The 121,836-nt window shown below is 47.3% G+C and overlaps 4 protein-coding genes across 10 annotated transcripts; 2 read left to right on the top strand and 2 right to left on the bottom strand.

The window, feature by feature from the left end:
- Positions 1-2,670: 2,670 nt before the first annotated feature.
- On the top strand, positions 2,671-24,942 carry C2H3orf84 (chromosome 2 C3orf84 homolog). 3 transcript variants are annotated; one of them, XM_053378516.1, is made up of 4 exons: positions 2,671-2,802; positions 12,514-12,627; positions 22,426-22,503; positions 24,343-24,942. In XM_053378516.1, the coding sequence occupies exons 1-4, from the start codon at positions 2,776-2,778 to the stop codon at positions 24,829-24,831; spliced, it is 708 nt and encodes a 235-aa protein (XP_053234491.1). In that variant the 5' UTR covers positions 2,671-2,775; the 3' UTR covers positions 24,832-24,942. The 3 variants fall into 3 exon arrangements, with proteins under 3 accessions (XP_053234491.1, XP_053234492.1, XP_053234490.1); XM_053378517.1 differs by lacking the exons at positions 2,671-2,802; positions 12,514-12,627 and adding an exon at positions 12,768-12,875; XM_053378515.1 differs by lacking the exons at positions 2,671-2,802; positions 12,514-12,627; positions 22,426-22,503 and adding an exon at positions 22,605-23,119.
- Positions 24,943-26,224: 1,282 nt separating this feature from the next.
- KLHDC8B (kelch domain containing 8B) lies at positions 26,225-70,723 on the bottom strand. Of its 4 annotated transcripts, none has more exons than XM_053378504.1 (7): positions 70,301-70,723; positions 63,438-63,523; positions 55,273-56,100; positions 31,751-31,915; positions 30,606-30,830; positions 29,508-29,609; positions 26,225-27,494 (listed from the first exon to the last, which is right to left on the bottom strand). In XM_053378504.1, the coding sequence occupies exons 3-7, from the start codon at positions 55,646-55,648 to the stop codon at positions 27,298-27,300; spliced, it is 1,065 nt and encodes a 354-aa protein (XP_053234479.1). In that variant the 5' UTR covers positions 55,649-56,100; positions 63,438-63,523; positions 70,301-70,723; the 3' UTR covers positions 26,225-27,297. The 4 variants fall into 4 exon arrangements, with proteins under 4 accessions (XP_053234479.1, XP_053234480.1, XP_053234481.1 ...); XM_053378505.1 differs by having other exon boundaries at positions 70,390-70,723; XM_053378506.1 differs by lacking the exon at positions 70,301-70,723 and adding an exon at positions 68,650-68,719.
- Positions 70,724-81,639: 10,916 nt separating this feature from the next.
- LOC128408564 (uncharacterized) lies at positions 81,640-97,290 on the bottom strand. The gene is made up of 6 exons (XM_053378490.1): positions 97,179-97,290; positions 93,215-93,767; positions 90,458-90,843; positions 87,088-87,248; positions 84,927-85,059; positions 81,640-82,234 (listed from the first exon to the last, which is right to left on the bottom strand). Exons 1-6 carry the CDS (start codon positions 97,236-97,238, stop codon positions 82,046-82,048), a joined length of 1,482 nt encoding a protein of 493 aa, XP_053234465.1. The 5' UTR covers positions 97,239-97,290; the 3' UTR covers positions 81,640-82,045.
- Positions 97,291-105,826: 8,536 nt separating this feature from the next.
- LOC128408572 (uncharacterized) lies at positions 105,827-120,921 on the top strand. 2 transcript variants are annotated; one of them, XM_053378514.1, is made up of 4 exons: positions 105,827-106,492; positions 113,451-113,554; positions 119,037-119,238; positions 120,263-120,921. In XM_053378514.1, the coding sequence occupies exons 2-4, from the start codon at positions 113,483-113,485 to the stop codon at positions 120,844-120,846; spliced, it is 858 nt and encodes a 285-aa protein (XP_053234489.1). In that variant the 5' UTR covers positions 105,827-106,492; positions 113,451-113,482; the 3' UTR covers positions 120,847-120,921. The 2 variants fall into 2 exon arrangements, with proteins under 2 accessions (XP_053234489.1, XP_053234487.1); XM_053378512.1 differs by lacking the exon at positions 105,827-106,492 and adding an exon at positions 108,990-109,578.
- The last annotated feature ends 915 nt before the right edge of the window (positions 120,922-121,836 follow it).

The raw sequence follows: 121,836 nt of genomic DNA, 5'->3' as shown, positions 1-121,836 counted from the left end.
GCTTTTACATGTGAATGCCAATATTGTTAAAGTAGAAGGATACAACATGAAAGAGAAAGTACATTCCCGCCACAGGGTTGTTTTTTTTAACATCCCAATTATATTTTGAGCTGAGCTGAGTTAAGACACTCAGGTGAAAAAAAGATCAGTTTTATGTTCAACTCTGGGCTCTTCCTGCTGGCTGCTGCCCCCGGGTTTGGTAGAGTTAAAAAGGAAGTAGGCTCAAAAATACCTCTCAGTAGAGATACTAAATAATATAGGAAATTGATGCTACCATTGCTCACTTTAGACCACAGTTGCTATGCCGTGCATACTGATCCTGTGAGACCATTTGACTGCCTTACCTTCAAGAATACATTTCCACCATATCCAGAAAAAAACTTACTTTAATATTTATCTACCATAAGACTGAATATCGTTTTTAGTATGCTATACAAATCTCGTTCCCAAATAGCAGAACCCCAAAGCTTCTTAAATCTACTTTAAAACACACACACACACTCCATATTGGATTTTTGAAACTGAGAATTAATAAAAATTATTTAACAAAAACAAATGTGTGTGTGTGAAATATTCTGTTAATCACCTGCTAAATATATTTCAGGACAGGTGCAAATTATGTACATGCCAGCAAATAATACACATACTGAAAGAAACAGAGTTTGAGAGTATATTGAGACACAGGCTAACCATATGGCACAGTTGAAATAGGGCCTAAGAATCATGGTGAAAGATACAGATCCATGCATAACACAAGCATATCCCCTTACCAAGTATAATTGTGCTTGGAGAGCCCCCCTCTGGCTTCTGACTTGCAAATAATTAAGCCTTCCTTTGCCACCGTGAAATATGAAAATGTATTTTTATAATTGCATTTTTAAAATGACTTCGAAAGTAGATTCTCAACAAGTCAAAATCTATGCCGGATAATGGATTTCATGCTTTTATCAGTGCATACCCTCCAAGGCACACTCCTCCATAGTCTCCCGATACAGACGGATGTCAACCAACCAACCAACCAGTGTAGGCACTAAATGCTGCATACCTGCTTCATTGTTCTCTTGCCCTTTCTTTGTGGGATTCTTCCCTTTGGCCATCTGCGCAAGAAAAAACTCTATTAAATTATTCTATTAAATTATTTTATCACCATCCCACAGACTATGACAAAAATCCATGCTATTCTTACAAGGCTTCATTGGCTCCTATTGAAGACATTTCCGTACACGTTAAGAAATAATGAGTTGCTTTGGCACTGTACAATTTCAGTGAGATTTGGCACCAGTTTGTTGTGTTATTTTCTGCTATTACACAGAATGTTCCCTGCTTCAGAAGTGGCTGTGGAGATTCAGTTTTGTGCTGATTGCTGGCTGGATCTCTGGGGCTCAGAAAATGAGATTTGATATTTTCAGTGGGCTTCTGTGCAAAAAGGTAACATTTCATTAAAGAAGGACATTTTCCTTCATAGCCATCTATGACAGCTAACCTCATTGTTATAGTCTCTAGTTTCTCTCCTTCACAGCACAGAGCTTAGGGCTATTGTCAAGCACTGTCTTCAAGTATATATCTGAAGGAAGTGGATTTTTTGTTTGATTTTTTTTTGACTCTGTAGTGACACACAAGAAGCCTTTAATCTATTAACAAGCAATGAAGTTGCCTGAAAGCAACTGGTCTCCTATTTAGTGGATGTTCTTAAGCACCTTGCCTTCCAGCACCTTTTTTACAAAATCTTCTACAAAAACACGTAGTTTTTTCTGGGCACTTAAAAAGGTTGATGTTCAACCTGGCATAAAAGCCATAACTTTAATATTTAAAGTTATTGTTTCATAAATCCATTCATCTTCTCTACAACAATGGCTGTGGTGGGTAAGGATCTTGACCAGGCTTCCTCAACCTCGGCCCTCCAGATGTTCTGAGACTACGATTCCCATCATCCCTGACCACTGGTCCTGCTAGCTAGGAATCATGGGTGTTGGTAGGCCAAAAACATCTGGAGGGCCGAGGTTGAGGAAGCCTGATCTTGACCATATAAAATGCTTATTTGGTCCTAAATTCTGCAGACATTCACGAGGATGTATTTTAGTGGCACACGTAACTGTATCGTAATCCTAGTCCATCTCAAAGAACATATGTTCCACTATGGCACACAGCAGTATGGAGACAGATAGACAGATAGATAGATAGATAGATAGATAGATAGATAGATAGATAGATGATAGATCAGAACCTAGCAAAAGTTTTATCCCTCATGATTATAGAAATAAGTTTGAATATAAGTTGTATGACAATGTCTGCTGAAGATCAAATCTCAGTGCCAAGCCAAAGTGCCATTTTAAAGTTGCGACTATTTATTTACGTGATTGGTTAACGCACTTCACCTGTTGGTATTTGATTTCTATTAAGTAAACCCCTTTCAAAGGTACTGGAACAAGCCAGGCGAGGATTTTTATTTATTTATTTTCTCTCTAGAGCAGTTGGCAACCCTATCTACCTGCCCTTCTGACTACCCCAAACACTGCCTGAGTACTAATCACCACATTTTAATCATACAGGTTCCTTCTCAAGAGCAGAGAATGGGCTGAAATGTCACATTGAGCATCAGGAAGACATCTTGTCCCTGATCTAACAATCCATGCTTTCCGCATATAATAGTTGCTTGGCAACCATGTAAACATGGGTGGCAAGCCCTATGCCCAGGTACCAGCTAGCTTCAGGTGGCGGCTCAAATAACTGAGGGGACAGGCCACTTTGACGTGGCTCCCCTCAGATCCTGAGGGAATGCCTAGCCCGATCGTAGGGACATGGGTGAGTTCAATGTTTGTGATAAATGCTGTCCGTGGCTGTTTGCAAGGCTTCACAAACACTTTATATTCTAGAAAAAGATGACTAGGTGTGTCTAGAAATGCTACCCTCTAATCTGGAAGTATTCCCCTCTAATCTATGGGATCTGGGATGCTTTGTATTCACTTGGGCTATATACACACTCTACCTCTGAAGAATATCTGGTGCTCATTCTTTCCTGTAAAGAATCTTGGGCACTGTGGTAAAATTCTCAGCAACTTTTAACAAATCACAGTGCCCAGAATTAATTGAGGGAGATAATGGGCTTTGGAGGTATAGTCGGTGCACAGCTTTCCAAACTGTGTCTTATGACACATTATGTGTGTCGGCTGCTGTGTGTAGGTGTGTCACACAAATGCTCTTATAAGGGGTTAGTTTAACCTCCGGCTTGCTAGTAAAACTGAATTACTGTGCCGCGAAATGATGCATGTCTAAAAAGTGTGTGACCGTCATGGAAAGTTTGGAAAGCTCCGGTATAGTGTGTACTGAGACTTAGTGAAAAGATAAATGCATTCCGCCCTGGCTCAAGTGTTCCCTCATTTTTGTCCTTACTTCACATGTTCCAGGCCTGAGCCTTGGCAAGCCTTGGTGCAAATCAAGCCCTGCACTTGAATTGAAGGTTATTAAATAAGGGGTTGAACCATAAAGAAGTCTATGGGATGAAATTAAGGGGGTTGGCTGAGGTCAGGTTAACTGCAAAAAATCAATTCCGATCTGTATGGGAGGGATGGTTTCTACTCAATGTCCCCATTTCCTCAGAAATGACACTCTAATGATGGGAAATTCTGTACAGCAGGATGGGTGCATGGTATGTTTAGACTCTATAATAGGACAGAAATGCTTGGCTCAGATCCCGCCAGTTGTTTCTGCACAGGGCTAGCACGAAGCAGTGAGGTACTCTGGATGGCTCCAACTCCCTTCTCCCCACTGGTCCAATACTTTTGCCACAAGAAAAGGGTTAGGGAGCAAGGCCTATGGTTGCCTGGCAACCGTAGCATCCCAGGCAGGAAACAGGAGTGGCCTTAGGCATATTGTTGCTAGGCCAAATATAAAAATGGAAATTTCGCTCCTCCGTTAGATACATCCTGTAATCTTGAGTGTTGTCTTTTGAGCTGCAAAATTCTGCATGGATTTTTCCATTATATTAGCAGCAATGGCAGCTTTTCCCTTGCTGGGAACTTAGGCTGTGTACGCACGACACCTTTAAATCACAATCAAAGCACATCCCCCCCCCCCCAAGAATTCTGGGCATTGTAGTTTGTGTTAAGGGTTGATGGAAATTGTAACTCAGTGAGGGGTAAACTACTGTGAGGAGTATGCTCTACTCTCCATCAGCTTTTGGAGACAGTCTTTGGCCTCCTAGAGAGTCTTTATGTATGAGTGTCAAGCAGTTAAAAATTCACCCACAACTCCAATCTTTACCTCTTGCATCCTCACTTCTTACTCTTCCTTTTGCATCTGATCTCCTATTCTTCACTCTCTACCAGTCCTGAGCAGCAGAAATACACATACCAAATGCACACACCAAATGAGAGGCATAGCCATCTGCTGCCAGTGTATTTTTTTCTAATGCTGATTTAAACTCACCTACTTAAACCCACATTTCATTGCCCTTTTCTTGATAGGTAAGATGAACAAACATTCTCCCTTTTCGTTTAGCAGCATTCTAATGTATGAAAACCTTCCAAATGTTTCCTCCCCCAATTCTTTCTTTAACATTTAAGCGTTTTACATCAGTGATCTAAAGTACTTGACATTTTAAACAATGTACAACATTAGTATAATAATAATAATGGAAATGGTTAAAAATAAAACAGCGAGAGAGAGAAAAGAGGGGTAAGCCTGGGTAGTAAATCTCCCTTGATGCATTAATCTCATTAAGGTTCAATAAATTTAATTTGATATATAGTCTCAAAGCACTCCCAGCAATGCATGTGGATTTATATTTTCCTGTACCTTATTCTCCCAACATACAATAAAAATGATAACATTGTCAACAAAAGGATCATAATCTTGTCTTTCCCCTCTCAGTCAGATCATACTAGTCCGTTTAACCATGCAGGCTACAATTCATACTTTGTTTAGCCAAACATGCAATCAGGCATTCTTCCGATTATAGGCAAAACAAAACAAAAAATTTTTCCTTCCAGTAGCACCTTAAAGACCAACTAAGTTAGTTCTTGGTATGAGCTTTCGTGTGCATGCACACTTCTTCAGATACACACGTGCATGCACACGAAAGCTCATACCAAGAACTAACTTAGTTGGTCTTTAAGGTGCTACTGGAAGGGAATTTTTTTTGTTTTGTTTTGACTATGGCAGACCAACACGGCTACCTTTCTGTAACTATTCCGATTATAGGGAATAAAAAAAAAAAGAATAGTGATCTGTCAGAGTGGCATCACATTCTTAAGCGAGTTAACATACCGTATTTTTCGCTCCATAAGACACACTTTTTTCCTCCTAAAAAGTAAGGGAAAATGTCTGTGCGTCTTATGGAGCGAATGTGTGGTCAGTCGCTGGCTCCCTTTCCGGCCCAGCCCCCTTGCCCAGGCCTCCATTGTTGAATGTTCTGCAGAAGGAGGCTGTTTGTTTCCCCAGAGACATGTGACTGGCTGATTAGCTTATCTGTCTGGAAGCGGTAGAAATGGCTCCCTTCCCTTTCCTAAGGAAGCTGCAGAACTGTGAGTTGAGCCCCATAAAAACAGGATTTTTCCCCCCTTTGCAAAGTAAGCTCAACAACTTTGAGCTGATCCTCAAAAAACAGAGCTTTTCCCCCTTTGCAAAAGAAGCTGCACAACTTTGAGCTGATCCTCAAAAAAAGGGGCTTTTCCCTTTTGCAAAAGAAGCTGCACAACTGTGAGCTGATCGCCCAAAAAACAGGGCTTTCCCCCTTTCCTCCTCTAAAAACTAGGTGCGTCTTATGGTCAGGTGTGTCTTATGGAGCGAAAAATATGGTAACTGCTTCATAATATTTTGTAAATGATGGAACAGCTAAACCTCTGTTTTTATTTCTCCTAGTAAAGTCTTTAAGGCTACCCTGAATCTTTTCTTTTGCTGAATAAACTCCATAAATGTATTTTGCCAAGTATCTATAATTTAGGGAAGTACTCTAATTGGAAAATTCAAAAACAAATATAAATTTTTGGGTAAAATTTTAGAAATGTTAATTCCCCTAAACAATATGTTTTCAACAGCAACCAGTTTTTAGTATACCTTTGACTTTAAACACCGGCTTTTCATGATTGTATTCAAATACATTATTTAGGTCTTATGATAGATGCCATAATATTTAACTGGAGAATCTTACCCAGCCGCTCAGATTTAGTGCAGTTTATTTTATATCCTGAAACTTTGCTAAATTTGTCCTTTACATCAAGTAGCAGACTAATATTTTCCAGACCTTTAACATATAAGACCACATCACCTGCGTACAAGCTAATTTCAAAATCTTCCTAGGCAGCTTTAACACCTGTTATCATCTGGTTAGATCTAATAATTTCTGCTAGAGGTTCAACAGATAATGCAAACAAAAGCACGGATAGAGGGCAACCCTCCCTTGCTTGTCTCTTTAAACAAAACCTTCAAAATGTTTTCTCCCCCCTGTTTTCTTTCTTTCATTCTGCAAGGTTATATACACCTTTCCTACAGTTTTTCCCATAGCAGCACTTTCTGTGGGTAGCACAGCTAGTAATCTATCGCATGAGACACATTGCTGAGATATAGGCATCAAAGCCTACCAACCAAGGTGGATAAAAGATGGAATTGTACTTTTATTTTATAGCGGTGAGAAACTGTGACCTCAAAAATACTGCAGAGGCCTGACAATGTGCACAGAAAAGTGGTCTTTATTTGTCTACTGCTGTTGCAACACAACACAAACAAATTTAGAACAGCTCCTCTACCTTTTGCCGTAACCAGGGCAGTTAGCTCTACAATCTCAGGCTACAAACAAAATATTGAGACTCTTAAAAAAGTATTGTCAGTTTATGTCCATTAAACTTTAATTAGTTTAATGTTAAGTAAACGTCCAGTGCGCTTCCAACGCCATAAATCTTATGTCAGCAGAGAATTTCGTGCAGCGGTTGAAGAAGGCAGGAGAGACAGTACCTTTCAATGAAGAATCCTGGAGCAAGCACTTTGGAACTCAGGAAAAAAACTTTATTTACAAAAGAAAAAACCCTGGCGATAAAGCACACATGCTTTTATCTCCGGCATAAAGAAAACTTTACTCTAAACTTAACTCATATCACCAAACACGCCCATGGCCACAAACTGAGTCTGCGAGTCAGGTCAAGGGGGAAAAAACACACGGGTGAACTGACTATTTATACAAACTAACTCACATTCCTGGATGCTTAATGACTTCCAGCTGCTCAGTGATTAGAGCGACTTGTTACCTCTTAACCCTTTAGTACCAACAGTTTACAGGGTCAAAAAGACAGGTTTGGATACGTGCAGGCAATGCCTGATGAAAACTCAAGAGTGGGGCTGAACATTATTTCTGACTGTCGGGGACTGAAGCTTCCAGTGGTGCTGTCAGAGTAGGACTTTGGGGCAGACGTCCAGGGTCCCCATTTTATATCCTGAAACTTTGCAAAACTTGTCCTTTACGTCAAGTAGCAGACTAATACAGTGGTACCTCTGCTTATGTACTTAATTCGTTCCAGAGGTCCGTTCTTAACCTGAAACTGTTCTTAACCTGAAGCACCACTTTAGCTAATGGGGCTGCCACGCCACTGCTACACGATTTCTGTTCTTATCCTGAAGCAAAGTTATCTCTAAACAGGGAGAGACCCTGCGAGGTCCAGATGTCTGGAGACAACAGTTACCTAAACATACCACTAGAAGCCTCAGTACGCTCTTACCTCTTCCCCCTTCAACATACCTACAGATATTCTGATTGTCTCTCTTTATTAGGGAAAGCACCTTTTCCTGATCCCTCTCTCTGCTAAACCACCACCCTCATTTTTGTATTTGGGGATGGCCTTGTTTGAATTTAAATATGGGATTTAAATATGGGGTTCAGCTCCCTCCATGGGCAAGTTAAAAGTTTTAAATGGGCAGATGCAACTTGCGTCCAAGGGACATAGACATGCATTTCACACCCTGTACATGCTGAGATTTACAGTACAGTCGTACCTTTGGTTACGTACTTAATTCATTCCGGAGGTCCGTTCTTAACCTGAAGCACCACTTTAGCTAATGGGGCCTCCCGCTGCCGCTGCGCCACCACCGCACGATTTCTGTTCTCATCCTGAGGTAAAGTTCTTACCCTGAGGTACTATTTCTGGGTTAGTGGAGTCTGTAACCTGAAGCGTCTGTAACCCGAGGTACCACTGTATTTTGAACAGTTGGTAAACAAATTCGTAGGACAATTATATTTTGCAGACGTCTCTTTAACCAGAAGAATCATTGCCCTCTTGACTTTTAAATCATTGCGGGGCAGGCTAATGCAGAGTAAATTAATATAGTGCAGAGTAAATTAATATAGTGCATGGGCAATGAAAAGACTTTAATTATACGTAATACTCATTAAGTGATCCTTGGTTTGAAAATGGGAGTGTTCTGGTAAGAACACCATTATGACTGTCAGCGCTGGAAGCTACAGCGATAAAGAAAAATAATAGGATAGAAGGGTGGACAACTTATAGAAGCTTATTAAAACAAGAGGGAGGAGAGTATAAATTTAAAGAATTTAAGGAATTATCAGGGAAATGAACTACATGATTAAAATATCATTTGAATGATATTTTAAGAAAGATAGGATACGAGGGTTTGGGGAACAAATGTCACAACTGGAGAGAGACCTGTTGGGATGTAATGTAAAAAAAGTGTTGTCTTGAGGAATGATGAGATAGAATCCATTTGCCCTCAGCAGCCCCTGCCCCAATGGTGATCAGAAAATGTCTGCCTGAGCGAATAGTGCAGAAATCAGCTCAGCAGTTAGAAAATAGAATCTACTTGCCTCAGCAGTTCAACACACAAAAGGTACCCTATGAGCAGAAAATGTCTCCAGAACCGCCCCCCCCAGAACCCCCACTTTCGAGTTTGCCACAAAATGCTGTGTAAACTGGCTGGTCAAGAAAGTCAGTCACAAGGAGATGAGCTAACTGTCTGTGTTATGTACTGAAGTTCTCACCCTGGGCCAGCAGGGGGATACTGTAGATAGTTTTCACTCAGGTCCACATATGCAAATAGGGGGCTGAAAGTGACGTTCAGTGATTGGAATAGTTACAGAAAGTGGTTACTGTTGCATTGTAGTGGAGCTCTATATAAGCAGGCTGGCTGAACCCTTCAGTTCAGTTCTGTTCTGGCCTGAGAGTAAACAAGAGCTGTTTGAAGAATCACTGTGTCGTCTGATATGTTCACCCACAACCTAACAGTCTGGTGTCTGTTTTTAAACTTGCATAGGTCAGCTGAATATGGGCAAAAAACCAGCACAGACTGGCAGTTGCAGACAGGCCAGGAGCGGAGCAGTGAAGAGGCTAGAAAAGTTCTGTTTTTGCCTGCTATTGTAATGTCTCCCAAAAATAGGAATTGTTGAGACAGACTCCCAGAAAGAGGAACTGCTTAGGAAAGGACTCCTGTGTGGCTTGTTTGCAAAATGATGTAATCTCGCTCTGCACATGCTCTTGTACCTGTGTCTGGAAGTTGTTTGTGACATACCATAAAGGTAAAGGTAAAGGGACCCCTGACTGTTAGGTCCAGTCGTGACCGACTCTGGGGTTGTGGCACTCATCTCGCTTTATTGGCCGAGGGAGCCAACAGACAGCTTCTGGGTCATGTGGCCAGCATGATTAAGCTGCTTCTGGCAAACCAGAGCAGCGCACAGAAACACTGTTTACCTTCCCGCCGGAGCGGTACCTATTTATCTACTTGCACTCTGACGTGCTTTCAAATTGCTAGGTTGGCAGGAGCAGGGACCAAGCAACGGGAGCTCACCCCGTCGCAGGGACTAAAACCGCCAACCTTCTGATCGGCAAGCCCTAGGCGCTGTGGTTTAACCCACAGCGCCACCCGTGTCCCGACACACTATAAAAGTGGGCCCCAAATACCAATCGGATCTCAGCCTTTGAGAATGATTTCACTGATGCCAGCTGCAGCTTAATAAACCAGACCTTCCTTGAAGAACCCGCTGCCTGTCGTTATGGACTAGGACAAATTCTGCAACAGTCTAAAATGTATAAACTATTATTGGCATGGGAGACAAAGAATGAGCAAGTAAAATCCTCAGTGATACACTGGGCCATAGATATCAGTCATAATGTAGACATGGCAGTATGGGAACGATTGTGGAACGTGGATATAAAATTTACAGCATGTTATGGCTTAAGAGAAAATCATATAAAAATGATATATTGTTGGTATCTAACACCGAGTAAACTGGCAAAAATGTACAAATCTAAATCAAACAAGTGTTGGAAATGTAAAGAGAAATAAGGTTCTTTTTATCATATGTGATGGTCTTGTAGTAATGATATATAATGAATTGAAAAGGATGTTTAAAATAACCTTTGTAAAAAACAGCAACCGAAAGCTTTTCTTTTGGGCATTATAGGGACAGAACTACCTAAATTGTATAGAAATTTATTTATGTATGCTAATACAGCAGCTAGAATGCTACTCATAACTTGCCCCAAAATGGAAAGAAGCAGAAGTCCCAGCAAAGGAAGAATGGATACAAAAACTTATGGAATATGCAGAAATGGCGAAACTTACCAGAAGAATAAGAAATCAAGATAACCAACTTTTTATATATAAAAGAATGGAAATGGTTTATTGAATATTTACAGAAAAATGGCAAACAAATAAAAACATTGGCAGGATGATTGTAATAACCTGCAGTTTCATAAGAGTATATATTTAAAGTAGATAATTAAATGAGCAAATCAAATGAATTTGGATATGCAGAAGATATTAAAAAATATATTTAAGGAACTGCAGTAAGAGGGGGAAAGAAGTCAAGCTTTGAAATGTTAAAATGATTGTAAAATTAATGAAATGTATAAACCTGGAAAGTATAAATAAAAAATAAAATAAAATAAAAAGTGTTATATCCCTCGTTTCGATGGTAAAATGTTGGCAGGTACATAGGTAGCAGCAGTGGCGGCTAGTCATAATTCCTCCCATATCTGCTATAGTGACTGTGCTCGACAACAGACAACAATGGTTATAGATTCCAGCTTCTTGTCACAGAATGGTTACTTTAGTACAGTGTTTTGATTGATTGGTTTTTAATGCAGAGTACAGTGGTACCTTGGGACATGGGTGGCGCTGTGGGTTAAACCACAGAGTCTAGGACTTGCCGATCAGAAGGTCGGCGGTTCAAATCCACGCGACGGGGTGAGCTCCCGTTGCTCAGTCCCTGCTCCTGCCAACCTAGCAGTTCGAAAGCACCTCAAAGTACAAGTAGATAAATAGGTACCGCTCCAGCGGGAAGGTAAACGGCGTTTCCGTGCGCTGCTCTGGTTTGCCAGAAGTGCCTTAGTCATGCTGGCCACATGACCCAGAAGCTGTACGCTGGCTCCCTTGGCCAATAAAGCGAGATGAGCGCCACAACCCCAGAGTCGGTCACGACTGGACCTAATGGTCAGGGGTCCCCTTTACCTTTACAGTGGTACCTTGGTTCTCAAACGCCTTCGTACTCAAGCAACTTGGAACCCAAACACTGCAAACCCAGAAGTGAGTGTTCCAGTTTGCAAACTCTTTTCGGAAGCCGAACGTGCTCCGTTTTGAGTGCCATGCTTCCGTTTTGAGTGTTACGCTGAGGTCTGTCAGTTTTTGCTATTCATTTTGCGTTTTTGATTTTGCGGCTTTTTCGTTTTGTTCTTGTGACTGTGCGGAACCCAGTTCAGCTACTGGCTGATTGACTGTGTGACTGCAGTACATTGTTTATTGCTTTCATTTGATGGATCAACGGTCTCGTCAGATAGTAAAATCCATGTTAAGTTGGTGTTTCAGGGGTTGTTTTTAAAAATCTGGAACGGATTAATCCAATTTGCATTACTTTCCATGGGAAAGCGCACCTTGGTTTTGGAACGCTTTGGTTTTGGAACGGACTTCCAGAACGGATTAAGTTTGAGAACCAAGGAACCACTGTATACTCAGTGTTCCAGATAGCTCTTTTGTTGTAAAGGCTGGTGTAGATTATGGCTTTCCAGTCCCACGTTGATGGCTGGATGATGTTGCATAACCAAAAATACCTTTTCAGGCAGAATGCTGTTTTGGTGAGGGCAAGAGGGCAGTCTGGAAGTGGGGCGCAGCTGGGCATTCTCTACCAGCCATGTAGACTAGCGCAGATCAGCTCAAATTGAAGCTCCCCTTATGTCTGGTCCGTGGTGATCAAGACTGTCAAAACATGACTCTCAGCCCTCCCAAACGAAGCTCTCTTGACAAGTCCTTGGCTGGCGTAACGTGGCCAAGAGATCCCCTGTGGGAAGCTAGCCTGCATCATCGGAGACTCGCCTGTCTGCTTCTTGCCCTCGCCTGAAGAGCCTCTTTTCTTGTTGGTAATAAGAATGACAAACCCCTGCGAAATCCTTTCGTGGTTGTCAGAGGCAAAGTGTGACCTTCCCGTGGCCCCTATCAAGCTCACCAGCGAGTTTGGAGAGGCGACTGGATTATGTTGCTCAATTGCTAATTAGGGGCTCCTTGTTGCCTCTCTCGCTCCAGCACGCCAACGGTTTCTATGGCAACTACAGAAGCAGATGCAGGAGCGACTTCACCCAGGAGTATCGCAAAGCAGCCCAGCCACAACCTCCTGAACTCTTCCTGAAGAGAATGAAGGTGAGTGACGGGTCATCTGTGGCTGGTCTTCGACAGGCTCCCACTGGGAAGAAGGCAAATGAAAGCCTTCATCCTTACCAGACCTCCTATCTGGTTGTTAATAGGGACAAATGGAATGAAAGGGCCGTATGGGCGTGCTGTGACTAATCTCAATTTGCACAGAGGAAGGCATGAAATGTACTGGAAGTAGGCCTCAGTGCATTGCCGTGGTTAAGATCTGGGAGAGAAAGTTCTCATCTCAAGTTCAGGTATTTAACTCTTTGACCACAGCCTTTTCATACCTGAGACCCACCTTCAACATTGTGGCTACCCCTTTTAAAAATAAATAAATAAAAACCTATTTATTTTCCAACTGTACACAGCATTCCAAATGCGGTCACGCCATGTAGCAGTATTACAATATTGGCAGTTTTATTTTCTCAACAGCCCATCTGGCTGTTAACCAGGTACTTGGTGGTTCAAGCCCACCCAGGGATGGCTGTGGGCAGGATCCGTGCATTGCAGGGGGTTGGACTAAATGACCCTCAGGGTCCCTTCTGTTGTAAACAAAATCTGCCCTTCTTCCCTTATGGGGTATCCAAGAGCCCGTATAGAGTGCTTAAGTGGGTTCCCTATCGGTAGGAGAAAATAACAGACCAACCAGAGAATATTGAGAAGCAAAGCAGCTAGTAAGCCTGATCTTTATTAAAGCTGTTGCAACAGGGTGCTCCCCTCACACGCAGGAGGACGGAGGAGGACCCAGAACAAAGGTGTGCCTGCCCTTATATAGACATTTTAAATTCCCTGCCCTGGAGCTCAAGACCATCCCTCCATACATCATATATACATCACAGAAGGGATGTAACCCAAGTCCGTGTCGGAAAATCAAGCCCATATCTCAGCAGAAACTGGCAACAATCCCAGGCACCCGGCTCGATTCCCTGTTGACCTCCCTGGCTGCATTCCCCAGCAAGCGCAGGCAAGGTCTCGATAGGTGATTCTTCTCAAACGTGAGAAGAACACCCCCCTCTTTCCTGCCCCCCCCCCCAGGCAGGGGAAAGAGATAGACAGAAATGTATTTACATGCCTTTATTTCTGTCTTTGCAGCGTTACAAAAAACATGACTGCTCTCTTCAAACTCCAGCAGTGTAGTGACAAACACTTCCTGTACTTCCTGTACAGCTCATATTACACTCTGAGCTAATTCCGGTGCTTCGCACTGTGAAATGACTGTCCCTCTGTTTCCCACGGACAGTCCCAACATTCCCATCATGTTTACTTTTCAAGCTAGCACTTTGCAGCCGCATTGCTTCAATATCGTAACAGTCCACACCCCACAAACATCATACCTACATCACAGAAAAGGTGGTCTACAACAGAAATTTGAATGTTGTTGTTTTTCCTGTCTGCCAGGTTATCTGATAATGCCTTATCTGATTGCCTTTATTGGTAGTCTGGCCATTCCTTTGAGATGGTGATTACCCAATTCCTGAGACAATGGGAAGGTTCTCTCACCCCCTCCCTCCTTGCAGAGGAAACATTTGGTCAATTTGGGAGTCAAAATGGTTTCAGGACGGTCTTCCTGTGCTGCTCCAGACATGTGGCCCACATATCTATGTACAGTGGTACCTCGGGTTAAGTACTTAATTCGTTCCGGAGGTCTGTTCTTAACCTGAAACTGTTCTTAACCTAAAGCACCACTTTAGCTAATGGGGCCTCCTGCTGCTGCCGCGCCGCCGGAGCACGATTTCTGTTCTCATCCTGAAGCAAAGTTCTGAACCTGAGGTACTATTTCTGGGTTAGCGGAGTCTGTAACCTGAAGCGTATGTAACCCAAGGTACCACTGTACGTGCTTGGCTGGCACATTTATGAACATTTATTATATATATAAGACCTTAATTTTTTATTTACACTTCCAACTCTACGATTCTATGATTTTCAGTTCCCTTCCTAGTGATCACTAGCATGGAATGTGCCTTTCCCCCCACACACTAGGTCAAGATCTTCCTGCACCACGACCCCAAGGTCTCATTTCTGATCGGTCAGCTCATGAGCGTATACTGTATATGAACATGCTTCACTTTTACACTTGTTTACACTGAATTGCATTTGCCATTTTACCACCCAGTTTAGAAAGGAGCTTTTACAGCACGGCCCTAGGTTGTATCCAGAGTACTGTGATAGATATGGGATGGCAACTGATGGATCCCATCACGAAGGTTGATGGTAGTGGTGATGGCTGTAGCTGACTCTTTCACTTGCATTTGTGTGTGTATGTGTGAAGCCTGGGATTAAAATCCTAATTCAACCTGGATAAAATTGTTTGTCCCAAACTGCTGATTTTATCCCAATTGACCCTTCGCCGATGTGGAATTAATTAAGCTAGAACAGCAGGCAGGCTCCTGAATCCCTAGTGCTTGACTTTTCTGCATAGTGTTGCAAGAATATGTCTTTCTGTAAAGCATAATATGTCATGTTGTAAAGTAAAATGCTTTTCTGATTGGAAAAATCTATTCAGGAAGATGTGGTTATGTTTTTGTGCTTCCATTACGATCAGTTTTAGGAGGTTGTGAATATCGCACTGTTAGGATTTATGCTAGATGCTGCTTAAAGCTTTAATAACTAAAATGCAGCTAATTGTTTGTTAATTATCTTCTTGCTGTTTTTAATAGCTGCCTTGAGCGCTTTTATAGTGAAAGATGGATATAAATTTCTCAAATAAAACAAAAATGAAAGGTAAAGCAAATTCCATGCACCCAAGGTTACATTAGTGGAAATGCTTCTCTATCCTCTGTTTACTGAGTAAAGGTAAAGGCAAAGGAACCCCTGACCATTAGGTCCAGTCGCGGACGACTTTGGGTTTGCGGCGCTCATCTTCCAGGTCATGTGGCCAGCATGACTAAGCTGCTTCTGGCGAACCAGAGCAGTGCACGGAAATGCCGTTTACCTTCCCGCTGGAGTGGTACCTATTTATCTACTTGCACTTTGAGGTGCTTTCGAACTGCTAGGTTGGCAGGAGCAGGGACCGAGCAACGGGAGCACACCCTGTCGCGGGGATTCGAACCGCCGACCTTCTGATCAGCAAGCCCTAGGCTCTGTGGTTTAACCCACAGCGCCACCCACTGTGTACTCATCCTAATATGCTTGCGAGGAGGTTAAGATGGCAATGGCTCAAGCAACCTTCCAGTCCATTTCCAGTCCAATATTTTGGGGAAACAGGTTTGTAGCGCAAAACCTCCCAGTCAGCTATAATTGTGGAACCTGAATTTGCAGGTATGTGATTGAATCCCACCTGAGAACAGCTACAGTCTGGAAGAACCCTCTTGTCACCTGCTCATGAGAGGGATCCATTGTCGGTAGTTTCTTTCCTGCCAGGTTGTCCTTTGTTATTGTGGTATGGAAGTGCCAGCCCTCCTCTTTATTAAATCTATCTGCTGGGATTTCGGGTAGCAGCTAAGCTCTCTTTAATTGCTTTGCGATATCTCGAGCGGCATGTTGTGGATTAGGCTCCTCCTGCCCCCACATCCTGGCACCGACAGAGGAGACTTGGCATCTGTCCCCATTAAGCGAGGAAGACAGCTGCCTCTTAATTCTCTTCCGGGAACCCACAGCAGTTTTGACAACAGGTAAAGCCACGGCTGCTTCTCGTCCTCTGCGCCGCTGCGCCTGGAGTCCTGTCACCTCGCAGCACTGCAGAGGCAGGAAACCGAGCATCGTGTTGTGACAAGGGGCTTAGCTCATGTGACTCTGCATGTGTGCTGCTTGGATAATCTCTTTCTCTGATCCTTTCGGTTTGCAAGGGAGAACTCCCACTGCTGATCCCCAAGCCCAAGCGCTCGTCCTCAGCTTATTTCATGGAGGGGAGAAATGATATAGCTCAGTATTTTATCTGTGGGAGATCTAATCAGGGTGATCGGATGCAAAGGCAGGGGCTTGCGTTCGCTTAATAGTTCTGCCTGTTTGAGCAGGCACTTGTTTTCTGACCCCTGCAGCATTTTGGGATTACAAACTGTACCTGTTGAAAATCCCTCACCGGCAATATTTTATTACAGTTACAAAATCCCTGACAGCTTGTGGGCTGGATATAACCCCCCAAAGCACTTTATCTGGTCTCTAGTTACCCCGTACTACATGTTAATTATGTTGTGGCAAAGTGTTTGCTAGCAGTTTCACTGGTACGGAAAATATTGTTTTCAAAAGCTGTAAGAAACCAGAGGCGGAGTCTCTCTCTCTCTCTCTGGGTTTCAAAGCCCATGCTGATCGAGAGGGTCAACTTTATTTTTAAAGCCTCAGCAACAATGAAGGCTTGGCAAAACGCCTCTCCTACCCAACCTTGAAATTACAGGGTGGCTTTAGAGAATATAGAAGCAAAGGGTCATAATTCAGTGGCACAGGTACATGCCTTGCATGCAGATAATCCCAGGCTCCATCTGCTCCAAATAAAAAGGTAGCAGGTTTAGAAACAACTTCTATACGAGGACCAAACTAGATGTGATATTTATCATATGGTTGCCCTGGTGCCCTTGATCTTTAAAAAAATAAATAAATTGCTGGTACAGCCCATCCCCGCAAGCCGGATCAGGACTATACTGTGTGTGGAGGGGGCCTTAAGCCTTTTTCCTCTGCTTTGTTCCCAATGAGAATCCACACAACCCCATGAGCCCAGGAAGGGGAAGGGGGCAAGGCCAGGGAGAGTTTCACAGGAAAGGATAAGTTGTTTGTGGATCCAGGGGAGAACAGAAAGATAGTATTGGGGGGATACAGAGGCAAGGGCATCACAATGTCAGAGCGACGAAAACAGGGATTCATTTTAGCAGCGGTCCTGGGTAGATTGAGCTGGCAAAGGTGAGCTATCGGAAGGCCAGAGAAAATATTATTGCAGACTGCAATTGTTATGTACTGAAGTTCTCACCCTGGGCCAGCAGGGGGATACTGTAGATAGTTTTCACTCAAGTTCACATATGCAAATAAGGGATTGCAAGTGACGTTCAGTGATTGGATAGTTACAGAAAGTGGTTACTGTTGCGTTGTAGTGGAGCTCTATATAAGCAGGCTGGCTGAACCCTTAAGTTCAGTTCTGTTCTGACCTGTGAATAAACAAGAGCTGTTTGAAGAATCGCTGTGTTGTCTCATATGTTCACCCACAACTTAACAGTAATCACTGGGGGAGATTAACAGGAGCACGTACCAGATGTTGCATCTTCAGTGGTGCAGAACAGGCCATGCTGGCCCGAAATATGATAGGGCCAACGAGTGTAACAGCCCTTGGGGTGTGGTTAGTATGGGTGTGAGTTCACCTGCTAGGTTTGCCATCTGTGCCTTGTCTCTGCTTTCTAGGCAGCAATATACAAGACACCCAGGTACTAGGATTAGTGATATCGCCCAAAACCGGTTTGAAGTCCATATCATGATATCAGTTCCATAGGTTTTTACCTGAAAATATATTGCGAATCATGATGTGTATTAAAGCTGGGCAATATATTGTCCCAAACTGGTTTGAAGTTCATATTGTGATATTGGTCTCATAATTTTTGACCCGGCAATACATTGCAGATCATTACGTGTGTGTGTGCTGTGCAAAAAAATCGCAATGTGGGAAAACTGTGAAGTCGGCCAATGCCTGTACGTAGCTCCATCCTTATTTCAGACATTGTGATATATTGGTGTATCACGATGTTTAGCTGGTGATATATCGCGATGTTGAAAAACCAGATCCCGCCCAGCCCTACCAGGTACCTCACAAGAGGGTTATTTATTGCTGCCATTCATGAGAAGACATTTGCTTCTGAAGAGCCACATGGCGCAGCCTCCACTCCAAGGCATGCACTAGGAGAGAGACCCTTCCTCCAAAAAGAAACTAAAATTTGCAGCCTGTATAATGTACAGGCACCTATACACACTGTACTTCACAGTGAGGGGCTAGCTAGTACCTTATACACTAGCTTTCAGCATGATTTGGATAGACATGGAAAATCAGTGAGGTATAGGCAGTGCATAGGACACGGGTGGCGCTGTGGGTTAAAGCCTCAGCGCCTAGGGCTTGCCGATCGAAAGGTCGGCGGTTCGAATCCCCGCGGCGGGGTGTGCTCCCGTCGTTCGGTCCCAGCGCCTGCCAACCTAGCAGTTCGAAAGCACCTTCGGGTGCAAGTAGATAAATAGGGACCGCTTACCAGCGGGAAGGTAAACGGCGTTCCGTGTGCTGCGCTGGCTCGCCAGATGCAGCTTTGTCACGCTGGCTACGTGACCTGGAAGTGTCTGCGGACAGCGCTGGCTCCCGGCCTATAGAGTGAGATGAGCGCACAACCCTAGAGTCTGGCAAGACTGGCCCGTACGGGCAGGGGTACCTTTACCTTTACCTTTATAGGCAGTGCATTACAAAACGCAGGAGAGCAATTCTGGCTTCAGCTTGTAAAACGGAGAAATTCCCTCTAGCCAGACTGACTGAGATTAGTTGTGAGGGAGAAGTTGCTCTAAAAGAGCCAGCACCTCCAAACACTTTTAGGCAGCCTATAAATGTCAGCTTATAACAATCAGAGACCTGTAGCAAAATATGTGTTTGGCTACTTCAATAGGATAAATACAACCTGTGCATCTTCAGCTCCTTGGCCTGACCGCCCTGTTGGCTCCTAGGGATGCGCAGGGATGCCAGCTAAGGCAACAGAATAAGCTCCTGGAGGATGCAGAACTGATCTCCAGCTGCCAGCTTGCAAGAGCTTTTCAGACATCAGTGAATGGCGCAATTGACTCCCTGAGAATGATTCCTCCTGATGAAATTTGTCTGCTAACAGAGCATCCCTTGAAGCTGACATCTGCTCAGAGAACACAAGAGCATCTCCCATTTTGTCATATGCTGGGGAGCTCTGGATTCAAGAGAGGAAAGGGTCTTAGCCCAGCGCTTTGCAGGATAAGGCCCCGCAGGTGTACACTCTGATAATGTGGGTGGGCAAGAGCACTCCTCATGAGACACAGAGAAGGTACAGAGTGACAAACACACCACAGTACCTGAAGCCCTGCCATCAGTCAGACGGGGTGGAAAAAGGGAGCCATTTTGTTTATCCTATTGCTGTGCTAGCCTGAAAGGTTGGACCTTCTGCAAGGACCGCAAGCCTAAGACTAGGCCTTGTATGCCTAGGAATAGAACGGTGTATTTTCTTTTGTTTTGCATTACGTTTTATTTTGAAAATAAATACAGTGAAATCACTAATTAAGAGAAAAGGGGGGAATCAAACTCACTAATTACCATTTTTTTGTATATCAACATGGGTGGGCTTATGAGATAGAGTGAAAACAAAAAGGCGGTGTAGAGATTCACTGGTTGTCACTGACAGTTGTGAATATTTGGATAAGTTAGGTATCTATGAGTCATTTCTTGTTTCTTGATGGAAGCTGTGGAACAGGCAACTGACGCTTTTATTTTTCACTCTCTACCAGTCCTGAGCAGCTGAAATATACATACCAAATGCAGCACACCAAGCAAAAGGCATAGCCATTAGCTGCTGCTAGGGTGGAAGTTGTGGAACAATCAACTGACGCTTTTTAGATCCAAGGGGCTTGGCCTTATAGAAAGAATCCTAGAGGCTTCAACGTAGGATAGACTGAAACCCAAATTCCAGTTTCCTTGGGCAAGACATTGCTGTTTACCTGACTGCATACCAGAAAGTACTCTGTACAAAAAAAAACCACACACCTGCAATATTTATTCTATTTTACCACCTTTGTATCAAACCCTTCCATAAAGGATTTCAGGGATTTTCTTTTGTGCAGGGATTTACCCAATTTTCTCCTCACAACAATTCTGTGAGGTACAAAATGGTAAGAAAGCGTGACTGGCTAAAGGTAGTTCAGCAAGCTTCGTGAATCGTGACTGAGTGGGGATTTCATTCCAAGTCTTCCCCAGTCTGCCCAGTATGGTATGTACTGGATAGGGATAGCTTGACCACACTTGTCCATGCATTAGTAACCTCATGGTTGGATTACTGCAATGTGGGGCTACCCTTGAGGTTGGTCCAGAGGCTGCAGCTACTGCAGGTAAAGGATCCCTGAATGGTTAAGTCCAGTGACTAGGCTGCTTGAGGGGCAAACTACTGCCAGTATATAATACAGTGGTACCTTGGGTTAAGAACTTAATTCATTCTGGAGGTCTGTTCTTAACCTGAAACTGTTCTTAACCTGAGGTACCACTTTAGCTAATGGGGCCTCCCGCTGCCGCCGCACCGCTACCATGTGATTTCTGTTCTCATCCTGAAGCAAAGTTCTTAACCTGAGGTACTATTTCTGGGTTAGTGGAGTCTGTAACCTGAAGCGTATGTAACCTGAAGCATCTGTAATAATAATAATAATAATTTATTATTTGTACCCCGCCCATCTGGCTGGGTTTCCCCAGCCACTCTGGGCGGCTTCCATAGAAACAAAAAATACACTAGAATATCACAAATTAAAAACTTCCCTGAACAGGGCTGCCTTAAGATGTCTTCTGAATGTCAGGTAGTTATTTATCGCTATTTATCTGTAACCCGAGGTACCACTGTACGTTGTTTGTAGGATTTTCACCAGCTGCGAGTCTGCCACCTATAAGGCCCTATATTATCCCAGGACCAGGTTATGGCGAAGCGAGGATGTTCAGGAGAGCCTTTCACACTCGCTTGCCCAACTGCAACTCAACAGCTCTGCAGGGTTGCCAGTTGAGTCTTAATCCTTCTTGCAGCCAAGGTGCACCTGGGGCGCACCAAAATTTTGTTGTTTTTCTTAAGGCTTCAAGCCAGTACAGCTGCACTCATTGGCTCAACCTACACACAAACTTGCTGGGGAAAGCAAGGCTAGCTTCTAGCTGCCTTCGCCCACCCCAATATCAAAGCAGCTTTCTCATTACCCTGGCAGTTCCCACCCATAACTTCCCAAAGCCCAGGAACTCTGAGATCAACTCACCCCATGTTTCACAAGCAGTTCCCTTACATGTTACTCAGTGTGGAAAGGCAGCCCACATTTCGCAAGTCTTTCCCAGATCTCAGAAAAAAATGGGTTGGTCTCTTACAACTCTGATCTAAACAGTAGCCTGGATTCCAGAATCCCTAGGCTTGCAATTGCACAGTTTTATGGCTCAGTTGTGAAACTTTACTAGGGACGAGGGTGGCGCTGTGGGTAAAACCTCAGCGCCTAGGGCTTGCCGATCGCATGGTCGGCGGTTCGAATCCCCGCGGCGGGGTGAGCTCCCGTCTTTTGGTCCCAGCTCCTGCCCACCTAGCAGTTCGAAAGCACCCCTAAGTGCAAGTAGATAAATAGGTACCGCTTTATAGCAGGAAGGTAAACGGCGTTTCCGTGTGCTGTGCTGGTGCTGGCTCGCCAGAGCAGCTTTGTCACGCTGGCCACGTGACCCGGAAAGGGGCTCTGGACAGCGCTGGCCCTCGGCCTCTTAAGTGAGATGGGCGCACAACCCTAGAGTCGGACATGACTGGCCCATACGGGCAGGGGTACCTTTACCTTTATGGCTCAGTTGTGAAACTTTACTAGAAATAAAAGGTAGGGTGGAAGCAGGCAGAGGGTGAAAACAGAATACAAAGTAAACCAGAACACTGCGGCTCTAAAACTGGGCTAATCCTACCCTACCGACTACAGCAGCTTTTCTCAGCCTTGGGTCCCCAATCGTCTTGGACTACAGCACCCGAAATCCATAGCTTCCCAGTACGAATCCCTCTCCTTTGGGCCAAATTTGCCCTCACCTGGTGTTTGAAAGCAGATCCCATCTTTACTCCCCTGGTACAACTGCAGGGTGTGGCGTTTAGCAGGGAGCCGTGGGCTAATCTTGCTTGTGCTCTTTTCCAGGAAACCCCTTCAAAGCACATATTCTCTAAGCACGACAACAGGCACGCCTTCCCAGGATCAGCTACATATTTTGAGAACGTGAGTGTGATTGGTTTCGGGGGGGGGTGCGGGAGTGTGGGGGCGGGGAAGGTTTTTTTGTCCTTTTTCTCTTATGCAGCAATAGAGGCGGTAGAGAAGTTAATCAGAGGAGTGCTTGATTAGAGACACCGGTTTCATTCCTAATGTGATTAGCTCTCCCTTGGCAGGCTCCAGGGCTCCCTCAGGAACTGATGACACCAACCGGCTGCCTCTGCAAAAGCACTAGTTAAGTGCTCTTGGCAGCATGAAGTAGCCTGATGCTTTGCCTTACATGTCTAGTGGGTACCTGATACACTCGAGCATTCAGGGTCAGGTGCCGCAGGGACAGGACAGAGCTGGGCAAGGGTTAGGTTCAGCACTGGAGTGCTCCATACCGCATCAGGTCCCTTACCTTTCCCGCCCCGACCTGGCCACAGTGATCCATGCGACGGTCACCTCCAGGCTAGACTACTGTAATTCGCTCTACGCAGGGCTGCCCTTGAAGCTGTCCCAGAAACTCCAGCGGGTGCAGAATGCTGCAGCGAGGCTCCTCACGGGGTCTTTGCCATGGGAGCATATTCACCCAGTGCTTTTCCAGCTGCACTGGCTCCCGGTGGAGTACAGGGTCAGATTTAAGGTGCTGGTTTTGACCTTTAAAGCCCTTCGCGGCCTAGGACCCTCGTACCTACGGGACCGCCTCTCCCGGTATGCCCCACGGAGGACTTTAAGGCCCATAAATAGCAACACCCTAGAGGTCCCGGGCCCTAAGGAAGTTAGATTAGCCTCAACCAGAGCCAGGGCCTTCTCAACACTGGCTCCGGCCTGGTGGAACGCTCTGTCTCATGAGACCAGGGCCCTGCGGGATCTGATTTCTTTCCGCAGGGCCTGTAAGACAGAGTTGTTCCGCCTGGCCTTTGGCTTGGAATCAGGTTGATTCCCTCCCCCTCTTTCTTTTTCCTTTCTCCTCCTGTGAAGAGGCTGCATCCTAATGTTTTAATGTTGTATTTTAATCTTGGTTTTTTAAATTGTATTTTAATCAACTTGTTTTTATTATTGGTTGTTAGCCGCCCTGAGCCCGGTCTTGGCTGGGGAGGGCAGGGTATAAATAAAATTTATTATTATTATTATTATCATCCTTTGTTAAGGCAGGTGTGCGCCGTAAGATTCCTCCCTGGTGCTGGGAGGGAAAGTCGACTAAGCTTGAACTCAAAGGTTAATCTAGTGAAAACCACACGTTCTGAAACATTATGAGAACCAAAGCACAGCCATCCTTTGAAATTTGCACATTCGAATTTTGCAGCACAGTTCTCCAGCCAACTAATGTGTAGGGGGGAAATGCATATATTTGTGAGAATAGCATACAAAATACGTTAGGGTAAACTGGTTGCAAAAATGTGTATATTAGTAAAAGAAAAACCCTGCACGGAATGTGTTTATCAGGAGAAATTTGCACTAGAATACCAAATAATTGCAATTTGTGGCATACTGGCTAACTTGTGGGTTACTATATGCAGGATCAAGTACGGAGGGCAGGAGTTTCAGCTTGGTGTGAAGACAGATTAAATTTTTAAAAAGCAATCGCAGAGTTGTGAACCCTCCTTCAAAACTTTTGTGAGAGACGTCAAGCAGTTGATCAGTCGCAAATTTTGTCCCTCGATTCCAAGGTAGTTCACCCGTCACTAGTTTCGATTAAATGTGGCAAAGGTTTCCTCCAGTGCCCTCCCCTGCTCTCAGAATATTGCACCTGTCTTCCACCCTTGGTAAGCTCCTGGCTTCTTCTGGTTCTGCGTTTAAAATGGTGTGCTAGGTGGCTCCTTTCACAGTGCAGGGGTGAACAGTCTGGTCATTGTTTCCCGGCAGGGCTTAGGAAGGAGAAGAATAGAGGGAAGCCTTCCCAACACCAAGAACTTAATTGACTGGGTTCCCTTGAAGGAGGAGTTAAGACGTGAGAGACCCCTCATCTCAAGCTACCAGTATGACTTCCACTCCAGAGAAAAGGTCCCCCAGGTGTTAGTTCATCACTCCCACAGGCAAGGGCAGCCCCTGCAACGCACACCCAGCACCACCTACCAGCACACTTACCGGAGCTACTCTTTGTACGAACCCATCCTCAGGACATTCAAGCGTGAGGTGGTGAAAGATGCTGAGCCCACCAAGCCTGTCTCCAGTGAGCCCACCGCCCCTGTCTCCAGTGAGCCCGCCACCGTTCCAGGCTCGTGTGAGCCCACCGCAACAGATACCAGCAAGACCCCAGAAGCCTTTGCTCCAGGACCCATTTATGTGCGCCCTGGCACCCACAGGCCAACCCGGTGGACTGTCTCAGACTGTTTGCACTGGCACAATTGCTGATCACACGTGGGAGTTTCTCCGTTATCTGCAAGAACAGTTAAATGCTCCTTTGTACAAGGTGAAATATGGGAAAAAATAAAATAAAATCTTGCTGGACTGTGACACAAGCGGGTGCTACGGGTTTTGCATGCCCCTTATTTCCCCTCTGCCAGGTAACCTTTTGCCACAAAACTCTTGATTTTGGCCACGGAGTTGTTTTGCCGGTCAGAAGAGTTGTGCGGAGGTATGCTTGTTTAATTCTACTGTTTTGTTTTCAAGACTAAGCACAAAGGGTTGTTTTGTAGGGACGAATAGGCACCAAACAGGGGAGCCCCATAGGAGGAAGGCTCAGAGCCCAGGATTGGTGGGGGACACTGAAGAGAGATCAGAGGTAGAAGGTGTGGGGGAATGGTTGGCTGATGAAGTAACAGGCTTTAGTGAGCAAGGAGAGCCTGTGACAGGGAGCAGCTCAGACTCAGAGGCTGAAGCAGAGGCAGGGAGGGCAAGAGGCTGCAGGAGAATTCCAGGAGTATGACTCTCCTGCTGTGACAAGCTCCCCTTCCCGCTTGTCTCCAAGGTCGCACAGGGCTGAACAGAGATTGCAAGTGGGCTGCTACAGTTTGAGGCTGCTTGGACAATGTCCGGTTAGAGGAGGAGACTGGCTGGATGACGAGAAGCGGCAGGAGGCACCAGCTGGCAAACCCCCTAGGGAAGCCTCAGAGGAGGAAGGTTCAGGGCACCGGTAATAGTGGTGGGACACTGAGGACAGGTCAGAAAATGAAGGAATGGTTGGCTGCTTTTTAAAAAAAGCAACAGGCATGAGCGAGATGGAACAGCCAAGGGCAGAAAGCAGTTCAGACTCAGCACATGAAGCTTCTCAGGAGCTTGCTAATTCGACTCTCCCCCCCTTTCTCCAAGAACATGCATGTGGCTGAACAATGAGCAAGGGTTCGCTCTTGCCTTAGTGTACGCCAACGTGGGCAACCTCCAGAAGAGGAGGGGATTTTAGGGGGGAATGGAAAACAGGAACTGTCAACTGTGCTATGGAAGCTGGCCCTGCCTTGAGGCTTCTCTGCGTTGTTTGCTGTTTTCTTGAATAAAGAATTAAACTTCCTGCTCTTCTCTGCGTTTGAGTGCTGAGCTGCATCTGACAGATTGTGAGGACTGGGGAGAAGTAAAGCTGCTGTTGGGCCTTAACAACTTTGTCCAACATGAGCTTTAAATCTGCCTTTTAGCACTCTTTCTCCCTCTCTCCTATGTCGATGCTTGACAACTTGCTAGCAATTGATCTTACAATGACTGCTTACCACCACCAGCAGCAGCTGAGAGTTAAGTGCAGACAGCAGCTTAGGCACATGGAGCACATCTCAGACAAGACCCATTTTTAGGAGACAGAAAACCAGGAGAGAGAGAAAAAAATCCACTGGTTTTATTGGCATGAGGTGCTACACCACCTCCTAGGCACTGGGCTAGAGGGCACCTTATGTGCTACATGAGACACAGACCAAGTTAGGAACACACAAGAGGGTGTCGTGGCTGCACCCAGCCTTCCTGGAGTCAACTTAGCGGTGCAGCGTAAAAGACATCAGCGCAAGGATAGCAATGGCAACTCAAAAGCAGAAACACTGGAGTGCCTGCTCCGCTTAGTGCCTGCACCTTCCGCTGCTCCTCCCCAGAGCCTGCTGAGGAAACCTTGCTGTCCTTCGGAGTTAAGGGCCAGACCCACGCAGCCCAATGAGCATGGCAAGAATGCAGGTGGAGCTGTGTCTTGGGCTGTATGGCTGCTTCACTGCTGCGTTCGTCTCCCAGGCTCAACTTTGCGTGTCATCGCTCGCCCTTTTACCGGCAGCCTTAACAGCGGTGCAGTAGAACGTGAGCTGTCAATATAGCACTACCGATATCCGTTATACATGGCGAGTTTACGGAGTAGCATAAGCAAAGAGGGAGGAAAGAGGAGGGGAGGCCTGTGCCCCAGAGAGCTTACAATCTAAAGTTCAACAGCGGGACAGACAATGAAAGGGGAGGGTGCTGAATGGAGCGTTCCGGTTGGCCATCGCTCCGCCGCTTCAACCTGAGCATGGCGCAGCCCATATTCTCTCCATGTTCCTTTGGAGTCGGAAGGCTACGCGCAATGAAGAAGCCATGGCTGGGAAGCAGGAGACCTTCTGCGCCTGCTGTGGCACTGAGAAAGTAGTAGATCTTGCTTCGGCTGGCTGGGTGCGCTGCTAAGGCGCTTCGCCTGTGCCTTGCTGACTGTGCAGGGCTGCCCCAGTCTCTGAGCTACTACTCTATGCTTTGCAAAGATGAAATGAGCTACTTGGAGAACAGCAAAGGGAAAGGTCGCTGCTGCAGGGCGCCGCGCCGGCAACGGAGCACATGCTCTCCTCCCTGCTCCCTTGTACGCATGTCCCGTCACCATCGTCGTCAGGCACTTTAGTCCTCTTGGCTTGTATTGGCAGAAGAAATCTCTCCACCGGCAAGCATCGCTCAGACGCCTTCCTGAAGGCACAGGGCCTCCACGGCGCTGCTGGGACCCTGGGCCACCCCTCCGATCACAAAGAGCAGGTTGGCAGCCTCCAAGCTGGAACAGGAGCAGCGGCCGGTGGGCATGGGCGGCAAGGGCTCCCATTTCTTCCTCGCCAAGTTAAATCCTTCCACAGATCCAAGAGCACTTGACTGGTTCCCTGCAAAGGGGGTGGGGAGAGAGGCGGATCCATGAGCCAAGTGGTAGTTGGTGTCAGCAATTGCAAAAAATAAAAAATCTGGCATATCTACTGATTTCACTAGTACAAGAGTACACTATGGCTGAGCCAAGCTCCAAGGCAAGCATCTCCCATGAACAGCAATGGCACATCCTGCTGCAGCAGGAACGAAAGGTTTCGTTTAAAGGCCAAGGTGATGTTTATGAAAGGCAGGGATTTGGAACTCAAACTGACGCCCGAAACAGTGCAAGCGGATCCTGGCATGCTTTCTCACAGCAGGCCTCTTTGCCAGCATCCCAGGACTGCCAGCTACACCGAGAGGGTGTGAATGAAAGCCAGAGACCCAATGCTGAAAGCATTCAGATGGCACATTTTCAGGTAATTTCTGCCTCTAACTCTCATTCATTTCAAAGACAACCTTGTTGGAGTTTTGCAGTTTAACTTCTATGCCTTCTTTATTATTGTGTTTTGTGAGGACATCTAGGGTAGTGTTTAAGAAAGGCAAGGAAGTTGACAGAAAGAGGAGCTTTCTGCAGAAAACAGAGGTCGCTAAAGGCACTCTCTCCCCATGCTCAGTCTCAGTGACATGTAGCAAAGCATTTAGCCCAGAGATGGGGAATCTTTGGCCCTCCCAATGGTGTTCCCAGCCAGCATGGCCCATTGTCAAGGGATGATAGGATTTGTAGTCCAACAACATCTGGAAGGCAATATTTCCCATCCTTGAAACGGACCCTAAGGCATCGTGCAGCATATATTTCCACTGAGAAAATGGCATGCAAAACTTACCTGTATCTAAGAAGATGAGTGAATCAGTGGCTGCCCTAATAGTTTGTGCAAGAGGTGGAGGAGCAAACTGCAACAATGCAGAGGAAAGACCTACAAGATTCAGTGCAGAAGGAAGGGAAGGCTCAACCCCTCTGTATTTTCTCCTGCTGTAATGCCTGTCCCACTCATTCATGTTAGGTAGCAACATGGCCCCCCAACACATCCTTCCAAAGGCGTTTGGTTCTAGATATGTGTTCCTGACACAAAGTGCAAAAATGGAAAACTGCCACCTTCTCCCTCACTTTGATTCTATCTACCAAAAGGCAGTTATCCTGTGTTATACAACTCAATTCCTGTTCATGTAATGGGCTAGTTCGCACATCACAGTAAGCCAAACTGAACTGCTCACATTGTTCCCATTTTGCCCTGCCCGGCCTAGAACAAAGAGCAACCAACCACAAGCCTTGGCTTAGTGTGACATGTGAACCAGCGCTCATGTGGTGTGCTCTATCACTTGTGTGCTGTTTGTTCCCGGTGAGCTGTGGCTTATGGCTAACCACGGTATGTGAAATGGGTTGGGCCAACTGCTGCCAAAATGGTAGCTTGCAGGGGAGGGAATACCTGAAAACCCTGTGCACACTGATGTACTTGTACGAGAACTGTATTAGCCTTGGTGTTCAGAAACAGAGTCAATACCCTGGTTGCCAGATGCAGGGGAAGCCATTTCTATAGCTCCCCTGGTTGGGGGAAGCGGTAAACCTCTGAATGCTAATTGCTGGGAATCACAAGTATTGCACTCAAGTCCTGCTTCTGAGTGACTGATTCCAAAATGCATATGATTGGTCACTGTGAGAACAGGAAGCTGTATTAGATAGGACACTGGCCGGCTCCATCAGGCTGTTCTTATCTTTTCATAGTGCATAGAATCAGGGACTGTTGCAGGCTAATCCAGAACAGGAACGCAGAGAGAGACCCAAACAATGAGGCAGAAAGGAGCAATTTCACAAATCAGATCCATGTCTCTCAGCAGGTAAGGGAAGATGACACACTTGGAAGAGATGGTGCAGGTCTACTTGTTTTAAGGAGTTGCATTCCATCCAACAAGCCCTCAAGCCCAGGGGCTTGATCTCACATGCAATCCAACATACCCCCAGCTTGGGACAAGTTATTGTGCATCTCCATCTTCCGCACACCTCAAGAGCACAGAAGTGGCCCATCTGCCACACTTACCAAGTCCCCCTGCTGCTACTACGCGGCCACCCAAGCGTCCAGCCACAAAGTCAGCCCTCTTGTCCCTCATGCGGATGGCACGGCTCAGTCGATTCCAGGACCCTGGATGGGAGATGGCGGAGAGGAAGAACTCAGCTCACTGCGGAGGGAGAGGAACTAAGACTAAAGGGGAGGACAACTCAGTTGGCCAAGAACCTATGAATGCCAAGATGGAGCTTGACTAAAGGGCTATAATTTGGGTATTTACCTCTCTTGACATGGACAAGAGATGACTCGCAATCCTTATCCACCCATCTTAAAGTAAAGGTAAAGGGACCCCTGACCATTAGGTCCAGTCGTGGCCGACTCTGGGGTTGTGGTGCTCATCTCGCTTTATTGGCCGAGGGAGCCGGCATACAGCTTCCGGGTCATGTGGCCAGCATGACTAAGCCGCTTCTGGCCAACCAGAGCAGCGCATGGAAATGCCGTTTACCTTCCCACCGGAGTGGTACCTATCTATCTACTTGCACTGTGACATGCTTTCGAACTGCTAGGTTGGCAGGAGCAGGGACCGAGCAACAGAAGGGCACATCGTTGCAGGGATTCAAACCGCCGACCTTCTGAACGACAAGTCCTAGGCTCTGTGGTTTAACCCACAGCGCCACCCGTGTCCCATTCACCCATCTTAAGCAGGGGCAGTTAATCTCAGGGAGCTCAGTTCCCTGTCTTCACTCACTCTGTGGTGAAATGTGATGCTGGATGATAGCCAGGGAAGGCCTTATGTCAGAGCTCATCAGCCTTTGGTGCCCAGATGTTATTGACCTGCAGTTCCCATCATCTTCAGCCATCTTAGCCTTCATACAAAGGGAAGTCTATTGCAAAGATGTTTTCAGCCAGGGGTGATGGGAGCTGCAGACCAACAACATGGAGAGGACCAGAGTTCAAGAAGGCTGTCTTATATGGTATTGCCTGGGAAGTGAAAGTGTGACTAGGGCTGAAGCACAAGGAGTTGCTGAGTTGCTTAAGGCTGTTGTGCCATCACTTTCAGGCAAGAGTCACTGTCAATCCACCGCAGTCTCTGCGTTAAACCCACTTTCCTTCAAACAGGCTCCAGCTCACCCTCCTCCAAGTCAAACATCTCCACAGTGTTGACAAAGTGGGGCCGGGAGTAGAAGTTGTGGGGTCCCGGCTGCTGCAGCCCTCCCAGGCTGAAAAAGCAGCCGTCCAACATGGCACAGCTGGCAAAGGCACGCCGGCTGGGCACACTCGGGTAGCGGGTCCAGCTCCTCACTTCCAGATCCAGGGCTTCAAAGGCCGTTACGGGCAGCTTGCCTTGCCTTCCTCCTGTGGGAAAAGGAAACGCCAAAATACTAGCTCAGCCACCCGTATTGGTTCCAAAGTCAGTGGCTGAGGATTCTGGTGCAGAGAGAAAGGCCTGGGGACTAACAGTGCAACCCACACCATGTCTACTCGGATGTCAGTTCTGTCGGATTCAAGAAGGGTTACTTTTCAGGTAAGCGGGGTTACTCAGCCTCTCCACCGAACAGCTGATGTGCTTTCCTGCTTTCCCGTGTGTCCTGCAAACTCCTGCTGGCCTCAGAGCTTCAATTCTAGTCGTGGATATTTTTGGATGGAGTATTTTTGGTATGGATTGAAGAGAGAGCAGCAGAGAGGGCGTTTAGAGGGTGCTCCCCACTTTACGCAACTCTGTTTATGCGTGTGGGGGCCTGGAACATTACCTTGTAAGTAGGAGAGTCACCTGTACAGTGGTACCTCGTGTTAAGTACTTAATTCGTTCCGGAGGTCCGTTCTTAACCTGAAACTGTTCTTAACCTGAAACACCACTTTAACTAATGGGGCCTCCTGCTGCTGCTGCACCGCTGGAGAATGATTTTTGTTCTCATCCTGAAGCAAAGTTCTTAACCCGAGGTAATATTTCTGGGTTAGCGGAGTCTGTAACCTGAAGTGTATGTAACCTGAAGCGTATGTAACCTGAGGTACCACTGTATAACAACTTGAGCCTACTTTGGCGGGGTTCACAGCCTCAATATCCCAAAAGGCTATTGCTTCTCCCATAGCCACAGCTCCGGATTTGAGTAAAGATCCAGTAGGTCTCTGTCTCTCTGTCTCTCTCTCCTAAGCCACATCCCTCCCACTCTCAACTCTGGCTTTTGTCCTTCTCGGGATCTGCGAGCCGATTATAATGGTTTTAGTTCGCCCATCTAGCCGATTAGTCAACTAAGCATTGCTTCCTTACTTCTTACCCATCACGTAGATCTTGCTCCCGTGCAAGAAAGTGGAGGCCCCATAGCAGGGGGTGGGCATCGAAGGCAGGGGCTGCCAGTGATCCTTTGCCGGGTCATACATTCGCACCAGAGCTTGTGGAGAGGTGTCTGCACCCATTCCGCCTAGAGCGTAGACAACACCATCTGGAAATGAAGAAGGAATAGGCAGGTGACGGAGGCTGGCAGACGACGTTAAAAAAAAGCAGTGAGTGCATGTCAGGCAGCAGACAACATAACAAGGTCATAAAAATAGTCACTGCCGTGTGTAATCACTGTCTAGCTTCCGACAGTAACCAACCCAGAACACGAGAGTGAGAAGTGTAGAATAAATTACAGGGCACTGAAACAATACCTTTGGCCCTCCAGGTATGGCCGTGCTTGCTGCGGCTGATGGGCAGTGTCCCCACACCTGCACTAAAATAAGGACTCTGTGAAACGTGACTAGCAGAGGCTGAAGGATATCCAAATCTTAAAGCAAAGGTGTCACACAAGGTCCAGGGGGCCAGTCAGGTCTTTCGAGTGCTGTGTAAGACCTGCGGCATTGCAGCACACCTCTTAGTAAACTGTCTTAAAGCTCAGGGATGTGGATGCCTTTAATAGACAGTAGGACAAATTCACCAAGGCTGCCGTTGCATGCCACAGCAATGCGCTATATATGTTTTACCATGATATATTTTAATTATAACCATGTTATGAATATTCAAGAACAGAGAACGCATCAGAACAAGCTGGAACTACTTGTACTTTTTCGAATGTTAGCATCTTAAGGGAGTTTTGAAGTAAAAAATTGTTGCAATATATAGCTACCTACTCACACTTGCGTGCATGAAAGGGCTAACCTAAGCCCTAGGCTCAGGTGGCAAGTGAGTGTGGCTCAGCAGTCTCTCAGCAGCCTCTGCACCCCTTTTTTCTCTCTTCATGCTTTCTGGAACAAGTGAAGCAGCCATGCGGCCATGGCTCCCTGCAAGTGAACTGAATCCCTCTAAAAGGAGATTTTATAGCCTGCATCTTTTCTAACTCAAAGACTGCATGACTCTTTTGTAAGGAAACCAAGTCCTTTTCTTTCAAGTTGTTTGGAACCTTATTTCATCTTTATTTTACTGCCAACAAATGGATGTAACTTCTGGAGTAAAATGAGTAAGTGAGTAAAAGCTTCACTTATTTGCAAAGCTGAGTGTCTGTGATTTATTCTAGCCTAAGCAGTTTTGCTGGGTCACTGGGTGACCTCGGGCCAGTCACTGCACTTCAGGCCCAACCTACCTCACAGGGTTCTTGTGGGGATTAAATGAGATGGGGGGAAACCATGTATGCTCGTTGGAGGAAAAAGTGGAATAGAAATGCAATGAATAAATAATCCTAGATGCATCTTGCTCTGCCATGACAACCCTGAGCTTGCCTTGCCCCCTAAATTCTAAATTTGGATGGTGGGAAGGGAAAAACACAGGATAAAACTACTGAGAACTCCTTAGCTTTGTGCTGCTTTTGTTAAGGTAATTCATATGCAAAAAACCTTCAGCGGGAAAACCATCTCAATTCCACTGGCTTACTGTTCTACCTTCATGCATCTACAAGCAAAGGCAAGTCTATTGCAAAGATGTTTTCAGCCTATACTCTTGCGTTTCTGTGCTGAAGACAGGTAGATATAGGCTTTGTTTCCTAATGCTCCTTCCTTGGATCTCCCATAACTAAGTAAAACACATGCCTATGTCAACAAGTCTAAAGACTCCTCTTTAATCCTAACTTGCTGCATGGTACCCAATTCTAATTGTTTGGAAGCTTTAAAGTCAGGTGGTTACCAACCGGTCCATGGGCACATCTGCAAACTGGAGAAAATGTACCTGCACAAACACCGCAAACACTCACGCCCCCCGCCGCCGCCATTGCAATCACACAAGCACAACTGAAGGCTTCTTTCACGTCTAATTTCAGAGGGGCAACAGTGTGTGTGGGGGGGTGTGGAATCCTGTGGGTGCCAGGGAGGGCCTCTAAGTGGCACCCGTTGTTGGGCTGATGTAATTATGTGATTTGTATACTGTTTTATTTTATGTTGCACCTTGCTCTGGGATTTGTGCAAAAAGAGGGTTATAAATATATGCATATATTTTAAATTCTGTGTGTGTTGGCAACCCATGCCACAGGTCAAGAGTGGGGAACCTACACCCCTTCTCCAAAATCTCATTAGTCTAATAATAATAATAATAATAATAATAATAATAATATTTATTATTTATACCCCGCTGAACTGGCTGGGTTTTCCCAGCCACTCTGGGCAGCTCCCAACATAATATTAAACAAAATAAAACATCAAACATTAAAAACTTCCCTGAACAGGGCTGCCTTCAGATGTCTTCTAAATGTCAGATAGTTGTTTATTTCCTTGACATCTGATGGGAGGGCATTCCACAGGGCAGGCACTACTACTGAGAAGGCCCTCTGCCTGGTTGCCTGTAACTTCTCGCAGTGAGGGAACCGCCAGAAGGCCCTCAGAGCTGGACCTCAGGGCTGAACGAGGGGGGTGGAGATGATCATGGCAGTGGTTGGGATGAGGGAGCTGTAGTTCAGCAGTATCTGGAGGGCCAATATGGGAGCAGCAAGAGGGGGCAGCTCGCCCCCCCCCCCGATCAAGTAGGGCAATACAAATAATTAATTGACCAATCACTTTGGTTCTGTCCCCCCAACAAAAGTCCTGCCACCCCCCAACAAAAATCCTGGTTCCACTCATGGCCACATCCCTGCTATAGGTTAATAATAATAATAATAATAATAATAATAATAATAATAATTATTATTATTATTATTATTTATTATTTATACCCTGTCCATTGGGCTGGGTTTCCCCAGCCACTCTGGGCAGCTTCCAACGAAGTATTAAAATACAATAGTCTATTACACATTACAAGCTTCCCTAGACAGGGCTGCCTTCAGATGTTTTCTAAAAGTCTGGTAGTTGTTCTTCTCTTTGACATCTGGTGGGAGGGCGTTCCACAGGGCGGGGGCCACTACCGAGAAGGCCCTCTGCCTGGTTTCCATCGTTCTACCCCTCTAAGGCGATCAGATGGAATGGAGGAAGAAGACTGCTGCAGAAGCAGGAATTCTGGCACACAGAACTTTTCTCTCACCTCTGCGCAATAAGCTGCAGCTCCCCAATCCCATCTAATACAGAGCTAGAGAAAATTTGTTTGTTTGTTTGTTTTTAATACAGAGCTGTCAAAGATAATGAAGTTCTGTCTCCGGCATCTGCCCTCTTCTTTTTCTCTTGCAAAACCAAGCGCTGTTGCATTCATGTCCTGCTTGCTGGTTTCTAATAGGCATCTAGTCAGTCACTGTGAGACGGGCCTGATCCAGCAGTATTCATATTATGTTAATATAGTGTTTTTTTCTTTGATTGCACTGTTAAGTCCTTCATTCCTGTCGAATCATCATACATCTATCCTTTTGGTGAAATAAACCTGCACCTTTTAATGGGCTCCCCTCACCGCACATTTAACGCCTTTGACCTTTCAACTAAGTTATTTTTAAAAAAGAAAGTATTTTATAGCCCTCCAGAGGATTTGGTGAGCTCCACAGCCCAGGTAAATCGGTAAACAAAAGTAGCGGCTTCTCCTCGTCACTTATTACAGATCCCTGCTTCAAAATGATCCTGGAGTTTGTGGCAAACCTACCAATTTAACCCAAGGTTTTGAGCGGATTTAGTTCCAGCAATAAAGCTGGGGGAACTTGATCCCCGTCTAATCTGGTGTAGTGAATCACGTTCTGGAGTGTAACTGGATTGGGAACGAAGGGGAAGCTGGAAGCAGCCGTTTGGATTTGTCAGTAAAAGCTGACAATCGGGGGGAGAGATAGATGTGAGCCAAGGTTAGGAAAAAGGCCTACAAGATGAGAAGTTTCTGTGTTGAGAATAATTAAAATAAGGGGTGTGGGAATAATTTGACACCGCTGCGCTCACTATCAAGCTTAGCTCGATATTTATTTTTCCTCCCTCCCTGAGCGCTCAAGTTGATTCTAATCCGTCTCCCATAGCATTCACCTTTTAAGGCTTCCACTGCCCATTCGGAAGGTGGGGAAGTACAGTGGTACCTCGGGTTAAGTACTTAATTCGTTCTGGAGGTCCGTACTTAACCTGAAACTGTTCTTAACCTGAAGCACCACTTTAGCTACTGGGGCCTCCTGCTGCCGCCACGCCTCCGGAGCACGATTTCTGTTCTCAACCTGAAGCAAAGTTCTTAACCTGAAGCACTATTTCTGGGTTAGCGGAGTATGTAACCTGAAGCGTATGTACCCTGAAGCGTATGTAACCTGAGGTACCACTGTATTCATGGGGAAATCAAGACACTAGCTGCCCTAGTGACCCCCTGGGGGAAGAGGCTCCCTAACTGACTCCATTCCTCACACTGAGCAAGAAGAGACCTTCGTCCCACCTCCACCAAGCAGAGCTGTCAACTTTTTCCTTTTCTCGCGAGGAATCCTATTCGGAATAAGGGAATTTCCCTTAAAGAAAGGGGAAAGTTGACAGCTATGCCACCAAGACACTGCCCTCTGGCAGGCCCCCCAGGACCTGCCCTTCCCCAAACGACGCCCCCACCTGCTTCCCAACGTGATCAGCAACGAACATCGCAGGGATCCCAGGCAATCACATTGAATTATACTCGCCGCGTTGTATCCCTGGAGACGCCATGGCAACCCAGCCATGCTGCCAAGTTCTGCTTCCCGTGTTGCCTGCCCACCGTTCTGCAGACAGCAGACTCAGAGACACGCCCCTCTCCAAATCTGAGATTGGGGGGACTGCAGGAGAATCAGTTATGAAGGGACCGTCATATTTCTTGCAGATATGCACTCTTTCTCTCTTCCTGCGTTCCTCCCCAACCCCCAGTGCGGAGGGCTGGCAAGATCAAAGTGCGGCTGGGAGAGGTGATGGTGACCAAAAGGGTACAATCTTCTTGTCCCAGATCCCAGTAGAGGCCTGGGAACAGTAGGTTTCCGAGCACAATTCAAAGTGTTGGTGCTGACCTTTAAAGCCCTAAGTAAACAGCCTTGGCCCAGTACAGTGGGACCTCTGGTAACAAACTTAATTTGTTCCGGAGGTCCATTCTTAACCTGAAACTGTTCTTAACCTGAAGCACCACTTTAGCTAATGGGGCCTCCTGCTGCCGCCGCACCGCTGGAGCACGATTTCTGTTCTCATCCTGAAGCAAAGTTCTTAGCCCAAGATACTATTTTTGGGTTAGCGGAGTCTGTAACCTGAAGCGTCTGTAACCTGAAGCATATGTAACCTGAAGTGTATGTAACCTGAGGTACTGCTGTATACCTGAAGGAGCGTCTCCACCCCCATTGTTCAGCCCGGACACTGAGGTCCAGCGCCAAGGGCCTTATGGCGGTTCCCTCACTGCGAAAAGTGAGGTTACAGGGAACCAGGCAGAGGGCCTTCTCAGTGGTGGCACCTGCCCTGTGGAACACCCTTCCATCAGATGTCAAGGAAATAGCCAACTTTCTGACTTTTAGAAGACATCTGAGGCAGTCCTGGTTAGGGAGGTTTTTAACGTTTGGTGTTTTATCACATTTTTAATATTCAGCTGGGAGCTGCCCAGAGTGGCTGGTGAAACCCAGCCAGGTGGGTGGGGTATAAATAATAAATTATTATTGTTATTAGACTGGATGAGGAAACTTTAGGTCTGGGGTCTGGGTGCAATCCTCTAGGCCTTCTCCACAAACCTCACCTGCTCCCTAGGCCTCAGCACCTCTCATTAGCCCTTCCCTGCACCTTCCTCAAATGTCTTTGCCTGGCTGGAATATGTCATCAAATGGCAACGATGCTTCTTACTTGCTTACTTGCGAGTGTATGTGTGGAAAGAAACCTCTGGCTTTTGCGTGGCTGGAACGTAGCTTACTGCGCAAAGGTAAAATTTGTGGAACTCCTTCAACACAGAGTTGCCCCCGGAAGCTTCAACTACGTATACAGTTAGCAGCCAATGCTAAAAACAACTTGCTTTAACCGGGCCTTTAACCCTTGATATGTGTGTTTCTAGGACCTATCTTGTTCCTTGGACTGTGATTCACTTTAACTGATTCAATATTGTTGTCATCCTCACAGTAATTTACTAATAAAGGTAAAGGGACCCCTGACCATTAGGTCCAGTTGTGGCTGACTCTGGGGTTGCGGCGCTCATCTCGCTTTATTGGCCAAGGGAGCCGGCATACAGCTTCTGGGTCATGTGGCCAGCATGACTAAGCCGCTTCTGGCGAACCAGAGCAGCTCACGGAAACACTGTTTACCTTCCCGCCGGAGTGGTACCTATTTATCTACTTGCACTTTGACGTGCTTTCGAACTGCTAGGTTGGCAGGAACTGAGACCGAGCAACGGGAGCTCACCCTGTCACGGGGATTTGAACTACCGACCTTCTGATCTGCAAGTCCTAGGCTCTGTGGTTTAACCCACAGCGCCACCTGTGTCCCCACCAAGTTATTAATAACTTGCTGCTATTAGTAAATTTATTGCCCGCCCTTTCGCCAAGCAGGTCCCAGGGCGAGTTGCGAGAATTTGAAAATTCAGGATTGAAAACAGTTAAAACAGATGGCAGTCACGCAATACTGAGTTTTAAATTGTTGTAACCTGGTCTGTGACCTGCTGGTCAAGGAAAATAGAACCCAAATATGAAAAAAAGATTAAAAGGCATGTCCAGAGCAATTAAATTCTAGACAATTAAGGATATAGCATTCAGGCCATTAGAGTTTTTGAATTGTTAACTCTGTGAAGTTGAGATCGATAGACATGTACTGTCGGGCTGTAATGTAAAAATTATTAAATGGACTGAATAAAATCAATGCGCCGTCCCATGTTGGGGAGCCATAGATCAATGGAAGAGCACCTGCTTTGCATATATAAAGGTCCCAAGTTTAATAGTTCGCATCTCCACTTAAATGTTGGTTGGGTTGATGAATCGTTTGTCTGAGCACCTTAGGGCTGATATGACCAGTTGTATTCATGAATATTCCAAAAAAGTACTACTAAGATTTGGTAGTCATAGAATCCCAACCAAAATCTTAAGGGAAAAGGCTCATTTAGCCCAGAAAGGAATTATTCCACGTCGACACTTTGAAGATATATCGCTCAGACCATTGATTGCATCTAAAAGACAGAACAAGTTGAACAAGGCCATTCCAACAGAAGCCGATATCTGCCCTACTCCCGTGGAAGAACCCAGTAGATGGGAGAAACCGCTGCCAGCTACCCGAGAAATCACGCAAGAAAAATCTAAGCTCCCAAATCATGCGATTGTAGCATCAATTAACAGCCTCGCCCTTGACACAACAGACTGGACAGTCCCAGAAGAAGAAGATCTGCTGAATAACTTTACCAACTTACCAGATAAAGAACAAACAAGCATACTCAGTAAACTGACGAAACTACAGGCCAGATTGACCGAAATTCACCAACAAGGCCAACAAAATGCAGTAGAGACAATACACAATCAAACCTCACACCTACCAGCCCTCTCCCCAAAATGCATAGTCAAAAAGAGAGCTACTAATGGAACTTTCAAATGTATAGATGCAGAGCTTCAAATCCAGCCTCCTTTAAAATATGAAATGACAAGGAAAAACTCCAGCAATGAGACCACAAATTCCTGGCTGAGATATCAAATACTAGCTCCAAACGAAATAGGTACCCCTTATTTAAGTACTACAAAGGATTCTAACATTGCCGAACAAAAGATGACCTCCAACAGACCTGACACACTGAGCTCAACACCAAATGAAACCAAAGAAATGGAAGTAGAGACCGAAAACAATCCTACTGTCCATAATAGCCCACCAACCACAGAAATCTCTCAGGAACAAGGAACAGCTAAGGAAGAAAATCAAGAAAGGGAGGAAATTCTAATTTCCCGCACTTTAAAAAAGAATCTAAAAGATCCACCATTATGTTCCCCACCGAAAGTAGCGACAAATGGCTGTATCGGCACAAGACAAAATCCCTCGCTGGACTCAATAACAGAATTAGAATGACTAAATGCTGTCAACCAGCCACCAACTCAAAAACGGATCCTACGCTTGCTGTCCTGGAATATTGCAGGGTGGGGAAACAAAGACGGAGACCCAGACCTAATGAACTTCTTTAAAGATTTTGAATTAATACTTCTACAAGAAACATGGTCAACTAGAGATATTAAAATCAATGGTTTCTCCTCCTATACGAAACCCGCATTGAAAATAAACACGAAGGGCCGGCCGAAAGCAGGGTTCTGTTGTATGATCAAAGACAACTTAGGGTTTGAAATCAAGCAGTTAGAAAAATGCTTGCCACTTGCACAAGCCCTACTTTTAACCCAAAAAGACGATACTTTGCTACTTGTAAATGTCTATATCCCCCCATCCAAAAACAACAGCAACAGTGAAAATTGGTCACAACTAACCTTTTATATAGAAAATTTGACCGATAAATACCCAAATGCCTCATTGATAATAGCAGGTGATTTTAATGCCAGAGTGGGAACCAACAATGAACAACTATGTAGCAAACTAAATTGGAATACTGATAATGATATCGCACATGCCTTGAAAATAGGACGATTCTCCAGAGATAGGGTTGTAAACAACGAAGGCTTACGCCTACTTGAATTATGTAACAACTTTAATTTGCAGATTGTGAACGGTTCAACAAAAGGCGATAGAAGCGGGGAGTTTACATACTTCTCCCCCCGAGGATGCAGTGTCATCGACTATATTCTTGTCCCTTATAATATTATAAATTCGATCATGGACCTCAAAATTGGAACGCGTACTGAAAGCGACCATCAGCCATTATTGTTGTCTATTAACTTAAAGGATGAAACCAAGATAACTAAGCACAATATTATAGAACCCTCTCAATACAAACAAATGACCCAATTAAAATGGTCCCAGGAAATGAGTGCAGTAGTGGGGCAAAAACTTACAGCCAACCTGAGAAAACAAGTATTATCCAACTTAAAGACCACTAATTCCTACAGCGATATTCCGAAAATTTATAATGAGATCTTCCAAATGTTCGTAGAACTTAGTACCCCACCTAAAGTTTGGGTACTTAAACATAGCGCTAGCCCTTGGTTTGACGATGAATGTTTCCAGCTAAAAAGAAAACTGCGCCAAACATTTAAAAATAATCGCACTAAACTAGAGCCCTCTTATCTTGATGAAAAAAGAAAATATCATTACATTCTGGCCGAAAAGAAACAGAAATATGCAACCCAAAAATGGCTACAATTACTCGACTCAATTCAGAGTAAAAATAACAAAGCGTTCTGGAACCTAGTGTACGGAGGATTGAAACCCGAAAATCAACTAACTCTACCACCAATTGCAGAATCCAAATGGTCCCAATATTTTACATCGGTATTTAACAATCTACACAGTGAACTTAAAGGAAATGAAACCACTAAAAATAAAATCAATAAACTCCAGGAGTGGCCAAGGGTAGAAGAAGAGGAAATTAGAGAGATAGTTAAAAATTTCAAATCGGGGAAATCTCCTGGGCCAGACGGTCTACCAATAGAATTATTTAAGACCTATATAGATTGGTGGGCAGAACCCTTAGCTCAATTGTTTACTCTCATAGATAAATATGGGATCATACCTGAGATATGGTTAAGATCAATAATTATCCCAATCTTTAAAAATGGCGACCCAAAAGAACCAAGGAATTATAGACCGATAAGCCTATTATCAGTGATAGGGAAAATCTACGCTAAGCACCTTTTATCTAAACTCCTTACCTGGATGAAAAATCTAAATTTACCAGGGAAAGAACAAATAGGTTTCTCCAAAGGTTGCTCTACATTAGACCATTGCCTTATACTTATGCATTTGGTTGAAAAATACAGATCTCAAAGGCAATCTAAGATATATGCTGCTTTTGTAGATTTTCGTGGTGCATTTGACTCAATTGACCGCCCAAAGCTGTGGAGGAAACTCGCAGAATTAAAAATTGATCAGCGCTTATTGATCCTAATAAAAAATTTATACTCTTCCAATATCTGTCAAGTCAAACTTAACACCAAAGGTCACCTTTCATCAGACATCCCAAACTCGAAAGGGGTAAAACAAGGGTGTATTCTTGCCCCCTTCCTATTTAATTTATTTTTATCAGATTTGCCAGATCACCTTCAAAAAATAGAATCACATGCCCCTAAACTTAATCAGAAACCAGTTTCTCTATTATTATACGCAGACGATGCTGTTCTACTATCATTAACGAGCTTGGGTCTGAAACGCCTTATATCTTCTCTGATCCTTTACTGCGAATGTAACAAGCTCTCTATAAATTACGAGAAGACAAAAATTTTGGTCTTCTCGAATGGTTGGAAATTAGAGAAATGGAAAATAAGAGGGCAGGAAATTCAACAAGTGAAAATCTATAGGTATCTGGGAATCTTATTCCAGAGCAATTTAGGGTGGGCAAATCATTGCACAAATGCCATAAAACAGGCAAAGTGCACCTCATCAGCTGTTGCCCGTTTTTATTATCAGAAAGGCAATCAATTTATTCCTGCGGCCAATCAGATATTCCAAACAAAAGTGCAATCCCAGATACTCTATGGAATCCCGCTATGGGTCCAAGCATATAATAGTGATCTAAAAAAGATTCACTCCAGCTTTCTGAGACGTATTCTTGGACTCCCAGCTGTGATCAAATATGAAACAATGTGTGCAGAAATAGGCATACACACAATGGAATATTGGGCCTGGTCCACCTCAATAAAGTACTGGTTACGCTGCCATTTTCGCTGCCCTCCATCAAGTCTGCTCGCTGATTTGCTCAAAGACTCCTACAAATCAAGATGGTATCAGTACCTCGAAAAAAAGATTGAATCTTTAGGCATCGAGCTGGAGCCCCTGTACAATTCTAATGAGCAATACATTTTCCATAATATCCTAACTAGACTAAAGGATGTCGAGAGGCAAAATATTATGGCAGCTGTAAACAAAATTTGTTCGCCCATATTCTATGATTTAAATATCTTAGATAGCAGAGCCAATTACGTCACCAAATTAATAATTCCAGCCCAACGTAGGGCTTTTATGCTGGCCCGTTTGAATGTTTTTCCCTCAGCATTTGTCAGGGGAAGATATCAAAACATCCCTAGAAATAAGAGATTCTGCAGATGTTCTATGAATGTCCCGGACACGGTAGAGCACATTCTCTTTCAGTGCCCATTGTACAGTACGCTCCGTCAACGCGTGCTGTCCCCTCTTCTGGGTGGTCTGGAGCCCCAACAAGGTGAATGTGTGGGATTCTGCCTATCCGACATTGACCAAAGGGTAACGGCGGGGGTAGCCGAGTTTTTGGTAGCAGTCCTCCAAGGAGCAGGTTAACAAGGAAAACCACTGATTTTATATGTATATATATATATATGTATGTAGCCAACTGCTGCCTTTCTGTTTATATCTCAAGGCTTTTATATGTTTCTTTCTCTTTTATCGTTTTATTTGTATAATGCCTAATAAAGGTTTGAATAAGTAAGTTTTTTAAAAATTGGGTTTATGATTATTTCACCTTCGCATCGAAAGCTGTGGCTTTCTCATTTCTGCTGTTAAGAGTTGCGGCGACTTCTCCAGCTGATAGATGCTATGTGCACATCAACAGCAGGGATGTGGCAAAGTGTGCAATGGCTGTTTTGCAACAGCAAACTACTGCACAGAGTTGAATAAGCTTGCTTGGAGCAGTGCGCTAAATATCAGTGCACCTTTGCATTTGTTTTTCAAGGAGCCAGTATATTGCTTTTGAAAAAGACTTCGATAATATTACCGCTTTACATTTTACTTTGCATTTTAATGTCACCCTCAATTTTTTTCCCTTCCCTCTGTCTTTATTTGCACAACAAACCTGCGAGGTGGAGCTGGCTGACAGTGACTAGCTCAGGGTCTCCCAGTGAGCTTCATGGCTCTAGTCTGAGACTCTAGACACTACCTCACACTGACTTTCTTTCGCCTATGTACAGTGGTACCTCGGGTTACATACGCTTCAGGTTACATACGCTTCAGGTTACAGACTCCGCTAACCCAGAAATAGTGCTTCATGTTAAGAACTTTGCTTCAGGATAAGAACAGAAATTGGGTTCCGGCGACGCGGTGGCAGCAGGAGGCCCCATTAGCTAAAGTGGTGCTTCAGGTTAAGAACAGTTTCAGGTTAAGAACGGACCTCCGGAATGAATTAAGTACTTAACCTGAGGTACCACTGTATATATGGGGGTGGGGGCGGCAAAATAATGGAGAAATCTCAAAAGCCAACAGGGAATATGTTGGAGGGGGCAGGCCAGAAGAGGATTTTCCAGAGGCCAAAGACCAGGACTTTTGCAGCCTGCAAACTGCCTTGCCTTCTCTTCTTGAGGAACAAAAGCAAATTTATGCTTCAGAGCGCCATGCTAAAACACATGCCCTGAATGCAGAATGGCGCAGCCTCAATCCCTGGCATCTCCAGTTTAAAGAATCTGGTAGTAGGTGACAGGAAAAGCTTGCGCCCAAGGCCCTGGGAAGCCACTGCCTGAGCAAGAGAGACAAAGTGCCTGACTTAATACCTGAAGGAGCGTCTCCACCTACATCGTTCTACCCAGACTCTGAGGTCCAACGCCAAAGGCCTTCTGGCGGTTCCCTCACTGCAAGAAGCCAGGTTACAGGGAACCAGGCAGAGGGCCTTCTCGGTAGTGGCACCCGCTCTGTGGAACGCCCTCCCACCAGATGTCAAAGAGATAAACAAGTACCTGACATTCAGAAGACATCTGAAGGCAGCCCTCTTTAGGGAAGCTTTTAATGTTTAACAGACTACTGTATTTTAATACTTTGTTGGAAGCTGCCCAGAGTGGCTGGGGAAAATAATAAATATTAATAATAATAATAATAATAATAATAATAATAATAATAATAATAATACTCTGCCCATCTGGCTGGGTTTCCCCAGCCACTTAAGGCAACTTCCTGGGCAGATTAAGCAAATTTGCATGGTGGTTGCAGAATGCAGTTGTTTGTGATAAAAAGTACACTGCACACAGCACAGAGTAGACCTCTCCCTTCCTCTCTGTCACCTCCAGTATTACCCAGCACCCAGCCATTCGGAATCCTCTTTAAGTGAATGTATGAATGAGTTCAGCTTTCTGCAGAATGTCAGAAGAGTTCCTCAACCGTTCACAATCTGGGGAAACCCATCACCCATTTTTGTATATGGAAAGCAAGCGGCCGAGTATGTTTTCCCATGCAGTGAAGCTGAAACAGAGCAATGCTTGCTACCTTGAGAGCAAGCGTAGCTCTTTGCAGAAATCAGTACTGAGTTCAGAAAGCGGGGGTTGGGTGGGGTGGAGTTCAACCACCTTAGGGCCTAAGTAGCCAAGATATCTTTATCCTGTGTTCTCTAAGACACACTAAAAACAAACAAACCAGAGGAAACCATGGTGCTCTCTTAGAAAAATTCTCAAATCACAGTCTGGCAAGTAGGGCACACCAACGAGTTGCAAAATAAAGCTTTTACTCGCCATTTTCCGACATGTTTGTTTGTTCTAATAAAAAGGCCCTGCCCCGCAGTGGATCTTGACATTTAGCCTGTGTTTTCATTGCCAGAAAACCCACCACATATTTTACCCTCTCAGGTACTTTGCTATCAGGCGAACACACACATACTTTTACCATTATTATTGTTGTTGTTGTTGTTGTTGTGGCTTTTTTGTTCGTTTTATTCGTTTTTTCTGACGGGGTTTGATTTGGGGTTTCTTTCATATTTTGATTTTTTTTTCATATTGCGGCTTGTTAGCCACTTTGGATTTAGTGAAAAGTAGGCAGGATATTGTTTTAAATGTGTGTGTGTACTGTATCTGTGGGAACTGCAGGAAAGTAGATTTTAGCTAAACATTAGGAGAAACTGCGGGAGGCGGGTGGCGCTGTGGGTTAAACCACAGAGCCTAGGACTTGCCGATCAGAGGGTCGGCGGTTCGAATCCCCGCGACGGGGTGAGCTCCCGTTGCTCGGTCCCTGCTCCTGTCCACCTAGCAGTTCGAAAGCACCTCAAAGTGCAAGTAGATAAATAGGTACCGCTCTGGCGGGAAGGTAAACGGCGTTTCCGTGCGCTGCTCTGGCTCGCCAGAAGCAGCTTAGTCATGCTGGCCACATGACCCGGAAGCTGTACGCTGGCTCCCTCAGCCAATAAAGTGAGATGAGCGCCACAACCCCAGAGTCGGTCACGACTGGACCTAATGGTCAGGGGTCCCTTTACCTTTACCTAGGAGAAACTCCTAGCCAGTAATAGCTGTTAAGTCAGTGAAACAGACTCCTTTGGGAGGTGATGGGCCATTTAATGTGTAATGTTTCATTCTGTTTTTATATATGTTGGAAGCCGCGTAGAGTGGCTGGGGCAGCCCAGTCAGATGGGCGGAGTACAAATAATACAGTGGTACCTCGGGTTAACTGCAAGAAGATCAAACCTATCCATTCTTAAGGAAATCAGCCCTGAGTGCTCACTGGAAGGACAGATCCTGAAGCTGAGGCTCCAATACTTTGGCCACCTCATGAGAAGAGAAGACTCCCTGGAAAAGACCCTGGTGTTGAGAAAGATGGAGGGCACAAGGAGAAGGGGACGACAGAGGACGAGATGGTTGGACAGTGTTCTCGAAGCTATCAGCATGAGTTTGACCAAACTGCCAGAGGCAGTGGAAGACAGGAGTGCCTGGCGTGCTCTGGTCCATGGGGTCACGAAGAGTCGGACACGACTAAACGACTAAACAACAACAAACCTCGGGTTAAGAACTTAATTCGTTCTGGAGGCCCATTCTTAACCTGAAACTGTTCTTCACCTGAAGCACCACTTTAGCTAATGGGGCCTCCTGCTGCTGCCACACTGCCGGAGCACGATTTCTGTTCTCACCCTGAAGCAAAGTTCTTAAGCCGAGGTACTATTTCTAGGTTAGCGGAGCCTGTAACCTGAAGCGTCTGTAACCCCAGGTACCACTGTAAAATGATGATGGTGATGATGTCAGGAGTGCATCACTGGTCCATCTAACTCAGTACAGTGGACGCTCGGGTTGCGGACGTGATCCGTATGGGATGCATGTTCGCAACCCGCAGCATTCGCAACCCGCATCTGCGCATGTTGCAATTCAGCGCTTCTGCACATGTGCAAAGTGTGATTTAGCGCTTCTGCGCATGCGTGACTGCCGAAACCCGGAAGCAACCCATTCTGGTACTTCCGGGTTTCGGAGGTCCGTAACCTGAAAAAACGCAACCTGAAGTGTCTGTAACCCGAGGTATGACTGCAATGTCTATGTTAAGTGGCAGCAGTTCTGTAGGATCTCCAGCCTTACCTGGAGACACCAGGGATTGAACCTGGGACCATCTGCAAGCAAGGCAGATGCTTTTCTACTGAGCCACCATGGCCCTTCCTGGAAATGACCTCCAGAGCTGACCTCCAAGGTCCCTTTCAACTTCGTAAGGCTAGGCTTCTCTGAGCAGCGCCAGCAGTAGGAACAAGCTCTCCCCCTCTCCTCCTGCACCAAGCAGCTCTGAGAAAGGGGTGGTTCTTGATCTTGCTCAGAGATGTTTTGGAGTTGGGGGAGAGGGTTCTGATAACCAAAAACGTTTGTTTTTCACTCGCTGCAAAGGAAAGTGGCAAGTTTAGGAATCCCCCGCTCTTCAGAGTCTCAAAAACGTGGCTATTCAGCTCATGCATTTGACTAAAGTGTTAGCCCTGACTTGGCTGGTGTACTTAGTATACTGTCTGCTTTTACTTTGACATTTGCATTTAAATGAAATATTGCCCTTTGTGTTTTAATGCTGCTCCTCGCTCTGTTCACACAACAACGAGTGAGTTAGAAATAATCAAAATAAACAGATTGGGAGGATTCAACCATTCCATCAGCTCAAACATTTCAACCTGCCAGATGCAACAATCTGCTTTCTCCTCCCCCAGCATGCTGATCTAGTGGGTTCCCCTGGACCCCCTTTTCTCCAAGCCAATTTGGGGTGGGGTCGGTGGGAGGAGAGGAGGAGAAAAGCCTTGTTGTGCTAGCAGAGGTCCTTGTACTGGCTTCCGCTAGCAGGGCTCATTAGTTGAATCTGGCCCATTGAGATTACAGGTATCTCCCCTCCCCAACTGACTCGTACCACTGTATTCCTCTTTAGCTATATGCTCTGCAAATAAAAGCTTTTTGGAATATTTTAACAAGTGTTTGGACATGGTTTTAATTTCAAGGGTAGGAGTCAGTGTTGCACATGATATTGGCTTCCCAGCTGCAACTGTAATCAACTGAAAATCGCTACGGATTTAAAACAGCAGTGAAATCTATTTTAATGTTTTGCAATACGGTAGCGTGGGGAGGGAAGAACGGTTCTTGAACATAACAACCACAAAAACCACCCAAATATGGGCAAGAATAGTTTTTAAGGCCATAGTAAAAGGCCAACAGAGATGGTGGTCATAAATTTCCCTGGACACACATGCATCTCCTTCCTAGTTTATCCTCGCAACAACGCGGTGAGGTTGAGAAGCAACGATGGGCTCAGGATCACTCAGTGAGCTTAGCGGCTGACCAGATCCACTCCCTCCTTCCCTTCTGGATCACATCGGGTACCTGCATAATGGAAGTGCAGCTCAGCTGAAGTTGCCCCAGATTCCGATTGACACTTCAGCTATTGGGTGCCTCTTTGAACTCCTGCGATACGCAATGAACAAAAGCCAGCAGACAGAGCTGCATGTTTGATCTTGCCTGGAAATTGCACCCAAGCCAAGCAGTAATGAAAGGCATCAGCGCTTTATGCTTTTCTGTGCCGCTTGTATAATTTCACCGAGCAAGAATTTTATCTTAAAGGGTATCAAGTTTGCGCTCACATTTTGAAGCAAGAGACAGCCCGGACAACATATTTACAAACTTTCTTTGTTAAATGGATCTTACGGCCACAAATATTTGGCCACATCCAACTGCAGTGCCAGGGACGCGGGTGGCGCTGCGGGTAAAACCTCAGTGCCTAGGACTTGCCGATCGTATGGTCGGCGGTTCGAATCCCCGCGGCGGGGTGAGCTCCCGTTGTTCGGTCCCAGCTCCTGCCCACCTAGCAGTTCGAAAGCACCCCTAAGTGCAAGTAGATAAATAGGTACCACTTTATAGCGGGAAGGTAAACGGCGTTTCCGTGTGCTGCGCTGGTGCTGGCTCGCCAGAGCAGCTTCGTCACGCTGGCCACGTGACCCGGAAGTGTCTCCGGACAGCGCTGACTCCCGGCCTCTTAAGTGAGATGGCCGCACAACCCTAGAGTCGGACACGACTGGCCCGTATGGGCAGGGGTACCTTTACCTTTACCTTTAACTGCAGTGCCAATAGCTCAGTGTGTGGAGCAGGTACAAAAGTTTCCCACATTCCCAAACAGTGGTGGTGTCGTGGTCAAGAGTGTTGGACCAGGTCCTGGGTTCAAATCTTCACTTGGCCATTGTAGAGTCTGAAGGGGCCATGAGGATCATAGAGTCCAACTCCCTGCAGTGCAGGAATCTTTTGCCCAACGTGGGGCTCAAACCCACAACCATGAGATTGAGAGTCTCATGCTATACCAGTGAAGCTCTCAAGGTGACCTTGCGCCTGTCACGAACTCTCAGCTTTACCTGCGTCACAGGGTTTGTGGTGGGGATTAAATGAGGAGCGGGGTGGGGGTACCATTTAAGAAACCTTGAGCTCCTTTAAGCACTTAGGGTGCTAATTGGCTGGCCTTTGTGGCAATCATGAAGCAATTTCCCTCCCCAGCATGAAGCTATGTTTCGAGTAAAAAATAAATAAATCCGGAAGCTGCCTTGTAAAGAGTCAAACTTCCAGTCCAACTATCTCTGCATTGGGTACAGTGAATGGCAGCAGCTCTCCTGGGTTTCAAGAAAGAGTTTGGATTTGATATCCCGCCTTTCACTCCCTTTAAGGAGTCTCAAAGCGGCTAACATTCTCCTTTCCCTTCCTCCCCCACAACGAACACTCTGGGAGGTGAGTGGTGCTGAGAGACTTCAGAGAAGTTTGACTGGCCCAAGGTCACCCAGCAGCTGCACATGGAGGAGCGGAGACGCGAACCCGGTTCCCCAGATTACAAGACTACCGCTCTTAACCACTACACCACACTGGAGACATCTCTAGCCTTACCTTACCTAGAGATACTGGGGATTTAATTTATTTATTTACAGTGGTACCTCAGGTTAAGTACTTAATTCATTCCGGAGGTCCGTACTTAACCTGAAACTGTTCTTAACCTGAAGCACCACTTTAGCTAATGGGGCCTGCTGCTGCTGCCACGCCGCCGGAGCACGTTTACTGTTCTCATTCTGAAGCAAAGTTCTTAACCCAAGGTAATATTTCTGGGTTAGCGGAGTCTGTAACCTGAAGCGTATGTAACCTGAAGCGTATGTAACCTGAGGTACCACTGTATTTATTCCATTTATTGTGTGTGGAGGGGGCGGAATACATATAGATCACCTATGTGGTGGAAGCGATGGTTTGTCCAAACCTGGAGTAAAGGTTTGTCTCCCCCCCCAAGAACAAACCTTGGTTACAGGCTCATGGTTTATTTGGAAGGATAATAAACCATAAGCCCAGGTTGAGACAGAATGCTAAGACAAACCATGGATTAGCTTCCTGGTATCGCAGCAGCTGAAAGGGCTAAAGCAGACACGGTTTATACTCCATGCATAAGCGCACTGTGAATTCACCTTTAAACCACATTTAGGCTTGACTGTGGTTTAAAGTGAGGTCCGGCATAAATGAATTAACAGAGTTCAGGTTCTCGTGGAAAACAACTAAGTGCCAAATGTTTTTTAAAGACAAAAAACTTTCTGCGATTGCATGAAATATCAGCGGCTATGTTTGCTAGTGTCAGATGAGTAAAAAAAACCAAAAATGGCCCAGAAAAGTAACACATACACTTAAAATTCTTAGTGATTAAACTATTGTCTTCATGCCTATCAGAAACGGCTTCTGAATCTATTCCTGACTGTATGAAACACTGAAGTTTTAGGGTATTTTTTTTTAAAAAAAGAAAACAAGGAAAGGGAAGAGGAAAGAGATAAGCAAAGAACTAAAAGGACTGCAGCCAGCTCCAAAGACAACAGAGAGAAAATTGACACGCACACTAAAAAAGACTCCGAAAATGGAGAACAGATACCCTAAAAAATTCTAAGCATGTCAAGCTTTTAATAAGCAATGTCTTTAGCTGCAGAAACTGCTAACTGCATATTAGAAGGGAGGATGTGAGAGCCAAGCTACACATTACGTGGGCAATTGATGAGCAGATCTTCTGTTTCAGGGTGGGGTGGGGGATTTAACTTTACAGCAGCTGTGGAAGGCTCCCAAATCTTATCAGAGCAGCAGTACTGGGTGAGGGAGTATTAAACCCTTCCACACTAGTTCCATCTATTTTTCCGATCTAAATTACCTCTCCTGAAGCTGTTGTTAAGTCCTGTAGGAGAGGAGAAACAGCCCAAGCCCCCTGCAGGGCTAACAAGATCTTAAAGGTAAAGGTAAAGGTACCCCTGCCCGTACGGGCCAGTCTTGACAGACTCTGGGGTTGTGCGCCCATCTCACTTAAGAGGCCGGGGGCCAGCGCTGTCCGGAGACACTTCCGGGTCACGTGGCCAGCGTGACAAGCTGCATCTGGCGAGCCAGCGCAGCACACGGAAACGCCGTTTACCTTCCCGCCAGTAAGCAGTCCCTATTTATCTACTTGCACCTGGGGGTGCTTTCGAACTGCTAGATTGGCAGGCGCTGGGACCGAGCAACGGGAGCGCACCCCGCCGCGGGGATTCGAACCGCCGACCTTTCGATCGGCAAGCCCTAGGCGCTGAGGCTTTTACCCACAGCGCCACCCGTACAATTGTACAATTAAGGGCGTACAATTTTGGCGGAGGAAGTGCAGAGGGGAGAAGAGGTTTAGACACCCTCTTTCCCAGCACCCGGTCTCCAATCAAACTGGCAGGCTCCTTCAGCAGCATTGCATCAAAACCAGCAATGTTCGTTTTATTTATTTAAAAGCATTCTTATCACTCTCTTCAGCAGAAAAGACTCTTAAGAGCTGCTTACGGAGAAATAAGAAATAACAATAAAGCCCCTGTCCTTGGGCTTATGAGCTGAAAGACATGGCACAGAAAGAAAGGGTGATGGGGAGGGAAGAGGAAAGCAATGGAGCTCGGGCATCAATTCTCAAAGTTCTTGTCATCATCAGCTGGGAATGGAAACAGTTCAGGGAGGTGGTGTTTGGAGTCAAAAGGAGCTAATCTCTCAGCAGAGCCAATGGAGCGGCCCTGCTTCTCATTTCTGCCTGTGTCACAGCCTAGTGGGACTGCAAATTTCACAAGATAATATCACAATATGAAAAAAACAGGGGTATATCTGTTGCCATCTGCATGTTTCTATCGGGAGGAGCATAGAAAGAGGACAATGTCCTTCAGTTTGTTAAACCTGCTTTAAGTCGTTTACACTCAAGTCTTCTCTTGTATATTATTTACTACAAAGCTCAATGACTAAGCTCTTTAGCGACGAAATGTCTGAACGATCTCTGAGCACTGGACCACTGGTATATCACAAATGGAATCATTATTACTGTGTTGTTCTAGATAAAATCTATTTTGGAAAGAGAAGAAATGAGCGCAGAACCACTGTTGTATCATATGCGAACTCTTTATTTACTGTGTTTGCAATTGTTTAAGATAAAACCTATTTGGGAAAGAATTACTTTTGCCATTTTTATGGATGTTTATTGTTTGTTTACAGGTAGTAGCCTTGGTGATAATTATTTTCTGTCAATCGCAGCATATCACCACCCTGTCCATTGTTTTATTGCAGCCTAATGTTAACAGCAGCTACAAGGTGATGGTCGAGAAAGAGGCTGAATAATGGGTGTCACGTGTAAATGTATAGTTTGGCCATAAGAAACAAAACAAACAAGAACGGTATTTGTAAGGCTTTCCTGTTGTAATAAAAAAAATTAAGGTCTTATATATATAAAATAAATATTCATAAATGTACCAACCAAGCACAAACATAGATATGTGGACCACATGTCTGGAGCAGCACAGGAAGACCGTCCTGAAACCATTTTGACTCCCAAACTGACCAAATGTTTTCTCTGCAAGGAGGGGGGGGGGTGAGGGAACCTTCCCATTGTCTCAGGAATTGGGTAATCTCCATCTCAAAGGAATGGTCAGACTACCAGGAAAGGCAATCAGATAAGGCATTATCAGATAGCCTGGCAGACAGGAAAAACAACAACGTTCAAATTTCTGTTGTGGACCGCCTTTTCTGTGATGCAGGTATGATGTTTGTGAGGGGTGGTCTTGGGTTACACCTTTTCTGTGATGTATGTATGATGTATGGAGGGATGGTCTTGAGCTCTAGGGCAGGGAGTTTAAAATGTCTATATAAGGGCCGGCACACCTTGGTTCTGGGTCCTCCTGCGTGTGACGGGAGCACCCTGTTGCAACAGCTTTAATAAAAATCAGGCTTACTAGCTGCTTTGCTTCTCAATATTCTCTGGTTGGCCTCTGTTATTTTCTCCTACGGATAGGGAACCCACTTAAGGACTCTATATGGGCTCTTGGATACCCCATAAGGGAAGAAGGGCAGATTTTGTTTACAACACTGTCTGGAGACAAATCCTTCTTGCCCAAGCTGACCAAATGTGAATCTCAGGCCTAATTTGAACGTGATGCTGGATCAGCAAGAAAACTTACCTATGTATATGCCCAGCATCTTATTAAAATCGAGTTGCCTTCCCTACAGAAACGGGAGTCAGCACACATATCAGGGATTCATAGCCCAAGAAGGCTCTAAGCTTATGCACCAACCCTGCACAAAGATCAGTTAAGGACCCAGCATAGCTTGGATCCCCACCTTTTAGCAAAGGCATTTTCGAGGCAGGTTGCAAAGTGATAAAATTTAACATGGGAAAACATTGCAACGGAGAAGCCATCAGGCTTTCTTTTAAAAGCAGCGGAGTAAGCGGCTTTTGAAATGGAGCACCAGGTGTGTGCAATTGCACTTAAGTTATTCCTCCCTGCCTGACTCCCTTTAAGGAAACCCGAAACTCCATTCATCATGCAACGAGTGCTTAATTAAAGAAGCAGCTAATATACCAACAGCAACTCATTTGCTGAGTGCGGGTCCTTGTGCAGTCAAAAGGACACAATCTGTACATAAGAAACAGGCTTGGAGAAACCCTAAGGTTTGTAGAGGAACAAAAAAATGAGGGGGCTGAAATAGACCAATGAGAACTGAACAAGCTCCGTGGAACGGAATGCTGATAAGGAATCAATGAAACTGGGGTAGGGCAGAATGGAGCGTCCTGATGAGGGTGTGGCTGGTTGGTGGCCTGACCAGGAGAACCATGCTGCAAAAATTTGTTGCAGATCCCTAATGCTCAGAACAAAAACACTGTGAGATTCTTGTTTGACATCATGCTACCCTGCTTAGCTACACGAGAGCGAATCTGCACCTACCTTTCTCTTTTTTAAAAAAGTATTTTTACTGAAAATTTTCGACATAAAATACAGTAAGAATCAAACCAGTCTACAGAACAAGAATATTATTTTTTAAAAGGATATAAAAGCAAAGAAAAGAGAGAGAGAGAAACGTATAAGGCCCTTTATCATATTTATATCTTATATAGTCATACCTTGGAAGTTGAACGCCTTGCGAGACTAACGTTTTGGCTCCCGAATGTTGCAACCCAGAAGTGAATGTTCCGGTTTGCGAACGTTCTTTGGAACCCGAACATCCATCACAGCTTCCGATTGGCTGCACGAGCTTCCTGCAGCCAATCGGAAGCAGTGCCTTGGTTCCCGAATGTTCCTGGAATGGATTCCGTTCAACTTCCGAGGTACGACTGTATATCCTGTCATTCATTCACATACAAAGAGACAGACCCTCCTGTCTCCTACCTTGGAGCTACTTCTTCCGGGACTCAACTATGCAGCTGCAAACAGAACGTTTTAAGTGTGTTCTAAGTGCATTATGCAAATGTGATGCTAGGTGGTGCTGGTGTGCTAATGGAAAATGCCATATATGCTTTTTTTAAAAAAAATTAAAGCATTTTCACAGCGTCTTTTAAAGCCCTAAACGGCCTTGGTCCAGTATACCAGAAGGAGCGTCTCCACCCACATCGTTCTGCCCAGACACTGAGCTCTAGCGCCAAGGGCCTTTTGGTGGTTCCTTCACTGTGAGATGCCAAGTTACAGGGAACCAGGCAGAGGGCCTTCTCGGTAGTGGCACCCGCCCTGTGGAATGCCCTCCCAGCAGATGTCAAAGAGAAGAACTACCAGATTTTTAGAAGACACCTGAAGGCAGCCCTGTTTAGGGAAGCTTTTAATGTTTAACAGACTACTGTATTTTAATACTTTGTTGGAAGACACCCAGAGTGGCTGGGGAAACCCAGCCAGATGGGCGGGGTATAATATAATAATAATAATAATAATAATAATAATAATAATAATAATAATAATAAATGTGTAGATTCAGCCCCTCGCCGCACCTACCTTTCTCGACCGCAGAGACGCCCATGGAAGCCTGGGCAAGGTCTGCCTTCTTCTCCCACCTGCCCTCATCCGCATGGTAGACTTCGACCGAGGCCAGCGGGCTCTGCGTGGCGTCCACCCCTCCGATCACCAGCACGTCCTTGCCAAGCATCACCGCCGCAGCCCCTGCCCGCGGGGTGGCCATAGGAGGCAGCGCCGTCCACTTGCGCGAAACAATATCCAACATCTCCACCGTGTCCAGGGGCTGGCCCTGCTGGCTGCAGCCCCCCACCACAAAGAGGTGCCCATCTTGGAAGGTTGGGCTGCAGTAGACCCGGCAAGTTGGCATGGGCGGGAAAGCCTCCCAGAAGAAGGATTTGGCACTGGCGGCTTCCATGTCGCCCAACAGCCTGGCATCTCAGGAGGCAGACATGGCGACGGCCCCTGCGCTGGCTCGGTGTCTCTGTGGGGCAGCCCCCCAGAGACCTAAAGGGATTGGCCTGAGGCAGTTGGTAGGCCTTCCTTCCTGCGCCGCTGAAACTCCGCATCCACAAGGCATTAGTAGACTGGGAGGCAAATATGGCCGCAAGGAGAGGCCAAGGACTCCTGAGGGAGAAGGCAAGGAACGCCGTGATGCCCGAGGGATGCTGTCTCCAGTGGGGAGGGAACCATTCCTAACCGGAATTGCGAGGGGTTTTCTGCAAGAGATGCCTCACGTCCAGGCCTGAAATGTTGGAGGTAGCCACCAAATGTCTAATACACACAAGCCAGTCTTTGGAAATACGGCTCTCTCTGCAAGTTGTCTTCTGGATCTGTTTGTCTTGTCAGGTCTTGTGCAGATGATGAGTCCTAATAGGGGCAGAGAGATAGAAAGAGAGCATTAAGGAAGGAGAGGTACAAGATTAGCGGCGACTACCATGGGAGCCATTTTGAGGAATCTGTCTGCAGACAAAACAGGCCATGGTGAAATCTCCCAAAGGGTTGCCCACAAGGCTTCAAGTTGCCCTTCACATTTGGGCAGAAATCCCAAATCTGGCAGCTGCTAAAGTCTCCAGCTTCCCTGGGCTTTCGGATTAATTTACACATTCCCCAGAACCAGCTCAGCGCATCCCGTATAAACTGAGGCACAGTTTGCAAGCTCCATCTGCAGTGCGAAGCCTTCCCTACAAAGCCACACAGCCACCTCACTGCTGCGTTCTCATGAGAAGCAGGGCTGACGCAAAAAAGCTGAGGCCCACCTCACAAATAAAAATAACCAGGGTACCCAAGGCCAGAAAAGTGATTTTGGCACCTGAGGCAAAACGAATCCCATTAAGTGTTTCTTCTTCCCCGCTGCCAGTAAAAACTCAAAAATGAATAAAACAAAAAAAGAAGGATCGAAGGATTTGTTGTTTTTTTAGAACATCCACAGCCAGTGCCCTGAGACGGCTGCCTCAGTCCGCCAAAGGATAAGGCCGATCCTGCCTTAACCGCCCCTTTCTCCCCCATTTTGTACACACCACCAAAACCAGTTAATTGGGGAATGATTCCCTAAAAACACCTGAGGTGGGAGCATGCCAACCTACGTTTTATAAGGGCAGAATCAAGAGTTACTATTTATTTATTTGTTTATTTATTCCTTTATGAGTTGCTTCCTTTGAATCACCTTAAAGTAATTTCACAATACCAGAGAGAGAGAGAGAAGTTCCTTTTATATCTGTTAATGGTTTACATTTTTAATGTGTAATTGTGTGATATATGCAGTCTTACATATGCCTCCTTTTTGCCTCTTCAGCCCCAGGATCACATAGGGCAGGCATGTCCAAAGTCTGTTTCGGGGGCCTAATTTGGCCCCCGTGGTAGTACAGTGGTACCTCGGGTTAAGTACTTAATTCGTTCCGGAAGTCCATTCTTAGCCTGAAACTGTTCTTAACCTGAAGCACCACTTTAGCTAATGGGGCCTCCTGTTGTCGCTGCGCCATCGCTGCACGATTTCTGTTCTCATCCTGAAGCAAAGTTCTTAACCTGAGGTAATATTTGCGGGTTAGCAGAGTCTGTAACCTGAAGCATATGTAACCTGAAGTGTATGTAACCTGAGGTACCACTGTATATGTCCTGGGGTAAAATGCTAAAAGAAGCTCAACAACTTTAGGGTAAACTTCAATCCTAAAAAAGCTCAACAACTTTGGTAGGCCCTCAACGCATGGGCAACAGAAACAAAAAAAGCAACATTTGCTGCTTACACACCAAACATTTACAGCACATGGCTTCCCCCCAGAGAATGTGCTCTAACTGCATGGTGTGTACACAGCCAGAGTTGGGGCTGGGACAGGGAAGCCGGTTTACAGTGGTATCTCGGGTTACATACGCTTCAGGTTACAGACTCCGCTAACCCAGAAATAGTACCTCGGGTTAAGAACTTTGCTTCAGGATGAGATCAGAAATTGTGCTCCGGCGGCAGCAGGAGGCCCCATTAGCTAAAGTGGTGCTTCAGGTTAAGAACAGTTTCAGGTTAAGTACGGACCTCCGGAACGAATTAAGTTCTTAACCCGAGGTACCACTGTATTCCTATTCTGCAGAGTCCCCCTGTGACTGTAGTGACAGCGGCAGAATTAGCTCGGCCTACTGCCCTCCAAGAACAAGAGCAACTTCCAGCGCCCTGGGGTCAAGGCCACCTGGTGTCAGGATGGCTGTGGTCAAACAAATCGCAGGCGCCCCAAGAAGACGCAACGGGGGACCTGTCAGGTACATTCACACTCTGGTGCAAAGACAGCCCACACCGGAGAGAGGCAGACTTAAGTGAATGTGAAAGGTCCCTGCTGGGATGGAGACAGCTTCAAAACACATTTAACTGCAAAAAAAGAAAGGAAAGGGGGAAAACGACAACAGCGAGGAGGGTCACCAGAGGATAGGAGAAGCTGGATGTGGCAAAGTCAACTGTGGGAGGTAGAAGGACCGTCCCGGCAACAGCCTCCATCCCCTCCCCAGAATCACATCCACTCCAGCTGCCATAGCCCGGGAAAGCGAAATACAGTGGTACCTCGGATTAAGAACTTAATTTGTTCTGGAGGTCCGCTCTTAACCTGAAACTGTTCTGAACCTGAGGTACCACTTTAGCTAATGGGGCCTCCTGCTGCCGCCGCTCCACCGCCACACGATTTCTGTTCTCATCCTGAAGCAAAGTTCTTAACCTGAGGTACTATTTCTGGGTTAGCGGAGTCTGTAACCTGAAGCGTATGTAACCCGAGGTACCACTGTAACAGCAACCTGGTAGTTAACAGTTTGCTAATAAAGAGCTCCCTCTATAGGTTACCACCGTGTACGACCACAGCTTCAGCCACAGTCCTCACCTAGAGCTCCTCCAGGATGTTTGTTTTGGGTTTTTTCAGTAAGTGTATTCTGCAATGTATCATTGACGCAATATTAGTGGTGGATTTATCCTGGGCCATCTGCTTTTCTGAGACGCTTCCCCAGTGTTGCTGCCTTATTGTCACGGCGCTGTCCAGCCATGGATGTCCAGAGTGAGGAATTACACTAGTGGCCCAAATTGTGGAAACCTTTTGGGGAAAGTGTATTTCGAGGTTTGATGGCTCATAACACCTCATAAACACTCATGTTCCTTCACGGATCACTGCCTTGTCGTGGCGAAGGGGCTTGAATAACTCAGAGAAGCTATGAACTATGCCGAGCAGGGCACCCAAGATGAACAGGTTATAGTGGAGAGTTTTGACCAAACGTGATCCACCTGGAGGAGGAACCGGCAAGCCACTCCAGTATCCCTGCCAAGAAAACTCCATGGGCAAAGACAACAGGCATGTTCATTGGCTACATTCAAATAAAGGAAAGCTACTGTCAACCTAAGCAAGTTGTGCTTCCTTTTTCTGGTTATTGGCCTATATCTTTTGATAGAATACAGATAATTGAACCAACATTGTCGCATTACATTCTTCATTAAATTATCATTCCACTGATCTATAATTTTGTGGTAATTACTCCAAAAGAAAGTGGTGTTACGAGCCATCAAACCTCAGAAATACACTTTTCCCGAAAAGGTTTCCACAATTTGGGCCACTATAGTGTAACGCGTTATTGTCCAAGGTTCTAACTTACAAGTTAGGAAAAAGCACTCATCAGCCCTACATATCTCAGCTTGTCCTAGGCGTGAGCCCCCGGAGGCAGCTGCCGCAACAGAGAGACCCCTCCCCTGACCTCAGCTTACGTATCTCCCCGCACCCGAGCTGCGCGCAAGCAAGCAAAGACTGTGTCCGTGTGCAACCTGCTTCTGCTCCTCCCTCTTCGGTCCTTGCCTGGTCCTGGGAGACGGTGGAGCAGGAGAGGTGGGGGCAGGAGGAGGTGGTGTGGCAGCGCTTCACACCAGGCTGACCTCTCCCTCCCTCCCTTCCTCATCGCCATCTGCAGAGGCGCTCTTTTGCTGCATTACAACAAAAGCAGGGCAAGCACACCCACTGAGCATTTCTGGTATAAAAAAAAATGCAGGATTTCAGTTACGGGACATGCACTGATTTGGAAAGGAAGCAGTGCAATGAGCACAAATCATCATGGATGGACAAAGGAAAGGATGCCCAAAGGGCCTCTCCCCGAGAATCTACTTTATCTAGCCATCCCGACAACCAGAAAATGTGGCAGGTGCTTCTCAACAATCAGAGAGTAAAGGACCAATGGCCATAGGTAAGTGATGAAGGGCCCTTCCATTGTTCCTCCGCATTCCCTTTTAAACTCCGCCAGCTAAATTCCTTTCCTTTCCTTTCTTTATAGGTCTGGGGGGGGGGAGCCTTAATAGTCCCTGAAGAAGAAGAAGAGGCAGAGAGAATGAAAGAGAGGAGCTTTCCCATGCTGCACAGTGACAAGCAAATGTCCTGCATTGGAACCGGACTGGAAGGAACCATCCCAAAAGGAGAGCAACTTTCGTAAACCTGAATATTCCTGCCCCGTGGACTGAAGTGAGAGGGACAACCCGCTGCTGCAGGAAAATTAAGGAAACACAATAGGGCTGTCTCCTAAGAACAACAATAACATTCCCACAAGGTGCACCATTGCATCTCAATTAGCTCATGCATTCTGAATGAAGCTTTGCAGAATGAGAGGGAACGTGTTTATGGGATGCCTTTTAGGCGCTGCAAATGGCAGCTTAATACTTACTACTCTCGCACCTGGTGGTGCAGAATAGATGCACACAGGGACAAAAACCGAGCAAAGCCCATGCATAAAGTATTTCCCTATGTACCTGTCCACACATTAAAATCTCTGGTGGGGAAGGTCAACCTGGTCAACCTAAGCCAGGTCAAGTGGCTACAGGAAAGAGGGCCTTCTTGGTGGAGGTGCCCCAGTTATGCTCTTCCCCACATGGTGTCTACAGTATTTTCCTTCCCAGAACTATGCAAAGACCTCCTTCTCGCTCCCCCCCAACTTGTGCTTTTTAGGGATCATTTTAAACCTCCTAACTGCTTCATGCCACTTTTATGATTTTGTGGCTTTGCATATTGTACAGTGGTACCTCGGGTTAAGTACTTAATTCGTTCCGGAGGTCCGTACTTAACCTGAAACTGTTCTTAACCCGAAGCACCAGTTTAGCTAATGGGGCCTCCCGCTGCCACTGCGCCGCCGGAGCACAATTTCTGTTCTCATCCTGAAGCAAAGTTCTTAACCTGAAGCACTATTTCTGGGTTAGCGGAGTCTGTAACCTGAAGCGTATGTAACCCGAGGTACCACTGTACACATTTTTTATTTTTGCATGTTGATTTTGATCTATGCTTTTTTGCAAACCGCCTGGGAATATAGCTGAAGGGCAACATAAAAATGCATATGTTAAATAGAAGTGTAGAATCTTAAAAGAGTTGGAAGGGACCCAAGGGTCATCTAGTCCAACCCCCTGCAATGGCAGGAATCTCAGCTAAAGCATCCAGGACAGATAAATAACAATACAACAAACAACAGGCGCTCTCCGTCCTGCTCTGTGGCCAGGTGGGGGGGAGGGGGAGACGAAAGCAGGGCTTCTTCCCGCACACGGTTCCAATATTTTACAGGCAGCGGCTGCCCCTGCCCGTTCCGCAGCAGTTGGATCTGCAGACGTCAGCAAGTGATTCTGCAAAAGCTTCGCTTGCTTATTTCTGCACAGGCCACAGGCCAGGTCAGCCACCAATCTTATTTGCACAGCTGCAGGGTCAAGCAACCTGAGTGCCTCCTCTGTCACAAGCTCCTCAGCTGAAGCCATCAGGGAGACCCGAGCGAAGCTGGCTTTGAAGGCAATTTGTCAGATCATTGTGAGATGATGAAAGAGAGCAGAGAGGTAGCAGCAGCTGCCTTTGAGACTCTGGGAGTCTCGGGCCTGGTTCCCCATGCCACCACGGAGACCCCACCGCGCTCTGTGCCCCCACCTGGAGCTTTTAATTTGAGCGATAAATCTCCCCCTTTTAAATCTTGTCAACTACCAGGACTCTACAGCTCATTTATCTTCCTCCCCGCAAAAATTAGGAGCTCTAGTAGCTTAATAGCCAAGAGCTGCATAATTCAGCAACCCAGGCATGAAATATTGATAGCCAGTCCCCAGATCAGAAATAGCTTTTGCCTCTGGGGGGTCTTCCAGGACTCTTAAGGAGACAGAAAGGAAGGCACTTATTTTGCCATCTTCAGCACCCAAGGGAACCGGGCACATGCCGGCTCTTGAGAACGGTTGAGAAAGGGGGGAGTTTAATCAGGAGGCAACGCCATAATCGCATTGAACAAGAACTGGGTGCCCCCCAACATTGCCTGGCATTTGTTCCCAGGTGTACCGCAGCTGCAGCATCTCATTTGTGAGAAGCCAGAGCTCAGCAGGCTAGAGAGTTATGCGGCAAAAGGGCCTGGAGTCAGATGCTAGAAAACTAGTTAAAGAAGCTTCTGCAAGCGCCTGTAAAAGATGAGGAAAGGGAAGCAATGCAGCAGCATATGTAACCACCCATAGAGCTAAACTGGGATTTAAACCTAGGACAGCAGGCTATTTCAATGGTGCATATTACCACCTCATATACTGTACAGTCATACCTCAGGTGAAATATGCGTCAAGTTGAGCGCATTCGAGTTACGCTCCTCGGCAACCCGGAAGTAACGGAGCGCATTACTTCTGGGTTTCGCCACTTGTGCATGCGCAGACGCTCAAAATGACGTCACGCACATGCACAGAAGCGGCGAAAAGCGACACGTGTGTGCACAGACATGCTGTCGCTAGTTACGTTTACCTCTAGATGCAAACGGGGCTCCGGAACGGATCCCGTTCGTATCTAGAGGTACCACTGTAGTTATTTTAAGGAGTGGTCATTAGGAGGTTTGGGGCTGGTAAGCGAGGGGTTAAATCCTGCTCAGTATGGCTCTACATGCTCCCCTGCTAGGAGCAGGCGCACATCGCCAAAGCCCAGTGCAAAAAAAGGTTTGAAAGCCCTTTTGCAAACAACTCTGCGCTGCTCTTTAAAGCCCTTTTGGAAACAGCTCTTGCGCTGCTCTTGAAACCTTTGGGTTTTGGAGGTTCAAAGAACAGTGCAGGGCTATTTGAAAGCCCTTTTGCAAACAGTCCAATGATGCTTTCTGAGCCCCTGAAATCTGCAGGTTGAAATCGCAACACCAAAGGCTTGCAAAAAGGACTTTCAAGCAGCCTGTGCTGCGCTTTGTAGTGCCGACAGTATGATGTCAGGTGATTGACCGATGGGCAGCTCCAGCCGCTTGTCAAATTTGACCGTCCGGGGGTGGGAAGATAAGGATCTGGGCCACTGGCCAGAAAAGGTTCCTTAATACTGCATAGTATGGGCCCAAAGTCTGACTTGGTGTAAGACAACTTTATCCATCAAGGGCTACCAGTCAAACACACCCTCCAAGTTCAGAAGCAATGTACCTCTGAACAGCAGTCACTGGGGAACAAAACTATCTTACAAATAATTAAAACTACATTTCTGTCATGGGGGCTTTAGTTGCATTCCAGCATTGCAGGGGCTGGACTAGATCAGTGTTTCCCAGCCTTGGGTCTCCTGCTGTTTTCGGACTACGATTCCCATCATCCCTGACCACCGGTCTTGCTAGCTAGGGATGATGGGAGTTGTGGACCCAAAACAGCTGGAGACCCAAAGTTGGGAAACACTGGACTAGATGACCCTCAGGGTCCCTTCCAACTCTACAATTCTTTGTAGGTGGTGAGAAACCTCTAAATGATAAGTACTCACCTGGACAACGAATCTATCCCGGCTGTAAATGGTGTATGCTTTGGACATCCCTGAGAAAGGCTGCTGTAGGTAGAAACTATGTTATCCTGTTAAGAAAAGAAATATATAGCATTATTAAAGGTAAAGTTAAAGGGACCCCTGACCATTAGGTCCAGTCGTGACCGACTCTGGGGTTGTGGCACTCATCTCGCTTTATTGGCGGAGGGAGCCGGTGTACAGCTTCCGGGTCATGTGGCCAGCATGACTAAGCTGCTTCTGGCGAACCAGAGCCGTGCATGGAAACACCGTTTACCTTCCCACCAGAGTGGTACCTATTTATCTACTTGCACTTTGACATGCTTTCGAACTGCTAGGTTGGCAGGAGCTGGGACCGAGCAACGGGAGCTCACCCCGTCCTGGAGATTCAAACCGCCGACCTTCTGATTGGCAAGTCCTAGGCTCTGTGGTTTAACCCACAGTGCCACCCGCGTCCCTTAAACATCATTTGGAAATGGATGTGTGGAAAGGCAGCCCTTGGGGGAAAGGGGGAAGCGACAACCCCTGATTTGCACAGACAAGCTCCCATTTCATCCACCCATCCTTTAGGAAGGGAGCTGGCTCAGCTACATCTGACGTGAACTGAGGCACTCCAATATTCTAGCGGGCACTGAGGCCACAATAAATAAATCAATGCGTGGCTGTTTCCTTACAGCAACGGTTCTCAAACTTTCTTTTCCCTGGGCCACACTTTCAGAATAAAAAATTTGCTCACGTCGCACCCAATGTTTTTATTGGTAAGAAATGCATCAGGAGAAAACGATTGCTAGCAGGGACTGGTTCTTAACACAGAACACGACAACTTTGTGTGACACCCAGAAAGTATAAAAAACAATGAGAACATGGATCCTTTCCAAAATTCTGCAAGTGAAAAAATTAATTTTGATACTACGCTATGCTGAAAGGTGTGCACGTTCCTCTGGTTGCCCTTGAATTTATCCTGCCACACTTGCCACCCTCTCCCGCCACACCCCTTGAGAACCCCTGCGTTGAACGCTTGAGTATTTATCATCATGTACGCAGGCACTCTCGCTTCAGATCCGAGGCTGCCTACCTTGCTGAAACACAGGGCAATACCGGCTTTGAGCACCATACTTCAAGAGCAGCCTCCGATCCTACCGTCCAGACCTTTAGCTCATGCTGCTCCCTTGCTGGACAACAACAGCCCACTCCCACGGACCCTGCACACCCTACGCAGCTGTAGAGCAAGATTGCGGGGTTGGCGATGGAGCTGAACAGGGTGCAGCCATCTGAAGAAGGTGTCCGGCCACACTTTGCTTTGATCTGATGCAGAGGCTTTTGACTGCATTGCTAGCACTGCTGACTCAGCAATCCCCAGCTCTGGCTACCTCTGCAGTTCAGTGCAAGCAGCCAAAAGTTTGGAATCTGTATCTTTAAAAAAAGGAAGGAAGGAAGCTAAACCCCAGTGGCGCTCTCTCTCTCTCTCTCTCGCAAGACAGGACGTGCAGGCTGGCCGCGATAATTCTGCTGCTGGCACCTTAACCATCTCATCCCACAAAGGGAGACCAGAGGATTCAGCCTTAAGCCGGCAGAAAATTCCTTTTTTATTAACTCGAGCCAGATTAAGCCTCAGTTGATTTGAAGGATCACGCTCGCTACAGGTAAAGGAAGGTGAGGGAGCCAAGCGTCAACATAACGCGAAAGGGAGAGAGAGGCCTCTTTTCCCTATCCGCAGAAATTCCTACCCCCCTATGCAAACCAAGTCAGTGATAAGTGCATGATTTGCATATTAATGTCTTCTTCCGAGATATGGATTAGCGGATAATTTGGAATTGTAAAACAAGAGCTGGGAAAGCAAAAGGCGATAACGGAATATGATGGGGAGCAGGAGAAGGGCATAGAGGAAGAGGTATAGGTGCAGATTAGCAGAACTAGGAGATAAAGGTACGGAATAATCACAAAATTGTAGAGTTGCGAGGGACCTTGAGGGTCATCTAGTCCAACCCCCTGCAATGAAGGAATCCTGCCCAAAGCTGTATGTGCATGGGCTTGAACCACGAGTAGACCTAGAGGAACCAAAGAGAACTCCAAAGGGGACTGAAGCCCCTGACCGCTTTCAAAACCACTTCCTGCCTGCCCTCCTTTGAGCCCAGGCCAAATACTTATCCGAGTTACGTATCTCCCACAAACATGAGGACTAGAAGCTTGAGAGCAAAGATGCTCAAAACGCCACGTTAAGCAAACAGGGGAGTCCGAGGGCACAGATTAACAGGGCACACACAATCCTAGCTGAGAGGGGAACAGACATTTCAGCACCAGATCCGACAAGAACACCGTTCTGCGACATTCCTCCATGCAGAGCCGCTGAGTTGCCAAGCAAGCCAAGTGCTGTGCAGCGGCTGGGCAGGTCAAAGGTTGAGGGCACAGCAGTGCATTGCTGTGGCTTTCTGACAACAGGACTTGGTCGCTGCTAGTGAGAGCAGCATGCACCCTGCTCCGCAACTCAGTAGCCATCGAAGCAGAAAGGACAGGACCGTTCAGTCCAGACTCTAAAAGTACCTCGCTCTGCGCACTGTGTCCATGTGGCCGGGGGTGGCGCGGGCACATGCTTCCTAATCTCCAGCTCTGCTTACTGTTTTGCGGTTCAGAGGCTCATTCACGAAAAGCACAACACTCTAATCTTAAACCCCTTCCCTTGGAAATACGTTCCACGGTGGAACATGTGGCAGTGAAATAACAGGTTTTGCTTAGGATCTGGGTAGAGGAAGCCACTTTGAACAGGCGTGTTTCCAAAGAGCTGGGGATTGCTCTCTCCCATCACCACCGCCTTTCCCATTTTCGGGTAAGACGCCAACAGGCTTGCAATTAAGACCTCAGCCAACTTGACAGCGACTGCAGGCAGCCGATAGGTCAGCCATCTGATCGACCAGCACTTAATTTGTAACAAGAAGCGCTGGGTTTCAACCCCTGCGGAGAACACTGTATATATCCTTTCTCCTTGAAGCCTTTCCCTCAATCCTCAGATGCACGGGAGAGAGATATTGTGCACGTGATCAAAGCAGGCGTTCCTTTCCTTGCAATGCATGTTCCAAGGCGAGAGCACGGTGCTGGTAACGCGAATGTTGCATGTTCGATCCCCACATGGGAAAGCTGCATATTCCTGCATTGAAGAAGGTTGTATTTCTTCAGGGAGCTTTCCAGCTCTACGGTTCTAAGACTCTAAGGCCAAACTCTGGCTCTGAAAACACAGCCAAGGGCCAAACTAATCTCTGGGTCCAGGGCCGAGATGAAACCAGCCAGACCCGCCTTTGCTTCTTTCTATGTTCCCTTGTGGTGGTCCTTCTCCGAGAGCATTTCCAGGCCACCTGCTGTTTATTTATCTTGATTGGTTTCCAGGGAGGTTAGACGACGCTGTGTCAAAACAAGGAACATCCTGCACTTTCTTTGTGCTTTCGTTAATGCAAAAGAAGCCCGATCTTTTAGAGTGGTGTGTTTGTTCCACAAGATTCTCCCCATCAAACTGAAATTGCACAACCACAATTTGCCGGTACATGATGGAATCTCGCTGGAAAATGGTGACAGTCTGTGAGTCAGCAAAAACAATACTAGAAAAGTCTGGTACTACTCTTCTTCTGGCGACACGGCTGGGCCACGCTGCTCCTCAATTCTCAGCATATACTCTGTGACTCTCAAGCAGATAATAACGCATGTCAGTGCTTGATGGTTTGTAATAGAGATGTCAGAGAATTCTGACGGAAACGGGAGCAGAAATTGCCAATGTTTGCTTATTTGCCCTGTGTCCAGAACGGAAACCAATCCAGCAAACGCAGTTGCTATTTGACGTTGTTGATGTTTTCGGTCTGGCAACGATACCTAATTAATCATCCCCATTTCCGCTGCACTTCTGTTGCTCTGAAACTAATGGAACTGGCCCTGTTACAGGAGCCACGTAATACTCGTTCCGTAGTTGCAAGTAATCCATCATGGCATTACCTACACTTTGGAACTCCCTGCCTGTTGACCCCCAAAACGCTGTGCTTAAAGCTTAAAACATTTCTGTTTAGGCAAGCATATCCAGACAGGCAGATGCTGTCAAAGTTTAATCTCTTTTGCTGTTGATTTAAATGATTTATTAATATTTTAAACTGGGTTTTTTATTGATAATTTTAATATTTCTTGTAAACCACTTGGAGGTTTTGCTGCAATCAAGGGGTAAATAAAAAGGTAAAGGGAACCCTGACCATTAGGTCCAGTTGTGGCCGACTCTGGGGTTGCAGTGCTCATCTCGCTTTACTGGCCGAGGGAGCCGGTGTACAGCTTCCGGGTCATGTGGCCAGCATGACTAAGCCGCTTCTGACGAACCAGAGCAGTGCACAGAAACGCTGTTCACCTTCCCGCCGGAGTGGTACCTATTTATCTACTTGCACTTTGACGTGCCTTCGACATTGTGTTAAATAAATGTAATGATAACGTAAGTAATTACATAAAATTCTGCTGTAATGGACAGCAAGAAGACTATCATAGTTTTTCTTGGAAGCCGATATGCAGTGGAATGGAAACATCACTGCATGCAACAAATACAAGCTGGAATGGACATCCATGCCTTTTTAAATCCCTATTTCCCCAAAGGGGTGGGCTTCAAACAGCGCAACGACTAGCTATTTATATATTGCCTGGAGCCCCGCTTCTTGCCCCAAGGACCAGAGCTGAGGCTGTGTAAATTCCAAGACTTCATCATCGGGTAGACTCAGAAGGCTGAACTGATGCATGCCGTCCGCACTGTTTCTGATCACACTTCCCCAACCAAGATCACTGAATATCACTGAATGGCTTAATGCACTGTGCTGTGTGAGGCTGTAGGCTGAGGCCAATGAGAAGCTGCAACCATCTCCGCCCAGCCTGATGCCTTCATTAATAATAATAATAATAATAATAATAATTTTTATCTGACTTGCTTGCCCCAGCCAAGGTAGGCAGCTCCCAAGGGAAAAAAAGAGTAAAACCACAACCCAATTAGGTTACTCACTTCCAGAGTGTTGCTATTTTGGGGGCAGGATTCAAACACATACCAGGAAATTCAGGTAGTACAACAACTACAGCTGATCAGGAGGTCTGGTTCAACAAACCCGCTTCCCAAAAAAGATTGTACTTTTTGCCATAGTGAAGGGGAAATACACAGATAAGTGTGGGATGACATCTGCTTCAATGACATCACATCAACAGGTGTCTGGATGGACCCTCCATGGCATCCACTCACTTCTTTCCCTGCAGTCCTCATCGAGAAGTTTCCTCATCCATTCAAACAAAGCACTGCAGAAGAACTGGGATCAGCCAACGACACTTTAGGGAAGATATAAAGAAGTACTTGTCCACATGGCACACAGTTAAAACGACAGAACACGCTGTCTCCAATTCTGTGACAGCCAGTCACTTAGACAGCTTTAGAGAGATCAGACGATATCATGGAGAAGAAAGTCACGATAGCAATATATGCTCTCTCCGGGATCAGAGTCCGTTTGTGTCTGGGTGCCGCTTGCTAGGGGGCGCACAGGGAAGGGGGGCTTTGTACCGTGCTTGGTGGGCCAGTCCCCGAGGCGTCTGACTGGCAAGTGTAGGGATCCGGGTGCCAGGCTGGGCAGCCGTTGCTCTGACGCAACAAGGCGCTTCGTAAGGGCGAGTGAGAGCAAGCTGTTAGGCTAATGGAAGAGCAGCTCTCCTCCCCAGGAGTTTGAGGGAAAACAAAAGTCTGAAGGGGAAGCACTATAGAAGGGATGGGCATTAAAAATAAAGCATTGGAGGGGTTAAATAAGACAAAAAAACTCCTGATATTTTGTGCACTGCTATTAAGCTAGGGTAAGAAAAACACCAACCAGTCCAGTATCCTGGTTGGCCAGCCACTGTGAGAAAAGGATCCTGGATTAGGTGCTGGGCCATTGGCCTGATCCTGCAAGCTCTTTTTATGTGCTGTTTGCACTGCGGCCAGCCAGATGCCTGTGGGGAGCCAGCAAGCAAGACTCGAGGGCTGCTCACCTGCCATGGCCAGCAATTCAGAGACAACCTGCAAGAGGGGAGGTAGAGCATGACCATCAGGACTAGTGGTCAGGGAATTGCAGTCCGGGTTGGCAAAGAGTTTAGCAGGTGGGCAACAACATTTTAGCTTGGTTAAGAAGGCAAACAGGAGTTTCCTCCTGAGCTTTCATTTATTGTTCATATCATTTCTCACCTTCCAATCTTTTCCCTTCCAATCCCGTCTTCACAGTCCCCGGTGTATCAACCTACCTGGCTGCAGTAGATCTTCCTTCCTTGCCAAAATACAGAGGCTCAAGCTACCTAACAGCACGGAAGAATTGGCGACAGAGCACTCTGCACGTGCTCAGGGACACGGCCGGCACGGCGCTGAATACAGGCCTCCTAAGCCCAACTCAGTTCTCAGCGCTACCCACACATCTCCCCAGGGGGCAGGACAGAAGGAAAAGTAGACTAGGGGGCGCCACACCGGGGAAGAACTGCGCCGCGTCTGTTGTTGGCAGGCGGCGGCTGATCTCCGGCTCGCCTGGCAGCTTTACTCGACGGCGCGGAGACTTCGCAGCCCCGGGCGGCTGGAGGAAGGGCTGGGCCGGCTCCGGGGCGTGCGCCGCCGCTCGAGGGAGTCGCGGGGGCTCCCCCAAAACACACCCAATGGCCGCAGAAGGAGGCGCGCTGCGCCAAGCTCCGGCTGCTGCGCCCCTCGCCTCTCTCCGGGCGCGCTTGGGGACGCGCAGCCTTCCCGGGCTCCCTGCGGCCTCTCTCGGCTCGCCCAGGAAAAACTTTGCAGAGCGGCGAGGCTGAGGAGGAGAAGTCGCCCCCTTCCCCACTCACTCACTCACCCAGCCACCGCAGGGCTCCTGGACGCCACAGTCCGGCGATCGGAGTTCTCCACCCGACGGCCCCGGGCAGCACCGCGCGCCGCGCTCACCTCCCCGGACTGCGCGGTCCAAACTCTGCAGGCGCGCCGGGCTGGCTGGGGTGTTGTTGGAGGGGAGGGGATCGCGCCTTCCTCGCGCCTTCTTCTCGCGGCTCCCCTGCTCCGATCCAGCTTCTCCCCTCTCGGCGAGCTCCTCTATACCGCGCAGGGGGAGGAAGGAAGGGGGAGAGGTGGGCGGCGGGCAGGAGGGGTGGGACGCGGCCGCCGCCGCCGCCACACACGCCGCGGCTCTCTGCCTTAACTCTTCCTCCGCCGGGCGCAGCTGCGCGCTCGGGACAGGCGCTGGGCAGCGGCGCCCGGAGCCCCGGGAAGGCGGGGAGCGCGCGGCGCCGAGCTGGCCGAAAGCCCCTCCGCCTCGAAATGCGACGGCCTCTCCTCTCCCGGATCCTCTGCTTCCTTCCCTCCTTCCCTACCCCGCACCCACCCATCATCCCGTTCTGTTTAGTGGGAATTTTAACATTTCCATTTTCTGAACGGTTAAAAAAAATTCCTATATGGAACAATTACATAAACGGAGCGGGGTGGTGTGTTTTGGTGGGGGTTTTTTTCTGAGAAGCGGAGAAAACTCAAGGAAAGACGCTGCTGGAACAAAACAACAGCATCTCTTTCCTGAAGGCCGGTGCAATCCCTCACCCACCCCAAAGACCCAGAGATGGCGGAGCACATGAAGAAACATACCTCCTCCACTTTTTTTTTTTAACATAGGAAGCTGGCTTTGTCCACCGAGCTACATATTGTCTGCACTGGCTGGCAGCAGCTCTCCAGGGGTTCTGGCAGGGGGCATTCCCAGCCCTGCTGGAGATGCCAGGGGTTCAGCCTGGAATCTCCTGCCTGAAAAGCAGATGCACTACTGCTGTGCTCACTCATCAGCCAGAACTGAAGGAACAGGAGGGCTGCTGGCCTTCGCTTTTTATAACCTCTGTTTGAGGACCTTGTGGCATAGCAGGGCTGGACTGGGACGTGGATGCAGGAACTGCACTGCAGGGCGTTGGACTTAGATGAAGCTCCAGGTACCTGCCTTCCAGCTCTACAGTTCTATAGGATCCTGTGCCGCTAGGTCTAGATCTTCATTCATAAAAGCTAAAAGCAGCAAACACCATCTAAAGAGACTGTGAGACTCTCCTTTCACACACAGTGGAGGGACGATGCCACATCTGCAACACAGGCAGCCTTGCATTTAGGCACTTGCCTGGTAGCTCAAGGCATGCTGGCGAGATGCTCCTCTCCTCCTCTGCCTTTTAGCATAGAAACCAAGCCGGCTACCAAAAGGAAAGCCGCCTGCTTTTCACCCAGCAGAGAAATGCTCATCACCAACGCTTGACAGCCCCTAGCAGGCTAGATCATTTTCTTTAAATTCTTGCAGGCAAGAGGCTGCTATAATGCTTGCATGCTTGTACAGTGCAAACATGGATCTTCCCCCACCCTGTTTTCTGTAACCTGTCTTCTGTGCTGTTTCGATGTCCCGCATGTGGAAGATCGCTTTGGCGAGGAATGCTCTTGCCCACTAACCCAGAGCTCTGAGCTCACACAACGCCCTTGTGCTCCTTTATTGTTCTTTCCTGGATTTCGGATGATTCGCCTCTTGCTTAGCTAGCACCCATTTCCTTTCGCAGCGATCCACCATCCCCACCCAGCTAATGGGCTTCCCAGCTAACAGATTGCAGTTGAATCCTGACAAGACAGAAGTACTGTTTTGGGGGGACAGGAGGTGGGCGGGTGTGGAGGACTCCCTGGTCCTGATTGGGGTAACTGTGCTTCTGAAGGACCAGGTGTTGGTGCTGACCTTTAAACCCCTAAACAGCCTGGGTCCAGTATACCTGAAGGAGCATCTCCACCTCCATCGTTCTGCCCAGACACTGAGGTCCAGCTCCGAGGGCCTTCTGGTGGTTCCCTCACTACGAGAAGCCAAGTTACAGGGAACCAGGCAGAGGCACTTGCCCTGTGGAACACCCTCCCACCAGATGTCAAAGAGAAAAATAACTACCAAACTTTTAGAAGACATCTGAAGGAAGCTTTTAGTGTTTAATAGGTTATTGTATTTTAGTGTTCTGTTGGAAGAGTGGCTGGGGAAACCCAGCCAGATGGGCGGGGTATAAATAATAAATTATTATTATTATTATTATTATTATTATTATTATTATTATTATTATCTCAGTAGCATTCCATGATGGAACAAAGGCAGGCTAGGAAACTAATGAAAACATCCTAGGAAGCTATTGCAGACCATTGGCCGCATTGGCTCAGTTTGGGCTGGTGGCAACCAAAGCCCAGTAACTTTTGAGAGCCAGAGGTTCCCCTGCTCCTGATCTGCAGGGTTTCTAACACAATTCCCCCCCCCCCAGCCCACAGGAGATGCCTGTGGTGGATCCTGGAACCATCTGCATACCAAGCATGGGGTCTGCCACAGAACTGCAGCTCCTTCCCTTTAAGAACAAAACGAAACACAGCAATTCTTCAAAGAGAAGCTGCTTTTCCGGACAGCTCCCTTTCCAGCTGGCCGCTGGCATGCAGTATACTTCTCCTTAAAAGGGTAGGCAGATGTTTAGTAGGGCCAATTCTGGGGTGATGTCTATTACTTGTTTAGTTATTTTACATATTTCTCGTATGGCTGTTGTCCAGAATAGTTGAATTTTGGGACACTCCCACCACATGTGGAGGTATGTGCCTGTGGAGGTGCACCCTCTCCAGCATTTTGGTGAGGTTCCTGGGTGTATTAGCGCTAGTTTCCTTGGTGTTAGGTACCACCTGTAGGTGAGTTTCAGTGTGAGTTCTTTTCTTTTCGTTGATATGGATTTAAAGGGGGGTTTAGACCACATTCTGGTCCATTGAGTGGGGTTAATACATGGAAGAAGAAGAAAAAATACGAGGCACTACACTTCTGTAAAACAAGAAAATCCTTAATAAATTTTTTTTTTAAAAAAAGGGTAGGCGGTGTCATGTAAACACAGTATTTGTTTGGGTGGTACAACATGGAGAAAGCTGTCCCCGGAATGCAACCATTGTCAGGGGATGGGCCAGGGGTCCTGAGGCTGCTCTTTTATGCTGGGTCCCGCTAAGCCTGGCTTTCCCCTTTTTTCTAAAACCGTTTTACTTTGCTTACAGGGTTTCTGTGCATGCAGGCCCCATCAGGGACACACACACGCTGCCACCCAGCACCTCGATTTGCTTGGATTTAAAGGCGCACATTTGTATATCAGCATATGCCCCAAGTCTTTTAAGTACAGTGGTACCTCAGGTTACATACGCTTCAGGTTACATACTCCGCTAACCCAGAAATAGTGCTTCAGGTTAAGAACTTTGCTTCAGGATGAGAACAGAAATTGTGCTCCAGTGGTGCGGCAGCAGCAGGAGGCCCCGTTAGCTAAAGTGGTGCTTCAGGTTAAGAACAGTTTCAGGTTAAGTACAGACCTCCGGAACGAATTAAGTACTTAACCTGAGGTACCACTGTATTGTATAGCGGAATCCCTACATCACACATAATGTTCAGTGAGGCCTAGTGGTTAGTGTGCCAGGCTAGTACCCAGGACAACAGGGTTCAGACCGCCACTCTGCCAGAAAATTCAGGGTGACCTTGGGCCAGTCAATGCCTCTCAGCCTAACCTACCTCGCTGGGTCATCGTGGGGTTTAAACGGACAGGGAGAACCACGTTCCCTTGGAGAAGGTGGCATATAAATCCAATCCATCAAGTTTTACTTCCACAAAGAAATGAAATATACATAAAATATATGAAACGTCCAGTTGGTTTCTGGCTATCCAGTTCTCTGGCAGCTGCCTGCATCCATCTGTCATATGTTGACAGTTTGCCAGAGGTGAGCAACTGGCTCAGGACTGAGTGCCTCACTCGAAATGCATAATTAGTGAGAAGGTTGCAGCTAATTTGCTCATTTAGGGGACAGGCAATGAACCTACCTTGTGCACCGTTTGCATGAATGTGATGTACAATAAGCCAGAGATGTCGGACATATTGGTCTGGAATCATAAGCCACACTGTATGTAAGAACACAAGATTTTGTCCACCTGCTTCCAGCCAGCTTGGGACTTCACAAGCAGTGCATTAAGCTTGTATGCATCTCCTGTTGCTAGTCCCTAGCATATGGGTAATCACAGATATACTACTTGTATACATGGAAGTGTTTGGTTGTTTTTTTACTTGCCGTGGTTAGTAGCCTTGGTAGTCCATTCCTCCATAAAGCTGTCTTAGTTTTTTTTTTTTTTTTTAAAGTCTTATAAATTGGTGGCCACCTTCACATCTTGGAGGAAAAGATTTTGTGCATGAATTAAAGTATAAAAAGCACCACTCGAGTCTTAAAAAAAACCCAGAACTCCAAACCAATTAAAATTGACATTTTAATAACTTAATAGATCTGCGCTTTTAAAGCATTTGTGTATACTTTGTCACCATCTTTCAAACCTTATTTCCATAAACATGACAAGTAGGTTTGCACTTGATGAAGTAAGTTACAGCCTTCAAAAGTCACGGCAGCTTCCGTGGCAGTCATTAAACTGGTACAAGATGCTTTCCTCTTGTGTTTGCAACGGATGAACAGTTGTAGAATGTTCTGACAAGGATAACACCAAAGATTAGATGTCATGTGCAAAAGGTAGTTCTGTTCAAACTGGACCCAACTTTTTTTTAAAAAAAGGCTCCTGGGCTTTCAAAATGCAAAAATATCACAGGTGAAACCTTTTGTCTCCATGCACAACTGCCTGCTAGGAAACTAATTTGGCAAAGCTACATATGAAAGGGTCAGAACTCCTATGTCTTGAGTGGCAACTCATATCCTGTAGTCATCTTCAGAACAAAACAGGGCATCCTGGCCTTTAGCGAGATAATTGGAGGATTTGCAGTTGGGGGAGAAAAGCAACTATTCCCACCATTGCAAGATCATGACTGGAAAATCTGTGCCTATTAAAACTCCCTCCTCTTGTATACACTATTTAAAGACACAGGAGTCCTTTAGAGGAGTTAGTCTAGCAGCTCTTATGATTGTTCACAGTAAACTGCGAGGGAAGTTTGCAGGAAATTGACATAAACATTATTGATTTGCAAGGTTCATTTGGCCCCCCAACATATAATCTGCATGATTTCACCCTGAACACCAATTACCTTGTCCAAAATGAGTTTGGGCAGCAAGGGCAAATAGCTTTGGCAAGCAAATGAGATGCAATCTGTGCAACAGAAGCTGTGTATTGCACTGTGTGGAGGAGCAAAGTCCTGGACTGATGCTCAGACACAAAGGGCGAAAATGGAAGATTAACTCCCAAGATGAGAGATGGGTAAGGAGAAAGGGGCAGGGCCTATACTTATTGGATTTAAAAGGACATACAGAGATGGGGGTACACATACCAATGTCACTTTTATTTCTAGAAGATTGCCCCAGTTTTCTTTTTTGACAGAAGCCTGACACGGCGAATGCCGCGGGGAACAAACTTCTGATGTAAACGCTCTTAAAAGGGCCACTATAAATGCTTAAGGCCCATGCATGGCCAAACTTTGCTCTCCAGATGTTTTGGGACTACAACTCCCAGCATCCCTTGCTAACAGGACCAGTGGTCAGGGATGATGGGAACTGTAGTCCCAAAACATCTGGAGGGCCGAGTTTGGCCATGCCTGGTTAAGCTCAACATAAATATCTCAGATCAATAGAGTACTTGAATAAGCCTGCCTTCAAAAACAAGGTTATGGCTCCTGCTGGCCTTCCTGGGAATCAGAGAACTGCAGAGTAGGAAGGGACGACGAAGGTCATCTAGTCGAAGCCCCCCTGCAAATGCACGAATCTCTTGCCCAAAGTGGGGCTCAAAGTCATAACCCTGAAAATGAGTCTTGTGTTCTACTGACTGAGCTATCCCAGATGTAAGAAAGTGTTACAATTTACAATGCCCCAGGGTTAATTCTTGACACATTCATAATTCAAAAAAAATGGAATGATCCTGCCCTGCTCTGTACACAAAAAACCTTTAGATGCACGTTTTTGCTTGGAGAGCAGTTTGCACGTCCTCTTCTTGTTTCATCCGGAGTAAATGGGATGATGCGAGGTGACATCTGGCATAACGACGGCACCCAAGTCTTCATTCAAAACTGATAGCGGTACAATCCTATCCGTGCCGACTCAAAAGTAAGTTCCGTTGAGCTGAGGGAGACTTGCTCCCAGGGGTGTATTGGACTGCAGCCTAAAAGCATTTAGAATTCCCATTACCAAGGTAACATTGAAGGGGGGGGCAAATGGACTCTCGCTATGTGGGTTACGAATATAAAAGGGTGGGTTAAAAGCAAAAGCTCAGGTTTTGAGCAAGCATTCAAAAGGTGTTTCGTGTGTATTCAAAGAAAAGGGGATGTTGGAGAGAGAGAAAAGGGGGTGGAAAGTGTTTGTGAGACAGAGATAAGGGGGTGCAAGAGAGAGAAAAGGGGCACCCTCTTTGGGCTCTGTATGCTCTCACTGACAGCTTTGGTTCCACCCCCCAACAGTATTCAAACACCCCACAACCCTGGGCATAGAAACAAATGGTCGGTAGCCCTGTCTTAAAAGTGCCTTGTGTGCGCAGCAGCTGAGATGGTGGAGCCAGGAGAGCGGTACTTGTTTGGGATTAATCGGCCTTGAAATAAAAGATCCGATCTGGGCACGGGCGCTGCTAGGAGATGAGTGGGTCTGTTTGCCAAGGTGCCACTTCAGAAATGGCAGCCCGGCAGAATCACGGCATTCTCCTCCTTGCCCAAGAGCCGCGGGGCTGCCAGCTCTGTACAGGTGCCTCCTCGCACGGCAGGCTGCGAAAGCGAAGCCTCCAGCTGCCTTAATCCCTCAGTCTCGATGGCAACTGAATTCATAATTGATGAGGAGAGGCTTTGGGGAGAGAGCTGTCAGTCACTTGTCAGGCAGAGAAACAGGTGGAGGGACAGGACCACACGCTTCCTGAAGGAGCAGCGCTCTGCTTGGAGGGGCTTTGCATCTGGCACACAAGCCCCTTCTTTCAAAGACAGCCCCCCAGCCAAAGGGGGGCAAGTGGAACTGCGCAGTTCCCCCCGCACTCCAGCACATCCCTCGTGCAATATTAAGCCACTGGATCTTCCCATTCCGACCGGTTTCGAAACAGATGATAAAGCAGGCAACGTAGCGAGCCGCTTCTGGGTATCTTTGGGGGCAAAAACAGCGAGGCAAACACCTTGAATCAGTCACACCGAGAGGACAGTTTGCATAACACTTTTTAAATGCGCAAACTGCCCTGCAAAAGCCTCAAGCATTTCCAGAATACTCCTGTGAGACAGGAGATTACTAATTTCCATTTGCAGCTGATGCCCTGCCCACAACAGCAGGAACCTGCCTAGGTTTCAGCCAGTGGGGAAGCCCTTGTTGTGGGTCACCTCACGCCCAGCTGCCACTCACTGCGCTGCCGCAGAAGGGAGCTGGAGGTGATGCAGCAAGCACTGGTCCACCCATAAGCTGGAAGAAGAATCAAAACACGCCTTGCGCTTTGCATAGATCCACCCAACCCATATTTCCAGCCTCGGTGTGGATGGGCCCAAATCGGACCGAGGTGGAAATCTGAGCTGTTTCTGCAGCTATCTTCCTAGGATCACGCTGGTTCTCCATGCTTTCCAATCTACATAGACACCATCAGGATGGAGTGTGTTGGTTATGTCTGTTGCCTGCTTGACAAACCTCTTCTGCCAGCAAGACCTTGGATCCTATGCACCTCCTCCCCTCTGCTTCCTTGGCAACCCCTTGACTGCATTCTCCTCCAGGCATTATGAACAGGAATGACACCCAGAAAAGTACACTTGTTGGCTTCTTCCAAAGAGCCAAGGAACAAGTTGGACCAAAATGAGGATCCATCGAACACAGCATCCCCTGTCCTGACAGATGCCACTGAGACATGCACGAACAAAGCATGGAAGCGACAGCACTTCTGCAGGGCCCGATATCTGGGGGTACATCATCTCTGAATATGGATGTTTTTTACCTAATACAGTGGCACCTCGGGTTACAGATGCTTCATATTGCAGACGCTTCAGGTTACAGACTCCGCTAACCCAGAAATAGTACCTCGGGTTAAGAACTTTGCTTCAGGATGAGAACAGAAATCGTGCGGCAGCAGCTGGAGGCCCTATTAGCTAAAGTGGTGCTTCAGGTTAAGAACAGTTTCAGGTTAAGAACGGACCTCCAGAACGAATTAAGTTCTTAACCCGAGGTACCACTGTATGGCTAATCATCATGGATAATCAAATCCATCCAGTGAGATTTTAAAGATAAAACAAAACAACCACCTCCAAGAGGCAAAAGCAAGAAAGCACTTAGTGCCCATGCAGTTTCTTTAGTTGCATATCTAACATATATTTTGAGATGCTTCTCTTTCTAAAAGTCTGTGACAGTCAAAAAGGGATACGATAGATAGTAGATGGGCCTAATAAAAAGGAATGAGCTTTGAAACCGCCTGCTTGAAGTTCTTCTGTGGCATATGCAGGCGACAGGGAATAAGAGATTCAGACTCAACATCAGGAAGACCTTTCTGCTGGTAAGAGCTGTTTGACAGTGGAACAGACTATCTGGGAAGGTGGTGGACTCTCCTCCGTCCTTGGAGGTTTTTAAGCAGAGGCTGGGTGGCCATCTGCCACGGATGCTTTCGCTGAGATTCCTGCATTGCAGAGGGTTGGACTAGATGCCCCTTGGGGTCCCTTCCAACTCTACTATAGTAATAATAATAATAATAAATTATTATTTATACCCTGCCCATCTGGCTGGGTTTCCGCAGCCACTCTGGGCGGCTTCCAACAGAATATTAAAATACAATAGTCTATTAAACATTAAAAGCTTCCCTAAACAGGGCTGCCTTCAGATGTCTTCTAAAAGTCTGGTAGTTGTTTTTTCCTTTGACATCTGGTGGGAGGGCGTTCCACAGGGCGGGTGCCACTACCGAGAAGGCCCTCTGCCTGGTTCCCTGTAACTTGGCTTCTCGCAGTGAGGGAACTGCCAGAAGGCCCTCAGAGCTGGACCTCAGTATCAGGGCAGAACGATGGGGGTGGAGACGCTCCTTCAGGTATACTGGGCTGAGGCTGTTTAGGGCTTTAAAGGTCAGCACCAACACTTTGAACTGTGCTTGGAAACGTACTGGGAGCCAGTGTAGGTCTTTCAAGATTCTACAATCTCGCCTTCAGGACAATCTTCAACTGAGCAAAGTTCCTGCTTTCCCAAGGCTCTTTCACACTTTATGTTACATTTTCTCAGCAGCTCAGCAAAGGGAGAGGGTGAATACAACCTGAAAAGACTTGAAGCCGGCTAGGAACAATAGCTTCCCCAAGCTGGTCCTCCGCCAGCTTTCTTGCCAACGCCTGGCAAAGGAGTTGGGCTCAGCCTCCCGCTGCTGGGGAGGTAAAGCTATTCTGTCAAACTCCTTTTTCAAGCAGCAAAACTGTGGCCTCGCAGCAGCAGCAGCAACAATAGGCACAGCCAGCCTCTCTGTGGGGGGTGGGGGGGTGGGGACCCTGCTAGCACAGGAGCTCGTCACAAAGAGCTACAGCAGCCAGAAAGGTGCTCTCGCTGTTCTATAAAGACTGGGTGCGGGTTTCTTTGCTTGCTTGAATTTTAAGAAAAACCCTCCTCCCGTACAAGAGGAAGAGCAGCAAGCAGAATTGAGGCAAAGATGGGAAACATGTGGCGCTCCACTGTCCTTAGAGCACACCCATCAGCCCGGCCGTTGGGCCAGGCTCACTGGGGCTGATGGGAAACTAGGAAGCTGCCTTATGAGGTAAGGTGAGAAAGAGAGAATCGAGGTTGGCCAGCAGGCAATGGCTTTTTCCACCTGACCTGCCCCACCCCTCAGCCCTAGGAGCCTTTGCAAGGGAGCTGCTTCCAGAGGAGAGAGACTCTCTTTGCCATCAAAGATGGCTGGTTTCACCTGGTCTAACCCACCTCCAGCCCAAGGAGCTTTCAGAAGGGAGTTGCTGCCACAAGCGTCATGCGGATGTGGGTATTAATGAGCTGAACAGTGGTAGACTATGAGTCATGGGGGTGTGCATGAACTTAGTGCTTAGTTTGTGTTTTTGGCTGTTGTTTTATTCATGTTGTTAACAGGGCCGTCATAAGTATATCTATTGCTGTGGTGCAAAGATCCCTCCTGCACCCCCCCCTCCCGTTTCCCAGAGTTGCCGACCAGCTGCTGGCAGCTTTGCAGGGCTGGAGGAGGTGGGCAGCGGCTGGAGGGTGCTCCTCCGGCAGAGAAGAGGCGGAGGCTCTTGGCACAGCGCTGCTTCAGCGAGGTGGGCAAGGGCAGCGAGCTGATGCCAGGAGGCGCCGCGTCCAGTCTCTGCCTCTTCCCTGTCGCCCTCCAGAGCTTGGCACCCCATGCCATTTACCTCTATGGGCAAGAAGCTCCTGGTTGTTAATATTGTTTTATAGCTCATAAGGGTTGTATTGCTTGTTCATCGCATGGTGCAACTTTGTGATGTTTAGCTTATTTTTCCGTTGCTGCTCTGTTAACGGTGTTGCCTCACTGGCGATCTGTTAATTATCCCATATTTTTTATGCTGTATTTGTGATGGGCTATTACATTCTATCTTGTTATTATTATTTATTTATTATTTTATTCCGTGAACCGCCCCAAGATCTCTTGATGAAGATCGGTTAAATAAATAAATAATGAATGAATGAATGAATGAATGAATATTGGGATTCATTTGAATGAAAAGCGACGAAGAAACAAAACAAATCAAAAATGCCAAATCGGACTGTCCGTCATCCGGCTCAGTCTGCCCACACTGGTTGGCAGAAGCTCTCCAGGATTACAGAAAGGGGTCTCTAGAGGCCTACCTGGAGATGTCAAGGATTGAACCTGGGACCTTCTGAATGCAAAGCAGATGCTCTACCGCTGAGCCACAGAACCTTCCCTGGACCACAGGTTCCACATCCCTGACTTAGGACGTCCCCCTAGCATCACGAGGACCAGCTTCTTTCTGTCCACATCGATCTGCATGCACACAGAGAGGGAAACGAAGCGAAGCCCTCGTTTCTGAAGGCAAAAGGCTCTGGGGGGTGGCTGCTGGATGATCTCGCAGCTGTCCTGTTCATGAACGGGGAAGAGATGAACAATTCTCTAAACGGGCGAAATTCACAAGCTGCCGAACCTCGTTTAGCTCAGTTGTGCCAGGGGGGAAAAGCCTTAACCCATGAACCTCTCCCACGGGGACCCACTTAGCACCAGGCTTTATGCGTTGGGGTTAGCCGCTGCCGCAGGCAAAAAACAAACAAGAGCAGCTGGAGTGGAGTTTAATGTTTGGAAAGATGGGCTGCGTTAACAGGCCTGCGGTTTTTCTCCACACCGTGGCTGAGACCAGCGAGGTAGGGCCCACGGGCCAGCTGCAAGCGCTTCGAGACAGAGGTTCGCCCACGTCAGCCATCTCTCCATGAGCTCCAACATCTGAATAAATATTAACAGGAAGAAAGCCTCTGTTCAGGTGATCAGGTTCAGACAGCACCAGAAAACCTGCTTTCTGGGCTTGCAGAATTTCCCCCGCAGGGCTCTGAGCCGGAAGCGAAAGTAAGGATAGCGACTCCGGTGGGAACTCCGACACCCAGAGAGAGGCGCCAAATAGAAGATTCTCCTCTTGCGAACTCCACACGGTATACGAGGGGAGACTCTCCCGCAGGTCAGCCCCACTTAGGTGCAACAATTCCCCCCAGCACTGGCCAGGTAGCTCTCATAGTTCTCCTCGCAGCGTCGGACGCAGCGGCAGAAATAGCTAGGGTCAGCAATGGCCTCCAGGAGGTCTGTTTGAACCAGGCAGATGTTGTACAGCTCAGAGGTGGGGGTCGTGCGGAGACAGCTGCTTCCTCGCCCTGTGAACACCTGCCGGGTAAAAGAAGAGAAAGCCAAAATTCTGAGGCCGTGGATGCGACAGAGGAGCCCAAAGAAGGTGGCAACAGAAGAACAAGCTGCCAGCCAGCCCACCCCTCTCCTCTTTCACTCTGGGTGGCAACATGTCTCCTTGGGTGAGACAGAGAGGTGTTGGACCTCAAGGGTAGCCCAGAAGCCCCTTCTCTTCAGAAGCCAGACAGTCTGGATGCCACAAAATTGGAGACGGTCCAGCCCAAGGAACAGGAAACAGATTAAGGCTCTTAGAACACAAGTAGTAATGGCAGAGGGTGCCAATGAGCGTGTGCAGAGTGGCACCCCCTCAATACGGAGAAGTAAGAGGCTACCTGGCTATGATGAGGGGTTAGGAGGAAGGAATTCCAGAAGAGAGCCTGTGGCTTCCAGCAGGCCTGAGCCCTCATTAGAAAGTGAAGCTGGCTAGGACAACAGCAGGGAAAGGGAACTTTCGGCCTCTCGGACACTATTTCCTCCAGCAAGCATTCAGTCCAGAGAGTGTCAAACATGCCAACAAATACATCACGAGCGGCTCAAGTCCTGGGATCTCATGAGTGGCCTTTGGGCTGCAAGCTATGGCTCAAACTTGTATGGCGGGGGGGGGGGGGGGCGACGACGATGACTTTGTAGTAACTTGCTTTGGGTTCCCTCTCACTGGAAGGAGTTCTGCAAGCCACTCTTCCTGAAAGCACTCCTTGTGGAAGATGCAGAATGGCGAAGCCCTTCAAATGCATTGGCTTTCAGCTTGCGTGGCAGCAGGGTCCTCTCCTACCCCGATCTGCATATAGACTACTCCTAAGGAAAGGACGCGGGTGGCGCTGTGGGTTAAACCAGAGCCTAGGACTTGCCGATCAGAAGGTCGGTGGTTCGAATCCCTGCGACGGGGTGAGCTCCCATTGCTCGGTCCCTGCTCCTGCCAAGCTAGCAGCTCGAAAGCACGTCAAAGTGCAAGTAGATAAATAGGTACCGCTCTGGCGGGAAGGTAAATGGCGTTTCCGTGCGCTGCTCTGGTTCACCAGAAGCGGCTTAGTCATGCTGGCCACATGACCCAGAAGCTGTACGCCGGCTCCCTCGGCCAATAAAGCGAGATGAGCGCCGCAAACCCAGAGTCAGCCACGACTGGACTTAACGGTCAGGGGTCCCTTTACCCTTACCTTTAAGGAAAACACAGAACGTTGTTCCCTGTATAATCTTCAATCTTGGTTCATGTCCTCACTGAACAGCACCTAAAGTGGCCCGATCTATAGGAGCTTTAGGTTGCGGAAGGGGAAATTGAACCGACATCCCCTCCTGCCGGAGCCCTTGACTGAAAACATGCACAGGTCCCCAGTCCTCCCTTCTGCGCAGCCTTGAAATGCGTCACAGCCCTCTCTTGCCCTGAATCTAGCAGGCAACCTCCAGGAAGCAAAGAACAGACCAAAAAACTATACCAGGGGAGAGCAAGCTGGAGCATGTTGTGTTATTACAGTCATTATTATCCGCCGCATTTTTACACTAAGGTGTCTCAAAGCGACTTGCACAATAAAAACAGAAATAGCCCAGACGATAAAACCGGCGATAAAAATAGCAACGGCCAGAAATAAAGGAATGTGATCCATGCACTGAAGAGGAAAAAGTGGGATCGAGATGGAGGCTGACCTGCAAGTGGCCTCTGAAGCCAACCGATTTGATCGGGAGTCTGCAGAAGCGCCAAAGGTCACCTCCACAGCATTCTCTCTAAATATAATTTGGCCCAGGGTCGTGCGGCCAGGGGTGGATGAGGAACTGCTGCCCTGCTCAGCAAAACAGGGGCTCAAACATTCTGCAGATAGGGCAGAGGAGACGCCGGGAGCTTTTCGCCTCTAGTGCAAAGAGCTCTTTGCGTTAACTGATCGGCTATTAAGTACTGAATGCAAAGGAAGGAAACTTCCTTTATTTCCAAAACTGAGGGGCAGATAGCATCCCTTCCCATGCGCAGCAGAGAGCCCCAGGAGGCCATTGTCATGGCTGGACTCCAGCAGGAACCAATTAACCTTTCCTGCCCAGCCGTTCCTCATTCTGCCAGCCCAGCCGGTGCCAGTGTATTCCCTCCCATGCCCTCTTGGGAGGGTACACTCTCAGTCATGCACAAAGAGAGCTGCCACAATGGCCAGATCCTTCCCACTCCTCTCCCCAGAATCTCACTTCTGAGCATGCTCCTCTGGGGAAGCTGCCCTTTAAGCACAGAGGGCTGTGAATGAGCTTCAGGCCGCTCGGAGGCAGGATGCTGGGCCACGGCAGGCGGCAGGGGTGACTCACGCCAGCAAGAGCACGCAGCACGCACCTGCAGTTCTGTGCAAGCAGTCTCCTCTGCTCACCTGTGGTTTAAACAGGCAGCTGGCTTATCCCTTCCACCCTGTTCTGCATCTCCTTTGGGGCTGCCCAAGGGTTTCCCCTGACCAAGCTAGGCGTTTGGAAGGCAGCTCTGCCATCTAAGGGCGGCCCAGGGTTTCAGAGGTGGATGTCAGAGGGGCATGTCTTTGCTCTGTCTCAAAGCTCTGGCCACAATCCTTCACCGGCCCAGTCTAGCCCACCTCCCAGGGATGTCGTGAAGATAAGAGAATTATAAAGAGGCTATGATCTGGTAAGTGGGGTGGTTTTTGTTTGTTTCTACACTGGAATATTTTAGAGCAACGATCCATGGCAACGCTACCCGAGGGTGGATGATGGTGTCGGCATCGTTCAGGCGAATGTTGTCATCGATACAGATATGGTGGGTGCTTGTGTCGTGAGGGTCGATCCAAAGGGGCTTCCCTCCTCGGCTGGAGAACTGGTTCCTGGCCCACCTGAACACACACACAGAGAGGGGGGGGGATCAGAACTTTTATGGGGATTTTTCCTAGGTTGCTGAAGCGAGAGTCTGTGATGAATCTTAGCAAAGACCCCACCAGCCCACCTTGTCCCCTCCAATGCAACGAATGGAAACGAGAAGGCAAGAAATGTATTGCATGCAGTCATCATAAGGGTCAAGCTGGACTATTCTTTCTGCATACAAATACCAACTCAATTAATACATCTATTCTTATCCTACACAATTTATTCTGCTTTCACGGTTCAGCATTTGAGAAGATTTAGATTACTTTTGACAAGGAATGAGATGATAAAAAAAGAAAAGGTTCAGGTCGATGGCGGACAGGGACTAAGAGCCAAAAAAGATGGATAGAAGTTGCGTTGGCTGTTCATGATCCAGCTCTTCAGCACGGGAACCTCCCTCTCATTTCAGAGCTCTCTCGTGAGAATACAAAAACATTTCCAATCTCCTGTGCAAAAGAAACCTGCTTCTTCAAAATCATATTTGAAAAGCTTCTTAGGCTACCACCACAGGACCCTGCATGGGAGGGGAAACTGCGAACAGGTATGCATAATTCTCAGTGCAGGACTTCACATGCAATAGCAGCTATTTGTGCTCCAGGTACCACAGAACCCAGAAAAGGGTGCAGGAAGGGCTGCCAGTGTCTGCTGAAGGGCTCAGGCAGCGCAAGCCTTCCAGTACTCAAAACAAATAGATGCTCAAGTATTACAACTGGGTTGTGCTCAGCTTTGGCTGGCTACATTGTCAGATGGCCCAAGAGTCCGTCTTTTCTAAATCACAAAACTAACGGGTTTGCTCAAAGCTTCCGGTGGCTCAGACTGTGTGTCAAAGCAAGAGAGTTATTCCCAAGAGAACTACCTGGATTTAGCACAGTCCATTCCCTGCCGCTCCCTTTTTTATTTTTTTTACTGGTACAGGACAAGATGAGCCCTCAGTCCTAATCTCAGCAGCAGAACACGGCAGAGCCAGGTGGAACTTAAAGAACCAATGGCGACTTTGCATTTTAAACAATTGCTCTCAGGTATCTTGGCAGATGTGAGCTCAGTAAGGGAGAGGTGGCGAACCTATGGACCTCCAGACGTCGTTGGACTACAGTTTCCATCAGGCCCACTTAACATGGCCTTTGATCAGGGATCATGGGAGTTGGAGTCCAAGAGACCAGGTTCTCTATCCTGGCGGAAAAGGAAAGGAAGAGGCAAGCAAACATGTCTCAGCCCTGCAGGAATGTCAGGATGGAGACAGGGGGAAAGGGAGGAATCACTTTCTTTCTTTCTTTCTTTCTTTCTTTCTTTCTTTCTTCTTCTTAATAATAATATTAATAATATCATCATCATCATATTATCATTATTATTAGGATTTATACCAACCGTCTTTCTCCAAAGGAGCCCAGAGTGGCAAATGTATTGTGTGCATGCAACAAAGTCTCCTTGTGCATCGAGAGTTCCCCCTGACTCTACTACCCTATGCCCCTTAAACCTGTTCTGGGTTTTCCTCCAACCTGCCAGAGCAGATTTAGTGCACAGGTGTGTGGGGGCAGGGAGTCCCATTGCACAAGGGGACCTTGATCCATGCATGCAGCAACTTAGCTGAATCCCGCCCTACAATACTAATGCAATTAAAACTTCTAAAAACATTGGACGCTCAAACACACCCTAATTTATACCAGCCGTCCCCTACCTGATCCTCTACAACTGTTCCGGACGACAACCCCCCCAGTCCCAGCCGGGATAATCAGGGATAATGGGATATAGTCCAACAGCATTGGGAGAGGGGGCGCCACGTTGGGAAGGCTGTTTTAGACCACAGTCACTTGCCTGGCTCAAAAACGACTGTCATGTGAGGCCAGGACACAAGAAATTTGTGTGCTGGTGGGGCAATTTTAAAAGTCTGGCCAAGCTGGGGTTTTTTGAAAGCCACTATAAATGAATCACGGACATCACCCTAAGTAAAAGCACATCAGTCGCCACAGGCTAAGAAGCAAGCCGCCATTCTTATCCCTCACCAGTCAAAGTGATCCTGGAAGCCACAAAGACCTTCCCTGGAGCTGAAGTAGAGGTACAGTTTCCTGTCGCCATCTTCACTGGAGAGCCGCCCTGCTCCCTGCGTCAACACCACCTTTTGCTTGCTGCAACGTATCGTTCCAGGACTGACATCCACCGGCAGCTGCCATAGGAGGGGTGAAAAAAGCAAATGAAACACAGATCCTGTCAAGCTCTCAACAGCAAACTTGAGGTCATCAAAGCAGAGCATTGTGTGCACTGAGATGAGGAATCACCCTGAACTGGACCCGAGGATCAAGGGCGTTGCACTGGCGGAGGAAGGCAGGTGCGGGGGGTGCGGTGCACAACAGGTGCCAGCTGTGAGGGCGGATGACATCGCCTCGCCACCCACCCTCACTCGCTGTGTAGGCGGCAGGTTGCTAGTGACGATGCTGCCGCAGGCGGCTAGTGACGCCCCCCCAACACTAGCCACATGGGTGGCTAGCCCCACCCCCACGGGACGGCTAGCCCCGCCCCGCCCTGGGTGCCAGGGCAGGTAGCTCCGCCCCTGGGACGTTGTCCCACCTGGATGCAGAAGAGGGCTGTCCCACCAAATGGATTAAGGTCTCCTTCAGCCTTCCCCAACCTAGTGCTCTGTCCCTGTTTTGGACTACAACTCCCATCAGCCCCCACCAATTTGCCCAAGAGTTTGGATTTGATATCCTGCTTTATCACTACCCGAAGGAGTCTCAAAGCAGCAAACATTCTCCTTTCCCTTCCTCCCCCACAACAAACACTCTGTGAGGTGAGTGGGGCTGAGAGACTTCAAAGAAGTGTGACTGGCCCAAGGTCACCCAGCAGCTGCATGTGGAGGAGCGGAGACGCGAACCCGGTTCTCCAGATTACGAGACTACCGCTCTTAACCACTACACCACACTGGCTCTCAGGATGTCACGAGTTGGAGTTCAACAACACTGGGTACTCGGCTGGCTACTTCCATGAGACCAGCAGAAACTTTCTCGACTTGCGTGTGAATGTTCTGCTCACATCAAACAGTGTTGCATGTTAAACCTGGAGCTGAAATGGATGTAAGGGCCAAGCAGTCCCTTTTCCATAGCCGGATGCCTTGGGAAGTAGGGAATAAGAACAACAGCCTGTTGTGTGCTACCAATATCTGATCTTGACATAAATACTGTTCCTGGGTATGGATCTCAACTGCAACAGCTGGAGAACCCATGCAGTATAATGGACAGCAAACTCTATTGCAGAGATCTGGGTGGAAATGTCCACTCAGTCATGAAATTTACACAGGGCAGCTTTGGGCCGGTCCCGCACCATTAGCCAAACCTACCTCACAAGTATAAAAATGGGATCGCCCCCTGAGCGCAATGGAGGAATGGTGAGATAGAAATGTAATACATTAAGTAATAAATATAATTGCATTACCATCAAACATCCCCTAACAGATCACAAAGGTTGCCATAGCTGAATTCTCTCGGCAGCTGGCAGTGTACCAGAACTGATGAATGTGGCAAAAGTTCAGTCCTTAACAACACTGAAATTTACTCACATTTAATTCCAATTATAAAGGAAGGCTTTAGCGGTGTCAAAATATTTATTTGGTCCTCTCAAATCCCACTAAGCATCAACGGATGGCAGAATTTGTCTCTTTTCGTGCATCAAATGCCTTCTGTCTAAGCAGAGAGCCAGCACGGTCCAATCTTGTGGACAGTGTTTTGGACTTCAATCAAATGCCGCCTTAGTCACCATCTTGGCAAGCTCGTTCTTGTTTGCTTCAGTTTCTCATCTGTAAAATGGGAACATTAAGTGCCCCAAGCTGCACAAGGAGTACAAGCTAAAGTCTGCAGTGCTCTACCCTTCAAACCTAGCTAAATAAAATAGGGCCTAGGATTCAGAGAAATGTGGCAAATGGAGGATCCACAGGTGCTTAAGAATGGAAAGGTAGGTACAGGGGCCCATAGCAAGGGCACAGGAAGCTCTGCAAGCTAGAAACAGACCACCTCAAGATCATTTAAGTCATAACCACGCTTTCCCAGTTCTTGAATATTTAGCCCATTATTCAGAAGCTTCACTTTGGAAGTACAGAGACCAAAAACCTGCTATTTTTAATGAAAGCTGAATTCCTCCAGGATTCCAGCAAAGCCACCAGGATTCTTCACTTTCAAACAAGATATTGCAATGTATAATGTTGGCAGCCTTGGTCCCCAAAGCGCAAAGGAGAGTCCCTATCAAATCCAAAGCTCCACACCTCCAGTATTATATTCATTTCTTATCGGGCAGCCTAATTAAATAATGCCGGATTTAATTTTGGCTGCCTACCCTTCAGAGAGAGGAAGCAATCAGCTGTGAGCTTGGCAGGATTTCCTAGAGGAGGGAAGAAGAAGAAGAAGAAGAAGAAGAAGAAGAAGAGGAGGAGGAGGAGTTTGGACTTGATATCCTGCCTTTCACTCCCCTTAAGGTAGCCTTAACCTGCATCTCATAGGATGCCAACAGAGACTCCTAAAGCCTGCCGAGAGGCTGCATGGAAGGCCGGGACCTGGGAGACCAGGGTTCAAATCCCCACTCAGCCATGAAGCTCTTGGGCCTTGGGCCACTTACTGCACCTGAGGTTAACCTACCCCACAGGATTGTTGTAGGGATAAAGGAGGATGGGGAGAACCAGGTATGCCACCTTGAGCTCCTTGGTGGGATACAAAGGCAATAAATAAAGAGGTGTCTTCAGCGGAAGGGCATCCTGAAAACTGAACAAACAAAAAAGGCAGAAGGCACGGGGATCAAAGAGCCTCAGCCAAGCTTGCTGGCCGTGCGGAAAAGGCAGGTCGTGACTAAAGCAGCAAAAGCAATGGAGGAATCCATAGAATCATAGAATTGTCGAGTTGGAAAAGACCCCAAGCATCATCTAGTTCAACCCCCTGCAATGCAGGAATCTAAAATGTCCCTGACCATTAGGTCCAGTCGTGGCCGACTCTGGGGTTGCGGTGCTCATCTCACTTTATTGGCCGAGGGAGCCGGCGTCCAGCTTCCGGGTCATGTGGCCAGCATGGCTAAGCCGCTTCTGGCGAACCAGAGCAGCACACGGAAACGCCATTTACCTTCCCGCCAGAGCGGTACCTATTTATCTACTTGCACTTTGACGTGCTTTCAAATTGCTAGGTTGGCAGGAGCAGGGACCGAGCAATGGGCGCTCACCCCATGGCGGGGATTCGAACCGCCGACCTTCTGATCGGCAAGTCCTAGGCTCTGTGGTTTAACCCACAGTGCCACCCGCGTCCCTAAAATGTCCATAACAGATGCTTAAAAACCTCCAAGGAAGGAGAGTCCACAGCCTCCCGAGGGAGACTGTCCCAGGATGATCTTTTTCTGCCCACTCACCGAGACGTCCCGCAGCGCAGGGAAGTGGGGGTGCTCCCCCTCCAGGGCGCAGCGCACTGCCTTCAGGACGCGAGCCAAGTCCGTGCCAAAGGTGCGGAAGACGACGGCAAAGTGCCTCCCTTCCCGGCGCAGGCTCTCCAAGAGGTGGAAGAAGGAAGGCAGCACCAAGTGGTAGCGCTTTCCCCGCTGGCCGGGGATGGAGAGCAGCGGGTGAGGCTGCCCCTGCCACTCCAGAAGCTGCAGGTGGCGCTTGTGGAGATCGCGGAACTTCCTCCCGGGGGGCGTGTCCGTGAATCGGGTGTTGCGGCCGTACTGGGAGTAAAAAGTCACGGCGCCCGGGCAGGGAGGGAGCAACGAGGGGGACTCGCTCAGCCACTGCCACTTGCCTGGAAGGAAAGAGGAAGGAGGTGAGTTGAGGGCAGGGGTCAGCAAACTTTTTCAGCAGGGGGCCAGTCCACTGTCCCTCAGACCTTGTGGGGGGCCGGACTATATTTTGAAGAAAAAATGAACAAATTCCTATGCCCCACAAATAACCCAGAGATGCATTTTAAATAAAAGCATATACATTCTACTCATGTAAAAACAAGCTGATTCCTGGGCCGGATTTAGAAGGCGATTGGGCTAGATCCGGCCCCCAGGCCTTAGTTTGCCTACCCATGGTTTAGGGTCTAAAGGAAGGAGGAACTATCTCTCGCTCTTCCATTGATGGGCTCACACACTGTCCTGGGCCGTAAGTCCCAGCACAGGTTCACTTTCACCTTCAAAGCCAACTCGAAGCCTGGGAAGGGGACAGAGCTTGCCAACAAAACAACAAAACATCTGCTTTGAATGCAGAAGGCACCAGCATCTCACAGGAAATTAAGAGCCTACTGGATCAGGCCAATGCCCCCCCTGGTCCAGCATCCTGTTCTCACAGTGGCCAACCAGGTGCAGGATTCGAGCACAAGAGCACTCTCCCCTCCCGCATAATCTCAGAGTTTGGCTGGGAAAGACTCCCTGCACGAAAACCTGGAATGCCACTGCCAGTGCCTAGAATGCACAGAGCTCAGCGCGTAGAGTGCCCTAAATAAGGATCTCCTTTACAGCAACCTGTGCCAGCCTGGTGCCCTCCAGATGTTTTAGTCTACCATGCTCATCGACCCAAGCTAGCACATCCTAATGGGAATTGGGAGTCCAAACATCTGGAGGGCACCAGGTTGGCAAAGGCTGCTTCCATGCTTCCGCAACAGCCTTTTATTGAATACCTTTTTTTAAAAAAAGTGGGGGGGCTGGTGGAAGGAAGAGAACAATGCGCAGTGAAGTAGAATACAAATCTCTCATGCAAGTGGCGACAGTTCAGACAGAGGGCATCTGAAGTCAAACAGCTTAGCCAAGTACATGTTAATTTTAACTTCTTGGTGCTCCCGCATGTGTGCGAGAGAGAGTTGGCAGGCGGCTTTAACCTAATTCTGAAGAGACCAACAATATGTAAATGTGCCTGGGCGAGATGCAGGATGCAACAGCTCCTTTGATAAGGTTCCCTTCGCACAGAACAAAACAGCCTGATCTATAAGGAGATTTGGCTCGTGGGCGGCATAATAGCACACAGTGCTGCCTTGCAGCAGAGCGCCAGGCTAGTAGTCTCTTGGTCCAGATCCAAAAAGCCGAGGATGTAGGCAAGTTAGCCTTGAGCCTGGGATGAGATACAATGGGCAGGACTGCCCTGTTTGCTTTCCAATGCTAATGCTGAGAGGGAGGGCAAGTGGAGGTGTCATGAGAGGGTGGGTGGCTACTTCCAGTCCATTTTTAACCCATCTTCCCACCTCCCTGTCCAACCCCTTTTTCCTCTGTGGTATGCAGAGTACAGGTTGGGAGCTTGCCAGAAAGAGGGCAGTACCAACTCAAGGTGGGGGGAAAGCAAGGCAATCATAAAAAGATGCCGAAGAAAACTTTTTTTATTTACAAAAACACTCCATTTTCTATTATTATGTATAATGCATCTGGAAGGCTCTCTTCAAAGACAAAAGAAACCCAACAAGCGACACTTGCTGCCTCTGATGAACAGGACATCATACTTGAAAATGCGTTAGGCATAATAATAGAAAATTGGGAGTGCATTTGTAAATAGATTAATATTATTTTCTTCAACAGCTGGTGAGGGTTGTCATTTTTTGGTTTTGGTGGTTTGCTTGCAAACTTTTTAAATATCTAAAAAACGGGGGGGGGGGTGTAAATTTTTATTCTGAAAGTATGGCCCAGAGTAAAAAGTTTGAGAATCACTGCACTATAATAATAATAATAATAATAATTTATTATTTGTACCCCGCACATCTGCCTGGGCTTCCCCAGCCACTCTGGGCTGCTTCCAACAAAGATTAAAAATACATTAAAATGTCACACATTAAAAACTTCCTTGAACAGGGCTGCCTTCAGATGTCTAGATGTGAATTAGCACAACGGGGGCTTCCCCCAGCCCCACCTTCTCCCCACAGAACAGCACGTGGGGGTAGGAGAGGGGAGACTTCTCCATCAGACATGGAGAGATGCTTGTGCTAACAGAGCAATCTCCTTAGCCCTACATTAAATTATCCCCCAGGCTTCTGCCTCCTTCCCTACACACCCCTTGGCCATACTGTGTTTCTCTGCACCACCTATTCTGAAAATCAAAAATGATTAAAAAAACCACAAGCAATTCTTATTTCTTGCAGTTTCATCCAGCCATTGAACTTAAGTTTTATGTCACAGGAACTGGGATTTCAGCTGCTCGCATGGTCTTACCTGTTGGGTCGATTTCCCCCCAGGTGACAGTACTCAGGAAATAGTTTAGAGCAGCTGTGGGTTCCTGACCGGTGACAGCATCAGACACTACGATAGTGTTGTTTAAGTCTATGTGTAGAACCAGCTTCCGTTTCTTAGGGCTTAAGTTCACCCCGGAAAGAGGGACTAAGCTGGTGGTAGTTCTTGGCTGCTGGCAGTCCATTTCTTCATCTTCTTCTCTTTGGGCAGACTGGCCATGTTGCCCTTCTGCACAGCTAAGATTGGTGACCTGGTTCTCCTCTGCAGAATTTCTTACACCATTCCCAAGACCATCAGTCTCAGAACAAGATTTTCTTTTCATCAAGCTGGTACTACCGGAGACGGGCTGTGTGCCAACTGTTCCAGGAGCCATCTCTGTACATATGGTCATCAGCTTGGGTTTCAAATCGCTCGGATCCGTGTTGGAAATATCATCTCCTGCAGTGCAGCTGCCAGAGAGATCTATCTCCCTTGAAGCCGTTGGGTCACTCATGGGCTGGGATGTATTAGGAGGGAGATGCCGCCTCAGGCTCAACTGTAGGGACAAGAGGAGTAAATGGTCACTATTTTCCCCTATGTCATTCAATGTGAAGCAGAAGCTTATACAGTGGTACCTCAGGTTACATACGATTCAGGTTACAGAGTCCGCTAACCCAGAAATAGTGCTTCAGGTTAAGAACTTTGTTTCAGGATGAGAACAGAAATCGTGCTCCGGCGGCGCGGCAGCAGCAGGAGGTCCCATTAACTAAAGTGGTGCTTCAGGTTAAGAACAGTTTCTTTTCTTTCTTTTTTAAATGATATTTATTAAAAGTTTAAAGATTCCAGAAAGAAGAAATAAAGTTAAACAAAGGAAAACAATACAATACAATACAAAAAAAGCAAAAGACACTACTTTTCTAACAAAACAAAAACAAAAACCATTAAAAACACATCCAATGTTCCCATATCTTAACTTTCATTTACTTGTTTCGACGACTTCCTCACGCCTCCCTTTTTTGTATTCTAGTTCAGTTAGCTATTTCAGCAAATCCTTTCCATCTTTCACATTTTTTGTCCTAAAATTTATCTTAACATAATCTAACCTTATTTTTTCCCCTTTGGCCCATTAACAGTCTATTTTTACTTAATTCTTTATAACAATTTTACTAAAGCCATATAGCTTCATTCCAGCATCCTTCTAACATTCATTAATTCAGGTTAAGAACAGTTTCAGGTTAAGAACGGACCTCCGGAACAAATTAAGTTCTTAACCCGAGGTACCACTGTATAATTAGATCCAGGTTCACTCAGCTATAAAGCCCACTACATGGACATTCTACTGCTCAGCATGGTGAATTGTTGAGACTGAGGCATTGTGGGAATAAAACAGTGTGCTCTGATCAACTTCATAATCTGCACCCTCAATATCCTCTGAGCTAATTTGTGCCATTTCTTTTTATAGATGGGCGATTGAAGCAGAAAAAAAATGTTTACTTTCCCCAGACCACCCCAGCGAAAGCCAATCCACAAATTTGACAAAGCTATCATAATGCGGAGAAAGTGTATTGACTTCCTAAGGTTTGCATGTGTGAGAAGAAACCGGCAAGAAAGTGCATTGAAAGATTTGCATTTATAGAAACCTGCCTCTAACTGATCAATAACTGAGCTGGTTCTGAACTCTAGTTTTAGGAAGGAACATAGGAAGCTGCCTTATACCCAAGCCAGACAACTGCTCCCTCTAGCTCAAGATGATCAACAATGACTGGCGGTGGCTTCCCAAGGTTTTCAGACAGAAGCAATTCCCAGCTCACCCTGGAGATGCTGGGGACTGAATCTGGGAACTTCTGCACTCAAAACACATGCTCTGCCATTGAGAAATGGCCCTTCCTCTCACATGGTTTTTTAGATCACACATGCAACCTACTCCCTTATCTATTCACTAAAATAAATAGGGTTTCTCGTCTGTCAAGATGAATCCAACACTTTACCCACCAGATGCTGTCAATTCTGGAACTAGAACACCGCAGAGACTCCAGCATACAAGGCCTGACTAGGATACACCCAGCACCTTAGATTCACCTGATCTTTCTCCTACGGTTCTTTATGTCCCTCTTTCAAACTGCCCAAGCACTAATTCCCACCATACCTTGCTCATCTGTTTCCTCTCCTACCTGATGTGTTGGTGTACACTCACTCTGTCCCACATAAGCAGACAACCATAAGCAACAGCTTGCAGACATTCCATAGCCACCTGCTCACAAACAAAAGGAAGAACTTTGCATAACTGAACTTAGACAAATCATTGTCATAAGATGTGTGGGAAACAATTAGCAGAGAGAGAGGTTCTTAAAAAAGGGATTAGCTGCTGCCAAACATATGAAGGTAGAGTCTACCCCTCAGAGTCTACTACTCGCCACAATTTAACATGGAACCTCAGCATTCAGGGCACATTTGTATGCAAGAATATTCAGAGATCTTCTCTATGTGTATTTCTGATCACCACATGCAGGAGACAATGGGGAGTCTACCCCCCATTCTTCCTGCTTCTCAGTTTTCCAAAAGCAAAACAAGACAGCCAGTTGGAAAGGACTTGATCTTTGGTCTGATCCAAAAAAGGCAATGCAACTCTGTATTTCCACCTCTGGCAAATACATTTCATACAATATGTAAGGAGGACTGTTATTCCACATCAAAGGCAAAACAGAAGCACCAAATATTTTCTTGCAAGACTCAGAAGCTAAATATTCTACACTGTTCTTTACTCCTACACAAACCTGCCTTAGCTTAAAAACCAAGCAAATTAACCAGACTTGCACAAGGCTGGCCAGCAGTTCCGCTGTGCTTAACGGCACTTGTTGCTTTCAAGCCAGCTCCTGAACCCTAAGGCTGCCCTCTTTCATGTACACACCCTAACGTGGGAATAAAGCTCACCGAACACAGCTTGAGCGGATCTGCAGCAGGTTAAACCCATACTGCAAGGCTGGCGATTACCAGTTTGGTGAGTCCCGCATGTCCACCCACACAAGTCACAGAATCATAGATTTGCAGAGTTGCAAGGGACCACAAGGGTCATCTAGTCCAACCACCTGCAGTGCAGGAACCTTGTTGTCCAACATGGGGCTCAAATCCACAACCCTGAGATTAAGAATCTCATGCTCTTAATAACACTATACAAATTTATACAATACAGTGGTACCTCGGGTTAAGTACTTAATTCGTTCCGGAGGTCCGTTCTTAACCTGAAACTGTTCTTAACCTGAAGCACCACTTTAGCTAATGGGGCCTCCTGTTGCCACCGGGAGCACGATTTCTCTTCTCATCCTGAAGCAAAGTTTTTAACCTGTGGTACTATTTCTGGGTTAGCGGAGTCTGTAACCTGAAGCGTATGTAACCCAAGGTACCACTGTAATGTATGGGAATATCGTATATTGCCATTTGTGTGTGTGCATATTTTCACTTTTGTACGTATCTTGTTTTCCTCCCTCTCACTTTTCCTTCTTTTTTCCTGCATTACTTGATTTCTTTTAACTGAAATCACCTTAATTATATATAGAGAGAGTGAGTGAGTGTGCCTCATGCCCTACCAGCTGAGCTACCCCTCAGGCATGGCAGCAGTTTTCTTAAGCTTCTTATTTCCTCCAGCCCGACCTTAACTGCCTCTAACCCTCTCATGGCACCCCCCTCTTAGCCACCATCACAGGATCCCTCGGCCCAGGGACCCTCTCTCCACACCCAGCCCCGGACCCCCAAGGGTCGGGGGGAGAGGGCAAGTGGGTCCATGAGGCTCGTCCTCTCCCATGGGACCTCTGGTGGGAGGGCGAGGGGTGGGCGAGGGGTGCCCTTCCCCCTCCTCCTTCCCAGCCCTGATCCAGACACGTGACCCAGTCCCGACAGGCACCACCAACAACCGCCATCCCCACCAGCAGCGCTCCCCCTCCCCCACCCGCCCCTTCTTCTCCACCGTTACCAAGATACCGCCGCTGCCCGGCGTCCCACTTCCGCTCCTCCGCCTCCGGCATGTAACCATAGAGGGACTTTTTCGCTCCGCGCCTAGAGACGCCTCTTCCTCCGCTTTTGCGTTTCCTCGTTGCGCTTACGGAGGCTGCGGCGCCCCCTGGCGACTGGACTCCGTTTTCCGCTCAAGTTTGCCGACAGCTGTTCATTGTGGCTGGTTGGTTTTTGCCATTCGAGAGGCTGCTGCGTTGGCTTTGGCACTGGCACGGTGCAAGTTTGATAAGAAAGAAACGACGCTTGGTTTTACACGTGTGCAGCGGATTGAGGAAACACAGCCAGATGGGCGGGGGTATAACTAATAAATTATTATTATTATTATTATTATTATTATTATTATTATTATTAATGCCGCTCCACTTAAGTGAAATAATAATAAGACTTAAGAAAAAGGGGGAAAACACCGCTCCACTTCGGTAGGGAGATGAGCGTTTTTGTTTGTGAATCCCCTGCAAACAGAAAGCTAGCCCATCACGCATAAACATTTCTAGCTTTAAGTTGCTTCTTGCTGTGGTGCTAGCTTTCTAGTTGCAGGGAGGTGTTTGAACAAAAGGGAACGTTCAAAAACAGCATGCCTCACCATCAGAAGAGCCCCTATTCATCGGGAGCGTCTGTGGGTCCCCAGATGTTGTTGGACTACAACTCCCATTATCCCTGAGCTCTGGCCTTGCTAGCTAGGGCTGATGGGAGTTGTAGTTCAACAACATCTGGGGACCTACAGGTCGAGAAAGGCTGGTTTAGACAAATATTTTTAAATGGATTGATCCAACAAACCAATTGTTAAACATGACAACACTACTAAATGCAAGATCTCCGGAAGGAAGTCAGTTGGAATGAACTGACTTGAGGAGCTGGATCAGGCCAATGGCCCAACTATTGCAGCTTCCAGTTCTCCACGTGGCCACCCAGAACCCTGTCGGAAAGCCTTAAGCATGACCTGAAGGCATGCGCACTCCACCTGCCCCGCCCTCCGCCGTGGTTTCCAGCAATTGGTACTTAGAAGCATTACAGTACTGCCCCTTAGTGCAGAAGCAGAGAATAGTCCTGATGGCTAATAGCCATGGATATTTGTCTCCATGAATTTGTGTACTCTCTTAAAGCCATTTAAATTAGTGACCGTTGCTGCCTCCTATGGGAACGAGCTCCGTAGTTTAACTAATCTGATGAACTACAGTTGATTCCATCATTTCAGAACTTTCCTGCCTGAAATACAATTAGAAGCCAAGGACTCACAAGATAATGTCTAGATAAACTCTCCCTATGCCCAATAGCAGGGATGCGGGTGGCGCTGTGGGTTAAACCACAGAGCCTAGGACTTGCCGATCAGAAAGTCGGAGGTTCGAATCCCCGCGACGGGGTGAGCTCCCGTTGCTTGGTCCCTGCTCCTGCCAACCTAGCAGTTCGAAAGCACGTCAAAGTGCAAGTAGATAAATAGGTACCACTCCGGCGGGAAGGTAAACAGTGTTTCCATGCGCTGCTCAGGCTCACCAGAAGTGGCTTAGTCATGCTGGCCACATGACCCGGAAGCTGTACACCGGCTCCCTCAACCAATAAAGCGAGATGAGCGTTGCAACCCCAATGACTGGACCTAATGGTCAGGGGTCCCTTTACCTTTACCTATGCCCAATAGCAGGTGGGATGAAAACATCATAGGCAGAGTGTGAAGTTGCAGTTATCACAACCTCCCAATAACAACAACAACAAAAGGGGGAAAGAGGAAAGGAAAAAAATCTCTGCAATGTAGTTTGCATAACAGGCAAATCAAAGATAATCATGCAAATTAAGTGTGCTTTTGGAGCAGCATACTTCATTTGCCTAATTTCTGGAAAAGACTTAATCCCTTCTCCTACCAACCAACAATCTGAAACAGTGACAGGAGAAGCAAAAAGTGTTTGCCTGTTTGCATTGTTCAGGAAGCAAGGTTTTCTCAGAGAGCATTTATTTTAAGTATATATGCTGCCCATCAATAAATATTAGTTTTGGGGTGGTCAGTAAGGGTCCTTCTGTCCACTGCTCCTCTTTGCTCATCCCTAGAGGATCCCTATTACAACTATGGATGTATTTACTTTAGCAATGCGCTGGGCATTTCATGGAACACAGGAATAAAACCATCCCTACAGAATATCAGCTTGCCCTGATGGCATCCTTCTGTCTCGAGAGGCAATAGCATGCACCGCTGGGGGTGAAGTCAAATCACTGCAAGTACCAAATTGGCCTCCCTGGGGCGCAAGCCTGGGCAGTGTATAAGGAGGTCCTGGGATTCCCAGATTGTTAAGTTGTGGGTGAACATATCAGACAACACAGCAATTCTTCAAACAGCTCTTGTTTATTCACAGGCCAGAACAGAACTGAGCTGAAGGGTTCAGCCAGCCTGCATATATAGAGCTCCACTAGAACGCAACAGTAACCACTTTCTGTAACTATCCAATCACTGAATGTCACTTTCAAACCCTTATTTGCATATGTGGACCTGAGTGAAAACTATCTACAGTATCCCCCTGCTGGCCCAGGGTGAGAAATTCAGTACATAACACAGACGACAATACAGTACCAGCCTCACTTATGATGATGATGATGATGATGATGATGATGATGATAATAATAATAATAATAATAATAATAATAATAATTGTGATGGGATGATGAGCTGCTTGTGCATAAAGTCCTAGTCCCTCAGAGTTTGGCTAAGTCCACAAACCTCTGTCTGTGACGGAGCTCCTTAAGCATGGCTCCATCAGTCGCTCGTAGAATCGGACAGTGGGCGTTTACGGAACTTCTTCCAGCATAAAAGTTCCTTAACGGAAACGCATCTTCTGGACTCTCGGCGTGACAGTTTCCGGCGAGGAGTGGGTGTCCCTATGGGAGGTCCTGAAACCTCCCCGCTATTTTCGCTGGAAGTGTCTCTGAGCCCTCCCTCCGACTCACTTTCCCTTGGAGCTCTTCCCCTCCCCCTGCTGGTTCCCTCCTCAGCGGATAAGTCTCTCTCAGCCGCTGTGAGCCCTTTCACCTCCTGCTTCTCCGATGGCAGTTCCCTGACATCCACCTCCCCTCCAGGGCCCCCTTCACCACCTCCCCTTCCCTCCTCTGCGGGAGGCGAGGGAGCAAAACCCCTGAAAGAACCTCCCTCATCTTCCGAAGTTTCGAACACTTCCCTCCACCGGTTGCTGTTTCCGGTTTCTAAGTACTCCTCCTCATCGGAGTCTGTACCTTCTTCCAACTCCGATTCCCGGAATCCTTCCAGTTCCTCCTCCTCGTCGGTGGTGCCAAAGTACTCCCTCCGGAACCTCGCTACTGGCTGAGGTTTCCTGGGGAACCTTTGGTGGAACGTTTCGATCAAGATCTCGTCACTGACCTCCTCTGCCGTCACCCAGGTGTTTTCCGACTCCGGTTCCCCTTCCCACGCGACCAAATACTCCACCTGATTACCCTTCCACCTGGAGTCGATGATCTCCGCCACATGGTTGCTGCTTTCCCTTTCTTCTAAGACTGGCCCCCGTGTGGAGACCCCTTCACCTTCCCCCCTATATGGTGACAGTAATGACCTGTGGAATACTGGGTGCAGTTTCATGTGGTTCGGTAACCGGAGTCTGAAAGCCACTGGGTTGACCTGTTGAATGACCTCAAATGGTCCCAATCTTTTGGGTCTCAATTTCTTGCAACCCCCCTTGAACGGCAACCCTTGGGTTGACAGCCAGACCTGACTCCCCACCCTAATGGTTTCACCTTCCCTTCTGCTCTTGTCTGCCTGCCTCTTATATTCTTCTTTGGCCCTTTCTAAGTTGAGTTGGAGTTGACGATGGATCGCTTCCATTTCTTCTACAAAATGTTCGGCGGCCGGGACACTCCATCTCTCCCCTCCTCCCCCTGGAAACGCCCTGGGGTGGCACCCATAATTAGCCAAAAAGGGGCTCATCCCGGTGGACACATTCTCCGCATTATTGCAGGCAAATTCCCCTAGCGCCAACTTTTCGACCCAATCGTTCTCTCTGTCATTGACATAACACCTCAGGTATTGTTGGAGGATACCGTTTGCTCTCTCCGCCTGCCCATTGGTCTCAGGGTGCCTGGCAGTCGAAAAATTGACCTCTACGTGCAGTAAGCTCATAAGTTTCCTCCAGAACCTGGACGTGAACTGTTTCCCTCTGTCGGAGACCACCCTCAAGGGGGCGCCATGCAGCCTAAAAATATGTTCTACAAACAATTTCGCTGTCTCTTCCGCCGTGACTGCATGTGAGCAAGCTACAAAGTGGCCCATCTTAGTTAACAGGTCTACTACGACCAGTATGGCGGTTTTCCCCTGGGATTTCGGCAGATCAGTCATAAAATCTATCGATACCGCCTCCCACGGTCGTTCTGGTGTGGGTAACGGTTCTAATAACCCCGCCGGCGCCCGCCTTTCTCCCTTGGCTCTCTGGCATTGGTCACACCCTCTTACATACTCCCGTACATCCTCCCTCACCTTGGGCCACCAAAATTCCCTGGTCACCAACCACATGGTCTTGTGTTGCCCAAAATGCCCCGCTGTGGGGTTGTCGTGCAGCTGTTTGAGTACTCTCCCCCTCAATTCCCCTTCGGGTATATAAAGTGCCCCTTTGTAATACAATACCCCGTTTCTTTCTTCAAAACCTCCGGGGTCTTCTCCCTCTCTCCTTAAACCTCTGAGCTTATTCTGGGCATATTCATCATTCACCGTTCCCTCTACCAGTTCCCTTTGCCCCACCCAGGCCGCCCCACACACCCAGCGGTCCTCTGGGATGATATGTCTCTCTTCAGGTGCTCCCTCCCCCTCCAAATATTCAGGTTTGCGTGAGAGAGCGTCCGCTCTGACGTTTTCTGGACCTGGCACATAGCAAATTTCAAAATGGAATTTGGAGAACTCTTGGGCCCACCTCACTTGTCGTTGGTTGAGCACTCGTGCCGTTCTCCAATATTCCAAATTCTTGTGGTCCGTACACACTTGCACCTTATGCTGTGCACCAATTAGTAAATGTCTCCATCTCCGGAACGCTTCGTGAATGGCGAGTAGTTCTCGGTCATATACGGTGTAGTTCCCCTCGGATTTGTTTAGCTTACATGAAAAGAAGGCACACGGTCTCCACTCCGACTTATTCTTCCCCGGCTGAAGAAGCACCGCCCCCACCGCCCGGTCTGATGCATCAGTTTCCACTCTCATTGGTTTTTGTAAATCCACATGCAGGAGCTGTTCTTCCGAAGCGAATGCCCTTTTCAATTCCTCAAATGCTTGCTCCGCCTCCGCCGTCCAAACAAATTTCTTCTTGCTGCTGAGACAGTCCGTGATGGGAGCCGTTAAGTGGGCAAAGTTCTTGATGAACTTACGGTAAAAGTTCCCAAACCCTAAGAATCTTTGCACATCCTTTTTCGTTTTCGGGGTCTTCCATTCCAGCACCGCCTGGACCTTGCCTGGATCCATGGCTAATCCCTTGTCCGACAAGCGGTACCCCAGGAATTCCACCTCCTTGGTGTGAAACTGACACTTCTCCAATTTCACCCACAGCTGGTTTGCTTGCAGTTGGCTCAGCACTTCCGTCCCTGCTAGAAAGGCTTTTGCCCCTTCCGGCGCCTTTCCCTCTTTGCAGTGTTCCAGGCAATGTGCTGACCCAAAGGAGACCACTCTCTGATGCCAGCCCACTAGCGGATCATGCAACGCTAGCCAGCTCATTCCCAAAATAACGGGAGCCCCTCCCAGGGTGGCCACATTGAACGCTATCCTTTCGGTGTGCCTGGCCACCCTCATAACCATTGGGACGGTCTGAAGGCTAACTTCTCCTCCCAACAGCTCCCTCCCATCGATCGTGGTCACCTGCAGGGGGTTACTTAAAGGGAGTATCTGTATCTGGTGTTCAGCTGCAAACTCCTTACTCATAAAATTACAGGAGCTGCCTGAGTCCAATAGCGCCTTTGTCTTTAGTGGGTGTCCGTTTGCCAGCTCTAGCAACACCTCTATCACTAGGGCTGGTCTTGGAGGTTCCGGCGTGGGCACTTTTACTGCTCCTTGGCCTGGCTGCTGTGCCCTGACGGTGGCAGCCAGGCGTTGGCTTTTACTTGCTCCTGGACTCCCTCCTCCTTCCCCCCAACAGCTCCCGCCATCCCTTGCCATTCCTTTCTTTGCGGGCAGACTCTGGCAAAGTGACCTGGCTGCTGGCAGAGATAACATTTCTTGGTGCTCTTCCCCTCCTTCTTCCGCCCTTCACTGGGATTTGAAACTGCACGCGCGCGCGCTGTTCCAATTTCCATCGGCTCTTCTGGCGGGAAATTTGGCCCCGGAATCTCTGGAATGCGGAAATCCCTCCAACGCTCTCCTTTCCCTTCCCGCTTCTCCAAGGCTCTCGCCTCCTGGCGCGCTCCAATGGTCAGCGCTGATTTGGTCAGCTGGTCCATAGACTCTGCCCTGGGCGCCCGGGAAAGTTCGTCTTTCACCGCCGAAGAAAGCCCCTCTTCGAAAAGCATTTGAATGGGTTCCGCCGATAGGTCCCACCCCAATTTATGTATCAGCATGGTAAACTCAGTCCAGTACTCACGAACCGATCGGCTCCCCTGTTTACAAGCCATCAACTGTCTGCGCACCACTCCCTGCTCAATCTCGCTGGAAAACATCAAATCCATGGCGCGAAAAAACTTCCTCGTGTCCTTCAGCATTTCATTATTCCCTGCCATCAGGGGTCTAACCCAGTCTCTCGCCCCCCCTTCGAGATGGCCAACCACAAACGCCACTCGCGATTCCTCGTCGGGAAAGTCGTCAAACTGCAGATTGAGAGCATACTGCATCTCTGTCCTAAAGGCTTGATAGTTCCTGGGGTCCCCCCCAAACTTCTGCACCAATCCTGGCATCTTTCTTGCTAGTGGGGCGCCTTTTGCCTTTTCTGCATCCTGCGCCCTCCTTTCCTCTAGCCTCGCCGTTTGCAGCGCTAGCTGGACCTCCAACACCCGGTACCTTTCTTCCAGGCTTGGACCCTCTCCAGCTCCTCCTGCTCCCCCAGTTCCGGCTGGGTTGCTCATGATGCCTCTCTGCACAAGCTGCTTCCAGGGTCTGTCCGATTGCTGTGATGGGATGATGAGCTGCTTGTGCATAAAGTCCTAGTCCCTCAGAGTTTGGCTAAGTCCACAAACCTCTGTCTGTGACGGAGCTCCTTAAGCATGGCTCCATCAGTCGCTCGTAGAATCGGACAGTGGGCGTTTACGGAACTTCTTCCAGCATAAAAGTTCCTTAACGGAAACGCGTCTTCTGGACTCTCGGCGTGACAGTTTCCGGCGAGGAGTGGGTGTCCCTATGGGAGGTCCTGAAACCTCCCCGCTATTTTCGCTGGAAGTGTCTCTGAGCCCTCCCTCCGACTCACTTTCCCTTGGAGCTCTTCCCCTCCCCTGCTGGTTCCCTCCTCAGCGGATAAGTCTCTCTCAGCCTCTGTGAGCCCTTTCACCTCCTGTTTCTCCGATGGCAGTTCCCTGACAATAATAATAATATTTTATTTATATCCCGCCCTCCCCAGCCAAAGCCGGGCTCAGAGCGGCTAACAACAGTAAAAATAGCACAATTTACATAAAACCACAGTCAATTAATTGAAATACATTCTAAAATTAGTTCAGAATCAAATTAATGGCAACCATTGGGCTAGAGTTCTATGAAGATTACAGAAGGAGAGAGGGGGTCAGGCTGTGCCTTGGCCAAAGGCCTGGTGGACCAGCTCTGTCTTGCAGGCCCTGTGGAAAGATGTCAAGTCCTGCAGGGCCCCAGTCTCTTGTGACAGAGTGTTCCACCAGATCGGGGCCACGGCCGAAAAAGCCCTGGCTCTGGTTGAGGCCAGCCTAACCTCCCTGTCACCCAGGATCTCCAATATGTTTTTATTTGAAGACCATAAGGTCCTCCATGGGACATACCAGGAGAGGCGGTATGAGGGTCCTAGGCCGTATAGGGCTTTAAAGGTTAAAACCAGCACCTTAAACCTATGGTCCAAAGGAAAGCAGAGCAATATGTTTGGCACCAGCTTGGAAGGAGGTGTACAAGGTGCCATGCAACAGTCATAGGGATTGCCATGCAACACTATGAATTGTGTTTACTCCTTAGCTTTTCCTTATCCCGAAGATATCCCGCAAGGCAGCAGAGGTTTAGGACCAGAGTTTTCCTTCTCCTAGATGGGCTACCTTCTCAGGTTGACGAGCCCCATCTGCCCCTCACTTCCCTCTACAGCAAGTGCAGAATTCGCCTTCTTGACCATTGGACCCAGGCTTGGCCTTGTCCGCTCAATCTGCTACAGCTTGACTTTGCATGCAGAGGAAGTCCCTAACTCACCGAGGGTTTGAGACCCATGCTTTAAACGTATCTTGCATACGCACTCGCAGACTCCTCTCTGTCCTCCATGCAAACAAGCAAGCTCAAAGGCATGTTCTAGCCAGCAAAAACAACCAAGGTGGGTGCTACGCAGTCTGGGTGGGGATGAGTGTGGCTGATGTGTAGCTTGGGGAGGGGCTCAAGGGCCAGATACAGGCGCCAGTGGCCCTCAGCTCCCTCATCCTTGTGCTTAAGGCACAAAACCAGAATACGCGTACAAAAGAGGCGGCTGCTCAGCTTGCAGAAGATGAGCTTGAGCTTCGACATGGATAATTCTGGATGGGATCCAAAGCAATTAAGTTTATTAATGGCTCAGGCTGTCTAGCTGCTTTTGATGGGCCTAGAGTGCATCCTTCACTCAAGAAAGGCATATTGGGGTGCGAGAAACTCCCCGCTTGCCTGCTGCCTTCAAGGCCCCCTAAGTTGTGAAATGTCAGAGTGCGCCTTTTATATGATATTTGAATTGACTTAAGCTGAGGTGGTACTTCCACAATGGCGTGAAGGAGCTTGCTGTTCCCACGGTAACGAAGAGTTTCTCCTGTCCCCGGGCGGTTTGGTAGCTAAGATACCTGCAACCGCTAGGCTCTCCCCTCCTTTTCAGCCCTTCCACCCTAGGTTGGCTGAAGTGTTTGCGCAAGAGGGGAGGCCATTGCTTTCTAAAGGGAATGGGCCTGGGTGAAGGGCAAGGCAGCACTTGTGCTGTTGACACAGCTTTTGGATGCTTCAATAAGGAAATAACTCTTATTTGCATGCCACTGAGAGTCCAAACAAACAGTACAAAGCTCTCCATCCATCCAGGACCAATCACAGGCAGGGTCGCCCATTTCCATGGGGAACGAAAAGAGGGACCACAAACTGCTGGCCACAGCTCCTTTGCTCTCCCAACACCTGAGTTCCAACAAACAGAGGAGGCTAAGGACAGGCTGGTAAGCAGAAAGACCGTCTCAGAGTCGCCTTTCTATTATACAGTATTTCAATTTCAGTTCAAGCAAAGGGGGCTGTTGGAGGTGGGGCATGGGCATAGCCAGGATTTATTTTAGGCTTTAAGTTGAATGGGGGGGGGGGCAAAACTGAGTTTACTGCGATGCAATTGGTCAGTTGGTTAAGTATTTTTATTTATTTACTTGATTTAGAGAGGCAGCTGCACCCCCCCCCGACTACGTCTATAGCTGGGGAGAAGGATAAAAACCTTGAGGTTGTGATACAAAGGCGACATTCCTGTGCCACCCAGGAGTAGCAAAACTTTCCTTGCATTGCACCTCTGAAAGTGTGTTCAAGGACCATCGGAGGAGAAAACAGAGCACCAAGTGCTGTTTGATTGGCTATCCAAACAATTGGGTGGAACTTTTGCAACGCTGCTAAGCTTTTAAAAAAAGAAATTGGGCTGTCTTTTAACTGGATTGAACACATTTCAGGATTTTTAAGGACTGGGTAAATCAGGGGTCAGCAAACTTTTTCAGCAGGGGGCCAGTCCACTGTCCCTCAGACCTTGTGGGGGGCCGGACTATATTTTGAAAATAAAATAAAATGAACGAATTCCTATTCCCACAAATAACCCAGAGATGCATTTTAAATAAAAGCACACATTCTACTATGTATAAACACCAGGCAGGCCCCACAAATAACTGAGAGATGCATTTTAAATAAAAGCACACATTGTACTCATGTAAAAACACTCTGATTCCTGGACCGTCCACGGGCCGGATTTAGAAGGCGATTAAGCCGGATGCAGCCCCCGGGCCTTAATTTAACATGAGGTAAATTAATTGAGGATAAGGCTATCTGTGGCTGCTAGGCCTGATGGCTATGCTGTGCCTCCACCCTGAGAGGCAGTAATATTGCTCCTGACAGGAAGGGAGGGTGCTATTGTGCTTAGGTCTTGCTAGAGGGCTTCCCACCAACATCCGGATGGCCCCTGTGAGTGTAGGCTTAGGCCCTTTACTTTGCCAGAGAATTGCTTACCCGCGTCCCCAGGACCGAGAAGAGAATAAAAAATTCCAGGAAAGTTTCTTCTTTGGAGAAAAGAGTTTTATTGCAAATCTGTGCACAGAGACAGTCAGCAGAATATAGTTTCTGAAATCTGACTGTGTTGTTACCATGTTCAGCAAGCATTTTTATACCTGAAAGCATTCACCCTCCTCCCATACCTCCCCCCAAAACTTCCCCAATCAGCTTGGCAAGTTTTCAACTCATTCCCTTTTAGGGCATATCAATATTTGCTGGCTAAGGCTGCTAGCTAAGCACTTCCTCTGCTGGTTAAGCATTTTCTCTGCTCAGTAAGCACCCCCTCCCACCTTCTTGTACACGTGTCTTTCTTTTGCTAGCTAAGCATTCCCTTCGTATCTCTTCTTATCTTGCATTACTTAAAGCAGAAGTAAAGCAGGAAACATCTTGCTAGTGGTTTTTAGTTGACAGCAGTTTTTGGCTAGGCAGGAAACGACCTTCTGACCTGTAGCTAGCATCAGCAGTTTCAGATAGCTGGTTAGACAGGAAACGGTCTCCTGACCTGTCTGATTTAGGCTTTGCAAATAACTGCATTTTTGAGTTTGAGCTTGTGTAGCCATCCTAGCAGAGTGCCGGAATTTACTATGTGTAGATAATATTAATGATTAACCGTTCCCCTCTCCCTTCATGAGAACGGGGGGCTAGAGCGGCGGGGCCCCTCTTAGGTTCTCAACCATTGGGACGAAGCCTCATGGAGATCTTGCATTTAGTAGGGCTGCAATGTTGAATCATTAGTTGGTTAGATCAATCAAGTTAAAAGCATTTACTTGACTGAAAATATGCCCCTGATTAATCGAGGGGGCCTCATCTTACATTCTTAGATTGCAAGTGAACAGGGCTGCCAACTTGAATAAAATATCACCGCCACCACCCCGCTTAATCCATCACAAGACACGGAACATACAGACCATTTGAACAGCAATGCCCATCAACTTGGGGGGGCTCGCCTCCTCAAATATTTTATTGGGGAGGGTCAAAGGGACTTTGGCTCCTAGGAGTGGGCTCCTATGCAAGTGATGTGCGCAGCAGATTTTAAATCTATCTATCTAGCTATTAGAATTTATAAAATCAGCAGTTGGCAAGCACCGCCTTAAAAGACACTTTCCGTTTTCTTTCTCTGTTTGTTGCACTGGTATGTTCTAGAATGTTCTATCAGGGTATCTCTTATGCCACCCACGAGTCTCACATTCTGCTAGTGTAGCAGAGTTTCTACCATATCCTATAGCCCAGGGGTGGGAAATCTGTCTCTCCCCCCCCCCTCAGCACTTGTGGACAGCCTTCTGGTGGGGGGCACATGTCAATAGTGGTGATTACTAGAGAGAGAGAAACTGGGTAGCACAATTAATGTGGCCCAAACAAAGAATTGTTCTATAAAAGCCATATGACCAATATATTCATTTCTATTCATTATAAGCACTTTTTTGGGGGGGGACCCCAATGATTTATATTTGTGCCTATTTCACATAATCCTAGCTTATAGGCGCTTTGAGTCATTTTTTATTTTTGCTTGCCCTTTGTATCTAGGATGCGCTTGGTTAGAAATTCACAGTCACTGCGATAAATACTGGTGCCATTCACGGAACAATGGCAACGGTGGCACCTGATCAGCACAGATATTCTTCAAAGCAGCACCCACCAGCTACACCAGCTTTGGGAATATTGTGGCTGCTTTGGAACGCTGGAAAAAGATAACGGGTGTCTCTGTTGTGAGAAGGAAACAAATTACTGTACGCTTATCGGTGGATGTCACCTGCTGGCAGGAACGAGATAGGCAGATCAAAAAAAAAGAAAAGAAAAAAGGAGAAGTTCATTGGGCTCTGAGCTGGCAGGCAAGGTTGGCAGCTATCAGGAAAGTAAGAAAGTTTCAATGTTCTGGGACATATGAGGCAGGTCCAATGTTGCTGGGTGTCACTGGTTTCCAGGCACCACTCACCTGGGCTCCTAAAAGCTATCGGCGTGTGGCAGCAGCCACACCTCGGGAACGGCTTTGACTGGCCCACTAAACCAGGTGAGAGTAGCTGATGGGTCTCAAACCCTCGGTGAGTTTCGGACTTCCCCTGCATGTGGAGACAGGCTCTGGCAGATGGAGCAGACAAGACCAATAGTGGATCCAATGGTCAAGAAGGCAGTTTCCGCACATGCTGCAGCATAGCTGCCAACTTTTCCCTTTTCTTGCGAGGAATTCTATTCGGAATAAGGGAATTTCCCTCAAAAAAAAAAAAGGGAAACGTTGACAGCTATGTGCTGTAGAGGGAAGTGAGAAGCAGACAGGGCTCATCAACTTGGGAAGGTAGCCCACCTAGGAGAAGGAAAACTCTGGTCCTAAACCTCCGCTGCCTTGTGGGACATCTTCAGAAGAAGAAAAGGCTCAGGAGTAAACTCTACACAAACCTGGAGTAGAGTCCCTAAGACATGGGGAGGCAAACTAAGGCCTGGGGGCTGGATCTGGCCCAATTGCCTTCTAAATCCAGCCTGTGGACAGTCCAGGAACCAGTGTTTTTACATGAGTAGAATGTGTGCTTTTATTTAAACTGCATCTCTGGGTTATTTGTGGGGCCTGCCTGGTGTTTTTACATGAGTAGAATGTGTGCTTTTATTTAAAATGCATGGCTGGGTTATTTGTGGGGCATAGGAATCCGTTCATTTCTCTCCCCCCCCCCCAATATTGTCTGCCCCCCCAAGGTCTGAGGGACAGTGGATCGGCCCCCTGCTGAAAAAGTTTGCTGACCCCTGCCCTAAGATGTTTGGATGGCGCCTTGTGCACCTCCTTCCGGCAACTATTGCAGCCAAGCTGGTGAAAAACGTATTGCTTTGCTTTCCTTTGGACCACATCAGTGAGGCCGAGAAGGGGGGGTGGTCTTGTCATCTGAGCAGCCCAGGACCTGCATACACATTGCCTCCCAGGCCTGCATTCCAACGTCACTTCAGTGCTGCTAATGCAGCTGTTTGGCTTCAGCCCCAGAGGCGCACTCTATTCTCTCTTGAGGCAGACGGATGCCAACAATTTTGATGCACAGACTCTGCACCCACCCACCACAGTAGATGAGAGATTCAGAACAGCTTTGCTTTAATAATAATAATAATAATAATAATAATAATAATAATAATAATGAAATATACTCAGAGTCGCAAAGTGATTTCATGCTCTTTATTCAGCTCATAGTGGTGAGGAGGAATGAATGAATGTCCCCTCAAGGTATCTGCTTTATATACATTATTTACACAATGGGCTGCACATGATTGGCTAATTCCGGAATTCTACTGTAAGCCAATCAGGTTGTGGATTCACTTCTATCTGGAGCATGATTGGGTGGTTCCTGCCAACCAATCATACTGCTGCATTGTTCTAGGACCAATCAGACTGCTGCATTCTGAATCCTATTGTTCTAGGACCAATCAGACTGCTGCCTTTTGGATCCTATTGTTCTAGGACCAATCAGACTGCTGCAGTTTGGATCCTATTCAACTCAGTACATAACAAATAATAATAATTTTTATTTATACCCCGCCCTCCCCAGCCAAGGCCGGGCTCACGGCGGCTAACAAGCAATAATAAAAACAAATTGAATGAATACAACTTAAAAACAAGATTAAAATACATCATTAAAATATTGAAACATTAAAATATTAAAATGCAGTCTCATCACAGGAGGTGAAGGAAAAAGAAAGACGGGGAGGGAATCAAATTGGCTCCAAGCCAAAGGCCAGGTGGAACAACTCTGTCTTACAGGCACTGTGGAAAGAAATCAGATCCTGCAGGGCCCTGGTCTCATGAGACAGAGCGTTCCACCAGGCCGGAGCCAGTGTTGAGAAGGCCCTGGCTCTGGTTGAAGCCAATCTAACTTCTTTAGGGCCCGGGACCACTAGGGTGTTGCTATTTATGGACCTTGAGGCTCTCCGTGGGGCATACCGGGAGAGGCGGTCCCGTAGGTACGAGGGTCCTAGGCCGCGAAGGGCTTTAAAGGTCAAAAGCAGCACCTTAAATCTGACCCTGTACTCTACCGGGAGCCAGTGCAGCTGGAAAAGCACTGGGTGAATATGCTCCCATGGCAGAGACCCCGTGAGGAGCCTCGCTGCAGCATTCTGCACCCGCTGGAGTTTCTGGGACAGCTTCAGGGGCAGCCCCACATAGAGCGAATTACAGTAGTCAAGCCTGGAGGTGACTGTCGCATGGATCACTGTGGCCAGGTCAGGGCAGGAAAGGTAAGGGACCAACTGCTTGATGCGGCAAAGGTGGAAAGTTTTGCAGAACTGGTTTCCTTTGGGAGAGAGTATTGGAGCCTTCTGGTTTGTTTGTTAGCACCGGCTCATTTTCAGGTTGAGAAGTAATCACTGCAGGCTTCAGGGATTCCAGCAAGCTCCATACACGCTTGCTGCTTCTGTCCAGCCTTTGTGGAAAACTAAGACAGGGGGCGGCGGGTGTGGGGGACTCCCTGGTCCTGAATGGGGTAACTGTGCCCCTGAAGAACCACGTGCGCAGCCTGGGAGTCATTTTGGACTCACAGCTGTCCATGGAGGCGCAGGTTAATTCTGTGTCCAGGGCAGCTGTCTACCAGCTCCATCTGGTACGCAGGCTGAGACCCTACCTGCCCGCAGACTGTCTCGCCAGAGTGGTGCATGCCTAGTTATCTCCCACTTGGACTACTGCAATGCGCTCTACATGGGGCTACCTTTGAAGGTGACTCGTGGCAGCTAGACTGGTGATTGGGAGCGGCCACCGGGACCATATAACACTGGTCCTGAGAGATCTGCATTGGCTCCCAGTACATTTCCGAGCACAATTCAAAGTGTTGGTGCTGACCTTTAAAGCCCTAAACGGCCTCGGTCCTGTATACCTGAAGCAGTGTCTCCACTCCACTCCCACTACCAAGAAGGCCCTCTGCCTTGTTCCCTGTAACCTCACTACTTGCAGTGAGGGGACCGCCAGAAGGCCCTTGGCACTGGACCTCAGTGTTTGGGCTGAACGATGGGGGTGGAGATGCTCCTTCAGATATTCTGGGCCGAGGCCAGCAGTGCTGTTTTAGAAGATTTACACCCCACTTTTCAGCTAGAATCCTTAAAGAAGCTAGAAAGATCTATAAAACACAACAGAGATGCCCCAAGAACCACATATTCTCTTATGTACAAACTAAAACAACCAGCCCCGCAGAACCAGCAGTGCCACAACAATTCTACAGCCCCACAATCTTTCCAAAAATACATATGCATATTTGCATAAGCAGCATTAATCTGCCTGATTTCTTTGAGTCGTGGGATCTGTGAAACAATTGAGAGTTCTTTGTTTTGGAAACTGGATATTTTTAGACCTTCCTTTTAATCTCTGTCTTCCCACACACTTGGTTCCCCTCCAGTTATCCGAGTGCACACACTCCTGGCCTTGAAAGGACGATGACTAACTGCACATCACTGCCTCCCCTTTTCTTTTCTGTGGATCCCCGTATAAAAATAAAAAAGGTAAACATAAATACTGGGGATTGCATCCGACGTTAGACCCACTGAATATAATAGACACAATCAACTTAGGTTAATTAATTTCATCGGGTCTGCTCATGCCATGCAGTTAAAGGGCTTTCATACCACTTTAAACAGTCTGGGAAATGTAGTTTTTTAGGGGTGTTGAGAATTGTTAGAAGCTTCCTGTTCCCCTTTCAGAGATCCAATTGTCAGAGCTGCCTGGGAAGAAGGATTGATTGGTTAAACCACTTCTGGGAGGGGAACAGGAGTCTCCTCTGAGCACCCTTAAACTACAGCTCCCAGAATTCTTTGCAGGAAGCCACAACTGTTTAAAGCGGTATCATAGTTGTGAATGTGGACCAGGAGTCCCCTTGGTACAGTTTCAGCTCAATGGCCACCTTCCCGTTCTTTTCCTATAACATGTAGATTTGATGAAGCAGCTTCTGTTGTGACAGGAAATGGACACGGACAGTTTAGCCGCAAGCCTCCAGCTCATCACCGAGCAAAGGAACAAGGAAGCACCGCCTGAGGTATGAGCAAAACCCACACATTTCCTTGTCAAACCCTCGTTTCATCAATGCTCCATGTGGGCTGACTATTATTAATCACCACCTGCTTTTCAGAGGGCAAAGGGCCTGTTTCAAAACATCCTCAGGAGAAACTTGCGGAAGTGGTGTCTCTCATTTTGCAGATAAAGGAGATGGAGTTTACACACAAGAGACCTAGAGCAGGAATTGGGCCTTGCATATCTCAGTCGCAAAACTGAGGTCCACTCTTAGTTTGCACGTGCTGAGTGCAAAGAGGGGTTTGCACCACAGCTGGGGTCTAGACCAAACAACTGCATTGGATGAAATAGCACTAACTTGGGCAAAATGACCCCTTATACTTGAAACCTTACATAAGCACTAGCTAGATTAGCAAGTTACAGAAAGGTAGCCGTGTTGGTCTGCCATAGTCAAAACAAAAAAAATTTTTTCTTCCAGTAGCACCTTAAAGACCAAAGTTGGTCTTTAAGGTGCTACTGGAAGAAAAAAAAAATTTTGTTTTGACTATGGCAGACCAACACGGCTACCTTTCTGTAACTGGAACTATGGAAGGCACCACATTGAGCCGCATGAAATGGAAGTCCATCAACCTCACCAAGAAACTTGCACAGGTACAGACTGATATCTTCTTTCTTACTAAATGCAAGAACCTGGACATTATACCCAAGGGTCTTAGAATTAAGAACCCTCTACAATCCACGTATCCCACTGAATATGCAAGTACTTAGTTGGTCTTTAAGGTGCTACTGGAAGAAAAAAAATTTTTTGTTTAGATTAGCAAGGAAATTCATCCAGGTACGGAGACTCAGTGTGTCTAAATGGGAAGGAGAAGCAGGCTAGGAGTGGAGTGCAGTAGTCTTGTTCATGGTCTGTATTTTTTAAGCTCAGTGGCAAAGAACCTTTCTTAGAGAGCTTCTGCCAGTCAGAGTTTACCGTACTGGGTTGGTTGAACCAACGGTTTGACAGCGCAAGGCAGATTCATATGATATGAGCTGGTTGCACACAGACACACAACCCTCCAAGTGTACAAGGAGTAAGGGTGTTGTCTGTGGGCTGCAAAAGAGAGCTCTATGCATGGGAGGCTTTCTCCAGCTGCCAACTCTGACATCATTCCCAGCTAGGTAGGGGGGTTGCTGTTTGATTTTATGAAGTGTTATCAAGCCATGTTGGAGTGGATTGTTTTATGGGGAAGGAAAACATACAATAAATGCAAAAGCATACAGTGGTACCTCGGGTTACATACGCTTCATGTTACATATGCTTCAGGTTACAGACTCCGCTAACCCAGAAATAGTACCTCAGGTTAAGAACTTTGCTTCAGGATGAGAACAGAAATCGTGCTCCGGCGGCACAGCAGCAGCAGGAGGCCCCATTAGCTAAAGTGGTGCTTCAGGTTAAGAACAGTTTCAGGTTAAGTATGGACCTCTGGAACAAATTAAGTACTTAACCTGAGGTACCACTGTATGTGGTTTTGTATTTGATGTATATCAGCTGTACATTGTGCATCGCCTTGAGATTATTTACGGAATGTGATGAATTAATCACAATTAATTGTTTTTATCGCCAATAATGCCACATGTGAATGTTTGGTCAACCAAGCTGGAAGTGTGAATGGGTCCAGGCTGGCAAGCAAATTCTCTTGGCAGCCATTGTTAGTCCAAATGCACACCAGAAGCAGGCCTGAGAAGGGAGATGCAGCTGGATAGGACAGGCTACCCAAATAATAAAATTGCTCTTGACAAATAGGTGATGAGGTTGAATGACAGAATGATAGAATTAAAATAACTATATGTACACAATGAAGTGGAGAGGACAAACCAAAGCAATGGCTTTTTATAAAACCTGACACCAGTTCTCCACAGTGCTGCTCCTGGGAATGACATATTGACTCAAATAATGTTTGCCACACAGGTTTCCTCCTACCTAATGGAGCTATTGCTAAATAGCCATATTTTCTTCCGGTTGCCTAATTATTATAATTACCACAGCGTTATAATTGTTCTGATTATGATCATCACAAGTGCGTGTCAGGGTTCAGGGTGTCCTATGATTCTTGTCTTGTGTTCTCTGATGTGCAGGACTTTGTTGGGTGTTGTGTATGCGCTACAGATGTTCAGCTGAGCTGTCAGGCTCACCGCAGGAAACAATTGTGTAGCGGAGGTAGCTTTTACTTACAATACACAAGCACATACACAATATACGTGCACTATTTACAGTTGCTACAAGAAGTTCCACTTTTTGAGCCTGGAGAGGATGCCAGCTTATTAAGTCCATGCTGAGACAGAGTTGGCATAGCAAGTGCAAAATAATAATAATAATAATAATAATAATAATAATAATAATAATAATAATAATAATAATAATTTATTATTTATACCCCGCCCATCTGGCTGAGTTTCCCCAGCCACTCTGGGCGGCTCCCAATCAAGTGTTAAAAACAGTACAGCGTTACATATTAAAAACTTCCCTGAACAGGGCTGCCTTAAGATGTCTTCTGAATGTCAGGTAGTTGTTTATCTCTTTGACATCTGATGGGATGCAGTGGCTAACAAAGTCCTGCAACTGCCAAGAGTTCTTCGAGTCCAAGAAGCCTTGCAAGTCGTCCATTTTCTCTCAGACAAGCTCTTCTCAAAGTCTTACACATTTTCACATCTTTCCAAGAGTTTCCAGTCTCCCAACAGATTATCCTGTACTCCACAACAATGAATGCTGTAATTTGAGTCCTTATCTACCCAGTGCTATGTGCTATTTTATCCAGCAACTCAGATAAGACAGTCACAAGATGTCTGCAGCTGTACTGTGGGAGGGGGAAAACACCATTTCTGCAGACTGGGGGAGAATTAACCATTTTTTCACTTTCCTTAACAGTCATGAGTATGTACAGTCATACCTCTGGTTGCGAACGCTGCGGGTTGCGGGTTTTCGGGTTGCGGACACGCCAAACCTGGAAATACTGGAACGGGTTACTTCTGGGTTTCGGCGCTCGCCCATGCGCAGAAGCACTAAATCACGCTTTGCACATGCGCAGAAGCGCCAAATCGCGTCATGCGCATGCGCAGACGCAGCGCTGCAGGTTGCAAACGTGCCTCCCACACGGATGTTGAATTAAGCCAAAAGTCAGAGGAATTGGCCACCCTCCAGGTGCCCGGCTTGAATCCTTGTTGACCTCCCTGTCAGCGACTCCCGGCAAGATCAGGCGAGGTCTCAATCGGCGATCCTTCTCAACGTGAAGAAGAACACACCACTCCTCCCCCTCCATTCCCAGGGAGGGGAAAGAGACAGACAGAAATGTATTTACATGCCTTTATTTCTGTCCTTCCAGCAGTCCAGAGAAAACGTGACTGCACTCTCTCATCACCAACAGCAGAGAGTGAAAACTCCTCCCATGTACTTCCAGTACAGGGTCATGTGACACTCTGAGCTAACATCCGATGCTCAGTGCACTGAATAGACTGTCCCTTTGTTCCCACGGTACAGTCCCATAACGTCAACATCCTGTTTGGCTTTCCAGCCATCTGGAGCACTCAGCTGCATTGCTCCTTTTTCGTAACAGTTCGCAACCCAAGGTTACACTTAATATCCCTTGTACAGGCCTCCCATTCTTCTGTGATCACTCGTAGCTGAGTAAGATTGTCTTCCATAAACACGGTTTTAACAATGACTCCATAAGTGACTGTGGAGGCCAATTCTGGATCCACACGTCCTTGCACAGTGGGGACATTGGTTTCCGGGCGGGAGTTGATAATCCAGTCAGGGAAAAAGGGAGGCAGACTATGTTTAGGGCGCCTTTTCTAGCCCCTCCCCCTTTTCGGGGTGAGCAGAGTGGATCCTAAAAAGGGCTTCTCAGTCATGGATACAGCTGCCAAGCTGCTCAACTGCCTCGTTCCTTGAGTCAGAACGACTGAATCTGTATCCACCGCCCATGTGCCGGTTCATGACTAGGGTCTTCCAGATTTCACGATCCTGCCCCTGTTACCATTTGTCGATCGCCATGGGCCTCTGGAAGACACCTGTGCGTGAATTTGTTTTATGTGTGTAGATCAGTGCACGCTGACCAATGCACAGTCTTCGCAGTAGGGCTCTGTTCTGATGGCGTGAAGTAGTCACAACAAACCGATAGATTCCTATCTGCTGCAGCCTTCATCCGCCTTCACAGCCGTTGTAACATACTGCTTGTTATCATCCGCCCGTTCTGCCGTTGAGGACTTCTTGGATCATTCTTTGTCTAGCTCCTTCCCTTTGACCTTACTGCCTTGGGTGACCCTGCTGGGAGTACGAGATTCCCAATGGCTTCGCTCACAAGGGTCATAGGAACATGCAAGCCCACTCAACACAACAAGGTGATGATCCAGTGAGTGGGGGTATTCACTGTGTCACCCTTGTACTGGTGCCTTATGCTGGGAGTTGTGTTGCCCTGGCATAAGACAGGGTTGTCATACGTCTGGACATAGCTGGGTGAAATTTTCAAAAATCAGTTAAAATGTCTGGGGAAAACCCAGGCAATATGGCAGCTCATATCGGAAGTGTCCGGATTTTCACTTCTTGAAATATGGCAGTCCTGCCATAAGATACTTAAGTTGTGCATCTACAGTGGTACAATTATACGAGACCCAAAATGGTGTGACCAGATGGCTTAACATCCTGCTCATCATTCCAGGATCAGGACTCTGAGACACAACAACAGCCATCTTGATGAGACCATAGGGCCAGGGTGCAAGGGTGCAATTGCACTCCTATTACAGTTGTACCTTGGATATCAAACGCCCTGGAATTCAGACATTTTGGGTCCCAAACGCCACAGACCCAGAAGTGATTGTTCCGGTTTGCAAATGTTCTTTTGGAACCCGAACCTTTGACGGGGCTTTTGCGGGTTCTGATTGGCTGCAGGAGCTTCCTGCAGGCAACCTGAAGCCGCGATTTGGTTTTCGAATGTTTTGGAAGTTGAACGGACTTCCAGAACTGATTCCGTTCGACTTCCAAGGTACGACTGTACATTGAAAGTCTCAGTGGAATCAGTAAATGAGTTTAGGTTTAGAGCAGAGAGTTGAATAGAGACAAAGGTACACCATGATCAATAGCTCACACCCAGTACTGATTCAGGACTTTGAGCTAACAATCATTTCTTGTTCAGTGTTACTAATTCCCAGCAACCCCTCTCCCAAATTGTTTTCCCTTGTCAGCTACCTCCCATATTCCTCAGCCTTGTAGCAGATCCCCCCCCCCAAATCATGGGAACTGTAGTTTCCCCCAAGAGCTACAATTCCCATCACCCAAAACAAATTACAGCTCCCAAGATTCTTGGAGAAGTCAGGTGCTTTAAATGTGTGTTGGATGTGCTTTAAATGTATGGCATGGACCTGCCATTGGTTAATTGGAAAAGTAGCAGTATTATTTGTTGGCTTTGAGAAGTTATGTTTCCCCTCCTCATCCTGGCTTCTTGTATTAAGACTTCTTATTTTGCCTTTAGTTGGGCCCTGTACCTCATTCTGAAGGCACCTCAAAATACGATGAAGATTTTTTCTCTGGGCTAAGCCCAGAAGAGAAGGACTGTCTAGAGAACTTGCTGCAGACAATTGACTCCTTGGATGAGGATCTTTTAGATGATGAAGAAGAAGAAGCAAAAGAAGAAGAAGATGAAGTTAGTCATCAGGAACTGGCAGAACCACTAGGTGAGATGAAACCATTAACAAAGATTTGTGGATGTCTTCTAGAAATGTGGAACTACAACTCCCATCAACCCTAGCAAACATAGCCAATGGCCAGGAATTATGGGAGCTGTAGTTCAGCAACATCTGGAGGACCAAAGGCTCCCCAGCCCTGATCTACAGCACACAGGCCAGCTGGCTGGTGTAGCGAGGTCCATTCTCATGTGGCTTCCTGCAGCTGTGATTTGGCTGGTGGTTTTCATTTAACACATTAAAATCAACATTTTCTTACTTCTCTACCCCCACATCCCATGCTCACTGATGCCTACAGTCCTTTCTGTCGCTTGCCTGTGTAAGGGGGTATATTTCTCCTCCTCTACTGCCTCCTAGGCCCCCAGCAGCACACTGCCTTCCAGTCAAACTAGTGGGAATGACGTTTTTGGCATTCCATGCCTAATCTTTAATCCTTAGCACTTAGAATGGTAACTGCTAACAGGCAACTGCCAACTTCAGCCCACATACACAGTAGATGGGTGCATCTCTGTCGCACACACATGGCCCCAAACATGGATCTTTCCCCACTAAATCAGCTTTCCCCAGCCTGCTGTCCTCCACATGTTTTGAACTACAACTCCCATCATCCCCAGCAAGTCAAGTGGCAATGGGCAGTGATGATGGGAATTGTAGTCCCAAACTTTTGGAGGGTACCAGTTTTGGGAATCCTGCTTTAGATCTGAAATCCAGTCATCATTGCCCCTCTGCTTTCTGCCTTCATGCTTGATGTGCTTACTGTGGGAACCATGGGTGTAGCATTCGCATAGCCGCAGCAAATGCATTTGCCACAACCGTTTCGTTGAGGTGGACCATATCTGGCTGGGCTAGAAGGGAGAGAGTTCTTAAGGAAGCCTCCAACCTCTTTCCTTAGAATCATAGAATTGTGGAGTTGGAAGGAATCCACAAGGTTGATCTAGCAGTGCAGGAATCTCAGCTGAAGCATTTGTGACTTTCTGCAGTCAACTTTCCTCACTCACGTTGATTGTGTGTGCAGGTGCTGAGGACCAATGCAAGGACAGTGTTGACTCCAGGGTGCTTCAAAGTACGTCTGTGGAGGCAGCCTCAGCCAAGCCCAGTTCTCCTCGCCCTGCCCTTTCCAAGATTAAAATGACCAAGTCCTTTTCGGAGGAATCAGCTGACATCACTCTGAGAAGGAGCAGGCCCAACCCTTCTCCTCCCAGAGGGCCTCGTAGATTGGCGGAATCTCACCCTGCTTACTTCAGGAAGTTTGACACAATAATGAGGTCAGGAGTCAACGTCCAAGAGCTTCGTTCTCGCTTCCTCCACCACCGTGACATCTCCACTGCTGTCAGAGGGCCAACAGAGGGTGCTGTGGGAACAGATAAGCAGCCGTTGCCATTGCCTGGAGGCCAGAGGTCCCCTAGGGATGAAGCCCTGCAGAAGTTGGGCCTCTTCCAGAGAATTTCTAGCGTTCCGAACATGAAAAGTCCTCTGGTGCCCATGGTGGGCCAGCATGCCCAGGATTCACAGGCTGAAAGTCTGAACCACACGGGAATGGCAGGCTCCATCAGCACCATGGAAAAGCCTGTGAAATATTGCACACACCCCAATCTCTGAGAGGTGAGAGACTCCAAGCGTTCCAGCCCTGACCCAGGTTTTGGTTTCCTTGGAATGAAGGCCAGTGGAGACTGGTGTCTTAGGATGTATGGTTTTATTTGCACATATATACAACCTAAGCATAGGATGGAGGGACTCACAGCATTAACACTCCAACAGATCTTGCTTCCCCATTAGGTTTCCAGAGAAGACCCAAAGTGACCAGTTTGGGCCCCACACACAGAGCAAGACGTGTCTCTGTCTCTCCAGCTTCCAGCCTCAGATAAAACTCACCCACCAGAACCAACTCCCCTGGCTTATCGCTCCCCTTCCTAGGACGACATGGCATGCAGCCAGGTCAGGTGGGAAATGGCCCACCCATTTGTATCTATGGCAGCCTCTTAGGACATGTAAATGACGGTGCTTCAGGGCTGGATTAGGACCTTTAGAGGCCCTGGACACTTAAAAGGTTTTGGTGCCCCCTTATATATCTAATTCAAAACATAAACAATGATAAAACCGTAAAATTAAGTTTTATTTTTTGAAATGAAATGAAGCCTACAGTAATATGGAAAACAATGTTTATTTTTGTATACTTCCACTTTATTTATATTTGGAAAAAATTCTCCTGTGTTTTCTAATGCAAAGTGTTTGATCAGATCTTCATTCAACAATCATTAATCTCTATTTTTACTATGTTGTTATTATTTTTTATTATTGTATATACATAGATATGTATTTTTTTCAATTATTTTGGAGGCTTTTTTTGTGGACAAATTTGGTCCATGGTAAATCCAGCAATGGGAAATTTCCATGGTGCCCCTTTTCCCTTGATTCCCTAAACACATGTGTATTTTGCTTAATGGTGAATCCAGCCCTGCGGGTGCTTAACAGTCCAGCCAAGGCCATTATGTTGTCTGACCAGTTCAGCGGCCTCTTCTACTAGATTCTAAACCACCCCAGTGACAGAATCTTTGGTTCAGAAGAGACTCTCGACTATCCCGAAGACTG

The sequence above is a fragment of the Podarcis raffonei genome, chromosome 2 (assembly GCF_027172205.1).
Source record: "Podarcis raffonei isolate rPodRaf1 chromosome 2, rPodRaf1.pri, whole genome shotgun sequence".
Lineage (NCBI taxonomy): Eukaryota > Metazoa > Chordata > Lepidosauria > Squamata > Lacertidae > Podarcis > Podarcis raffonei.
This window is presented reverse-complemented; position numbering and strand designations above follow the sequence as displayed.

Bases quoted from the DNA above. Each gene is read 5' to 3' on its own strand.
- C2H3orf84 (XM_053378515.1), top strand. From the start codon at position 22,775: ATGTCTAGTGGGTACCTGATACACTCGAGCATTCAGGGTCAGGTGCCG. The intron at 23,120-24,342 runs GTGCTGGTTTTG...GTTTCCCGGCAG, and splicing joins AGTACAGGGTCAGATTTAAG to GGCTTAGGAAGGAGAAGAAT.
- KLHDC8B (XM_053378504.1), bottom strand. From the start codon at position 55,648: ATGGAAGCCGCCAGTGCCAAATCCTTCTTCTGGGAGGCTTTCCCGCCC. The intron at 31,916-55,272 runs GTAGGTGCGGCG...CTTCATTTCCAG, and splicing joins CGTCTCTGCGGTCGAGAAAG to ATGGTGTTGTCTACGCTCTA. The intron at 27,495-29,507 runs GTAAGTGTGGCA...CCCCCTTTGCAG, and splicing joins AGTAGCAGCAGGGGGACTTG to GGAACCAGTCAAGTGCTCTT.
- LOC128408564 (XM_053378490.1), bottom strand. From the start codon at position 97,238: ATGGTTACATGCCGGAGGCGGAGGAGCGGAAGTGGGACGCCGGGCAGC. The intron at 85,060-87,087 runs GTGAGGGATAAG...GTGTGTGTTCAG, and splicing joins TTCCAGGATCACTTTGACTG to GTGGGCCAGGAACCAGTTCT. The intron at 82,235-84,926 runs GTAGCGTTGCCA...TTTACCCGGCAG, and splicing joins ACACCATCATCCACCCTCGG to GTGTTCACAGGGCGAGGAAG.
- LOC128408572 (XM_053378514.1), top strand. From the start codon at position 113,483: ATGGACACGGACAGTTTAGCCGCAAGCCTCCAGCTCATCACCGAGCAA. The intron at 113,555-119,036 runs GTATGAGCAAAA...TTTTGCCTTTAG, and splicing joins ACAAGGAAGCACCGCCTGAG to TTGGGCCCTGTACCTCATTC. The intron at 119,239-120,262 runs GTGAGATGAAAC...TTGTGTGTGCAG, and splicing joins GGAACTGGCAGAACCACTAG to GTGCTGAGGACCAATGCAAG.